This window comes from Tribolium castaneum, chromosome 7 (genome assembly GCF_031307605.1).
Source record: "Tribolium castaneum strain GA2 chromosome 7, icTriCast1.1, whole genome shotgun sequence".
NCBI lineage: Eukaryota > Metazoa > Arthropoda > Insecta > Coleoptera > Tenebrionidae > Tribolium > Tribolium castaneum.
The window spans coordinates 16,104,193-16,248,371 of NC_087400.1; the positions used below are offsets into that span (position 1 = coordinate 16,104,193).

Consider the following 144,179-nt stretch of genomic DNA (forward strand, 5'->3'; position numbering starts at 1 on the left):
GGTAAAAAAATGATTGAACAAGGAAATAAAATGATTGAAGAAGGAGATAACATGAAGGGTATTTATATAATTGACGAAGGAATTGATACCATGACGCGTCTTGCAATGATTAGCAAAGGAGATAAAATAATTAAGAAAGGTAATCAAATCATTAAAAAAGGTAACAAAATGATAGAAGAGGGAGGTAAAGAACATAAATGTGGATGGGAAAAATGTCTAAATTGTTATAAAGAAGTTGAAATATTAAAACATAAATGTTATATGCAATGGAAACGACAAAAAGGTGGATTCTACCAAACAAAAATAAAAGAAAATGACGAGGAATACACAGTAAAAGGTTGTAAAAATTGTAACGAAAAAGGGTGTACTATAATATACTCTAAGGAAAAAGTTGAAAACAAAAACTATTGGGTTTATCAATGCGGTAATTGCAAAATCGTAATAAAAAAACCACTGAATGATACGAAACCGTTTAAATGTGTTAAATGTCGTTCTAAATACCATACAACTAAATGTTCTTATACAGAAAAATATTTATTCTTTGATTATGAAGCGATGCAAGAAACAGGCAAACACATCGCTAATTTAGTTATATCTCACGATTTTAGCGGAAATGTTAATTCTTTTAAGACTAACGAAGATTTCTGTAAATGGCTATTTTCTAGAGTTCATAAAGGATATACAGCTATTGCTCATTATTCTAAAGGTTATGATTCTTACTTTATTCTGAAATATTGCGTTGAAAATGGTATCAAACCTTTCTGTATATATAACGGATCAAAAATAATGCTAATGGAAATAAAATCAATTAATTTAAGAATTATTGATAGTAGTAATTTTGTTCAAGGACCTTTAAAAAATTTCCCTAAAACATTTGGTCTAAAAGAACTTAAAAAAGGATATTTTCCACATTTCTTCAATACTACAGAAAATCAGAACTATATTGGAAAAATACCTGATACAAAATACTATGGGGTTAATTCTATGAAACCAAAAGAAAGGAAAGAGTTTTTAGAATGGCATAAACAAAAGAGAAAAGCCGACTATGTGTTTGATTTTAAAAAAGAACTTTATGATTATTGTAATTCTGATGTTGATATATTAAGAAGAGGATGTCTTGAATTAAGAAAGCAGTTTCTAGAAATTGCTAATATAGACCCTTTTAGATATATTACTATTGCTGGTGTTTGTATGGCTATATATAGATCAAAATATATTAAGAAAGATACAATAGCTGTTGTTGATAATCTAAAAAAAGATCAATATTCTCAACAATCAATTTCATGGTTAAATAGTTTTCATAATCCGAATATAAAACACGCATTGAACAAAGGCGAAGTGAAAATATGTGGATCAAAAGTTGACGGGTTTGATGAAAAATCCAATACTGTTTACCAATATCACGGTTGTTTTTGGCACGGTTGTACAAAATGTTATAGTTCAGATTTTATTAATAATAAGAATAAAACAACTATGGAAGATCTTTATGAGAAAACAATAGAAAGAAGCGAGCAATTAAAAAAAGCTGGTTATAACTTAATAGAAATGTGGGAATGTGAGTGGACGAGGTCAAAAGAATATAAGAAAGAAATGAAACAAATCGAAGAAGAAATTAAGGAATTGGAAGAACTTAATCCTAGAAACGCATTCTTTGGAGGAAGAACGAATGCAACAAAATTGCGCGTTAAGGGGAAGAAAATGAAATATATAGATATTTGCAGTTTATATCCAACAGTACAATGTTACGATGATTATCCAGTTGGACATCCTACTAAAATATTCAAACCTCGTACGTATAATACAGATTGGTATGGTTTAATAAAATGCGCAATTTTACCGCCAAGAGGATTGTATCACCCCGTTTTACCTGTTAAGAATAAAACCAAAACTGGTGATGAAAAACTAACATTTCCATTATGTCAATTGTGTGCAAAATTAAATAATCAAAAAGATAAATGTTCTCATACGGAATCTCAAAGAATTATCAGAGGAACCTGGTGTACCAACGAAGTAGAAAAAGCAATTGAAAAAGGCTATAAAATAATAAGTATTGATGAGGTTTGGCATTTTGAAAAAAAATCATCAAATTTATTTAAAGGATATGTGAAAGCGTTTATGAAAATTAAATTAGAAACAAGCCCTTGGCAGGATGATTTTGAATCAGAAGAAGAATATAGAAAAGCTGTAAAAGAAAATTTAGGTATTGAATTGGGTAAAATAGAAAATAATCCTGGAAAGAGAGCTGTTGCGAAAATATGCTTAAATTCCTTATGGGGTAAATTTGGGCAAAGACAAAATATGGGTGCAACAGAATATGTTACAGATGTTAAAAGATTTTATGAAATTTTATTAGATGACAGACTTGATAATATACATATCAATGAAATAAATGAAAATATGTTACAAATTGATTACAAGTATAAAGATTGCTATGTAGAAAATAATTTCAATACCAATATATTCATAGCTGCTTTTACAACTGCAAATGCTAGACTAAGATTGTACGAAATGTTAGATAAATTAGGAAACAGCGTAGCATATTATGATACAGATAGTATTGTATATATAGATGATGGAAAAAACACTGTTAAAACAGGCTGTCTATTGGGAGATTGGACAGACGAATTAGGTAAGGATGTATGCATAATAGACTGGATATCAACAGGTCCTAAAAGTTATTGTTATAAAACAAACACAGGTAAAGTTGTTTGTAAAATAAAAGGATTTACGTTAAATTATGAAACGTCCAAAAAGATTAATTCCGAAAGTATAAATAATATTTTAGAAAAGAAAGCCTGGCGAAGCCAGTCCAGAGGTCACCAAAGGTTCCCGAGGGAATCGAAAGATTCCGGAGGCGAAGCCGAAGACAGTAAAATCAGTACGCAATATAATCGAATTACCAGAGATACTAAAACTAAGGAACTCTTAAATAAAATAGAAACAAAAGAATTTGGTTTTGTTTATGACAAGAGAGTTATTCTAGAAACCTTTGATACAATACCATTTGGATATTAATCTATTAATTGACTGGTTTTGCCAGGCTTCTTTTTATTTAAATAAATGGAAAGCGTTGTGGACAATTTATGGCGTATTGATGAAATGCCTGTAATCGATGAATCAACAAAAAGTTATACTTACAATGAAATAAGAGAAAGTAATATCAATGTGAAAGAACTTGAACAGTATACGCTCGAAACTAATATAAGTGGATGGAAACATTTATCAGGTGCTTATATTTTTGTCAAATCTAAAATTAAAAACAATCCAAATAATTATGCAACTATATCAAACAATGGGATAAATGATTTTGACTATGTGAGGCTATTCTATGAAGAGGTATTAATAGAAGAAACAAATTATGTTGGCGTTGCTACGTTAATTTCAAATCTGATTGAATTTTCTGGAGACGTTTCTGATACTTCAGCATCACAATTGTGTTGGTATCCAGACACAGCAGATTCAGCAGATACGTCTCAATACAAATATGAGGCGCAAGATAAATCGGTAAAATTTAAAGATTTAGACGTTGATATAAAAACTATTATTTCAAAAATCACAAATAATTCTGCATTCAATAAAGGATATTTAGAGAGATGGTTGTTAACAAAAGATGAAAAAACTATTACAAAATTTATTCCTTTATCTAAAATTTTCCGGTTTGTACGAGACTGTAACAAAGTTTTGAATGGAAAAATTCGCATTGAATTACGTAAAAATAGGGTGAAAAATATATTACACGCTAAAGTTGATGGAAATTATGATTATGAAATATCTGATATTAGTTTGTGGATCCCAATAGTTAAGCCCTCATTAGAAACTGAAAAAATGTTATCTTCATTATTAGTTAGCAAATCTAACTTTCTTTGTGGATGGAATGCGCTTAACTGTTACCGTAGTAATTTGTGGTCTTCTGGAAGTGGAAACTGGCGCGTTGTAAATAATCAAAATAAAATATCTAGAGTTTTTATAGTGTTTTCTAGAGCCGAACGAAACGATAATTTTACCAAGTCACTGATGATTTTTGATAATATGAATTTAGAAAGAATAAATATTAAAATCAATGGTACCCAACATCCTACTTATGAATATCAGGTGAATAATAGGGATTTACAACGCTTGTATGCAGCATTCCTTTCATGTAATTATAAAAAAGATTTGGATGAAGGCACGTGTGTTAGCTATAAAGATTTTTGTAACCTTTATTTAGTTGTTGCTTTTGATGTAACAAGAGAAAATGATGAAAATTTATTTAGTAAAACAAAATCATCTGAACTAGAAGTTAATTGGACATTAAAAGATTATCAAAATGTTAATTACTACATATATGCTGTAGTTGAATCTCAAAGAATTGCAAATATGAATATTATAGATGAAAAGATTTACTTGGAAATGAAGTAGAGGGTTTTTAATTTAAATAAATGACTGGCAAGGCCAGTGGGTCGAAGACGACGATGACTGAACCGAAAACAATGAATGATTATAGAGTATATTTATCACCCAATCAAATAAAGAAACTCCAAAGTTGTAAAGAAAAAAGAATAGATTGTAATATAAGATTCGATTTAACAGAAAGACCTAATAATACTATTAAATTAAGAGAAAATCAGATTGATGAAATTAAAAAGTGTAAAAAAGAGAAGAAAAAATATTGTAATATAAAATTTTCTCCAACACAGATAGGTGGATTTTTACCTGCTTTAATTCCTGCAGCGTTAGCTGTAGCCAAAGCATTGGGGTTAGGTGCTGCTGGTTATGCTGGTACTAAATTAGCACAAAAAGCTTTTGGAGATGGTATAAAAAAAAAGACGACGAAGGCATATGGACAAGGAATAAAATTGATAGGAAAAAGGGGTTAAGTAATATAGAAATATCTAATATTATGAAAAATGAGAAGGCTACGCGAAATTTTCGAGGTGTTTTTGCAATTGACATGTTACCAAAAAAAATTAGAAAAGATGAATCAGGCATAATTAATTTTCAACCTTCTAATTGTTATGGCTCACACTGGGTATGTTACATAAACAAACCATATTTAAGACATATTTTATATTTTGACAGTTTTGGTATTTCTCCACCAGAAAAAATTAAAAAGTATTTATTAAGAAGTGGAAAAAATATTGCGTGGAATAGCACGCAGCTACAAATGAATTCTTCTGTTTTATGTGGTCATTACTGTATATATGTGATAATTAATGTCAACAGAGGCAAAGATTTTTATGATATATTATATTCTTTTAAACAGATACCGTGTCGTTTAAATGAGAAAACTACTATTTCAATATTCTGAATCAAAGATTCATCATGAACGTAATTAAAAAAATATATTATCTATATGTTATAAATGGAAACATATCTACAAAAACGCTTGTATGTATACAGAAAAAGTTACTTATATTTTTATAAAATTGGAATCGGATTATCTATTAGTAAATTATTATTTAGTGTATCGGGATTATCATCGTTAGCACTACCTCCACTAGTTTGTTTATCTCTTGGCGCAGGGGTAATAGAAATCTTAGATAAGAGGTTAAAAATATCAGAAAGAATTGAAGAATATAAGTTGGTTTATAAATTTTATCGACAGTTATTGCATTTATATAAGGCTGATAAAATAAATGAAAAAGAAATAAATTTACGTGAAGAGGAATTTGTCAGTAACTTTAACTATTTTCCTAGAGAGAAATACCTAGAAAAAGCCCACTTAAACGGTAATTGATGATTTTTGTTTAAATTCGGACGAAGCCTGGCAACGCCAGTCGAGGCCCAATGGGCGAGACCTTCATGAGCGCTAGCGATATTAGACACGGTGTTTTATAACCAAAGCAAAATGATTAAGAAAACTAAGTATTCTATCTACCTTGAAATCGAGACATTTTCACAATTTTTCTGCTTTTCTATTTGCCTTGAAAATCAGGGTGTTTTACCTTAAAAATATTGATTTTAAAATATACCTTGAAAAATCGGGGTGTTTTTACGACTTTTTGTGCTTTTCTGTTTACCCTTGAAAATCGGGGTGTTTTGCTTGAAATTCGGACGAAGTCCTTCATGAGCGCTAGCGATTTTGTACTTTTCGAACTACCTTGAAAATCAGGGTGTTTTACCTTAAAAGTGACTTTGTCCTGAAAGGATATCATTAAAAATCTGTTGAATGCTGATGAAATCGGCCCAGAGCGTCCACAAAGTGGACTACTGCTCCGCAGGCCAAAGGCGAATACTGATGAAATTGATTAAAAACTTGTGATGTCCTTATATCGTCTTAAATTCAGTGACGGATGCCCATCCGTCACTGAAATTCCATGCTATTTGCTTAATATTTTTACTTTTTTTAACTACCATGAAAATCAGGGTGTTTTACTTAAAAAATGCCTGTGTGCACTATGGCCCACGATTTTTTTTTGCTTTTCTGATTACCCCTGAAAATCAGGGTGTTTTACTTAAAAAATGCCTGTGTCCTCAAGGTTCACTACTTTTTTTAGATTACCTTGAAAATTGGGTTATTTTGCTTGATATTCGGCTATGCCTTCATGATGAATCTTTGATTCAGAATATTTTTTATTTTTTTTAACTACCTGGAAAATCGGGGTGTTTTCACGATTTTTTTTTGCTTTTCTGCTTACCCTTGAAAATCGGGATATTATAACGATTTTCTTTGCTTTTCTGTTCACCCGTGAAAATCGGGGTGTTTTTATGATTATTTGATGTTTTTTTAACTACCTGGAAAATCGGTGGTGTTTTAACGTTTTTTTTTTTGCTTTTTTGTTTACCCTTGAAAATCAGGGTGTTTTTACATTTTTTTGGTGTGTCTTGAACAGGCACTTCTAACTACTATCGGTCAATAACGTTTTTGGTAATTGTAATATTCCTATGTTGTTCTTATTATCCAATAGATTGACTTAAAGTCTACAAACTAAAAATATTTTTATTATGCACAGGGTGTTGTATATAGGGTGGTAAACTAACGTTATATTTTTTAAAGTAAAATATATATTTTTGCATAATTGGAATCTACGCAAAAAAAGAATGTAACTATTATGGGTCTATCTTTTTCATTTTGGAATTGTTTAACATTTCGTTACAAAAAAGACCAATTTTTGAAAAAATCAATGCAAAGTTACCTATGAAGATTTTCCGGCAAATTTGCAACAAAAAATTGAGTATACCTTGTACTTTTAACAAATAGACGAGTTTTAGTTAAAGCACGCAGATAATACAGGGTGCTCAAAAACTGGCGCACCAACTCAGTGGTACGTTATTCAGAAGCAAGTGCAGACTACGGGAAAAATGTTGAAAAAATTCGTAATGTCATATTTTAAAAAATCTGGAGCTACAAACTTATTGTGTTAACTTTTTTAGTTTTAATTATTTTTTTTATGTTTTTATGTTTCATACCAGGTAATCGTTCCGTAAGAAAACGATGAATAATTATTTTTAAATTTACTAAATCATATTTTAGCAATTTTTTTAATTTAAAAAAATAAAATTTATTCAAAAAATCACAATGTGTAGATGTGCCAACACTGGGAATTATTTCCTAGGAAACCGTTTTAAAAATAATTTATTTTTATTGTTGCTCAATTTCTATTGCGATTATGACTGTTAGACAACGTTGCCACATATCATTTATCTAAAATCCGTTATTTATCAATAACTTAAAGATTTTTTTTACTATTTTTACCTTTATATGTAACCAGTTCTCTACCACACACCATTGAGTTGGTGCGCCAGTTTTTGAGCACGCTGTATACGAGGTGAGTCAAGTTTTACACTCAGGCACTTTACACCTCTTTATAATGTACCTAAAATTCAAAAAAAATCGTATGTGATTTTATTGTATATAGAAGAATGTTTTGACCAATTTTTAAAATGTTTACTTGTATGGTGTGTTTTTTCACTTTCGCTTAGTTAACTATAGTCTAATGTCAACGATTATTTGTCTATAGGTGTATTTTGAGGCAGTGCATCAAAGTGCAAAATTTTCGAAAAAAAAGTCGTTGATTTTTAATTTGAGTTTTGATATTGGGGCAGTGTACCTAAACGCAAAAAGTTGGATAACTATTTTTTTTCAAATGGATTACCTTGTATTTGTTTCATATATCGATAGCATTTTTGATAAGTTTTCTAGCGGTATAAGGTTTGCATATCAAATTTTAAATATTTGTCGAGATTTTTCAAAAAATTGATTCTATTACAAAAAAATTTGTTATCCTAGAATCTGATAAGTTAAATGGTAGATAATTTCTTTTGATATGTACTAATTTGACTAATTAAAAAAATGAGTTATTCAACTTTTTTTGTTTTGGCACACCCTGTGTATTATCGGCATGTTTTAGGTAACAGTTGACTATTGCTAAAGGGTATTCTCAGTTTTTCTGTTGCAAATTTTTCGGCAATTATTCATACGCGACTTTGCAGTGATTTTTCAAATACTGGTCTTCTTTATAACGAAAAGTTAAATAATTCCGAAACGAAAAAAGATAATTAGAGATAAGAGAGTTTGTCCGTAATTTCTGAATCCTCCTGTGTAGAAGTGTCAGAAATGGTGGTAGAAATGGCATGAGATATTAGCTGTTTCAAAACCATAAAAACGCCAAAGTCACATTTTCTCTCAAAATCAGCTGTTATATATTATTCACGAACTTCAAGGAAATAACAGCCGATGTAATTTATAACTTCAATGAGAGATCATTATTAACTATTTTACAATTTTATCAATCTTAATTAAGAAAATAATTTGATAAAATTTGACGTTGGCGTCTTTATAGTTTTGAAATAGCTAATATATTCTCTTAAATGTCATTTAAACAGTTTTGAATTGTTTTTTGAAACGATTGTATTAGCATTTTTGAAGTGCATGAATCATTATAACAACTTAGTTTTAGAGAAAATGCCACATTGGCAGTTCTATTGTGTTGAAACAGCTAATATTAGCTGTTACAAATTATTATTCTTGCACTTCAAAAAACTAATAGCTAATGCAATTTGTTTTTTCAAAGACTTATCGAAATATTAATAAATATTTCTTGCACTTTTATCAATCTTATTTAAAAAATAATTTGGTAAAATGTGACGTTCGCGTTTTTATAGTTGTGAAACAGGTAATACGTAGGTATTATGTTTGCGTCTTTTTAACATCTTTCTGCTAAAAACTTACTTATTTTACATAAATTTGCTAGTACAGATTAAAATATAAAAAAGCACGTTTGACAATGACATGACTAGATTGTTTTATGTTAAATTTATTTTGTTTTTGAGCAAGAAACTGACCTATTTATGTAGATTTTATATTAAATCATAAATGAACAAATTAAATTGAACGATATGATGCTTTTGGTCCTTTTATTTTGCTAATTTTTCTCTAATGAAGCGAAAATTGCTTAATTTTTAATTAGGGGGGAATTAAGAATAAGGTAAAAATTATTTGTTAAACGCGTTATGCATTTGATATACTTTAAATGTTTCCATATTACATTCTTTAGTCACAATGTATTTACCATTTTTCAATAAATAATTTTTGAATTAAATACCGCGCCTAAATTTACTGTTGAACACGCATGCGCATAATTTGCGTCAATTGTGCTTCGTTTGTGTCCGTAACACCCGAACATTCCCGAACGTCACCAAACGACAGTAGTAAAATGGCGGCCAGTTTATGATAGTTTATTGTGACCAATTTTCGTCCAAATTAGCAAAAACCTCGTTATTATGGTAGTTAGTTTTGCTTAATTGCAACAAACACTCCTAAACAATGGACGCAGTCAAGGCATTTAACGCGGAGGTATGTAAAATCGTGTCCCTTGCTAGCCCCCTTAACGGCTCCATTTCCCTTGTAGCTTTCGTCCCTGTACGAAGTCAAGCCTCCGATTTCCAAAGCCAAGATGACTGCGATAACGCGGGGGGCCATCAAAGCTATCAAATTCTACAAACATGTAGTGCAAAGTGTGGAAAAATTCATACTAAAGTGCAAGCCCGAATACAAAGTGCCCGGTTTGTACGTGATCGACTCGATCGTGCGTCAGTCTCGGCACCAGTTCGGTGCTGATAAGGACGTTTTTGCCCCTCGATTCGCCAAGAATATGCGCCAGACGTTCATCAATTTGTTTCTGTGCCCCGCGGAGGATAAGGTGAGTTTTGTGCGCTTTTTTGGGGCCCAATTTAACGTCTTGATGTAGAGCAAAATCATCCGGGTGCTCAATCTGTGGCAGAAGAATCAGGTGTTCGCCCCTGAGGTCATCCAGCCACTATTTGACCTCGCTGACCCCAACAACCCCATTCATAAGGAATTGGGGACCCCCATGCAGTCCAACGGCAACAAAGGTTGGTATTTGTTTTGGTTTCTTGACGTTTTGATTACATTTCATGTAATAAAATGTACAACGTGCCGGAATGTTTTTGTTTTCGTCTGTTTTGGCACGTTGTATGGCGATGGTATTTGTCTAAATGACCTGTTCGTATTAGGTTCCCCCGCTCTTCAAAAGACGCCCACCAAAGGTTCACAACAAGGTGTTGATGCGGCTCACCTCGGAGGAGCTAACTTGGTACTTAAACGGTTCACTTTAGATTTGCGACTGTTGTTATGAGTAGCAGTAAATCAGTACGGCTGTGCTGTCAACAGTTGTCAAAAATTGATTTTGTTTTGTTTTTGACAAACTGGTGACAGATAAATTTATCTTAATTTTATTTATATTAGAAGATTGTAACAAGGAGCTATGATGGACATAAACTGAACAAAAATAAGGAATTTGAATCAGGTTTCAGACACATTTGTCTAAGTTTGAAGGTTAAAAACGGAGTGATTTAGATAAATTTTAATATTAGGAAGTTTTTCTTTATTTAATGACAATGTAATGCTTGTTTTTCATCATGTTTGCAAACAGGAGTTTTTGTAAATCATATTATTCATTTTTTTTATTTTAAGCAACTCTTATACGGGGTGATTTTTTAAAAACGATCCACTCTGAATATTTCTGAAAATAAGCAAAAAAATTAAAAAATGTGACAGGTTTATTTTTATTGAAAGGTGGACACTTTTTAGTGTACTTTTAAAGGTTGTAGCACCAACCTCCTTTGTAATACAAATAATCTCTTCAAAATTCACCCCCTTTGTGACACCTCAAATGAAAGGTATTTTAACCAGGAATTTGGTTGTTTTTTTTTTTGAGTTTTGAGATTTAGCAGAGTATCAGAACAAATTATTGTAAAAATTACCTATGACTATATGACTAAGTATCCTATGAATTTTAAACGTGATGTGCAGCTAAATCGAAATTTTGAATTCAGTCAGAAGTGATGGATCCGTCAAAAAAAGCAAAAACGCTTCAAACAGAAAAACGACAGCTCAGACTACTTAAGTAAGCACGAGAATGTAAAACACAAATCAAGACAAACCCCACAATTACACAATTGAAACAACATTGCTGAAAAATGCATAAAATGAGGAAACAACTAATCAAAAATTTGACAGCGATGACATTTCTCAGAAACTACAGTAGTCATTTGAACGAAGCGGCACATTGAATTTAAATTTCATAGTCGACTTTTTAATAAAGAACCATTTTTGAACAGTGGATGTAATAGCGTGGATGGTAATAGCGTACCATGTAACTTTATTAAAAATTATTAAAACTCAAAAAAAATTCTGGTAAAAATACCATTCAAATATGGTATCATAAAGGGAGTCACGTCATTTATAATTTCAACGGGGTTGTTTGTATTACAAAAGGGGTTGTTATTGCAACTTTCAAAATACACTAAAAGGCGTCCACCTGAAAATAAAAATTGACCTGGCAGGATTTTCAATTTTTTTGTTTATTTTCTGCTCATTTTTTTAAATCACCCTGTATAATTGTTACTCATGGCGTATTTGTAGAAGTATTAATAGTTCCAGACACCATCAAATTTGTAAAAAAATGTAATTTTCACACAAATCTATTTGAGTACTCAGAAATAACTGAATATCTTTGAAAAAAATGTTATTTAAAATGAAACTAAATGCAACAGTTTAACAAAACTATAAACAATTTTATCATTCAATTTATTAAAGAATATAACTTTCCAAAATTAATTATTTTGTTGTGGCTAGTTACGTGAACATAATTTAGTGTTGGGTTCCAAACACAGTGAGGGGCAAAATTGTGGACTAATCTTATCAAAATTGATAAAATTAAGCGTTGACAATGCTCTAAACGTGTCAATATTTTTTGAAAAATGCAATTAGATTTCACACCCAACTTCATGTAAAATTTTACACGTTTTGAGATTTTGAGTAGTTGATGCTTTCGCTACTTTTATGCAAACCCCAAATTTTTAGTCATTTCGATTGATCTTGCAATTGTCCAAATGGCAATTTTAAAATAATAATGTTGCATAAACTTTAATACTAATAAATAACAAATAAGTCTAATATTTAGCAAAAAGAAGATTTAATTCTTCATTTAAATAAAATTTTAGAAGTGCCATCTTCTTGAAAAAGAACATCACTGCGGTCGAATTTTTTTCGTACTATCGGGCAGGTCTTCGTAATGTACGAGTACTTTACGAAGAGCTTCCGGACGTAAATTTTCAATTTTTTCATTTGTGGTTTATTTAGAGAAAAGACGAACGACTAATTGGTCGTTTATATTTTTCCAGTTTATATATTTCCAGTTTTAAGATGAAACATTTGTCTTAAAATTTAAATTTGCAATTTATATTTCATTTGCGCAAAACGCCTTGAGTTTTTTACTACTTCTGTGTCGGAATTCTGACTTAAAAATGGGAAGAATTTTATTATGAGAAAACAATTGCAATAATTTAAAAACAAAAGAATTTGGTGTAGTTATTTGCATTTCACGCCCATACCATGAAAATTTGGGATAACATTAAACCATCAAATTAAAGCGTGTTAGAAACTCTATCGTTTGAACTATTATTTTTTTTTTTGGGCAACCAGATGTATATATTTATTTTTTCAGTGGAACTAAAACTTGAAACACTATGTACTGTTGTAGGTTTTCACATTTTTGGAACACTTAGGGAGAGCTAGCGATTTCAGTTTTTATTTTCCTGAAGCAGTATGCAATGTGTTCAAGAATTATTATTTATCAAGTCACCTAAGAAATTAGAACGTAGTGTGTGCTGCTTAATTCAAATTGAGGCTTCGGATCTAAAAACGAAAGAATATAAAACAACATAAATCACGGAAATATAAAACACAAAGTAAGACAAACCCTCCACTTGAAACAACTTTGCCTAAAAATGCAAAAAAAATTATAAAAAGGTAATTCAATGATTTGACAGACATGACAGTACTTACTACAAGAGTCATTTAGATGAAGGGGCACATGGAATTTGAATTCCATTGTCGACTCGGTGAACAACCATTTTTGAACACATGGTGTTAAATTATTTCTGTTCACTTAAATTATGTATTGGAAAAAATAAAATGGCTTATCAAAAATTAAATGTCCCTGCATGTAATATTAAACTAGTTGTGTGTCTTCTAAACAGAATGCTTAAGGGGGAGATTAGTATTATTTATTTTTATTTTATATATTATTTTATAATTTTGTTTTTTAATTAATTTAAAAAAATGTACTACGAATGAAATTTACCTAAAAAACAAACGCTTAGTTTAGAATATAACGTGTTGTAGTCATCCGCAGGTCGGGGAGATTTATTAATTGACATTGAACGTTTACAAAGAGATCGTTATTATGTTTGTAAAACTCGTCATTTTACTTGAATCACGTAGTACAGAAATGTTGAATCTAATCTATTTTTTTAATTTGGTTTTAAGTTACAAACTATAAAAAATTTGAATTTAAAAAATGACTGATGTATGTACTGTCTTGCCAAACCTTTTTTTTTTTTCAATTTGTTTGCTTTATTTTTTAGTGCTTTGTGTTGTGTGTTTTGGCGTTTATTGATTTGAAGATTTTTTGTGTCAAGTTAACGAAAACTGCCATTCATAAGCGAAATTAATATTTACACATTACATTTAAATTTAATTGCTGACATTTAAAATTTTTTCTGTATTAAAAAATATAGAAGCCGTCAAAAGAGGTTTAATATGGAATATTAGAATAATATTAATTCCAATTCAACTAAAATATCAACACAGCATTTTTTTCTCGAAGTTAGTTATTATAAATTATTGGTGCATTAAAAAAATACATGTTTTTTGTGTATTATTATGATTTGCGCATCGTAATAACCAAGAGAGAGCTATAATAATTACACTAAAAACTTGGGCAATTTAGTAGAACAAAAATGTTTACAAAATTTCAGAATTTTTTTATTACGCTATACAACCATCAAATTTTTTTAATTGAAGAAATGGTCTGGTCTCATTTTATATCTAAATAGAAGAAGAAAATGTGTTAAAAACATACATCAGATGATAGATCCTAATATTAACTATTTTTGATTGTTTTTTTTTAATTGCTTTTGGGTATCAAATTTCCAAAAAATGGCAGTAGTAACTAATTCTTAGAGAAGAACTTGAATTTTTATCAAAATTTGTTTTAGATTAATATTTATATTAATAGAAAAAGTGTTTTACTATACCCAAAATATTTTATTTAAGTTTAAAGCGAAAATTGTATTTTGTTGAAATTGGTGTTTCCTTAGTTTTTGTAATGTTTTTTTTTTAATTTAACATAGGGGTTAATGATGTGATCTATAATTCTCAATGTATACATTTTTGCAATTTTTGAATGACTAAGTACTAAGTCATCTAGAATGACTGTTACAATTGGCAGTCCTGAATATACACTGTGGTTTTTATTTTGCTGAACATAGCACAACACAAAACACTATTACTTTTGTGTTCAATTTAGAAAAAAATCATATCAATGCATCTAGTAATAGGGTTCTTAGATCTTCTGTATTATATAGTAAAGAGTTTATTTCGCTGATCGTTACATAGCACATATAACACTATTAATTGTAGAGTTTAGTCCAAATCTGATGGCGAACTGACATAGTCAAAAATGACTAAACTTTGACATTAAACATGTGTTTACAGTCTTAAAAAATTATAAGAAAGTTTGTAAGACGAAGAATAATGGACACATTATTAATAATAACAGTAATATTTCTGTGTTTCTCGCCCTCGAAAATTTATTAATGTTAAAATCACAACTAAGAAGATTTCAAAGAAAAAAATGCATGCCCATATACAAGGTCTATCAGAGATACGTGTGTTAATTAACGTAATAAAACTGATGCAATACAACATTTCTGTATAACATTTGGCAAAATTCTTAATTATTATTTTTACTGTTTTCTTCTTTTCTTTTTTCCAAACGAGCCGCTCAATGTGTAATAATTAGCTTGTATTCATTGCAACAATTTTCCCTGTTGTTATAGAGTGTTAAAATTGTCAGTTTCTATCACAACGAAAATAGTTGAGCTTTTTATTTTTGTACTCATAGGCGGGTAAACATTCCAGTTTGCAATCTTTTCTAAATTTTAAGTAAATTTCAAAAGTTTTATTGAAAAATTACAAATAGAAAAAATGTTTTATTTGTTGAGCTTTGTTACATGTTAAAATTATCACACGTATTTCTGATACACCCTGTATTTCATTATCTTAACCAAGTCGGTGCATGTCACTGTCAGTTCGCCACCAGATATGGAACAACCTTTATGTTCTTATGTTCAATTTTAGAAAATCCCTGTCAGTGCACTGCGAACAGTTCCATAGAAACGCCAATGTTCAAACTTTACTGCTCTTTTAAATACACCAATAGGATCATTTAAAAGTATATTCAGAATTGCCACTTCCATTTAACAATAATAATAATCCAACAATTTTCTTAGTTTCTACAACCAATTTTTATCAAGCAAAACTACTGATGATGCAATATTTATTTATTTGTTTATTCGATGTAAACAACTCATTTCTCTATGTATTCGCACTTTATTGTTTCAACCTCGGAATTTGTAGATCAAGTAATTTTTGTTTTGTTTTTTAATTTATAATTTTTTTTTAACTGAAGTGTGAACATTTTGTCGACAAATATAATTTCCGACTCATGAATGTTTGTACTGTTTGCCGCAAAAATTAGGTTTCAATTAAAAAGTTCGCAGAACTTGAAAACAAAAAGGCATTTACAAGACTTTTCTTACGATGCGATCACATTTTTTATTACAAATTTAAAGTCGTAAGTAATAATATTTTGAAGGAATTGAAACTGATCACATGGAATAAAGAATACTTTGTATAATTTATTACAGTTGGATTTAGATAATTTAGGTGTGAATATATTTAATTTAAAGAATATTTAATTTAAATAAATATTTAATTTAAAGAATTTAGTCAACTTGGATTCAGTAGTTAATAGAGTTATTTGGGATATTTATTTGTTACAATGTTTTTAATAGTTATTAATTGATTTCTTTTTGTAAACAAGTTTTGGAAGTATATTATTAAGATTATCAAATTTGTGTCTTTAAAAGCAAAAAATTGCGTGCAAATATTTAATTTGAGTTATTGAGTTGTTTTTATAACTATAAGCACACATATTGTAAGATTAATTGACACTTAATTAGGAGTCGGTTTATAGAAAGCTCTGTTAAAATTTAATTCGTTGTTAAAAGTTAACAACGTGAATCAATCAATCAAATTGCTTCAATTTAATTGCAGATCAAATTAATGACGCTTCTGTAAACCGGTCCTAAGACTATAAAAATGTCTTCTTTCGGATTTATAAAAGGGTGTTAAAGTTTCTTCGTTTAAAATATTTAAAACATTGATGTATATGAAGAGCGTTTGGGGAACTTAGTATAAATAGTTAATTTAAATTAAAAAATGTATGTTTCGTATTTATGATTTAATTTGGTTTGTTTCAGAATTTAACCGATCCGAATATCCTCATTCAGCTCCAACAACTTCAACGCCTACTGACACGCAGCGGCGATTCGTCTTCAAAAACGGATAGTCAAGTACATTTTGACAAGAAGTTGTTAGATTTCGATTATGGTGACGACGATGATGAAGCACACTCTTCGCCGAAAGCTGGACCGGCACCGCCTCCACCCAACGATTCCGTTTCGAATTTATTGACAAATCCGGAAGTTTTGCGCCAACTTCAAACTATCCAACAAACGATGACTGCTGGACAGGGAGAATTGGATATCGACAAGTTGAGAAAATTACAAGAGATGAAACAACAAGAAGAGGAGTTTGATAAACATCTGGCGCAAACTGTTCCGGTAGGTTGGCTAAACTGATTTTTCAGGGAGGTAGAAACAATGGATGCCGAGTTTAGTATGTATGGTGGATATTTTTAACATCTACTTTACATACCAGATTGACACTCATAAAAAATTGTTGGAATTGTAAAGCAAATGTAAAAGCACCGTTTTTTGTTTTGTAACTTTGCAATATGTGATAGTTGTTTTTGCATTAAGTGCTTAAAACGACTTGAAACTAATAGGCATTCGAGTGTTAGAAAAACCGTTATAATGCAGGGTGCTTCACATTATTTTACGAGACCTGCACCTGCAAAAAACAATCAACAATATACCTACCCAGGGGTATGTAACCGGTCTATTATTTTTTGGGAATAGAAATATTGCAATGCTCTTTTTATTATCCAATAGATCGACTTGAATGAACTCCACAAACTAAAAATAGTATTATTACGCACAGGATGTTGTATACATGGTGGTGAACTAAAGTTATGTTTTTTAAATGAAACTTGATCTTTTTGCATAATTAAATTCTACGCAAAAAATAATGTAACTATATAAACTATTATGGGTCTCTCTTTTCGTTTCGGAATTATTTAACTTTTCGTTATAAAAAAGACCAATTTTTTAAAAATCACTGCGACGTCGTTTATAAATATTTTCCGAAAAATTTGCAACAGAAAAAAACAGAATACTTTGTAGTTTTAGAAAATAGATGACTTTTACTTGAAACACGGAAATAATGTACAGGATGAGCCAAATCGCAAAAAGTTGAATAACTCATTTTTTTCAAATGAAACACTGTATTGTTTTTGATGTATCGATAGCATTTTCGATAAGCTTTCTAACGGTATGGGGTTGGTATAGCAGATTTTAAATATTTTTCGAGATTTTTCTCGAAAAATTTTCAAAAAAATGATTTTGTTACAAGAAAATTTATTATCCTGGAATCTGATAAGTAAACAGAGGAATTAAAAGTACCGTGCCATTGACGGCGTGAAGAGTGCGAGATAGGCAAACCAACGCTGCACACTTGAGGGACTACGAAATGAATTTGCGATTTTTATTCGGTTTAAGACGTCCACGGTGTCACGCTTTAAACATGCGTAAGAGCACTAATTGTAAAAATATTTTTGGGATGACTTTTTGATTTATTTTAAATTCATATTATTATTATTATTTGCACGGCGCATCTGATGGATGACGAACAAACTACGATAATACGTCATAGTAATAGACCAGCTTAATATTGACGGCGTACTCCGTACGGAAATCGGCACGCTTGGACTGGTCGATTAACTATTGGTGCTATTTATTCCTCTTATTACTGATAAGTCAAATGGTAATTTATTTTTGATATTTACTAATGTGACTAATTACATTAGTAATCTAATAATTACTTGATACATAAATGAATTTTGTTTATCAACAATTAATAATAAAATAAAAAATAAAAATTTTTGAAACACTTTAAGAAATATTTTAAATTTGCTATACAAACCGCATATCTAAGAAAACTTTTGAAAAATACTATCGATACGTGTAAAGAAATACATGGTGTTCCATTTGAAAAAAATTGTTATTCAACTTTTTGCGTTTGGGCACACCCTGTTCATTATTTGCGTGTTTTAAGTAAAAGTTGCCAATAGCTAAAACTTCAGGATATTCTGACTTTTTCTGTTGCAAATTTTTCGGAAAATAGCCATAGGCGACTTCGCTGTGATTTTTTAAAAATTGGTCTTTTTTATAACGAAAAGTTAAATAATTCCGAAACGAAAAGCGATAGAATCCAATTATGCAAAAATATATAGGCTGTTCTATTTAAAAAAATGTTACTTTGGTTCACCACCCTGTATACAACACCCTGTGTACAAAAGAAATATTTTTAGTTTGTGGACTTCAAGTTAATATATCGGATAGTGAAAACGTCATAGCAATATTTCAAATAATAAAAAAGTTATAGACCGATTACGCACCCCTGGGTCACTATGTATATTCCAATACGAACTCGATTACAAATTTTGAAAAGTTGGGTAGGCTTCTTGAGTTTGTTTACCTCATCAAAAAATTACAACGTTTTTAGTTAGTTAGTGATTAAGATATATACACTTATCGACAAAATTATCGCATCACATGAGAAGATTAATTTTTTGTGCTTAAATTTAAAGAAATAAGTTAATCAAAAATTAATGAAATAACTACTTAACGTTAAATTAAACTAAACCTACAACTGCAACGTCAACAATTAACTTATTGATTATCAAAAAAGCCAAAAAGTCAATGTCATTCGAATCAGATTTTTGGCTTGAATGAGATCTACTAAGGCATTCAGAGGCAATCATTATTACCTGGTATTACATCCTCGAGCCCGGATAAGTGCTTCCCTTCTACGTGGTCTGCTATGATTTACACCAATTTAAACAAAACAACTGATATCCATCGAAATTACTTTAGAATGCTGCTACCCTATATTATCAATTTCAGTACAATTTTAGTTTAGAATCATATTAATTCCGTCTCTTGATAGAACACCTGATAATTAAAATGATTAAAAGCTTTTTATAACTTAATGAAACAGAGATTAGTTTGACATTACTGTCATAGGTTTCTAGAAATTAAATAATTAATAAATTATTAAATAATAACATTTTTTATATCTGATGGTTTGTGATTTTCGTATATTTGGATGCATATATTAGGCGCAGGCCGTGTAACATTGTCTGAAACAACTAGTACAGGTGCTCAAAAACTCGCACACTAACTCAGTGGCATGTTGATAAAAAGCATGTCTTGATACGATAAAAATCTTGAAAAAATTTCTAGTCATATTTAATCTGGAGCTACAAACTTATTTTGTTAACTTCTTCAGTTTTTATTATATTCTAATGTTTTTATGTTTCACAATTAAGTAGTTTTTTCCTAATACAATGATGAATAATTATTTTTGTACTTATAGCTTTTTGCTCCAGCATGTGGGAAACAGACTTTCCCGCACTGCGGTGTTTTTTACTTTGCAACAATGGCTAGGGACATTTATAATAGGTTGGTATCGCTACCGTTGAGATGGATGATAAATGACAGTTGATGTCAATTTGATGATTGTTTTGACCTGTTACCAACTCGCCAGAAAAAGAACTAGATTATCAAAAAAAAGATTTTTTTGAGATATTCGTTACAAAAATTTTTGTACCTAACTTGTTTGTAAAGCAATTTCCTACATTCGCACTTCACGCAGCACTCACTGAGCTCGTTCAGCAAACAAAGTGCTCATGTGGGAAATTGCACTTTCCAAACTCGTTAGGTAAATATCTATTTTCAATTTATTATCACTCTTTAGCTGTTTGTTTTTTGAATTAAAAAAAATTAAAATTCATCAAATTCTATTGCGATTACGATTATTAGACAACCGTTGCCAGATATTATTTATTTAAAATCCATTATTTATCAACAATTTAATATATTGTTTTTTATATTTTTACTTTAATGCGTAAACATTTCTTTACTTCATACCATTGAGTTGGTGCACCGGTTTTTGGGCTTCCTGTATGTTATAAACGTTTTCTCTACAAAATATTTGAATGTTTAAAATATTTCAATGTTATTTTTTTGTCATTGCAAGAAATGCATGAGTGCATCTGAAGTAGAATTTCACATTTTGTTGCTCATGAAAATATGATTAAATTCTAATCATAAATGGATTGAGCGGTCTTAATATTCTAAGAAACTTAAAATTTTGACAAAGGTTTATGACTTTTCAATTTCTTATAACTCATTAATAGTTTTTTCAAAACTATAGAAATGCTAATGTCGCATTTTATCGAATTATTTTTTTAAAAAAGGTTGATCAACAATATAAAATAGTTATTAATGGTTAGATCTCTTTTTGAAACTATTAATTACATTAGCTATTAATTTTTTAAAGTACATGAATAATTTATAGCAACTAACTTATAGAAAAAATGCGACGTTGGCATTTCTGCAGTCTTGAAGTCTGAGCATTTAGGGAATACCAAGTAATAAATTTTAAAAGTAAAAAATTTAGGAAATTAAAAATTTTGTTTGTTAATACAGTGGTAAAATATACCATGAGATCGAAAATGTATTCAATTGGAGCAAGCCTTAAAAGTGAAGTGTAACTTTAGCCACATCTTAGGCTGTGAAAAACTGCAGGCACAACTTGCACTAATTTAGAAGACTTGATCTCATGGTACTAGTTAGTGTTTTGTTAATGTTAAAGACGTTTTCTCGAGCCGAACGAATTACAGTGGTTTTGTTTGCTTTTCTAAAAGTGGACAAATTATTCAAGAAAAGTTTACTTATAAGAGCAGGTATATAGTTTATTATAATGGAACTCCATTATCATTTAACATGATTGTTGATTTTCTGTGATTTTCTCAATGTTTTAAATTTTTTTTCTGGACAGCAGCGTTTTTTGAGGTGAATTACTTAGGTTATAATAATAATAATCTATATTAATATTAAAACTGAATCTGATCGACATATTTGGAGCAAAATGCTCTCTAATCTTATATAGAAAATACATATGAGAAGTGTTAGAAGTGGCGGTAGAAATGGCACAAGATATATTCTCTTAAATGTCGTTTAAACAATTTTGAATTGTTTTTGAAAGAAGTATTGTATGAATTTTTAAAATTTTGGTGACTGTGGAGAAGTTTGGGAGTCAAAAATTATTATAAATATGAGTGAATTGACCAAAATGATTTAGGTGATTTTAAAAGTTTAAAGAAAGTGGATTTCGTTTATAAATTTTAATAACGTTTGCTGATCTTTAAATGATTCTAACAGAACTTATTATTTTTTATAATTAGACATTATTCTAGTAGGACGATAAAAATTTCGATAGTCTGAGATTATTGTCAAGATATAACCTTACTGAGAAGGGTCTATGAAATTTTGTGCTATATAAGTTATAAAGATTTTGTTTATTTCTCATAAATTAAGATTAAATGAATCCGAAAGTCTAGAGATTTTTAAAAATTGTGTATTGTGTATTTTTAGAAAAATTCTTTGAGAATGAGATTTTTAAAACTTACCGCTTTCAAAATTCATTTGACAGTTGGAGGCGCCACAATGGTTTCCGGTTGAAAATTGTTATCGATTTTGAGATATGTATATAAAAATAAAAAAAAGTGTAAAAACACATTTTTTGATGTAATAGTTCGGTTTTGACAGTTCTCGAGGGCCGCCTTAATTTCAATATTTCAATAATTCATTAAAATAACTAAAGCGGACACCTATTTCACATTTTACCACCAGGTCCTCAGAATATTGGTATAATATGTATCATGTCCATTAGTTGCATAGGTCAGCTGATTTCATAGATTATAATTAATCTATGAAGTTAAGCAGCTCTCACCCCGGTCATTCCTTGGATGGGTGACCGGATAATGTAATGCCAAAACATCGCAACTAACTCGTCTTTCGGAGGAGACGTTAAGCCGTCGGTCCCGGTCACTACTAGTGGTCGTTAGGTCAGGTCAGAGGCTGTAGATGCGACCTGAAAACTCTGGCACTTGGGTGATGGCATTACCACCATACGCATATTTATATTTATTTTTTTTATGTCCATTTTTATTTTCTATGGAATTTAAATATTTCCAAGTCAACTGAATTAAAAAGATAAATCTAACTCTGACAAGCTTTATCTCTCTTGTGAGAGAAATTTGATTTTTCTCATCGAAAACAGTGGTATAAGGTTCCTAAAAAACTGCACCTGTAATATAAATATAGTAATACCTGGTCATTTTCATTATGTTTCGTTAAACAAAATGTTACCACGTTGTCATTTTTTTAATTCATTTATCTTAGACGATAGACACAGAACAGAGTTTAGGAAGTGCTGTCAAATGTAAAACCAAATTTGTACAAATCAGCGAAGTGATGGTGTTTTAATAATGCAGCAAAACGAAATCTTCGAGAATAAGACGTTTAAAATAAATGAAGACTAAAAAGCAAAATATATTTTTTTTTTCAAAAAAAGTAAGATGCCTTAAAAAAGTAAAACATATTTTTTTATTTCAGAGGAGAATATTTTTGCTTACAAATTAGGATTCTAAAATTTGTAAAAGCTTTGGGAACGGTCATAAATCATAAAAATAACGTCATTACAGAATTACTTTCTTGAATTGAGCCTTCTATAAATTTTAGAATCCTAACTTCTAAGCAAAAATATTCTTCTCTGATAGAAAAGAGCATGTTAAAGTATACGTGGATACTGAGCTCTTTAAAACACGTGCGATTTTTTCGAGCACGACGCGTATCTGTAATTAGTTTTAAAGACTAGTTATCTATGAATACTTTACGTTATTTTTTTATTGGTACACTTTGAAATCATAAAAACTGATATTAATATTACAAAAATTGGAAATAAGGTAATGTGAGATCAGTATACCTTTCGTTGTCATGGAATTGATTGGAATTGTTGTTGCTTTAAATAAGCAAAATACAGACTGATCCAGAAATACTGAGTCTGTTGGCAACACTGGACTTAAATTTTTAAGGATACTAATGGAATACGCTTCCAGTTAACAACAATTTAACATTCTTGTGGGGTTCTACGTCAAATAATTGTCAAAAAAAAATCGAATTTGGTTGCAGTGTTGCTATTTACGAGCACAAATACTTTCAAATGTGTTGCCAACAGACTCAGTATTTCTGGATCAGTCTGTAGATTACCAATAAAAAACATTTTCTTTGATTTTTTTTATTTTATAAAAATGTGATTTTTTGATAAATTGAAAGCACCGCTACCAACAAAAAAACGATTTGTAGTACACTTGTCTTTGTCGCATATTTTGTTTAACTCTGTAGTTTTCTTAAACCTTAAATTAAATGAAAATCACGTGTAGTAGGGTGTTGTTCAAATTGATAAGATGATGTTTTTACAAATTTGATAATTGTCTAGTAAATTTTGATATTTTGATTGCATTTGCAATTTCAGAAAAAAATTGTTAAGAATATACAATATAATATTGTAGTTTAAAATAAAAAATTTTTGAGAAGATTTGAAAGTTTCATTTTACAAATGAATTTAATAGAAATTTTGGCCAAGTTGTACCAGTTCGTGATATTTGAAAATTTATACTGTAGGTGTGTGTACTAAAGCACTCCAACATTTATATCGTATTAGCCAATATGTAATTAGGAACTCTTGTTTTGTTTTGGTACATTTTTAACATTTTTGGTTATTTGGTACTTTCCCAAAACTTCATGCATGTTTGCTAGATTTGTGTGATTTTTTAGTTTAATAAAAACGTAAATTTGATTTATTTTAGAATCTTCCTTTCGCTGCCGAATGTGAGTTCAAACCTGGCACAAATTCGTCCCTTTTGGGTAGTTCCTACTACCTTCCACCGACAACCGATCTATCTCAACCACCACCAGGTTATAAACCTCAACAATCGTACGAAATGGGCCAACAGCAAAATAACGATAACGACGTGCAATTTGTAAGCGGAGAAGGCGATAACGGCGCCGATGTCGAGGTGTGTACGAATTACATACAACATTTTTTTACAATTCTTTATGTCAACATTGTTCAGGTGATAACTTTGGATCACGGCGATTCTCGTAGTCCTTCGCCGGCGGATGATCGTTACAGTCGTCGAAGACGTAGCAGATCTCGAGAAAGATCTCGTGAACGACGCGACCGAGATCGACGATCACGTCGATCACGTTCGCGATCGAAATCAAGAAGACATCGTTCGAGATCACGTGAACGAAATCGTGTCAAAGAAAAGGAAACGGAAAAGGATAAAGAGAGGAAAAAACGTGGATTACCAGCCATCAAAAAGGATAATTTGAGCGGTAACAAATCACTTAATATTATAGAATTGTTTTAAATATTTTTTGATATAGTGTGTAGTACGACGTTGTGGGTGGGGCATTTATCGAAATTGGTGCATCAGGAAGATCTGTCGAATACATTTGGTGAATTTGGTGATATCGTTAGCATCGATTTGATACCACCAAGAGGTTGTGCGTTTATTGTGATGCACAGAAGACAGGATGCTGCCAGGTGTTTGACTAAATTGAAGAATCATCTATTGCATGGAAAGGCCATAACGGTGAGTTGATTTCTTGATTTCGATTGCGACAATTCGGAAGAGTTCGATTTCTTAACTTTGAAAACAGAAGTGCAAGAAAATAGAAAAGTCCGGTCTTCGTTATGTTCGAAATTTATTATTCTTTTAATTAATGGCATCGACCATTAACCGACGAGTTAGTGTTATTTAATGAAAGCGCTTTTATTCTTCGAACGTTTTAAACTAATATACACCAATTCGGTATTTGTTTAGAGAAAATCACAGGCATGTTCAACTTCAATTTTTAATAATTTGAGAAAATATTGAAAAGATAATAAAAAAAAAGTGTAATAAACCCGTTTTCACAAAATTTTGAAACATGAAGCGCTGCCCGAATAGATATTTTATTTATCGATAATTTTTTTTAATTAATTACGATTAAGTATTAATAATACTCTTATCTGTCCGCAGTTCTTCTGTTTGCATTTTTTATTTCGTTCTTAAAATTTAGACGTGCTAAATACAACTGCGATATCTTCTAATATTATCGGAAGTGTCGAAAACGGACAGGTGTGATTTGTGCGTCGTGTCGTATTAGTTTTAGTTAAGTTTCATTCTGTAAATAGTGTTCAGTGGCTTTTTAACGTTTATTTTGAGCATAGCGTTTAATGGTGAATGAGTTCGTTTATTATTAGTTATGAAATTTGAGTCACATAGAGGCTTAAACGTGTTTACTTTAATATAAAAAAAACCTGAATATGCACTTATTTTTTCAGCAATATTTGCTATCGTATTTATTAAAATACGATATATACCTACATTATGGTTCACCAATTTCATAGATTAAGCTGTTACATGCTACATAAAGGTATAATCCAATTTGAGATATAAAATTCGATATATGAATATCTTTTTTTCATGATTGAAGAAAAAGTTTACTTTTGCTTGGATGTAAACATTTTAAAAATAATTGATTATAAAATATTTCTTATTGTTTTGTACTCGAAAACTACAGTCGTTTATGGAATCGCAGGTAGGTTTATAGTGCGGAATACTACTTATTTTTATTTGGAGTTTTAAAAGAATGTGTCTTGATTAAATAATCTGTTCTAAATCGAATTATATACACTGTTGTCTTAATGACAAGTGCTTAAGGGGATATGCTGTTGAAAAAGGACCAAAAGGTCTTGTGAATCCGTGCACGTCATATTTAACTATGTAATCATAATACAATTAGTAATAGCCTTATAAGATCAAGAAAATTTATCTTTTTAAACATTGTGAAATCGTATGGAAACAAACTAAATTCTATACTATTGGATAAATTTTCTGATCATCATGCATCAATAATGGGGGCGGTGTGAGTGTGATACAAGTGGATATTTTGTGAGTTGTAATTTACGCCAAAAGTGGAGCAGTAAACTAAAAAAAAAATAACTTTTTACCTGACATTTTTGTAAATTTGCTTTTAAATCTTATTATTTTTAATTTTCGTGTATAGTTTAACATTGCTTTGCGAAAGAAAATGCTCATTTTTGGTTTTCTTGTTTCCCAATTTGTAAATTGTACAGTATCCTAAATTTATTGCTCCACCTTATACCGTGTGTGGAAAAAAAAATTAGTTTGTTTTTAAAAATTTAAAATGATCGAATACAAAAAAGCATTAGCAACACTTATTTTGTTTTTTTTAGAGTTTAATCAGATATTGCTCGTTTCATATTATTTCCACACACGTTGTGTACAGGGTTATTCATGTGTAAAATAATGGATCAACTTTTTCACCATTCGAATACTTTTCAGCGTTAATGGATGTCATGTACAACTGAAAAATTTATTAGTAAATATAAATTCTTGGATTCGTTTAAGAAAAGGGATCTGTTGTCATACATTTGAGAAATTGGTTATTTATTATTATTATTTGTGGATAATCCTGTATGTTAGAATGAATGAGGCAAGTCTTTTGCACTTGATATTAACTTAATTTTTTCATTTATTTATTTTACAGGTCTTCTTCTGCATATTAGCGCAATTTGAAACTGGTCTAATAAACCTATTTATTATTTAAGAAAATATATTTAAGAAAACTAAAGCATACGGACAATGAAATCATGTACTATTTTTAATTACTGTTTATATTTTAATATCACTACCAGTTTCAGATTTTGCAATAAATTTCCCTCCAATTTGCCCATGTACGACCCTATCTCTATAAATAAAATCGGCTTTTTATTTCCAGCTGGCATGGGCTCCCGGCAAGGGCGTGAAAGGTAAAGACTTGAAGGACTACTGGGAAGGTGACCTTGGTGTCTCTTACATCCCTTGGAGCAAACTTAAGCCTGACATCGACATCGAAATGCTTGAAGACGGCGGTATGATCGACGAAGATACTATGCCACCATGGATGAAAGCAAAGGTGGCATCCGTCACTCCAAAACCAGCCCTACCACCATCGACCGATTCGGTCGATACGAGTCAACCGCCTCCGGTGCCCGGCACCGGTCTATTGCAACCGCCTCCAATGGCTCTGCCCCTCGTTTCACCTTTTCAATTTGGCAATCGTCTTCTGGGAATCCCGCCTGGGATGCTTCCAAATGTTCCGATTGGTGTGCCACCTCCTAATATAATGCCCAATCAGTTAGTCGGTTTAGGGTCACCGTTCCAAAGCCAACTGATGATGGGAGCTGAACAGAGCCAAGGACAGGCATCGACGACCGACGATGGTTTGTTAAATATGACGCAACCGTTTGGGATGATTCCGCAGCCGCCGATTGGTTTGCCTGCACCACACGACGACAATATGGATATTGAAATGGAGGATGCGGAAAAGCCAGAAAGACCGATGTTGTTGAGTGAGCAGTTGCAAGCTTCGTTGGCGCAATTCAGCAGACAAGATATGGGAGATATCGACGATAGGAGAGATAGGGAGAGGAGAAGGAGTCGTGAGAGGGATAGAGATAGGAATAGGTGAGTTGAGAGACAGGTGATGTATAAAGGGTGGGGAAGTTATAATATGACGTGCACGAATACCTATTTAATTGGTTTAAGCGGATTTTATGCGGTTTGACCAAATTGTATTACTGTGCCACTCGCTTAGCGCCTTATTTTATTATCTGAATTTGACAAATAGTAATTTATTATACAAGTAAAGTTGTTCATTATCTGTGAGTGATGGGTTTCTGAAACGAGTGAGAAGCACGAGTTTCAGAATGGAATCACGAGCAGATAATGCCAATTTTTCTTTACGTGTATAATACATAGTTTTCTTTTATAGGTACATCGAGAATTTTTTTTAAATTTTTTCACCGATAGAATAAAGAAATCATCAAATAGAATTAAAAAAATCGCCAAATGGCTAGTTTATTCTATCTTGATTTTTTTGTATGGCTTTAATTAAGGAAATTTATATAATTAGGTGTATTGCTCACCCCAAATCTGGGTACGTATTGTAAATCTAATTTCTCCCTTTTCCCTTCTAAGGCGATATGAACTACTTTTTTAGTCAACTTTGACACTGACAATTGTTTATAAAAAAACAGACCATAACTAAATGAAATAATAATAATAATAATCACTTGTAGAATAAAGGTATACTACGTCTACTCGTATTTATGGAATAAACAACAACATTATTAATTCCTATAAGAGAAAAACTTTTATTTATAATGAAAATGCTCATTTCCAGGTGTTGGTAATGATTTTCATACTTCTGTTGTTTGCGGACGTCATTTTCAAATTGTTCACTCTATTCCTCAATATAAATGCAAATCTTAAAATATTTTTTTTATGAATTAATTTGTTTGTTTTCTGGGACACATTTTTCACAGCAGTTCAAGTAAAACTTATCTAGTTTTTATCCAATAAAATCAAAAGTGGACAATGTTGTCGATATAAAAAAACTTTCTTCATATTTTTGTTTTGATATTTTTAACATTATTGAGTATTCAATTTTTTTAATAAAATTTACAGTTTGAAAAATATGCAATATTTTTCTTAGTGAACGTATCGAAACTGTTGGAAGTGTAAAGGTGAAATTCTACTTACTATATAATTGTATTAAAAATGTTTCTTTCTACACAAGATAGTTCAATTAATATGGCTACGTTTTTAGATTAATTTTGTATTGAGTTTTAAATAATGTAGTTCAGCGACCTTTGGTAATGCAGAAGAAATTTCTAAATAATTTACTGATAAATAATTAAATAAAATCAAAATAAATAAATAATTTAGTCATTATTGTTGTTGATATTGTGGAATTATGTGAACAGGAACAGTACATTGCTTTGCAGAGGCTGTGGCAGGACTAAATACTAACTTAGTCTCTGAAAAGCGATAATTTGAAAACAAAACGCTCGTAGAAAATACATAAACATTATTGTAGAGAAAGTTTTTATTAGTTCAACAATTAAGATAAAATAATTGTAATTGATAGATATAAGTTATTTTAAAAGTTTTTTTTTAGTTTCGGAGATCCTCTTTTCGGACATCCAAAATGCATCACCCTGTACATAGCCTTTTATCCACTACTGACTTGAATTTTACAGAAAAAAACAATGTGTTAGCATATTTTTTTATTAAACGTTATAAAAATAGTTCACATTTGTAAGAAAGTAATTTTCAAAAAAATGTTACATAGCCCCTTCATTCCACTAAGCCCTTAAATTATAAATTTAATTAATCAATTTAAATTATATTTCCGTAATTTGCCGCCATTTTAATGCTTTAATGGGCATCTTAAAGCATTCAACATCATCGAGTGTGATGTCATAATAGTCATTATTTGACGGAACATTAAAAAAAATTAGGTTGGCAAGAAGCAAATTCGGGACCGTACTTTTGCTAATTTCATAAATTTCAGAGGGCGTTCATGCAAAATTACCTTCATTATCATATTCTCTTGTTTTTTTGACAATCTTTGGATGAAATAAAAATTTGAAATCAATGTTTCACTTTCAAAATTGTGACATTAACAATCGTCACAAAAATTCCTAAATTGACGAAAATAACAAATTTTGGGACAAATTATAAAAAACAGTATAAAAAACTTGTTTTGTAAGACCTTGTAGCACTGATTCTAATGCCTCTCGTTTTTTGAAATTGAATTCGTGTGTCAATTTTTATATCTCAATTTTTTTCTTAACTTGTCAGTAACTTATCTTAACTTGTCAGTAACTTATGATTTCTTCTTTGCTGCAGGGATAGAGGAGACCGTGGCCGAGGTATGACCCGCGATGGCGCTTACTCCGACCGCGATGACAGCCGAGGTCGCAAAGATGACCGCCGAGACCGTCCGAACCGTTGGGGCGACCGTGATTTGGACGTAATGGATCGTCGCGAACGTGAAAAAACACTAAATGACCGTCTTCAACAGATGGCGATGCCAAGCGAGATACCTTACTCGAATCATGACAGACCACCTCGTGACCTACCCCCTGAACCCCCGGAAATAATGGATCGTCGCCTGTACAAAGGGGGTCCACCGATGAATCCCGACATGGTGGAGATGGACATGTACGATATGCGAGGCCCACCTCCTCCCGACGACTACGATCATGGTATGAACGGTCCGCCACCTCCCATGATAGATGACTATCCACCACCAATGATGGACCATCCTGACGATTGGATGGACGGTCCGCCAATGCATCCGAGAATGCATCGGGACGATTACGAACATGAACGATTTGGACGTGGACGGCGGGATTTCAGGGATAAGTTTGAACCGAGGGTGAGGGGGCTGCCGCCAGGAGGGGATTATTACCCACCCCCGCCGCCGAGAGATGGGTTTGGGGGACCAAGGCCACCCATGATGCGAGGACCGGATTTTCCACCGCCACCGAGACAAGGGATGAGAGGAGGAGGGCATAAGTTTCATCCAAGGGGGGGACCTCCGCCGATGAGAGGATTAAGGCCGAGTAAGTTGATTTTGATTTATCAAACTTTTAAAAAGAAAGTTGTATTGCTTCCGGTAAGACAGCAAAGTCAATAATACTTAATAGTTAATTATATTATACGTGCACTAGGTATAATCCTACAGCGCGAAGTTTTAATATTAAATCCCGAAACGAAATTTAGGGCTTTAATACAACTGAACAATTAAAATGCCTAACGCACAAGTAATGAACAATCTTCATTAACTCAAATTTTTCCACGAGATGGCGCTGATTAGAATTTAACTGAAAAAAGGTGTTTTTTTAATGCCAAATGGACAAATAAGAGAGGTATTTTCTCAACTTCATTTATCCATAAAATATCTTTTTTTGTGATTTATGAGAGCTTAAGATTTTCGTGTTGATTTAAAAACTCCACAAATGCCTTGTAAAAATCCGGATACCGTTGCTGTCAAAAATGTGTAAAAATGTAGTTACTACAAATAGTAGTTTTCTAAATTAAATATTACTTTGAAGAAACTTGTGTAATTTCACTTCAAAGTTCAAGTGCAACTTGTGTATGTTTGCTTACATAGGAAATAGGAGTGTCCTGTTTGGCTTATGTAGCACAGATTGTTGTGAGAGGCTGATCGCTGTTTATGCATTTGATTTCTCCTGCATCAGAGCTTTGTTTGAATCGTATTGAATTTTCGCAACTTTTACGTTGCCTTTGTTTTACTACATACAAACTGTTCCGACTAAACCCCACATTAGAAGTATTGAGAGTTCTAATAATGATAATAATCTGAAACTTTGTGTACAACCATAATCTTTCAAGTTCTGCTCAATGAAAATATTTTCAAGATGGCAATACTTCCGGTTATACTGGAAGTCGCTATCAACCTCCTTATTTTAAATGGAAAGCTATATTTTTTAATGCGTTTTTGAATTACTAGAGTTATTTTATAGTAGCTTTCATAAGCTTTCCCTGTACTTAAATTTATCCGTTTACGAAATATTTAGGGTTTTTAATTTTTTTTTTTGGATTTGCACCTTGTAGTGCAAAAATCGATAAATGCCATTTTTAAAAATTCGGAAATATTTTTCAGCTCATTTGAAAGAGGAAGCGTAGATCGTTTTCTTGTTGCTTTCAAATTTCTAAAAAAGTTAACAAACCCCAATTCTTTAAAGTTAAATTTGCAGAACTTTAAGCACCCATAACTCATTTCTTTGAAATGAAATGACAAATGTTTCATTTCACTAATTGGTAGAGAATTTAATTCTGCATCGATCTGTATTAACATTCCCTATACTTATGTTTAGTGGTTTTCAAGTTACAAGAAGTTTTTGTTGGAATTGAAACATTCATTAGCCTTAGGCACCGCCATAGGTCTTTCTCATATGTTGCCATGGAAACGAAAGAAATGTGTGAGAAATTAGTTTTTTAAACCAACATTCAATGAATTTGTTTTGTTTTTAGGGGATGGATAACACAATTTGGAACAGAGTTTATCGTTTAAGTTTAATCAGAAATATTTTTATGACAAACTGCAAAAATAGCTGTGGTTAGTAAGAAATTTCCTACAATGACAAAAAAACTAACATAACTTGAAAATTATCACAGATAGGTATAGGGAATACTAATACAGCTCTATGCAGAACAAAATTCTCTTCCATCTAAATGAAAATTGGGGCATCCCATTTGAAAAAATTAAATTATGGGTTCTTGAAATTAGATATAGGCCTTCTTTTTTAATTCTCCAAATATGATTTCGAAATCTCTAAAACTAAGCGAGTAACCGATTTTTTAAGTGACAGGTGTTTCCAAAATTTTTCAAAAAATCCTAAATATCTCAAAAACTGTTAAACTTCGATATAGGAAATGCTGATAATAAAAAGGAAAAGCTTTTAAAATAACAACTAATTCAAAAATGCAGTGAACAACTTAGCTTTCCATTTAAAATAAGAAAGTTAATAGCGACCAATATAACCGGAAGTGTTGCTATCTTGAAAATATTTTCATTGAGCAGAATTCAACGGATTGTGACTGAGTACCAACTTTCAGATAAATATTTTTATTAAAACTTTCAATACTTCTAATGTGGGGTTTAGATGGAACACCCTCTGTATTTTGAAGGCGATTTCGGATTTTTTTATATTAAATACGCAAAGTAAAAGTTTTTTTGAGCTTGAGAATATTAAGTTTTTGTTGTGACCTTTCGGTCGAGACTAACAGTACATACAGGGTGATTTTGAACTGGTGTCCGTAACTTAAACCCTAATTTATAGAGTATAGGGAGATACATCTTAGGGTCATTTTGAGAAGTCATTCCATAAAATTTGAGCACCGTATTGATTTATTGACTGTCGCTGGAATAATGAGCGGTAAAAAGTTATTGTAATCAATTGTAAAAAGTCCTAACAGCTGAGTGCCGCACGTAGTTATCTAATAATAAAGCAAAAAAAAAATATTTGTATGAAGGACTATTCCATCATTCTTTGAGGGGTATGTTTACGTTATAAGTATGACGTTCCCTTTATTTTTGAACAAAAAAATCAGTGGGCTATCTCCCCCGAGAGTATGTGAGGGATGACCTAATTTTATATGGAATATATGGCCCACCATTTGCCCTTTAACACTCTTTTTTTAACAACCGGAGAAGGAAGCTCTTTTGTCGGGGGAGGTTTTGTCGGTGCGCCGTTATTGGTCTATTACTGTAAAAATTACAGCTGTTATTTAACTAAGTGTTTGTTTACTGTTATCGAGAATAAGAAAGATCATAGAATCGAACGGACTCTTTAATACTATTACCATATTCGCCTTAGTGTGTGCATTACGAGAATCTGCATGTGTTTTATTCTCCAATTTGTTTACAGACCGGCCCAATTTCGGCCCTCGTTTCGAGCACCCAGACTTTCATCGCGGGCCGCCCGGAATGTACGATGAGCCGCCACACATGAGACACCGCGGCGGTGGCGGCGGCCGTTTTGAGGACCGCCGGCGCTCACGTCAAGATTTCCACGAGAATGTGCCCGAAAATGACCGATTCCAGAAACGAAGTCGATGGAGCGAATCCCACGACGAGGAGCAGATTGCCGAAACTGAACAAAACGGCGGCGGAGGCGGAGGAGGAGGAAGTGCAGAAAACAAGGGCGGAAACACGCCGTTGCACGACGAACCGCCAGTGAAAAACGAGGCGAGTCAAGAGGAGGCGATTGAAGCGCCACCACCACAAGTGACGGAAAACGCCGTCGATGAGCAAGTGGCCGAGTAGTTAGGGTTTTAAATAGGATAATATGTTTTGAACAATCGGACAATGCTTAGCTGTGATAGTGTAGTGAACACAGGTGATGACCCTTTGTCTTGTCATGTTTTTATATCAAAGGAATAAATTATTTTTATTAATTTATTTGAATTCAATTAATTGTCCAGGTTTTGTTCAACTAAGGTGATTTACAACGAACGAAAGGTAGGACCATCTGTGTTCACAACAGCTGAGAGGAGGAGCCCAGTGCCAACTTTCAAACGGAAAGTTTGGTGCAAGGTACGGTCCCAGTTCTATTTTTTATTCTTATTACAGTAATATATATATTCATATGATGATGTGTAAAAAGAATGTGTTGTGAAATGATTTTGGTTTGTAACATTGTACATATTTTGTGTTAATTATTTATATCGGATTTTCTAACAGTTAGATAGACTGCTGTTGCATTAACCGATTTGTAGGCTTTAGATGGAGGAGGGCCGATGTGTAGACAAATTGCATTTTTATTAAAAAACGTCGGTTTATTCCTCTGTTTGCAATTAATGTACAACAATTTTCGAAAACTGTCACACCACAGTTAAAAATATATATTATAATTTGAGATTTTTGGGTGTACATAGGATTAAATGTTAAGTCTTATCAATAATAAATAATTCATTATAACTATGATTTATCATTATCACGTCCAAATACAGTTTTTAAGATCAGTTTTGTATGTTTTATCCCGCCCTGAATGATGAATTATAATTCATTGGTTTCAGCCGCCAAATTGCCTCATCCACTTCACACAAATTACGATAATTATATTTTTTCAAAAGTAAAATTCATCGCAATCTATTAACTGATAAAATAACCTTTCCTAAAATCTAATTTAACTTGCGTTGTAGTCTCATTTATATTTTACAAGAAACTGGTTCCTATTATGTGAATAAGCTGAAATTTTGCATGTAATTTCCATGACATAACAATTAAAATTGAAATAGAAGAAAAATTTTAACCATAGGGCGTATCATCTGCAAATGTAAATAAAAATCAAAACATTTAAAAAAACTTTTGTTTAAAAAAGTAAAAGGATAGTGTTTTTATATATGAGAGAACATATTTGCTTACATGTTAAGTTTTTAAAATTCATAAAACTTGTCAACTGAGCAAACTAATTGTGCATTTTGCTCTTAAAGCTTTTAGGAATTTTAAAATCTTAACAATAATAATTTATTAGATAATATTAATATCTTATTAATCTCTAAGAAAATTTTTTTCTGATAAAAAATAATATTTTACATTATTTTTTTTAATAAAAGCTCTTACAATAAACTTTTCATTGTCTCAGTTGTGGGATGCAGATGTAAATTTATTAAACATTAGACGGTTGTCAAAATGACTTGGTTAGAAAACAACTCAACTAAAGTGATTTCTTTTTCTTTTCTTAAAAAAGTAATGAGTTTAAAATGCGAATTACATTAGTGGTCAACACTGAGTTTAATTAACACCTTGTATAACGAATTAATGCTATGGTTTCTTAAAAAGAATGTGTTTAGCACATACAAAAGTTTTTTTGTAATTTTACAATGTTGATTAATTGCTTATAATTAAAAAAAACTGCTTAATGTTTGGAAAATACGTAGTGCTGTATGCACTACAATGCTACTACTACTTATTATTACAATAAGTTTATAAAATATATTTCATTTATTTTGATAATACAAGTATTTTTATGTTATATAAATGTTAAATTGTTTGTGCAGAGCATTTATAGTAAATGCGAATTATTGCCTAAAGTATTGATTAATGTGATTATCTCTCAGTAATATGAAAATTTCAAATTAGTTGAGTAGTACTAAAAAAATCCATACGTGTATTATAGCAAAGTTTCCTTTGTACACCATTAAATTTTATGATTACCCCAAACCGCAAGGACCCTTCAAGCTAAACACTCAGGCAATTTTATTGTGATTTATTGCAGACAGGCTGTAGTCTCTAAGACGAACCGATCGGTATCGTAAATGTTTTTGGGTGAGCCTTGTCAAAACATCCTATTGTAAGGGTTGCTTATCTTAAACACCATTATCTGTTGTAAAACAATATGGTGTACAAAGAAAACGTTACAATACTAGAAATGAACATTCCTAATTTATTGGCGAAATGTTGATATGTAGTTCATTTTCTTATAGTGAAGAAACGATCTAAATTGGACGTGAAAAAAAATTAAAATTTTTCAAATGTTTAAGCATCCGATTTTTTATTTAAGCACTTGGGGCCATTAACTCTTGAATTTTACAATTTTTTTGAATCTAATCTGTATCGCTTAGAGTTATTAAAATGATCTTTGGTATTACGGCATTATTTGTGAATTAATGTAATTCTTTTTGGAATTACGCCATATTACTTGGAGTGGAAATTGCGTTGAGTTTCTTAAAACTATTGGAATTAATGTGGCTTTACTAGATTCTTGGAATTAATGGTAGATTTTCCTTTGAATTCGAATTTACACAATTTTTTAAACAAAACATCGGAATAACAAAATTTATTAAACGCATGTTTGAATGTCTTTATGACATTTTTTTATAATCAACTGTCTTAAGAGCCGTCAGGTTGGCATTATCATAATAGTTATTTATTCGACGAGTTTGAGTGTAAATCGGACGTTTTATTTCACGAGTGGTTTTTTAAACCTCGAGTGATAACGAGAGGTTCACCATCCACGAGGTGAAATAAATGAACCGATTTACACGAAAACAAGTTGAATACAACATTTTATTCTTCGAGTTAGACTCAATAAGGCTTAAAATTGCTTAAAATCTGTTAAAAATAATCTGACGTTTCGTATTGAGAAATGCCAAACAGTTGTCAAAACTGTCTTACACAGGAGAAAAATCCGAAATTTTGACAGTGTCGAAGAATAAATAGTAATTATTTTGAATTAAGGTTTGTGTAATTTTTTACCTAGCAAATTCAATTTTCTCCAATTTAAAACACGTACAATAACACATTAAGTTATTTTAGACCACCTTTAGACTAACGAATTAACAATTAACACTGTCGTCCTGTTTTCAAAAGTGTCAAATCTGGTGTTCAAAATGTCAAATACAGAATACAGCCGGTTTCAAAAGTGGTTGGACATGAACTTTTAGAGTGATATAGTCTGGTTTTTATCAGAATTTTGACAGTTGATTATATAAAAAAATGAACTATATCTAAACTATCGCCCTCTTTATAGAAAGACACAGTGGCGTACCTGGGGGGGGGCGTCAAGGGTCGTCAGTAGTCCAACATCTTAATAGCAATTTTGGGGAAGTGACTCGTGAAGGTGGGTCAATCAAAGGACGTACCCGCAAACTCACACGCGAGTGGTTTTTCCGAATTCTACCAAACAAAGAAAAAATGTTGAGGTCGTGGTGTACTCACCTTTCAAGAAAGCTCTTTACTGTTTTTGTTGCCGACTTTTTTCACTCCCTGGAAAAAGTTTTTCAAATTTTGATTGTGAAAATGGGTTCAACAAGTGGTGGAAACTGAATCCTAAAATTGTTGATCTAAATCTAGTGCAGTTCATGTGAAATCTTTCACACAGTGGAAAGAGTTAGAAATTAGACTCCAACGTGGAGCCACAATTGACCAAAAAGAACAAGAGCAAGTTGAAAACGAAGTGAAGAAGTGGAGGGAGATACTTTCCAGATTGTTAGATTTCTCGCTAAACAAAATTTGGCGTTAAGAGGTCACCGAGAAGAAATTAATTGCGAGACTGAGGAACCCAACTCCATTAAAAATGGAGGAATTTTTTTGGAATTGGTGCATTTGCTCTCAAAGTACGATCCAGTGCTACGAGAACATATGCTAAGAGTCAAACTGGGAAAAAAGATTGCTGTATCTTATTTATCGCCGAAGATACAAAACGAATTTATTAAAATTTTGGGAGAAAAAGTAAGAGGGAAAATTATTGAGCAAGTAAAAAATGCAAAATATTTTTCCATGATGTTTGATAGCACTCCCGATATTTCTCATAAAGACCAAACAAGCCAAGTTTTGCGATACATTGTGATCGATGGATATGAAGTGAGAGTTGTATAGTCATTTATTGATTTTATTGAAACAAAGAGGAAAACGGCCGAGGATATTTCAAATATGATCCTACAAAAATTAAAGAAGGATGGAATTGATATTCAAAATTGCAGAGGACAAGCATATGACAATGCTGCAGTTATGGCAGGTCAACATACCGGTGTTCAGAAACGCATCAAGGAAATTAATCCAAAAGTGGAATTTGTCGCATGCACAAATCACTCACTAAATTTGGCGGGTGTACATGCTGCCTCTGTTGCTGTAAATTCTGTAACTTTTTTTGGAACTATGGAACGTTTATTCTTGTTTTTTTCTTCCTCAACGCATCGTTGGGATGTTCTTACTTCGGCTACTGGTCAAGATGTCAAGCGTTTAATAGAAACTCGGTGGAGTGCACGGGGAGATGCCGTGAGTGTTGTAAGAAAAGCATACTCAAAGATTTTAACTGTTCTGGAAGATTTAACTGGAGAAAAAGAAAATGGAACTACTAGATCGGATGCTGGTGTGCTGCTTGCTGCCTTACAATCGTTTTCCTTCTTGTGCTTTCTCGGCTTCTGGGACTCTGTACTTAAAGAAATTAACGACTCACAAGCTTACCTTCAAACCAAAAAATTAAACTTGCAACAATGCGACCTAAAACTCCAAGCTTTAAGAGCATTTTTAATGGAAAACAGGGATCAGTTAATAGACAATTCAGTAACTTATGCCAAAGGTATTTGCGACGATTTGGGAATAGCCATGGATCGCCGATGTAGAAAAAAGAAAACAATGGCTGGTGAAACAGCCGGGGATGCTGGATTGTCGTATGAAACTGAATTAAGAAGGGATATGTATCATTCACTAGACAGAGTCATTCAAGAAATCACTACTAGATTTGAACAGCTACATAATCTTGCTGAAAAATATGTCTTTCTGAATCCATCTAACCTTGTAAATCTTGAATTTGATCATTATCTAAGTGATGTTCATGATGATGAGATAATTGCTGAGGAGTTTAACATTGAAAGGAAAAGACTGCAACATTTTATATCGGTAGTTACTTCACAGGGTGACACGGAAACATGGAAAGACGGCCCCCTCGAACTTTTACAGTTTATTTTTACATACCACTTAGAAAATTCGGTTCCGAATATTGTTATCCTTTTAAGAATTTTCCTTACAATTGCTGTAAGTGTTGCTGGTTGCGAGGAGTTTCTCAAAACTAAAGCTAATCAAAAACTATTTGCGATCTACAATGAGTACTTTACGTTTACGAAATCTTGCCATTTTGTCTATTGAGCAGAAACCCAGTAGCGAATTAGATTTTAAGGATGCTATTGATGAGTTTGCTAATACGAAGGCTCGGAAAGTTAAATTGTAAATAAGTTTATTAAAGGTCTTATATTTTTCACATTTTTGTGTTCTAATTTTGTTTTTAAACCCAATTACATACATACTTCTCATTGTTGGTATTGACAAAATTATTTGCGATTGTGCGAGTACTGTTATTTAGAGGGGCGGCAAAATCTGTGATCGCCCCGGGCGACAAAAGTTCTAGGTACGCCACTGGAAAGACAGTTTTTTCCGCCTGGCCATTTGTCAAGTCCAAGTGTATTTTTTGTTTTTGTATGTTTGTGAGCTTTGTTAAGAAATTAGGCTAAACATTACAGCATCGTTAGACGTGAATTCAATTTGCAGCCGGCAGAGTTTCACATCCAAAGCGCCCTCATCCGACCCTCTCTCATTCTATGCTCATCCGATATAATAGGAGGCCTGTGGCCTCCCAGTTTTAGTATTTTAAAAATTTTAGTAGTTCTAGTTTTTTTTGCAAAATTACCTTCTCAGTCATTTCATTTTAACGGACGGGGCACTGCACAAATTTTTGGCTTTATTTTCAGTTTTTAAAATCACTATTAATAGGAGTGAATTTTTCTTTACAGTAGCTTAGTACCAGTTAAACTACTTGCAACCTACAATTGGAGCCACATTTATTAAATTTGGAATACGAGCAGAAATAAGAAATTTAAATGGCTGGTGGACGGGACACAAAGAAGACTTTATATTCTTATCGTTGAACCATCTGTATAAAATTTTGTTAAAAGGCACTAATTCAAACAATTATTTTTGAACTAAAAGGTGGCACTTTTTGAAACCACGAAACCGAAGAACAAGGCATTGTGTAGACTTCTGATTAATTCACTTTTTGTTTATACTGACGGACGGGTCAAAAAAATCTTGTGTATAAAAATAACAAAAAAATATTCAGACTGGTTTTAATTATTATTAAAGATTTTAACAATATCAAAATTAGACTGTGGAAATTAAAAATTCTTGGTCTTGTTTAAAGACGTAAGAAACAAGAGTAACATTTAGTATGTCTTTGCAATAAGAGACGAGACAACAGAATTTACGAAGATAAAAAACTAATATTACTAATCAATTTCCAGTTTCTAAACGGGCATAAACTAGAAAAATTATTCAAAAATTATTCAACAGTTGTAGTGCAATGTGTTTTTAAATGATTCTCGTAAGTTAACTTTGAAATTGGTTTACACGTAGAAAAAATTGTGCTGCTCCATTCATTTGAATCCTCTGTCTATAAATGTCAAATCGATCTGTTGTGAAATTCAATTAATTTCGTTAAAATGCATTTTTCTAAAAGCGGCATTTTCTGTTTTTACATGAACTAGATGAGAATCATTTAAAAACACATTGTACATCTGCTTAGCTGTCAACAGTAGTTTCTGTTATCGCCTACAAGGCACTATGTAAATCTTAAAACCCAATGAATTCAGTTTCAATGATTATCCACAACAAAAAATCGTAAAATATATTAAATGTAAACCGAATTGTGTATTTTAAAAGCTTTACATACTAAAATTATTTTGAAAATTTCGGGTTGCATTACTCCTGGAATGGCAATTTTAGGGCAAGAGTGTATCATTAAAAGCATAAGTTTATCCACAGCCAGACTATTAATAAGCCATAATATTGCTACTAGGAAGCAATTGCTCTTATGATATCAATAAAAACTATGGGTCTTATGAAAACACCTTAAGACCTGTAACAAAATTAAACTGCATTTTGTACTTTAACTTTTATATTAAAAGAGAAAATATAGTCGGTTTTTCCTATATTCGATGTGGATGCCAGATTTACTGTAAACGAAGCCGAAACTAAAGTAGTTGAAAATATTGATTTAGTCTATATTATCTGGCTGTGGATAAAACGTTGTATTGCATACGTGTGTTACATGTGTTTCATCCGCTTAATTAAACCTTTGCGCGAATAAAACATATTGTAAGACCCGTGTACAATGCGTTTTTAAATGGTTCTCATCTAGTCGTCTGTGAATTTCTCATGTAAAGTCAGAAAATGCCTCTTCATGTAACTAATGATAGGCATTTAGATATCGAATCATTCTCGATTTATTAAGTCTCCAATTCGGAATGAAGCTTCGATAATAAAAATGTTTTCTTGCACGGTGTAACAATTTGCAGTTTTAATTTCTCAACTGACAAATTTGACATTTATTGACAGAGGATTCAATTGAGCAGAGCGGCAGAAATTTTTTTTACATGTAAACCAATTTCAAAGTTAACTAGATGAGAATCATTGTACAATAAATAACTATTATCGTATAGTTGTGACTGTTATGAGGCATTATTTAGAGCTTGTAGGCTAAAAATATAACATCTTTTGTGTCATTTTTTAAATATTTCCGCTAGATTGTTTTAATTTTGAAAAAATAGAATTTATTGAATAATTTATTTATATATTGAATAATTAGGAGTAGATTCCACAGGTTAGTTCTTATCTTAAAAAAACTAAATAAAAATAAAAAACAAATCTGGAATAACTACTAAATAACAATTTATTCAATTTACAAGCACATATTTCGTATGTGTTCCTTGAAGTAACAGCTCCCCTGTTGCTTTATCCTTAATTTTAACTTCTAGAAACGCCAAATTATCCACAACTTTATTGACATGACCGTCAATTACAATTTCATTGCCGGTTTTAGGGCCGTTAAAATTTCTGAAATTATAAATAAAATAATCGCTCTGAATTGAGTTTCGAAAAATGAGTTACTGACCTTAAACTTATATCGGTGGTAACATGCATATTGGGAAGTTGCGACATCAACGCAAATCCGGAAATGCAATCAACAAGTGTGCTCGATAAACCAATATGTAACTTTCCTGTTTGATCAACATGATCGTCGTCTACTTTCATTTCGACGGAACATTTGCCGTTTCCGAGTGAAATTACATTTAACTGTAACATTTTGGTTATTTATGAAAAAAATATATATATTTGTGAGCCTACCTTTTGCAGCACTCGATCAAATGATGCTGCTCGAAATTGTAAAAATTTTACTAATGCAGCAACGTCTTTTAAGAAGGGAGCTTGTGTCATGATATTAAACAACAATTTCGACTGATTATATGCAAATGTAATTCTCTTTATCACTTTTATACATTAACTCAAATGGATCTTAGGTTATGTAATCCATATCTTTGCTGAGTCATGATCACAAATAGTCGTAATTCGAACCAGGTTTTTCATTAATTTTTAAATTTCCTTTAAACCAAAAACATCCGCGTAATAAAAAATTAGACTCAAATTTCTTTGTTCTTTTATTTAACTTCTTTTGTTCACCTAACCATCAGTAAATTTAAAACAATGTTAAAAATGTCTCATATTGTGCTAAAAAATTTCTCGGTAAATATCTAAAGGCTGTATCAGAAATATGTGTCTTAATTTTACCAAATAACAGAGCTTAACAAATATAACATCTTTTCCATTTGTAATTTTTCAATTTTTTCATAAAAAAATAAATTCATAATTTCATAAATTAAAAAAAATGCAAATTTACTTAAAATTTGGGAAAGATAACATACTGAAACGTGTACAAAAATAAAAGAACAGAACTATTTTAGTTGTGATAGAAAGGGACAATTTAAACAATTTAAAACAACAACGAAAATTGCTATGAATACAAACTAATTATTAAACATTGACCGACTCATTTACACAAAAAAAAGGAGAAAAACAGTGAAAATTATATACAAGAATTTTTCAAAATGTTATACAGGGTGTTAGGCAATGGCTTAGCAATATTTCCTATGTGAATTTGTCATGATCAGACGAGTTAAAAACCCTAGTGCCTACTTTCTTTAGAAATTTGTATTAATTCACTAGTTGAGGGCCACTTTGTGGCTTATGGTACTTTATTAGCAGTTAAATTTTTCATTAACCAAAACAAAATGAAGATAGTAGCGCATGGGCGTTTTGAGAATTTTTCAAAATTGCGACCAACATGTTCATTTGTGTGGGAAAAATTGTGTCAAAAAAATTTTTTTCCTAGAATTTTATAAACCCTAAACCCCTAAAAACCTGTTTAAATATATCCCTACTTCAAAATGGCCGGCTTGCCTCTTTCGACTTGTTTTAACAAGATTTTGCGAAATAATTGAATTTCTTGCTGAAAAACAATTGAAAATGAAATTATCACGTATTATTGTTTTAAAATGATGATCTTTCAGTGTATTTTATCAAAATCTCAAATAAATTTAGTTTAAAAACATCATTTTCGACAAATTTTTTTTCTTTGACGATAATTTCACATCAATTAATTTTTTAATAAATTTAACATCATTTTTTAACTTAGTTTGATACATTTTCTGCCAGATTTTAATTAAATCTTGCAAAGGTACTATGATTCTAACTCATAAACGTGTTTAAACACTAAAAAAACAGACAATGTAATTGTTTCTAAAGGACTTTTGTGGTTTTACTATTGTTTAACCAATTTATTGTATTTAATAATAAGTTTTTACATTTCCAGAGAAAAAACGCTCGAAAACGGCAAAATCAGTGCCATTTTTGATTTGACTTTATGTTTTTATTTCTTACTAAGCTGTTGTAGTTAAAATTTGTTTTACTTACGGTCAACATAAGTATAGCCATAACACTCTTGGAAGTTTGAATCCTTAGTTCCCTTTAAACTTTCTTCAGTCAACCCATTTCTGCTTGTGCATTGTTTCAGATTTTGCCGGAACTAAAACCATATGTGTTTTCATCGATTTTTTTGCAATACGTCCGATATTTTACTTTTTTAAGTTATTTTTATAAAGCGACATTTTTTTATAAAAACACTCAATACTGTCAAACACGCTAAAAATTTAATTTTTTGTAGAAATTTATTTTAGTAAAAAATTATTTATCTGTCTCACGACATTTTCATCAAAAATGAACTACAAAAATAGTACCGTGCGATTTTCTAAAATTTTGATCTAGTTTTATCCATGACAGTTACGTTAACTTGATGTCCATTAAGGTTTTAACATACGTTTTTTTATGTTCTTCGGTGAACATTTTGGACATATTGACAGATAAAAAAAAACAATGCTGAAGTTATCTACGCAAAACTTTTCACTGCTGAGGTAACTGCCATGGATAACTACAGAGTGTTTATGGATTGCGCTCACAAATTTTAATCACTAAAAGAATGCGTTATGAAAAGTCAATTTGAAGACGAAACAAATTCCGTGCCAATTTTTTTTCCCATTTTGAAACTAAATCATTATGGCCAATTATTTAAACGCCGAATTGAGTGCTCTGGTCCTAGTGTACGGGATAGTGGAAATAATCGCGTTAGACTCTTACCATCTTCAAGGGTTCAGGCTGTCCAGATTTAAATCCGTGTGATTTTATTATGGATTCACGTGAAACAACTAGTATTCCAAGTAATACCGCCAAGGAGCTGACCGTTTGCGTTATGCAAGCATCAACTGCGTCATTTAGAAATCATGAGATGTGTGCAAGACCGCAAGCTTTCCTACCCTGAAGGGTTCAAGTGTGCATTGCGACCGAAGGGCAAAGGGCAACATTTTGAGCAATTTTTATAATGGTACTACTGACCCACTAACATTGACACTGATAAGTTTTTTTTGTCTTTACACTGTTTATGTTCCATAGTTTTTGTTTGTTTGAATGAATGGAAATACCATATTTAGACATAGGCGGAGACGGGTTTTCAGCCTCAACTTATTTTTAATTTTAACTCAGAAATAACATGTTTTCGGCAAAAACTGGAGAGTTTTTTTAAAAGTTTGTTTTTTATGAGGTCTATTACTGGTTAAATTTTGTGAGCTCTTGTTTTTATCTAAATTTTGCGAATTAATTATTTTTCTGGCTATAAAGCGTTTGTAAGAACTGAAAAAATTATGTTCTGTCATAAATAATTCAGCGATTTTTCCGTCTGCTTTCGATCGAGTCTTTATTTTACACAATTTTTCTCTCAAATTGATATATTTTCGGCCCGTTTTTAAAACCAAATTTTCGTTACTCTCGAAATTCAGAAAAGTTTTAAACGACACTGCACCAAAATATTGCAAAAATCTAAAAGCCCGTCGTATAGATTACCATCATTTTCTTTTGAACTTATTCTTTACATATAAGGTGTCCCAGTGATGTGAAAAAGTCGATTATTGACCTTTAAATGATAGAAAATTAATCTTTTTTACGAATGTCGTACATACTAACCCCCTGACTCACTTAAAATTATTTTCAAGTATGCGGGGTGTTTCTAAAATTAGCTACAACACAAACTTATGCATTTTCAAATGGAACAACTTATATTTTTCTGAATTTTTTTATGTACTTTTTAACACTGATGTTTTTAAGTTAAATTGTTATTGGTCGTTTTTGAAATAACTTGATTTTTTTGACAAAAACGCTTTTTTTAAAAAAACTAAAAATCTCAAAAAAATTAGATCTTTTACCCCTTTAAAGAACAAAGTTTAAACTCCAAGGATGTATTCTTTTTATTAGTTTACTGCAATCAAGAAGATAACAAATAAAGAGGTTTGTTGCAAGTTGAATAACTTCAAAATTTTAAATAAAACACCCAATTTTTTATTTTTGCATCTAAAAGACCTTTAAATTGTTTTTCTAAAAACATTAACAGTTAAGTGTCTTTTCCTGATTACTCAAAAGATATTTAACATTAAACATAAAAAAAATATTCTAACTATTGTTTTAGTAAACAAAAAGTGAAATTTTCTGCTAATAATAACAACTTTAGTGTTACTTTATATTTTTTTACTTTTTTATATTTGTTGTTGAAATTAATTTTTAAAGTGAAATATTTTTTTAGTTATTAACTGTAGGTATTTGAAACTTTATGTTTTTAGATAGACAATTTAATAATTTTTGAGTAGTATGAATAAAAAAAGGGTATTCCATTTATTAGCCTCAAAAGTTACCTCAAAATATTCAAATTATGACCCCCATTCACATTATAATGTTATTGTCTCTAGTAAGTGAAAAGGTGCAGTCAATACCAGCACTGATACTGCAGTAAAAAACATTTTTAGAAAAAATATGGATTGATTTACTTTTAATGCTTAATCTAAGCTTTCTTGCAAAACACTGTATTTTTTTCATTCAAAAAATTTAAAACTCTGTATTTTAAATCTGCAAACCTACGAGATCTAGGTTTTTGAATTATTTTAGAAAAACAAAAATTTCATAGCTTCTTGTTGATACTCGGTATATTTTTTATCAAATTGTAATAGGGACAACTAAATAAATAATAATACAAAACTCATGTAATTTATTATTGCATTTATAAAGTGCATAACAGACATGGTTACATTGTATAAAAATATAGTTACAAGTTTTTGTAAGTTAATCAGACGTCAAAAAACGGCGAACATTCTTTACAAGATGGATGAATCATCGCAAATAAAAAATTTTTCTAAAACCAAAATCATCGTCGATCTTTTGACCCGAAGCCAATTCAACTCACAGCTATTTCACCAACAAGAATCCCTGAACATTTGCGATGAACTTATCGAAATTATCTCGAAACTTCAACTTAGGTTGTCTTCCGCCAATCATGGCAACATTCAACGTCAAATTATGAAAAGCTGCTGCCAACCTATCGGCAATCAACGGATCCGCTTGCGATTTAATTAAACCATCGACTAAAATCGTATACTCCTCCTCGTAGCAACAAATCAGAGCGTAGATACAAGTACTGGCCGAACTCATCAAATCCGAATTTATTTGATGCGACAAAGTGAGATCCAGCAACATTTTGAGGAACGGTTTCATTGCTTGACAAAACGGATTCTGCTGAAGCGAATTCCTGAAAAAGTACCAAGTCATTCCTTGAATGAAGTCAAGGCATGCTTGGGCTATATCCGAGCTAAACTGTGTCAAACCCAACTCGATCGAGCTCAACAGTTGTTGAAACAAAGTCGGCGGGAGATTACAAATCTTCTCCGGATAAATATCATTGATCAAAACCAACAATCTGTAATATTGCGAGCAAAGACTTGGATATTTGAGCAAATCTAAAGTCATCAAAGGCATAATAAAATTCAAACCGAACAAAGAAACATCAGACGCCGTCACTGTAACCACTTCCTCGTCATTTGGACACAAATCAATGCAATCCTTCGATAAAATAAATGTCAACAAGTCCAAAATCAATGCCAAATCTTGGAAACTATTTTCTTCAGCTAAAGTCTCCCCACTAAACTTATTCCCGTTACATTTCGCATACGCTTGCACCGTTGCCAACGTACTCTCGTACAACTTCTTACTATCAAGTTGACACAAATAACACAACATGTTCTTAGCACACTGTCCAAACAACTCCAAAATCAGTTGCACAATCACTTGATAGTTGTTGTAAAACGTTAGGATTTTCGGCAGTTCTGCCAACCGCGGAGCCAGAAATTGGAAGAGGATTTGGACGGTGGACATGTGCGAGCCTTTGGCAATTCCGATGAAGCTTTCCAAAATATCGATGATTTCCTTTTGGACTTCCTCTTTGTGGTAGTTGGCGCGGAAGTTGTCTTCTTGGTTGATGAAGCGGTCGAATCGAGTGTGAAGCGGGCGCAGGATTTGGTCAAAGTAGCCGTTGAGTTCTTGCATGTCGCGTAGAGCCATGCCAGCTAGGATGAAACTTTTAAATAGTTCGCGATGGATGGTGGAGGGGAGGCGACCTGGAGTGAGCTTCTCTTGGAGGGTTATGAGGTTCCAGAGGCTTTTGCTCTTTACGATGCATAAGGACCTACAGTGAAAGGAAAGAAAAATCACATCAACTAGCAATATATTTTCTACAAATAGTTATTTATGATATAATTGGGTGAAGTTGAAGTTATTCACGGAAAAAAGATAGCGCACGAGACGCAGGTCGAGCTAACCACCACGTTTACCATACTCGTATAACATTTTATCAAACATCCTCATACTTCATGAAAAATATTTAAGGTAGTACCTCCTCCGCAACAGTCTAATTAAAACGTTTTGACTAAAACTGAAAGTGTACCTCTTATACTATTATACAGACCGACAAAATTCAATCACAGCTTTCCAAAGATAAGTAGGGAGGAAAAGGCCTATGGCTAATGAATTTCTCAATCCCAACAAGAAGTTATTGAAAACTGCTAATACAGATTTCTATGATTCAATAAAATAAAACTTGTGGTATTTCATTTGAAAAAATTGAGTTACGGGTGCTTAAAGTTCTACAAATTTAAATTGAAAAATTGAAGTTCGTTATAATTTTTTAGAAATGTAAAAACACCAAAAAAAAGATTTAGACTTTAGACTCTTTCAAATGAGCTAGAAGATATTTCTAAATTTTTAAAAATGGCAGAGTTATCGATTTTTGAACTGGAAGGTGCAAATCCAAAAAAAAAATTAATTAATATCCTAAATGTTTCGTAAATGGCAAAATTTAGGATTAGGGATAGCTTATGAAAACTACCACAAAAATAAATTTTCGGATGACAATCATTGTTAGAACTAGGAATACTTCTAATGTGGGGTTTAGACGGAACATGTTTGAATTTTGTAGGGATGGAGACTCTTTAATCCGTACCACTTTTGGAGGTCATGAGTTTAAATTAGTTGTAGTGGAAAAAATGTGCTCGTTTTCTTTATGAATATTGATAACACACAGCGATTATTGTTGCATTCAGCAAGTACATTGTCATCAAATGATTATCATGCTTTCCACTAACTGTGCTAATACGAGTAATACTTACGAACACATTAATGGTATAAGCTTTACTTTAATTTTAAAATTTTTGTTTAGAAAACAGTTATAAGGAATTTTTTTACTATTTTCCCAGCATGGAGTACTTATTTGACACTAACCATGGGTTGGATTGTGTCGGTTTATTTAAGAATTTAAGTCAGTTACAGACGTATTGGTATTCCATAAACATACAGGGTGTTTCTCATAATTCTGCGCCTAATGTAGGCACCAAAATATACAAAAGTTATAAAACACTAGATACAAAAAATAAACATTTCAATATTTAATTTTTGGAAACCCATGACAATAGATGTCAAACTAATCATTGTTTCATTAATAGTCATCAATTGCTATTTTTCAAAAACAATTTTCATGTGTTCATTCACGGGGCGGAACGAATTTGATTCTAATCTATCTACTTTAATCACTAACTAACTCAAAACGCTGCATTTTTTAAGGGGTGAACAAACTAGAAAGAAACAAACTACAGTACACGTATTGGAATATGTATTGTTGGTTGCAGACCTGTACGCGAAACACCCTGTATATTTAATTCAGTTAAAAACTTTGTCTTTCCCTCGCAACATGGTTTCTTTTATAAAATATCTACAGCAACAAAAATATGTTGCTTTACAGAATACACTTCTAACCCTGGTCAAGTTGATGTAATACGTATACAGGCTGATTCTTTTAGGATCTACATTAGAAACTTTCTAATATAGGTGGGGCTTTAACATTTTGTATACAACCTAAATCAACCATTTTAAATTCAACTAAATTATTTTCAAAATGGCTGAATTTTTGGAACTACGAGAAATTGGTGACAATTCTGAAAGTTGAAATAGTAATCATCTATTTTTAATAACTGAGCTACAGAATACGGGAGCTGGGCTGGACCACTCTGTACCTCAATAACATTTGGATAAAGCAAGTTGGGTTGTTTTGACTTCTTTTGAGTTCTACTGTCACCCCTTAATACATTCGCTGCCAAGGCAAATATTGCAACATTGCTTCTCACGCCAATACTTATTTTACTTGTGTATAACTATTTTTCGAAGGTGGATATAGGTTTTAGACCATTTTGTGTTTTTTAGAGCCAAAAAACTCGAGCAGTTACCGGTGTCCTCCGTGACGTGGTAGTATTTTTTTAATATACCACACCATGGCACTCACTCACAGCGGTCACTTTTTCATTGCCAAAGACGCCAAAACAGTCACATTAGGGGACACATGCGTTTTTTGTGTCCGAGCGCAAGGTGAAAAATTCTCAGCCTAACAATGAAAGACTTCGTTTTTTAATTCAAATATGCATTAATTTTTTTGTATAATTTCCATTTAGTTCCACGCACTTAGTGCAATGTGTTTCTAGTTTTTAAATTTCATCCTTGAAGTGACTTTCTGGTAGGTCTGCAAAATACTTGTTTACAGCCTCAATCACCTCCTCATTCGTGTGATGGATTTGTGGTTGATGGAAGTCTGGGGAAGTCAAATTAGGCGAATATGAAGAATGTTCTAATAATTCATGCTTTAAATCCCTTAATTATCCCATTGCCAGAGCGCCTTTGTGGGCAGGCGCATTGGACCCATGCGACCCTTTTGCACACAATTTTTTCGTATCTAATTCTTGGGGCAAAATAAAATACCCCCTTTTTCAGATATCCCTATGGCCTTAGCTATCTCATACACTTTCATTCGATCAATCACTACCAAAGTGTGTATTTTTTTAGGTTTCCATCAGTGGTTACTGTTTTTGGTCGTTCTTTACAAAACTCATCATTGAGAGATTTTTACAGAAGAATATGAAGAGGTTGACTCTTTACAAACTCTCACCAACTTTTGATAAATTTCTGTTGGCAATAAGCCCTCCAAACAAAGAATTTAATGACGGCGAAATCTCCATTTTATCCATTGTTCATAACAGACATGCACCTTTACATTAAAAAATACTCAGAAAAAAAAACTATTTGTCAGATTAAAACGAAACTTGAGGGATGCTATTATGTTTATGACATATGATGACTTGCTCCCGCATTAAATTTTTATTAACAATGTCAATTCTGTGGTAGGCCGAGAATTTCTCACCTTGCGTATGTAATATTCTCTCTCGTATGTAATATTGTGTCCGCTATGGCGAAGTACACTATATATGTAATGCCTTGTCAAGTTGTCACGCCAAAGCGGACACTCCTAGCGGTCACATTATTTTACAAGTAATAATGTAAAGCTGCAGCGTCAAGCTATAGCTAAGATGTGATCCACAGTATGCCACAGAGGACACTAGTGTGTGATATTAGGAAAGAATATGTGTCTGCTTGGTATAAACAGACAAAGTATCAGGCGGACACTGGTGTCCAATCAAAGTACTGATCGGACACCGGTGACCTTTTTGGCAGCGAATGTGTTAAAATATATGCAAAACTATCAAATTGTCCCTGTATAACCAACAATTGTTTGTGTCACACAATGGCGTTTCTAAGAATTGTAGTCACTAATCTGGTGTACCTGAAGAGTCTAACTTGGGATCACTTTTCTCCTACTGTTTATTAATGACCTACTGGAATGTCTTAACTGCGTCATACTGATGTATGTTGATGTTAGATTGTTTTCTGAAGTTAAGAGACCTGAAATCTAATATCTCAAACTTAGTTAACAGGTGTAAGTTAAATAAACTTGATACCTCAAAACGCAAAGTTGTTACATATTCCAAGAAAAAATATCCACTGTAAACCAGAATAGATAAATAAGTTTTGGAAATGTTAATTATTTTTGAAGAATGTGGAAGAAATGATCGAGAGGTAGAAGGGTTTATACCCAACGCATTCCTGACACAAATCATCCCAAGCACAAAGTGATCCTCAGTGCTGCCGTGCGAGCAAGGGAAACATGCCAAATTGTGCCAGATCGAAAGAAAACCGGTGGTTCTACCACTGTAGCACAGTAGAAAACCAGGGGGGTATTTTAGATGCATTTGGAGATGGTACCTCTAGTATTAGAAGAGTTGCTCATGAACTGAATATTTCGAGAACTTCAGTGATTACACGCCTGTACAGCATCTGCAGCCAGAAAGATTATCCTGTCAGGAATTCTGTACAAGGCTCTTAAATGAAAAAGAAAATAATCCTAGTTTTATTAATCGATCTATATTTTCCAATGAATCGACTTTGGGAAGACAAGGATGTTTCAATATCTATTAATGGCATATATGGACCGAAGAAAATGCACAAGCTTTATTTCCAAGAACAAAATATGCTTAAATGCGATTTGGAAACTTTTCCGCATATGTTCTAGCCTCAGCAGTGGCACTATCGTACAAAACCGAAGAAAATTAATAATACTTGTTACTAGACAGAGCGATTTAAAGAATTTTAACATCACTGTGTTGCATAAATAATTGGAAAGACAAGCATAAAGTTTATTATTTACATTTTTATCAATAACTTGATAATGAAAGACAATTGGTTACTCTTAACTAACGATTTGTATTAACCCCCTGTATTAAATTCTCAAAGCACATGCGTAAAGGGTTTTTATGTTTGTGGGCTTTTTTGTGAGCTTTTCTCCTGTGAGTATTTTTTGTGTGGGCTTTTTTCTGGTCACCGTTTTTCGGTACAAATTAAATGCACAGTAAAAATAATAAATGCACAGTAAATAATAGCATCTCAAAACTAGAGAGTGTAGAGTCGACATTTCGAGTTTAATCGTTGGAGGGGTATGTTTCCTTTTAGGTTGCTTTTAGGTCGCCTGCAAGCTACCAATTGTACGTCGCTGTAGCTCCATAAAAACCATTATTCTACGTTTCGAGTTTTACATTTTCAAGTTTAATTGTGTGAGGGGTATGTCTCATTTTAGGTCGCTGCAAGCTAGCTACTGAGCGTTTATTATTTAAACTGTGCAAACTGGAGCTAGATACTGTGTATATACGATTTTTTTACTGGACAAATTTTAATAAAATAGTGTGCGTGGTTTACTAGTCATTTAAATTTTTTACTGTGCAAAAATGAATTAAATACTGATCATTTATTATTTTTTACTGATCAAAATCGAATTTATTACTGATCACGTTAATATTACTACCCACTGTTTTTTGGTTGAGTCACTAGTTGCCGCGGTAAGTAATGCGCAGGTCGTGTTAAAAACACCGGTCTCTTGTAAGCGGCCACTCAAAAAACAGATCCAATTATTCCAGCCCATACATTTATTGAAAACCTTTGTTAGAAATTATATTTCAATACCCCGTGCGGATTGATATCGGCCCAGACATGTGTGTTGTGTAAATTATGAATTCCACTTCTAATTGCAAAATTCACGTCTCAGGCGAAAATCGTTTCCATTTAAATTTTTTTGACGAGTTATATCGAGACCCCGCTGTATACAGGTATATTGTATACAGGTGTCTATCTATCCACGATTATAGAGATTGTTTTTTTTTCAGGGAGTTAATTTTTTCGTGAGCTTTTTCCTTATGGGCTTTATTCATGTGAGTTTTTTTCTGGGTGGGATTTTTTCATTGTGGGCTTTTTTCTTGTGCGCATTTTTTGTATGGGCCACAATTATACCAGTGGTATAATTGTAATATAAAACATATTTTTAATATTCCTCTTGCTGTTTTAAAAGCACACAAACACTTTCGCGTTTACCCTTGTCACAGACTGCAATTTCTTAAAATTATCAGCTCATTAAAAAGACTTAAAACCCCGTACTGCACGATAGTGTGCGTACATGCAGAATTTTGATTTTCAAATTATTTATCGGAAAGGTTCTGATATTACCCACGTTGACTATTTAAATAAAAATCCGATTGAAATTACAAATCAAATTGATTCAGCATCCATAAATTTCCAAAACTGGCTTACTTTAGAACAAAGCCGCGACAGTGAGTGTAAACAAATTATCAAAGCATTAGAAACCGACGATGCTACAAAACACAAATTCGAAATTGATAAATTTACCTTATTTCATATTGTCACTGATAAAAACAGTAATAAAACAACCCAATTGATTTTTGTACCCCTAAATAATCGGCATAATCTGTAAAAATATTTCATGATGATCAGAGTCATTTTGGATGAGAAAAAACTTTTTCATCCCTAGGACTCTATTTTTGATTTCCTCGTATGACCCGTTATGCGAAATAGTTATTTACCTAACGAATTTGAAAAGTGCAATTTTCCACATGAGCACTTTTTTGCGGCACGAGCTCAGCAAGGGTGCGAAAGTGGGAAATTGCTTTCCAAACAATTTAGATTACTACGATATTTTTTATAACGAATCTCGCAAAAACTATATTTTTTTATAATTTAGTTTTTTTTGATAATGGGTTAGTTACTGGTCAAACAATCAAAAAAGTGACATGAACTGTCATGTATCGTAAAAAAAAATCCTTCTTTCCTTCTCAACGGTAACGATACCAACCTATTAAATGTCCCTAATAGCCATTGTTGCAAGATAAAAAACACCGCAGTGTCGGAAAGTCCATTTCCCATACGCTGAAGCTTGTGGAAAATAGATATCTAAAGGCTATGAGTACAAAAATATGTATTGAACATTGTTTGATATGCGCTGTCCGCTAAAATAAAGCTGGTCCAAAGCGGAGAGTTCCATACCAAAACCTAACGAACCATTTCATACAATTTACTTGCGACTGTTTAAGCCCTTTACCTAAAAGTTCCGATAACTATAAATACGTCTTTGTCATAATAGATGCATTTTCTAATTGTTGTCTCCTTTATCCTTAATCTGCTCTTACAACTGAAGAAATATAGCAAAGTTTTTCCAATTTTCTAAGCGTCTTTGAAACCCCGTGTAAAAGAATACACGACGCTGAAACCAATTTCACAGCCAAGGTCTTCAAGAGCTTTACGGAATATTTTGGAATCGAACTGTACGTGACCACCCCCGGTGCTCATCGCTCGAATGGCCAAGTTACATGCGAACCTTCACCAACATGTTGAGGGTTGAATCAAATCGCACTACAGAATGGACGAGCAAGTTATGAAAGATACAATTAGTCATTAAAACTACTGTTCAAAAAAGTACTGGCTGCTCTCCGTTTAAATTGGTCTTTGGTCAGGAAGGACAAACTTCTCAGATTCGAAGCATTCTCGGAGATCTATCCCTTTCCGAAGTAAATCAGTAGTCATTCGATAAAACAGAAATTTTGAGTCGTTTGAAAAAGAATGCCGAACAACTAGTTGTTTTAAATAAAAAACGCCGTGATACCAAAACTTTTAAAGTTGGTGATGCTGTTCTATTAAACAGAGAACAACGTCCAGAGAAATTCAGTTGTGAGTTTGTTAGGCCCTATCTTGTTAAATCACTTCTTTCCCATAACCGTTTTCTGCTGCGTACAGTTGATACTTATACCACTGTAAAATGTTCAAGAGACTAACTACGTCTCAGGCCAACCAATTGGACACCTGAAGGTTTTGCACATTTGATTGAATGCATGTCACATTTCCATCGTGTCTTTCATGTTCTTGTTTTTGCTTCATGTTTATAAGATTGAGCAACAATTTTTTCTTTTGCAGCACCAATTGAGGTGAGTTCTGCTGATGATAATGAAGGGCTGGAGGCCGTTTAGCTAGTTCCTGAGTCCAAAGCAATGCGGACCGAATCAATTTGTTTTTAAGTTGAATTATTATTGTTTTACACTTGGTTTAATACATGACCTTACTATTGTCTTTGACCTCTAAAGCTTTTATTCCTGAACATTCCGAGAGCAAAATAATGTTAATCTGGCCGTGTTAGAGCTTATTTGAAATTTTTAAATTTGGCGGTGAACGCGTTAGGAGCGCCACTATACCCGGTTGACTTGATCACGAGAGTTCAAGATTCATCCGGTTGTCACGAGCAACACATGTCGCGGTTCTTTTTGAACAAAACAAAAAAAAACAAATCTAACAGTAATGTGGTTTATGCACGATGGTACTCCAGTTCATTTTACTATGCCAGTTAGAAATGATCTGACAGAAACTTATGAAAACGTTGGATATGACGTGGTGGACCAAGAGCTTGGCCACCTCGATCAACAGATCTTAATAGCTGCGATTACTATGGTTGCCATACGTCCCGTATATACGGGACTGTCACCGTATTTGAAGATTCCCTCCCGTATTTTGTTAGGTCCCGTTTTTGTCCCGTATTTCAGTGTGCTAGCAAGGAAAAGCATTTTTAAAAGAAACACAAACACAATTTTATGTGCAGGTAATAGACTAACAGAGGAAAAATGTAAAAATTAATCAATTTGAATGGTCCTTAAATTCCGATAAGAAGTGTGCCTAGTCCTTTGTTAAAAATAATCTCACGTTTCTTAATGAGAAATGCCAAACAGTTTCTTACACAGTAGAAAAACAGTAAATTTTGAGTGTTGAAGAAAAAAAAAATTAGTTCCTTTTCTTTTCTGTGGAATTAAAATATTTACTTGCATTAGCAATAAAACCAATTTTGTACACCTCCCCCTGTGTTTCTTAAAATGTCCCGTATCACTACACACGAATTATGGCAACCCTAGCGATTAGGTACTGTCTTTGGGGATACATGAAATCTCTGGTATACAAAATTGGTGTAGACAAAGTTGAACAGCTTGAAAATCGTGTTATGGCGGCCGCAGAGTTTATAATGAGCAAAGAAAATGAATTATCCCGAGTAAGCTGTTCGCTAAACAGGCGAACAGAAGCCTGTCTTAGAGCAAACGGTGGTCATTTCGAACATTTTTTTAAATTTACATTTGGTGTTCAGTGTTTGTGTTGATGTTAAAATTTATTTTGTTGCTATATTGTTTCTAAATTGTTGTTATGATCATATGTTGAAATGTTAAAATTAATTAATTAAATTTTTGATATTTTACAATAAAAATGTTATTCTAAAACATGCCATTTTCCGTTGCAAACTAATCGAGGAAAATAAAGTCTAATGATGTCATGTTTTGAAATCAGTGAAAAAGAAGCTGGTCGTCTCTGGACTTATCCAACAGCGCCGAGTAGTCCGTTGAAAAAGGCGTTGTCATAGAACCATAATATGATTTCATTACTATAAATCTGACATTAGGTCTCACAACAATTAAATTTAAAAAATTCATTTTTGAGAACACTAGGCATTTTAGAGAAAAATAGAATAAGAATTTTCTGTTCAGCTGACCTTAGATAAATATTAATAATGTTGTAGTTGTAAAGAACTATATAAATTACTGTTCTAAGGTACTAGAGCACTCCCCCACATTGCTTATTTCTGTCATTCTCTTGAGAAAGAATGAAATGAAAAAAGGAATGCTTCGTCCCCTAAATGTTATCTCTTTGAAACACACCAATAAAGTGAGATGCAACTATTTTGAGGGAGCACGAACGAACAAGTGCTTTTCGCGCTTTCTGTATGTTGACCAGAAACTCTCAAACAGTTCCTAAGTGAAACAAGGGTTCATAACATATTACTCGTTTGGAGCTATTCGTATTCAACATGTAGATGAAACTGAAAGACTTGCCAAGAAATGAAACTTTTGCTGAAAACGAGAAGCGGTACAAATTAAATGCACAGTATTTTATTTAAACAAGTATTTTTGATCAGTAAAAATATAATAATAATGCCCAGTAAAATAATAAATGCACAGTAAAAATAATAAATGTATAGTAAAAATAATAATTGCATAGTAAAATAATAAATGCACAGTAGAAATAATAAATGCACGATAATAGTATTTTACAGTATTAGCAAGGTAAAACGGTTTTTACTGGCGAAAGAAGGAAATGACTGGCGAGCCGAAGGCGAGCCTATCACCTCCTGGAGCCAGTAAAAACGGTTACCTTGCGTATCCTGTACAATACTTTATTTGTTTCTCACTTGTAAACAAAACGAAAGTTATTAATAAAATTTGAATAAAAAATGTGGCTATTTTCGAAAATTTATCAAAATGCTGTAGAAAATTACTGTGGAAACGACATGACAACAACGTTATTTATTAAACAATTTCTTTGCAATTTTGCAATTATTACACCTCAGGCATCCCGAACTGATATAGCCAAATCGAACCCTCACTGAAATAGGTTTTACTGATGATGCGAATAGATGGCCTTAGTGTTTTACGGAAAAAAGAAATCCTATTGGCGGATTTAAAATTTCAGATTATTGAAGAAAAACGTGGTACCGATGCGCGGCTGACAAGTAAAAATTTCACAAACGTCAGCAAAATTTGAGTTTATTTTCTATAATAATCAAGTTAATTTTTCAATGTTTTATTAAGATAGAGGTTCAAGGTGTCGTGTTTGGGTTAGACTGTTGCCTACTATCGTTAGGAACAACATGATCTCCAAAAATATAACGTAGTAATGAGCTCCAGAAGGTTTTCGTAGATAGGTGCGTTTTTCCCAAAAGTGAATTTTTTGAGACCGAACCGCAAGTGAGTCACACTGCGAGAAGACTCCCATAGACAGAAGTTGCAAACATAAGGTGCTAGTTTGGCTGATGGCAAGTATGTCTTTATCATCGATTCGGTGACGACTATTACTTTTGTAAACTTAATGGATTTAATAAATATCTTTAATATTAAATGTGATCGTGTCATGTTGGGTAAAATTCTTCCATCTGTGCTGTCTGTGCATCCACCTTTTCAAATACAATTAGAAAATCTTCATAATAATTGTATTTTTAGTACGTGATGATGCGGCTAGATGGCTCCAGCTAGGAATTCATTGCCAACCATTATGTTCCGCTTCTATAAAAGTGTTATTCTAGGTTACACCTTTAACAGATTAATAAAATGTCTCACGTACCAGAAGCAATTAGAAACGAAGCGAGAAGTGTAGTTTCGGGTTTATTACCCAAAAAATCTTCAGCAAGGTACGAGCATCAGTATTTAGACTTTAAAAATTGGCAGAAGAAGCAGAACGTAGGGAGTGTAAACGAGGAAGTGATATTGGCATACTTAAATCAACTGTCGCTGAAATATAGCCCCAATTCTTTATGGTCCAAGTGGTCAATGTTAAAAAGCCAAGATCCTAACTAAAGAGCAAGTCGAGACTTTTCTGCTGGAAGCTCCTGACGACCAGTGGTTACTCTTTAAAGTTGTGAAAATTTTTGGAATTTTCGGAGCTTGTCGGTTTGATGAGCTTTTGTCTCTCACACCAAACGATGTAGAAGACACAGGGACATAATTGTCACTTTACGAAATACAAAAAAAATTACAACAAGGAGGTTTACAATAACGGATGAGGAGTGCAGATTTCAACCTTGCGTTTTGTACAGAAAATATGCGTCTCTTCGACCAACTCAGGCCGAAAGTCTACGCCTTTTCTTAACTTATCGTGGCGGTAAATGCATCTCCCTGAATGCTGGTCAACACACTATTGGTGGCATACCGAAGAAAATTGCGTCGTACTTGAAATTAAGTGAACCGGAATTGTATACCGGTCATTCTTTTCGCCGCTCAGCGGCAACTATGGTTGTGGATTCTGAATTGTTCAAGAATGAACAAGTTGTTCTTGTATTTTAATAATTTGTAGTTTAATTCAGTAATTCAGTTTCTGTTTGCAATAAAAGCTTGAGAATTAAGAGTGTTTTTGCCTCAAATTTTGCTAAATATTGATGGTTGTAAAGAAAACAATTTCTAATCAATATAAATCAACGTTGCGAACGTGTTAATTTTATAACTGGCGCTCCTGTCAGTTTTACTAGTAGCTAACTTGTAAAAGTGAAGTTTCGAAGTGATTAGACAGATCGGATAATTGACGTTTACAAGTGAGGAACAAATAAAAATAATAATTGCACAGTAAATAATAGCATCTCAAAACTAGAGAGTGTAGAATTTCACATTTTGAGTTTTACGTTTTCGAGTTTAATCGTTCGAGGGGTATGTTTTCTATTAGGTCGCTGGGGCGAAGCCCTAGCCTACAATCTAGCTACTGAGCGTTTATTATTTAAACTGTGAAAACTGAAATTAGATACTGTGCATATACGATTTTTTTACTGGACAAATTTTAATAAAATACTGTGCGTGGTTTACTTGTCATTTCAATTTTTACTGTGCAAAAATGAATTAAATACTGATCATTTATTATTTTTACGAAGCAAAAATTAATTAAATACTGATCATTTATTATTTTTTACTGATCAAAATCAAATTTATTAGTGATTGCTTTATTACTACCCTACGAGAAGTACCTGTTTGAAGTGAAAAATATTTCCCAAACAATCTCCAAAATGAGTCAAAAAATTAAAAAAAAAATATTAAGGTGAAAAACCTGTTCAGACATGATAAAACACGATTTCAGACTAAAAATAAGAGTTTGTTAAAATCAACAAGAATAATTTCGGGAGAAAAAAATGTAAAAAAAGTATAGCTGATTTAAGACCCCAAAGATTTTCAAAAAGACTCGAAGATTCTGCTAAGAATTGTAATACGTGGAATAGCATGTGGCGGTCTCTCCCATCGTATTCCACTCCAGCAAAAACCTACACCGCGTCTTAAGCGTGGAGACGAAGCTGCGCCTGAAAAAGCGAGTATTCTGATTCTGGCTCAGTGACTACTGACTAGTAACGAGTAACACTAGTAAAACTACAACACTACAAGTGTTGAGAAATAGGGACACAACAGCTGTTGCTGCTCGTAATTCCTTAGAAGAAGTAAGAAGTGTAGCAATCAGCGAAAGAACAGTAAGAAGGACAATACACGAGGAAGGATTACTTGCAAGGAGACCAGCAAATGGCCCCAAGTTGACCAGAGAGCATCGAGTAGAGCGATTACGTTTTGCTCATGAACATGAGAATTGGGGTGTTGGTGACTGGAGCCGGGTTGTTTTCTCTGATGAGTCGAGGTTTTGTCTTTATTCTCCAGATGGACGACAAAGAGTCTGGCGACGCTAAGGGAAAGATTTGCTCAGTGTAATATTGTCCCAAGGGTGAATTTTGGAGGAGGTTCCACCATGGTATGGGGTGGCATTAGTTTGGAAGCCCGCACCGAATTAGGGGAACAATGACTGCTGCTAGATACATAAGAGACACTTTGGAACCCCATGTGGTGCCTTACGTACCATTTATTGGTGAAAACTTTATTTTCATGCACGATAATGCACGTGCCCACACTGCACACATCGTGAATACGTATCTTGATGAGGTTGAGATTTCGCGTATGAGATAGCCGGCGCGCAGTCCAGACCTAAATCCCATTGAGCACCTTTGGGACATGATGGGAAGAAAAATTCGTAGCAGAGTTTGTGCTCCAGTAACTCTAAGAGAGTTAAATGTCGTAGTAACTCAAATTTGGGAAGAAATTGACTAAAGAGCGATTGTAAACCTCATTGAGGGAATGCCAAGAAGAATGGCAGCAGTAATTCAATCAAGAGGAGGTTTACCACTTTGTTAGTTTTAACTAAGGCTTTAATTTTTTTTAATTTAGCATTATTTTTTTTAAATTGTAAAATAAAATAAAAACTTTGTGTAATTTATGCTGGTTTTTGTTTGTACTTATTTTAAATTGTGTATTTTAAAGTTACCAAAAAATTGTTGCCGTTTAAAACAAGATTTTATTAAAAAAAAATTAAATGCAAATGATGGATCGAATTTTGTGCGGGTGAATGTATTATTTATCGAATATCTGTATAGTACCGAGTGTAAATAAATCTTTCATAAATCGCGATCTGTATTTAAGTGCCCGAAATCCCATAACTGGTGGCCCCGACGGTAGTTCGGGAACAAAAACTGCGCAACATGGTGACCATCGAAGAACAAGTCACGACCATCAATTGCTGCAACAGCAACTAGCGGACGCCCAAAGACTCTTAACAGAGCATAGAGCAAACCAAAATCCACCTGACACCGCACAGGGTAATTCCCCAGCAGGGACACCCAGGACTGAAGAAGAGGAAACTAACAGTACCCCAAAATTACCGCCTTTTTGGCACAAAAACCCAAGCCTCTGGTTTGTCCAAGTAGAGGCTCATTTTCACGCCAGATGAGTCAAGGCAGACGAACTTAGCTCTGGACACCTACACTCTGCAAACCATCGAGGATTTCCTTCGGATCCCGCCGCAAGCTGACAAATACTGAAAGCTAAACTCATAACAACGTTCACAGAATACCAAGAGCAACAGCTCCGCAAACTGCTGAAAGAAATTGAGCTGACAGCAAAACGTAATAAAAAAAGCGTTTAGAATAGCGGATAATCAAGCTGAAATAAAACTTGAAGTTTTTTTGCATTTGAAAGCAAAGCGTCTGTGCCCAGGGCAAGAAGAAGTTCTGAATTCATTCGCCAGTACCAGACTAACATTTATTCGTAAATGGGGTCTAGATGATAGTTCATTCCAAAGTACAGGCAATTAACTCGTGGAAACACAAACGATTCTTCAATATTTATTATTTCACTTGTTCCTGTGCAATTATAAGACGCGACACGTCTACGCATTATTGCGTAATCCAAATGTAAATTGGGCGTTTTCGTTACTTTAGTATTGGTTGAAGACGATTCTGCTAGCTGTGCAAGAGAATGATTCCGATATCCAAAACATTAATACAATTTTAAAATTTGGAGATCGTAAAAATAACAAAGAGATATTTTTATCAATTACGCGTTGAAATCTGACACGATTTCAATTGCTGGGACACTTTGCGTTCAAACTTTCGATCGCTTTCTAGTCTATATTAGTTCAAAGGAAAGCGGAGATTTGTTCGCAAGTATGTTGATAATTGTCTTAATGGTGCGTATTTAAAAAATCCTGGTGGTAAACGTCAAGGTTATCTTTATCCTATTCGTAATTTTCCTAAAGCTTTTCACACTATCCATATCAATTACCTCGGTTCATTACTTAAATCTAAGTCTGAAAACTCATATCTATTTGCCGTAATTGATGCCTTTACCAAATTCATTCTCTTATATCCCATCAAAAGTACAAGTCCAAAATTAGCCATTAAATCTTAAAAAATGTCATCAAGGTTTTCGGTGTGCCTCAAAGGATAATAAGTGATAGGAGTACATCATTTACCAGCAATGCGTTTCACAAATTTTGCAAGGAAATCGGCAGTAAACACCATTTAGGTATAACGGTCAGGTAGAAGGGTATAAATTCATTGGCAACCAGGGAGTAGATTACAAAGATAAAGAGTGAGACATAAATATTAGTAATATTCAATTAATGAAGTACACTGAAACAATCACTGTAAAATTACACATCATCTTTAGTATTTTTACAGGAAGTGTTATATTGAAAAAATTAGTACACAGTAAATAGTACCTTATATTTAAAAAATATCTTTTATTATGTATAACTACATTTTGATAACTAATTTATTACAAACAGAATGTGAAATTATATTTTTCATGTAACAATACATAAAAAAAAGAAATATTACAAAGTTTATAGTGTAATGGAGATTTCGCGCAAGCGCAAGTGAGTGAAACGTTTCAGCAAGTTCGCTGAAGTATTTGCATGTAGTTTTAGTATTCACTGATTATTCCATGCTAAAGGTAAGTAAAACGTAGGTAAGTATGTTTATATGTAGATTGTGTAAATCAGAATATGCGACCTAAATGTCATTTTCACAGAAACGGATATAAGTACAACACTGTCTGGGAATACATATTTTATGTTGTTTTTTTTAGGATTTGACAAATATTCCAGATCAAACTCCAGCCCCAAGCATCGTAAAGTTAAAAAATGGTAATTTATTTAGCATCTACTCTGTTACCATATTACATATCATAAACAATTATTATATGAGCCAAAATTTTATGTTCAAGAGGAAAAACACATAATGGACGAAGAACACAGAACGTTTGCGGAGGCATTTCCGATTGCATTTGCGCTATATTTTAATTTTAATTTAAAATATTTTTGTTTTGAAGATATTCCTAAACATCGTAAAAAAATCAAGAAATGTTACCTGAGTAGTATGAGATATAATACATATTTAATAAAACATAAGAAAAATTATAAAAAATCTGTTCTGTAAGGTTTTAGTACACTGGTAAGTAGGTCTACTGTGAGAATAATTCTTGATAAATAGAGGGTGCGGCAACAAAACTTTCTTTTTTGAACGGAATGTCATGAAGGGAAGCGTAGTTGGCCAAGAGTGCGTGAGGAATAGTCTTAATTGAAACAATGATTCTGGAAATTTTGTTACTCCCAGGACCGGCGACAAAAATGCATTGGCAACGGACGTTTGTCCAAGAAGTCTACTTTCCCAAAACGGTCAGTCGATCTTCGCGCACAGTCAAATATCAAATATCCTCACAGAAAGTCCAGAAAGTGGAAAAACAGTTGTTTGTCCGAAATGCACACTGCGTGCGGCGAAAATGGAGATTTTAAAAAGTAGAGTTTTCGACAAACGCGTATTGCTCTTTCTGTCAATACATTTTTGCTACCGAATGTGGAGGTAACAAAATTTCCAGCTTCACTGCTTCGAATGAGACTATACCCACCCTCGGCCAGTTAAACCTTCCTTCATGGTGCTCCGTTTTTGTTTTGTTTTGGTGTCGCACCCTGTACATATTAATGGTGAAACAGTACTATTTTACAATAAGTTTTTTAAAATTTTCCGATACCTTTAGTGTGAATTGTGCAGTAGATGTTATTAAATTTAACATAATTTAACCTGTACATATGATTTAAATAGTTTATGTAATTTTACATGAAACTGGAATGTTACGTTATGCTTTGTAATTTTACAATATTTAACGTAGGTACCAAATAACCGACCTAAAGTTCTGTGTTGTTACGTAAATATTTTTTACTGTGTAATTGGCGTCACTTCTAGTGAAGCATTAATTAATAGGCTTTAAAGTCGTTCCGCAGGGTGTGTTTGATTGTGAAAAGCGAGAGGTTGTTGATGTTACTGAGATTAGAGAACTAATTAAATTAGAGAATTTAAAAGTCCGAAGAGTATCAGGCGATTGTTTGACTACAGATTAGTAAGAAGTAATAGTTATTTATTCGACGAGTTTTAGTGTAAATCGGATGCTTTATTTCACGAGTGGATTTTTAAACGTCAGGTTAAAACGAGAGGTTTATCATCCACGAGGTGAAATATCTGAACCGATTTACACGAAAACGAGTTAAATACAATATCTTATTCTTAAAATTAGACTCAACAAGGCTTGAAATTGCTTTAAATTTGTTAAAAATAATCTGACCTTTCGTATTACAACGCCAAAATCTTTAACATCTTGTAGTCTTTCTAAAGAAACATTGCTTATAGTGTAAACACGCAAAATTATCACACATTCATTAAAATATGTTACAACATGTTGATAAGTTGTCGTGCACCGGTTATTGATTTAATTCGATCTGTTAAAAAAATTAGACAGTTGTTTAAAGACGATATTTTCCAAAACATTTTGAGGTCGTCTGCATATAATACTGTACTAGCCTTAAAATCAACTGTTATATCATTGATCTAGGCAATAAATAGCAAAGGACCCAAAATAGAACATTGAAGGGCACCTGATGTCCCTTCTATTTGTTTTTGAAACAAAACCACGGTAAAAAAAAACTTGGTCATGATATTTTACCTAAAAATTAAGAAAGTTAACTAAGGATATTGAAAATACGATGTTGTATAATTTTTGCAAAAGTTTACCGTGACCTCAGCTATCAAAAGTTTTAGAAAAGTTAATGTAAATAACATCTGCTAGGAAGTCTTCATTCAAATTATATTATCTGCAACAATCTGCGACATGCAGGACAGATGAGTTACATCAGATCTGCTTTTTACAAAACCATGTTGGGGTGTGAGATATTATACTGTTAAAATGAAAAGATGGGCACTGTGAAGCAAGACAGAAGACAGGGATCAGACCACGATTACGAGGGACGAGTCGAATTGGTACCCAAATTCTGTAATCCTCTCTAATTATAGTCGAATTGGTTCCCGGGGATGGTCGAATTGGTTCCCCTCGGTCAGGTAGGTCAGATAAACAGATTAAAGTATTATGATAACAGAAATGGCGTTTGTAAGTGTTTGAACAAATTTACAACTTCCAAAACGTTAAAAAACAAATCATATTTTAACAATTTAAAGGCTGTGGATAAATATTTCTTCGAGTAATCAAGTACTTCCAAAACGATGGAGAAGGCGCATAGAACTTAATGGGTACTATGTCGCAAAATGTTAAAATTATATTTGTAATTTGTGTCCATTTTGATGCTTTTATAGTATTAATAGACATATTAACGAACGCAACGTCATCATGTGAGATGTCTTAATAGTCATTATTTGACGAAACATTTTACGAAATTTACAGGAGAGCATTGGGCTTAAAAAATTACATTCTCCTTTTTTTGAAATAACCAGTTAGCCATGAATAAATGAAATTTGTTGTTGGATTTTGTGCCAAGAAAATAATTATTTGAACATTTCTACCAGCTTTAAAACTCAACTATTAACATATATTTGGCTTAATCCTTTTTACTTACCTGCTCATGCGGGAGCCAAATCGACCATCACCCGGGAACCAATTCGACCATCACCTTTTACAGAATTATACTTATAGAGATTCTTGGGAACCAATTCGACCACGACCTTGTTGCTTACACTATGTGACACAAAAGTTGTTGTTACTTCTAGCGTTCATGTTACAGTCACAATTGATCAAACAAAAAAAAACTTTGAATTCGTTAAAAGTCTCTCAGTGCGTGATGAACGTCGAAGTCTTAATCGGGCGAGACTTTACCGAGCAGGCCGACGTGAATTGCATCAAGGCTGGTAGTTCGTTGCGCTTTTTCCCTTGAAAACAAATACACACAATATCGCACTCGGTGGTCAACGTAGGCGTTACCGAAAATGAAACAGTGCAACAACTGTTACACTATGAAATACATATTCTGCTTGCATTGCAAGGAATATGTCGGAGGTCAGAAATATTTCAATTTCGCAAATGAAAATATTATTAACCATAGAAAAACCCATTTTTCAACGACCTCGCCGATTTGCGGATGCAGAAAGGGCAGAGGTTCGTAAAATCGTTGATAAACTAATGAAACAAGGTATAATAAGGGAATCTAATTCACCGTATGCAAGCCCTGTTGTTCTTGTTACAAAAAAAGGAGGTGAAAAACGCCTGTGTGTTGATTACCGAGCCCTCAATAAAATAACCGTAAAGGACCGCTACCCACTGCCACTCATTAAGGATTGTTTGCACCGCCTTTCCGGATTTACAACTTTCCGGATTTACAAGTTTAGATCTCATCGCAGGCTATTATCAGATTCAAATGTCTCCAGAATCAATTCAGTACACATCTTTCATCACTCAGGATGGGCAATATCAGTTCATACGAATGCCATTCGGGCTGTGCAATGCACCGGCAGTTTTTCAGCGCGTGATTAACATTGTCCTCGGACAATTACGTTTTACGAAAGTTTTAGTCTATCTGGATGATATATTAATTCCAGAAAAAAGTCTCGAAGATCTTTTTGTGTGTTAAAAGAAGTCTTCAATTTATTAAAACATAACGGACTCACATTAAAACTATCGAAATGCAGTTTCTTATAAACAGAGATAGATTATTTGGGATACAATGCGCCAGCGGCATTGAGCCAAGCTGTCATAAAATCCAAGCAGTTGAAAAATTTCCGGAACCTTCGAATGTCTACTCAATCCGACAATTTCTTGGACTGACAGGGTATTTTAGGAAATCTATTAAAAATTATGCAATAAAATCAAAACCGTTAACCGCTTTACTAACCAAAAATGCCGAATGGGAATGGGGTAGAAAACAACTTGATTCATTTACTGGATTAAAACAATGTTTAACTTCTCGCCCTATTCTAGTAATTTTCCATCCTAGTCTTGAAATTTGACTTTATACAGACGCGTGCCGAATCGGGGTGGCTGGTATTTTAATTCAAGTGAGAGAAAACAAAGAGCAAGTTGTCGCATATTTTAGCAGGTGCACAACCCCTGCCGAACAAAATTATCACTCTTTCGAATTGGAGGCATTAGCTGTTGCCGGATTGTAATCAAGACTTTACCGTAATAGACAATGTTGTTGTGACAAAAATAAAACCCGGTAAGTGCTCTGTATTGTATCTGTTGCTGCTCGTTTGTTGACGATGAAATTATATCACTACTATTCATCACACATTGGCTGGAATAAATGTATCCAGAAAATAAGAGAAGATTTATTCTGGTCAAAGATGGACAGTGTCTGAAGAAGTACATCAGAAACGTCAAATCATCTGTCCTTGGTAAATCTCATACGGGTCCTCGTTCAGGGTTATGACAACATGGTGAACAACCCAGTGAGGTCTAGAGACCTGACATATTGATCACGCTGGACCTATGATTAGGGTTGTACACAAATTCTGTTAATAATTGATGCATTTTTAAAATATTGCCGACTGCAACCAATACCCAGAAATAAGGCTTCAGGCCATAAAAGCTTCTTTACGCCCTTAATATATAAATAACTATTATGCCCTCACATGCATTTTTCATTAAAAAATGGTGTACAACTATAAAAAACACAAATCGTCGTAGATTCTTATTGAAGAAGCGTATTCTCAACAATAAACTGGTCAAAATATCCTGCTAAATATAAATCAGTAGTAGGTAACTATGAGTAAAACTCAAACAAAAACATTTTCTAACAAAAGTCTTTTCGTTTTCGAAATAAATATCATTGAAAATTAGATCAAATTTTGCTGTGCGCAAAATTATTAATGGGGATTAAAAAGGTAAGTAAGGTTGCTTAGATACTGTCATTCCCACAGCACTAACAATTAATTCCTGACTATGACTGTGATCAATAGCGACGAATGTGTGTGGATAGGGGTTAATTTATATCCATTATTTTTGACCTAACAAAAAATGGTTTTCCGGACTATTATTCTTATAATTTCCGGACTAGATTATTCTAATAGCCCAGAATTTTTTTGGCAAGTTATATCGGAACCACGCTGCAGAGATAAACCTGCAACTCCCATTGTCGAATCATTTTCTGATTTAAATGGTCCACAATAAAGGCTCATTTAACAAAATTCGCGTTGCCTATTTATTTTTTTATTTATTGAGAAATCAATAAATAATAATAACAATAATAATAATAAATAATTATAATAAAATTAAAAAATAATTCCCGGTAAATTTTGGCGCCCAACGTGAGGCTAACCATTAATGGACTCTTTTACACTTTACAATGGCAAGAGCAGAAAAAATAGAACAGCTTCGACGAGTTCTTGTCTCCATAACCAGATCAAAATTAATTATCAGTGAACATCGAAGTTATATGCGAATTACAAGGTTTGGATACACCGGAAAAGCTGCCGGAGTTCTTAGGGCGAGACCATATGGACCCGGTGAAATGTGAAACAATTATTAGAGATGACGCGAAACGGTTTCAAAAGATTCGGCTTCGTCGGTTGGTGGAGGCGGCTGGCTTATAAACCAAATTAATATGGCTTATAACAAGAAACAAGAGTCCATACAACCGCAGAAGAATTTATTTGCCGAAAACATGTTTTGGCTCGCCATGTGCATCCAGAGCTTCCAGCAAAGGACTGATAACACTGTATTAAACACTACTAATACATCCTAAAATCAGTGAAATCTCCAGATGTTTTTTTGGAAGAATAACTAGTGTTACGGATTTATTATATTTAGTGTTCAGGATTTATTTATATTTAAGATGATTACTTACGGCAATTATTAATTTCTAGAACATATGACAGAACATATGACGAAATAACACATAATGTTATTTCATCGTATGATTCATTAGTTTTTGTTAATTCGTTACCTAACTGATATGCTTCCCTTTGTCTTTACGACAAACCGTATGTCAGACATCCAGAATGTCAACTTTCAAGCCAAATATTGCTGTCAATATCTCGCCAAATAGTATAGTAATCGCTGTCGTCCAAGTCAGCTTGGAAAACGAAAACAGCATGGCTAAGCATTAATCGCTTAACTCCTTTTAATACACTGCTCAAAACAAATAAAGAGCCATATTGTTCTTGTGGTAATCTTTTTTTGTAACTCAAGATATAATTACCAAACTTAATGGTCACTTACTACAGAGTCCAGGGTAAAAGTTGACAGCAAAAAATTGAATCGTTTTCAGCAGTTTTTGCCTTGGAGGGATGTAAACTGCAAAGGGGCAAACTTTTTACTACGAAATAAATGCTTTTATGCACTTTCGGCTTCATTTTCTTTTCGATTGTAAAAGAAGTAACATGAATGTTGAGGTAATTGATTGGCCCGCCCGCAGTCCCGACCTCAATTCAATTGAGCATGTCTGGGACACACTTGGGCAACGCTTAAAGGAACACCAGCCAATCCAGGACCTTCAACACGTTGAAGCCATCCTTATGGAATTATGGAAGCAACTCGACCCACAATACATTCGACGTTTAGTCGAAAGTATGCCTCGGCGTTGTGCTGAAGTGTTAAGGGTCAGAGGAAGGCATACCCATTATTAATTGTAATGTTGTATCAAAATTTCAATATACGCGTAGAGCGGTTATGCGCACATTTATGCAATTTTTCATTTTTCCTATAAAGAGTACGAGCAAATTTCAACAAACTGTACCGTAGTATCAGAGAAAAGTCTAAACCAAATAAATAAACAAAAATTATAATAGCAATCCGTTCCAGTTAAAAAATATTTTTCGTTGTACAAATGGCTCCTTATTCGTTTTGAGTAGTATATGAATGAAATAAATTTCAAGTTTGAGATTTATGATAGAAAAGTGCAAAATATGTTAAAATGATTCTCAGATAGTTAACTTTGAAATTAATTTAGATGAAAAAAAATGTGTGTCACTCTACTCAAATGAATCCGCTGGCAATAAATGTCAATACTGTGAGTTTTCAAACAGACAAATTGTCATTTTCCATAAATTACAATCATAAATTATGACAGTTACGTTTATGTTTTATGAAAAAACGCCTAAGGTTTACACTGTGAAAGAAAACAATTTTAGCTAATACACTACCGCTCAAAAAAATCTGGACCCTTTAATTTTTTAAAATTTGAAGCATCTAATTTATTTTTATTTTAACTACTGTCTTAACGGGGTTTACAAGAAATTTTAATGATTACATTTTACTTTTTGGGGCAACACCAGCGTTAAATCGTTTTCCTGTATTTTGGGGTAAGATACATAATTTTAATCATCATGTTGAGTTTTGTTATTCAAAACTGCTTATCAGATAACAATTTGACTCATTTGTGTAGGATGCTACCAGAAATTTCTGTAAAAATCATTGCTTTAAGCAATGAGGGTCGAAGTGCATAACACCATAAAACCGCGAAGAAATGTGCAGGACGCAGACTAACGGTTTTATAAATCAAAGAGGTTCACAAAAAAGGCCAGATCTGAGCGTGGGAGCTCAACAACTACTCGAGATGACCGTTTTCTGAATTTTTCTGTTTCGTGAGATTGTGGATTGTCATCAACTATCCTTGCTGGACAATTAGTAAACGTTCGTAAAATAAAAATTTCACCTCCAATAGTCTAGAGGAGACTCAAAGAAGCAGGTCCGTTTGCTAAAAGACCAGCTGGAGATCCTAAATTAACTGTACCACATCAAAGATCCTGGTTTAAATTTAAACTCATTATGTGAGTTGAGGCAACAACAAATGTAAGAACGTACTCTTTACAGATGAGTCTAGATTTAGTTCAACATTATCAGACCGTCGGGAAAAAGTGTGACAAAGACCAAACAAGCGATTCAGTCAATGTTGCATATCACCCAGAGCTGAATTTAATAAAGAAGTAATGTGGCAGTTTAATGATCTGGGCTGGTATATCTTTAGAAGCCCATGCCGATTTAGTGTTTGTTGAAAACTGGACAATGACAACACGTAGGTACTTCCTCGAATGTGTAGAATAATATATGGTTTCCTACGCGCCATTTTTTGACGAAAATATTCTTTTTGTGGATGATAATACTCGCCATCACATTGTTGTCTGATATTGGAACAACAGAAATTTTGGAGGTGTACGGAATTTTTTGAGCGGCAGTGTAAATGGTGAATGATGATAATCGTCTGAATACAAAATCCAGTTCTGCTTGAAGTTTCCAAATAAAGTTCTTAAGTCACTGTCTTTTAACATCTATCTAATTCGCGAAATTGTGGAAAGGCTCCGGACAACCGAAATTCTTTTGATCGGGAAATCTACAAGATCGCCGGAAATTGTCCAAAAAGTTGTTGAACAACTGGAAGAGCTTATTGAAGAAAATCCTCATTCGTCATTGCGTCGTTTATCAGCTCTAACAGGTTTGTCTGTTATCTATGTTAGAAATATCCTGAAGAGACGTCTACACATGCATATACATATAATATAAAGCAACGATGGTCTACCAACTCTTCCCAAAAGATTCCAATACAATACTCGTATGGCTAATTACGTGTACTTCAACGCCGAATTGACCGATATGATCCAATTGTACGGGGAAGCATTCGGAAGCGCGGCGTTTGTACCGGTGGCGGCTCGAGGGTTAAAAACTAGGTGAAGAGCTAAAACTTCTACATTTTTTGTGAAGTTATGATGGTTCTAAGGTATAATTTTTAACCCTAAAGAATAGGTAAAAATTTCATTTACCGAATCATATTATAAATTTTTTAGTGGAAGTAATTATAGTGTTTGCGCAAGTGTGATTTTACCTTATAAAAACAGGTCGTTATAGTTATTATTATAACGAGGGTTATAATTACACGGTACAAGCGAATTTTTACGCTATTTTATAAAATAGCGTGAACCAATCAAAAACAGCGACGTTATACTTGCAAATTACGCGGACTCTACGTGATTGTTGAAAGTGTCATTGACGCGTCAGAATTTCAAAACTGTCAAAAAGATTTACAAAAACAGTTAAAAGCGTTAAAAGAGTTTTTTTAACGTTTATGTGAAGATGTTATCGCCACAGAGGATGAGTTGTAGTCAAATATACATTTATTATTATGCAGAGACAGTGAGAGGTAAACCATATCAAAAAGTTAAACAAAAAAAAACTAAATTTATAAATTGCTTAGATTTAAGAGTTGCAGTCTACGTCTATTAAAGGATCACATACTCCAACAAGTGGCCAAATATAAGAAATACGACTCAGAAGAAGCAACTGAGAGTGGTAAAGAAAGATTAAGAACAGAATGGGAAAACACTATGCGTCTAATATTAACTGTGTGGTGCAATTACGAACATTGTGAGCCTACCTTCACAAAAGAAATTTCTTAATGGAGGTCGTAGTAAAAAACAAATAAACTCGTCTAGTCATAGCACCATAAATAATTCTGAAAAAGAAAATTGCGATGGAAAAAAGCATACTGCAAAAGCAGCCAAATCTAGACGGAAAACTTCTGAAGTGTTTTTATATTTGGCGGAAAAAGCTAGATTAGAAAGAAATGAAAAAAAAGAACTTGCTATTTAAAAGGATGCAACATGAAGATAGTATCAAATTACAAAAAGAAAAGCTGGCCTATAAAAAGGCAAAACTTGAGTTCGAAGAAAGACAATGGAAAGATCAGGAAGAAGAATGCAAAATCGAGCGTAAAAGAAATGCAATGCTGAATTCTCTGTTGGAGAAGATGTTCACGGCACAAATAAATAAAAACACTTAAATTTAGTTTGAATTTATGTTTAAGGAAATTTGTTTCATTTTGTTATCTATTTAAAGTAATTATTAATTAATAAAATATCTTTACTTCTGATTTTTTTTATTCAATAAAGTTTACATTATTGAAAATATTCTAAAATATCAGGTGATTCGACATTGAAATAATGTGAAGTTGCACTTCCATATAAACATGTGTGAGCATTTGTAAGCAAAGTCGCAACCAAATAAAATTTACCATCAGGCTGTAAAAAAGTTTTTGATTTTTTTTTAAATCAACAAAAGCACATTGCTGGATAATTTTTCCAAAACTCTATTTTACGCACTGACGGAGCTTTGACATTTGTTTATAGAAACCTTGCTGCTGTTCTGTTAATTGTACATTAGAAAACAGTCTTATTAGTTGTCTACTTAACGAGTACCCTTCATCACCGTATAGACAGAATCGGTGGCAATATAATCTTAATTGCTCCATCATCCTTGTATCTCTTAAGATAAATGCCTCTTTTTTTTTGTACATGGACGGCTTTCCGAATCACCACATCCTGTGACCGCACGCACTTTTACGGCAACACTTGCGGGACCACGGCACATTTTCGAGGACAACTGCACGCGTCTTGGAAGTGGGGTCTGAAATTTAGGAGATCGTTGAAGAAGAGCCCAGTGTGAGCATCCGCAGGGTGGCCCTACGTATAGGAGTGTCTCCCTACACAGTTCATCGAACCCTACATGAACCGGGATTGCACCCTTACCATCTCCAGCGGGTGGAGGCTCTCCAGCCCGAAGACCCGGCTCGCCGAGTGGCCTTTTCTCAATAGTTAAGCCACAAACTTGACGAGGAGCCCAACTTTTTGCACAAGGAGTTATTTACGGACGAGGCTACTTTTACACATGCAACCGTCACAACACCCACGTGTGGACAGATGAAAATCTTCATTAAGTGTACGAACACCATTTCCAAGACCGCTTTTACTTGAATGTTTGGACAGGGATAATTGACGACCACTGCAAGTATTACCAGAACGGTTAACCGATGCCGCTCAGAGCCGGCGCTACCGACGGTGCAACACGTACATATGACGGAGCGGCAAAATTGTTTCGTAAATTTTCAAGAAAACAACTAGTATTAAGCAAAACCCTTATTCAATTTTAAACTTGCTTTTGTATCGGTCGTCTGGGCGTTTAGTTATTTGGTAACCGTTGCATCTAGCAATACGAAAAACAAAAAGTGTGTTGTTTGTGAAATTGTAAATATTATATACTCGTAAAAATGTCGGAAAAGCGGCAGCGTCTTTCTGGTGCTCAATATCGTAAAAAAAACTGCTCGTGAATTGGAAACAAAAAAAACAAAGCGGTCCTATGGTAAAATTTTTAAAAACTAGTGATATTCACGAAGAGATCGGAGAATCATCAAAAAGCACGCAAAAACCAAGTGAACAGTGTGAGCCTGATGTTGCAGGTAGTAATAGGGATGAACAATGTTTCCTTCGCGTGATGAAAAAACAATAAAACTTTATACGCCGAACAGTGCTAGCAGTGTTCTTCCTTTACTTGGCAAAAACCAGAGGAAATTTCTTCTGATCCTGGAATATGGCAGAATTCAGTAAGTGACAACTTGAGAACCCCAATAGTCAAAAAAGGACCACCCGTTATAAAAGACAGTTATGTAATGGCGAAACATTTGACAGAAAATGGCTTGTTTAGTCTACATATAATGATGGCGAATTTACTAATGCGCAATTGCCAGTTACTATCTGTTAATTGACACTTACTAACTGGCAATTGCCACTTAGTATCTAGCAATTGACGGTTACTAACTGGCAACTTAATCGCATTTTTTTTGTGTGTGACCCTTCAGCGCTTTTGTAATAATTTGCATCAAAAAAGCAGAAGTAGTTTTAGAACGATTTTCAAACGTTTATCAGTTATCACGACCACACAGTTACAGTTTGTACCCACCGGTCGTGTTAGCAGCACGTCAAAATTAATTGTTGTGTGTACGGACGCCCTGCAGTGACAAAAAAATCTTGAACTATCATTCCATTAATTAAATTGTGTATACGGCAGGGACAGAAATAAAATTATAAAGGAAAAGCTACTTATGTTGTATGAAGTACATAAGGTGTTGGATTGTAGAGACGTTAGATACGTTACAACTTTGACACGAGCGAATGGTTCACACGCGACACGTGCAGCCAGTCCTGTAGAAAATGAACATAAATGTCGAGTTAGATCAAAAGTTTTGCGACGGATGTGCTTCTGGCAAGATCCATAGTCATTCGTTGGGTACTCCTACTGAAAGGACAAAAGCACGTCGTGAAGTAATTTATTCAGACGTTTGTGGCCCAATGCATGTTAAATCATTAGGGAAAAGATAATATTACGTAAATTCAAAAACTATTACAGTGGATATCGGCATGTTTATTTTATCCGTAATAAGTTCGAAGTTAAGAACAAGTTTGCGATGTGTTGTAATGAAAATCGTAACACATTTGAAGAAAACATAAAAAATAGTTACGGATGGTCAATGCTATATTAGAAAAGTAATTTACCAACTTCATTATGGGCCCGAAATCCAAGATCGCCGCATACAATTCACTGATATACAGATTGTTTAGGATTCCCCTCAGCCCTGAGTCCTTTGATAGAGAGTGGAACATAATCAAACAGATAGCGGTAAACAACAGGTTTCGACTCTCTCTGATAAACAGAATCTTCATGAAATTTTTCAACAGGTTGCACCTGAGTCCATCTGTTACGCGAGAACCGATTTCCACCCCGTCAATCCACTCCCTCCCCCTTACCCCCTCAGACTGTCCTCCACAACCCGGGATTCGTAGATTCGTCATCAAATATGTGGGCAAAGTCTCGCTGAGCATAGCCAAGATCCTAAAGAGCGAGGGGCTAGACGTTTCCTTCAAGTGCAGTGGGGGGCTCTCGTCCTGCATGTCTCTTACCAAAGACAGATTACCCCCAATGTCATCCTCGGGTGTATACAAGATAAGGTGTGGTTCATGCAACGCCGCCTACGTCGGACAGACGGTAGTAAGTGTCCATTTTATTAGTAGTTTTTGCAAATTTTAAAAATTTCAGTAGCTTTTGTAAGTTTAAATTCATCCTAATTAAAATTTTAGTATTCGTAAGTTTAAATTCAGTCAGACCCACAGTTATTTTTGGTACGCGCGGGTACACCGTCCTTTTTTTGGGTCTGGCTCTTAATTGTAAGCCTAGCTGGAGGTTCGTCTTGACTGACAGGACAACCTCCAGCCGGTGCTCCAAAAATAATTAAATAAAATTGTTTGTGTTTGGTTTTGTTTTCTTGTTTTATTTGGTCCACTGTGAATCTGGTCCACTGTGAGTTTCGTCACTTTGGTCTGGTCCGCTGTGAGTTTTGTTTGGTCCACTGTAAATTCTGTCACCTGTCCGCCATTTGCTTCAATTTCGCCGCCATGACAGCACGCTTGTAACGTCATTAACAAATCCATGTAATCCATGGACAAATAAAGTTCTTCTATTTGTTTATGGAAAATATCTGTGTTATGTAAGTCATGGTCTTGTCCCTTCCCCGATAATTTTCGGTTTGTATCTTGTAGTTGGCTGATGATGGGGTAGTTACCCCGAAACAATTGTCCCTATTTTATAAATAAATTTCTTGGGAGGCGACTTCGAGTTTGGTTCTCTCCTTCATAAATCATTGAACCACCCCTCTTTGAGAATGGATCACAGATCTCTCTTCAAGTTAAAAAGATTTTGTTTGTAACTATTTTATCAAAAAAAAAGAATAAATTAGATTATACTCTGATATATCCAACATTTTTCCTCTAAAATGTTACTGAGTTTTACTTCTAGTCGCAAGATGTAATGTATAAGACATACAATACAATCATTTTTGTAAATAATGTGTATCTATTTAATTTTTGCAAATCCATTTGAAAATTCTGACAATTCACGTGATCCTTCATATTGTGCAAGTGATGCAGAAGAAACATCCACTTCAAGTTCCGAAAATCTCAGCGGTGCTGGATACAGGGAATATACGCCACCTGCAGAAGATATACCTCATGATGAAGGTCCTTCAGAGTCAGGAGAATTTCGAAATAAGCCAAATGAATGCTTCCGCTCGTGCTTCCGTTGCTGTGGAAAACCGGGTTTCTTCTCAGCACAAAGTATTTGAATTTACTGGCCCAAGTAATGTTAACGAAGCTGTTAGATTGTTGTTGGAGAATGGCAAACCATTCGATCTCTTTAAATTACTAATAAACAACGATATACTAGACAGTATAGTTGAGCAGACTAATTTATTTGCTACTCAGCGTCTAACGAAACCAGATCAAGATACAAAAAGTTTTTCCAGACTTCATAAATGGATTCCGACAACTAGAAACGAAATTAAAAAACTTTTTGGCATTTTTGGGTACATGGGCTTGGTTAAAATGCCAACTCTTCAAAAATACTGAAGCACTGATAAAAAGTATAAAAATTCTGTGAGTGCGAACGCAATGTCACGTAATCGTTTTGAATTGTTACTTTCTATGCTTCATTTCTCTGATAATGAAGCAAATCCAGAATACAGCAGAATTCACAAAGTGAAACCACTACTAGATAAATTTATTAGTAATTGTCAGTTAGCATATACTCCGGAAAAAGTATTCTGTATTGACGAAAGCCTTATTCCTTACAGAGGTAAACTAATTATAAAACAGTATATACCTCAGAAGTCGCACAAGTATGGCGTAAAACTTTTCAAGTTACGTGCTTACAAAGGATACACATGGAACGTTAAAATTTATGAAGGGAAAGAAGCTGATGCCGGCCAATCAGTACCAACTAAGGTGGTACTCCATTTAAGTAAAAATCTTTTAGATGCTGGACAAACTGTGATCACGGACAATTATTATACAAGTATTGAACTAGCAAAAAAATTACTGCAAAGAAAAACGCATCTACTACTTGGAACGTTGCGGAAGAATAGAAAAGGCAATCTACCAGAAGTTGTAAATAAAAAATTGAAGAAAGGGGAAATTTGCGTAAAGGAAGTTGGAGATGGAATTAATATTCTGAAATGGAAAGATAAAAGAGAAGTGCTAATGCTATCAACATTTGTGTCTGGTAAAACTGCAACGTTCACGAAAAGAAGAAAAGAGATTGTAAAACCAAAAATGATAGTAAAATATAATGATGGCAAAACATCAATAGACCTATCTGATCAATTATATTTCGCGCCTCGTCCTCTAGATCACTATGTAGTATACCCATTTCCGTTAGATGGTAGCAAATAAATTTGCGCGCCCTGTCACCTGATACTCTCTCTCGCGGCGCATTGTCATTACTCATTTGTGTGTCGGATGGTGCACATCGTTTTCCGAAAATGGGTAGTAAAAAACGGAAACGCAGTTCGTCTTCGAGCTCATCGGACTCGTCGGAGGGCCCTGACTTGGTCGTCATTCGCAAACAACTCAAGAAGGCCCTAAAAGACGTCAAACGCCTTACCGGTAAGAAAAGGTTGAAAGAAAATCGCCGCCATTATAGTACACGTAACCAACAACGTGGAAGCGATACCAGCTCAAATCGCTCCTCAAGCAGCGAGGGGGAACGTTCCACATCTCTGGACTCGGAGAAATAAGTGCAGGGTGAGTCTCAGAAATTATTTCGAAGGTTACAGTGCCTTGTTGCACGACTTCTCATTACGTAACTCAACAAGTTTTGAGTAACCTACAGAATGGAATCACATCACACTCAACGAGTTTTTGAGTGTTCAATGCGACTGCAAGTTGGACTCAACGAGTCTTGAGTACCCAATGCAATGCACATAACTCAACGAGTTTTGAGTCTCCAATGCTATGCAATTGTCTCAACGAGATTTGAGTAACTTGCATTGACGCAGACGGGCGGGAGCCTCACTCAACGAGTTTTGAGGAGGGCGCGAATATTACCCAGTCTTGGACCCTTCCGTCCTTTTTCAAATCCAGTCAACGAGTTTTGATTGGTAACTTGTGCCCAACGAGTGTTTCCTTGGTTTTTCCCGTTATTTTTGTCCTTGGGATAACGAGAGCTAACCTTAAACCTTGTTGTCCTCTTCCAGGGAATGAGGAGGATAAAACCCTCAAGAAATTGCCGCCAGAGATCCGGAAAATGCTGGGATCTCAAAGCCCCCCATCGGAAATGATGGGAAAACCCATTCACGAAGAAGTAGCGCAAGTTTGGGAGCAAACCTTGCAGAAAGGCCTGAACACGGAAGAAATCAAAGATTTGTTACAAAAATATCCTCCAATCGCAAATTGTATGTTGGTCCAAGCCCCAAAATTGAATGTGGAAGTGAAAAGGGCCATAACGCAGCAGCATTCCGAACGGGACGAGAGACTTGCCCACGTGCAAGCTCAATTGGGCTCCGCAACGGGGGCAGTTGGTACTGCCCTTACTTTCTGACTCAAGAAGAAGGAGGGACCACCTCACAGCTAATCGAGTTACTGGGTGACGCGGGGAAACTCCTGGCCTCCGTCCACTTTGCTGAGTCCCAATCCCGTAGAATCCTGGCTTCAGCAAGCATTAATAAAACCTTTAAATCAACACTGACGGAAACACCGGTCGACGGGTGGCTTTTCGGTGATAACCTTAGCGAGCGTATGAAAATGACTCGCGCCCTCGAAAAGACATCCGAGGAATTGAAGATACCTAAAGTGTAGAAGATTCTTTTCCTGGTTCCGAGACCCAGAGGCAGAAGTGGTGGATGCCTTTACGGTCCCCTGGACAGACATAAAATTTTATGCTTTTCCCCCCTTCTCCTTGGTAGCTCATTGTCTACAAAAAATTGTTTCTGACCGAGCACAAGGCATTCTAGTGGTGCCATACTGGCCAACACAGCCTTGGTTTCCAATTTTTACATCACTTCTCAGAAAAGAGCCAATTTTCTTTGAACTCGATACTAACTTACTCCTTACTTCACACAGAGTACCTCACCCTCTGCATCAGAAGCTTTCCCTGGTGGCAGGACTCTTATCGAAAAAGGTTTAAGGAAACAAGGCGTCCCTCGCGAAGCTACGAAGGTAACCCTGTCTTCCCTCGCCAAAGGCTCTCTGAAACAATACACCTCCGAGCTAATGTTATGGTGGGAGTTCTGCCAAAGGAATGGTCACAACTGCTTGGACTTCACTGTTGAAAACATTTTAACGTTCCTATCCTGTCGTTTTAATCAAGGAGCTTCGTACAATACGCTAAACACGTGCCGCTCTGCACTGGCCTTGCTGTTATCACCCGAAGTGGGGAAGGATCATCGTATAAAGCGTTTTCTGAAAGGGGTCTACAGAATAAAACCCTCGAAACCCAAATATGACGTAACGTGGGACCCCGCAGTGGTCTTAGATTATTTCGAACGCTTGGGGATCAACCAAGAGTTGAGTTTGGAGCTCATACCACGGAAATTGGCTACTCTTATGGCACTTGTCACTGCCCACCGAGTACAAACATTGGCTGCTATCAGAATTAATAATATCTTTTTCTCTGCGGAAAGAGCAGAAATTAGAATTTCTGATGTTATTAAAACAGGGATAAGCCTAGATTTAATTAGGAAAACAGCCGGATGGTCAGCAACCTCGAGAGTTTTTGCGACATTTTATAATAAGCCTCTCATTCATAAAGAGATTTTCGCCAATGCAGTTCTCACGTGAACCCTATGAATATACTTTTACGTTCTATACTTAAGGATTGTTCTTTTTGTTGTAATGCTACCTTTACCAATCTTGTAATTTCCTTGTAACAATATAGAAAATTATTGAGAAAACGAGGTGTGCTTGTTGCAACAGCTTTAAACATCTACATAGTGATCTAGAGGACGAAGCGCGAAATATAATTATAAAATTAAACGAACTTCCGAATAGATCACTCCCTCCCGATCCATACAGACCCATCTTTTTCCCGTGATCTATTCAGTGTTGCAACATCACCGACAGCTTTGAAATAATGCCAATGCGCCGCGAGAGGGAGTATCAGGTGACAGGGCGCGCAAATTTATTTGCTCTGAAGTGTGTGCTACCATCTAACGGAAATGGGTATACTACATAGTGATCTATTCGGACGAGGCGCTTCATATAATTAAAATTGAACTTCACTTGGATAAGTTCGTTTAATTTTATAATTTTCCAGCTATGGTACTTGCCTACGCAAAACTGTGAAGTGGTATCGGAAAGTAGCAGTGGACCTTATTTTAGAAACAGCCATTGTAAATGCCCGATTTATTTACAACAAGATTAAAAACGATAATATGACAATATTAGCATTTCGCGAATCTATTGTTGATGAACTGCTAAGTACAGCGATAGAAGATGATGAAAATGAACCAAGTACTTCAAGGGCATCAAGAATGCGTCACCACGTTTTTATGAAAATTCCAGGAAGTTCGAGAGTTGGCCGAAAATACTACAAAGGCTGTTATGAAAAAAAAACTAACAACGAAATGACCAAAAACAAGGTTAGAAAAGTTACTAAATACTGCATGGATTGTGATGGGCAACCGAGATATTGTTTGGAATGTTTCAACAAAAAACATTATTTATAATTAATTAGGAAAATATATAAAAAGAAGTAAGAGCAAAATGACAAACCGAGTACATTTGTGTTCTTTTCAGTAAATTTCAGGTTGCATACCTTTTAATTTTGTTTAACGTTTGCTTGTGTTTTTTGTAACAATTTTTATTCTCAAATTTTTGTTCAATATAATTAACACAAGTATGTCACAATTTTTGTTGTCACTTTTTATTTATACAGGGTCGCTAAAAAGTATGGATACAGTTAAATATTTTAAAAACTATTCATCAAAACTTATTGAAATTTGGTATAAGCTTAAAAGTATATAATTTCTATCGTTTTAGATGTTTATCAAATTCCTATCTTCTTTTGTTCAGAGGATACAAGGCTAACTTGATTTTTTTTAAATGGCAAGAGGGGTGAAATTCAATATTTTTAAAAAGAGCATTTTTTCTGAATTCAATGGTGTAACACATGCACACTTTATTTTAATCGCCTTGGAAATATGATTATGAAAATACGCATTTTAGTCTGGAGTATAGTCTTGAGTCCTGGTGCTGCTTGCTAGTCGTTAATTTCGAGTCATTCGTAATATTGTAAAAGTTATAATTTTGATTTATTAATAATAAGTGAAATAATTGTAAAAGTGAAGTTGTAATAATAAATATAAAGTGTAAATAAAAAATAGTGGAAATAAATAATTTTTTAAAAAAGTAATTTGTTAACGCTCCCACGTTAACTAGTACAAGCAAATCCCGAAAAAATATAGTCAATTAAACGCACGGTCCTTATACTTTACCGGTTACCTCATGCACGGAGTGTTTGGTGAGGGACGAGTGGCGTGTGTTGAACAGTATGTGACGTCAGCGTTAGTCCTCGACTTACTCATTGTACACAGAATCGTAGACAAAACCACATTCTGCAATCATTAATACGGCTGTATTGACATTGTTTTCGCGTTATTTTTGACCACAAACAATTAAGTAAATTAGTGATTAAATTTATATTAGATAATGTTATATTTCTTCGTTATTAGATTACGAAATTAGAAAGATGCCCGGCACTCACTGTGCAGTTTCAACGTGTAAAAACACGTACAATATAAATAAAAAGCTTCATTTTCATCAATTTCCGAAAAATGATGAAGTACGAGCGATATGAATACAAAAATGTCGTCGTAAAGACAAATTTAATCCAAAAACATCGCATATCTGTTCCGAGCATTTTATACCGGATGACTACAAAAGGGATTTAAAAGCTGAGTTACTTAAATTTCCCAGCCAAGCCTATACTAAAATCAACGGCTGTACAATCTTTTAATATATCATCAAGACCCGAAGGAATGACATCGCCATCCGCTCGTGAAAAACGTATAAAGAAGAGACAAAGTAAAAAATTGGTGACCGAAACTTTAGCTGAACCACCTAAAGAAATACTTCCCGAAGTTGAATCGTTACCGTTACCAGAACAAAAGACTGAAAAGGACATTTTGCTGGAACGTCACACTACTCTGCAAAAACAGTACGAAGACAAAAAAAATGTTAGAAGAGCAAAATAAACTATCCAAGAACACAAAGCCCAAATTGTGAAATTAGAAAAATCTTTAGAAAAACTTTTGCAAGACTTTTCAATTGAAACAAAGTATAGGGAGAAATTGGAAAACTCCTTGAAACATTTTTTCTCGAGAGCGCAGATACAGTTAATTCTAAATGAGAAAAAAAAAGTTGTCTGGAGTTCCGAGGATATTTCGAATGCATTTGCGATTAGGTATTTTAGTTAAAGATTTAGTTACGTTTATTTACGCGAAAAAAAGAATTACCTTCAATTTCCTCGCTGCAGAGATGGGCATCAAGACTCAATTTGCGGGAAGGCGTTCTCAAAGGGGTTTTAAGAATTATGGAAGTGGCGCAACATGATTATACCGACATGCAACGGTTAGTAGTCTTAGAATTTGATGAAGTGAAGGTTGAATATGTATACGAATATGATAAAGTCTGTGATGAAGTTGTGGGTCGACATTCGCAAACGCAGGTGGGATTAGTTAGAGGACTATTTGCTAAATTTAAACAACCCGTGTATTTGGCATTTGATACGAAAATGACGCCTGCAATTTTGTTAGATATTATTGAGAAACTACATTCAATCAATTATACCGTTGTAGATTGCATATCAGATTGCGGAGGAGGTAATTTGGGCTTATGGAGAGATCTCAACATCTCCATTGATAAGACATATTTTTTGCACCCCGTTACAAATGAACAGAATCACATTTTTGCGGATGCTCCTCATTTATTAAAATTTATTCGAAATTGTCTACTTGATTCAAGATTTATTTTGCCAGACGGAACGAAATTAAATTCTGATCCTCTTAAGCATCTGTTGGCAATGACAAACACGGAAGTTAATGCCTGTTATAAATTAACTAATCTACATCTAGACTGCACAGGTAGTCAAAGACAAAATGTGCGTTTAGCGGCCGAATTGTTTTCACATACGACCACTACAGCATTACATCACTACAAACCTGGCCCATGCAAAACGTCTGCTGAACGCTTAGGTGATTTCGTCGAAAAAATAAACAGATGGTTTGGTATAATGAACTCTTTTACAACTTCAGCCTCTGTAAAATCAAAACTACCTTACGGACTTGAGCTGGAAAGTCAAAATTAAATACTAGATGACGTTTATCAAACGATAAAAAACATGAAATGCATCAATAAAAATACATTACAGATCTTCCAGAAGGGCATTTTAATATCCATTTTGTCGCTTAAATGCCTTTTTGAAAATCTAAGAAAGAAGTTTTCAATTTCTTATATATTGACCCATCGGCTAAATCATGGAATTTTTTTTCCCAAATACGCGGAAGAGGAGGATTCAACGATCACCCTTCTCCTATGGATGCCATTTACCGGATACGAATGATTATTTTGGGTAAAAATCCAGGTGTTGTTCAAAAAAATCTGAACACTTCGGATTTTGATGCAGATGAATACATAGTTGCAAAAGTTTTAAATCAAACAATTTCACTACCAACAAGGAATACCGATGAGCAGACACAGACGGATTCATCTGACACAATGAGTGTTTCTTCGTCCTGTTCCACAACAACAGGAGCGGTAATCACTCCAGAAATTATTCGTCCAGCAACTTCTCAATGGTCAGAATCCGATGGTTTAGAATATTTAGCCGGTTGGGTAGCAAAAAAATTTAAAAATAAATATCCTACATTAGGGACTTACACTTATAAAATGCAAAGTCAACATGTTTCTAAGATGCCCAGTTGGATTGTTAATTTATCGCATGGTGGTTTAATACAGCCTTCAGATGAATGGATTAATGCTACAAAAATATTGGAGAAAATTTTTGTTACATATAATAAGCAAAACCCTCCATTTAGACGTTGCAAAGGGATTGTGTCTAAAATGACAAAAATTGCCATAAAAAACAACCAACTATTTCACAAGAGGTCTTAAAAACATATTTCTTACAGCGTGTGTATATTCGCATGAAATATCTTAATACAAAAAAAATTAACAATTAATTTAAAGCGGAAAGCGACTGGTGCGTCTACACAAAGTTCAAAAAAATTGAAAAAAATCTTGTCTTAATTTGTATTTAGATGATAAAATTCTAAGTGTTGTTTTGTTCTTGTGTTCTATTATATAAAATAAATGTAACCTTTAAAAAAATGTGTTTAATTTAGTTTGTTTTTTGATGATTGGAAGGCAAATTCATTAGACGTTATGAGTGCGAAAGAGATGGTATAATTAGTTGTCCAGGCGTGACAGCGATAGGTATATAGTGTGAGGACTAACGCTGACGTCATGTACTGCTCGTGCTGCTATTGGCCAGGAAAAAGATGAGGCAACCGGTAAAGTATAAGGACCGAGAATTAAACGTATATGAGGATTTATTTTCGGATGAAACCAGAACCGTGCCCATTGAGAGAAACAGAAAAATGGGTACTGATCTCAAAATCGCTAATCAGTAAAAGATTTAAATACACAAAGGGAAAAACCACGACTGAGGGAATACAAATTCAACCTGAGAGTGTAAAGGACGACAGAAATATCACCAAATTTTTCGACGAAATTAAAATTCAATATCATACCTTCAAACTTAAGCAAGAAAAAGTGTTAAAAATTGTAACCAAGGGAATAGCCCCTAAAATTTAATAGAGGAAATCGTCGAAAGTCTTGAAGAAAAAGGTTACGAAATCTTAAAAGCGTATTGCATAAAAAACAAAAAAGGTCAAATAACACAATCCGTGTTAACCTAAAAGACAGCAAACAAACCTCAATAATTAAAACACCACCTTCAAAAATCCAAGACACAAATAAAACTAATAAACATAATAAACAAGAACATACTCAAAAAAGAAAGGAAACGACCTATCTAATTGGGGAAATTGTAACACAATTTGCACAAACAAATGCGACAAAAGACCAAATGTCGAAATTCATAGAAACTATTCCATCAAAAATTCTGAATGAATAAAAAATATATGAATATGCGTATGGTGATTATGCCATCACCCAAGTGTCAGTGTTTTCAACATATCTCCTACTGAAATGCAGATGGAAACAAGAACCGAAAGAATTTTTATTTTTATATGGAAGAAAATTTTAGTACAACTGGCAGTGTCAACAAAAGAAACACCAGAAGTGGCAATCAAATTATTAACATCATTATCGACCGTATGAGACCGGCTCAAAAGTATCGGCCCACTGAAAGAAAAATCGAAGATGTGAAATTTGCCTTTATATGAATGCCTTTGAAAGTCAAGAAGTTTATGCAAAGAATTTTAGCTAAGTGGAGTAGCATTAATTTAAACATTTAACTGTCAAATGTTAGAAATGATTTTATATTAAAATGTTCAGAAGATACGCATTTAGTTTACGGTAAAACCATATAAATCTTCAAAATATGCTCTTACAAAGAACTATAGGTTTCTAAGTGCCTGTCCAGGAATTAAGTGTGAAAGAAAAATCTCCTTCCTTTATGCAGATGATTTTCTGATAACACTGGCTCAGTGTTAAAAATAAATACCCTGTTCTGACAGAAAAACTATTACAGTTTTATTACCACTTTGTACAGGCTACCTGTGTGTGAAAGGGTTATACGTAACCTCAATGAAAAATTCAAAAATAGATTAAATGAAGAACCTGACTTAAGACTGAAACTATTCGACATTAAACCAAATTTTGAATTTCTTTGCTCCAACAGACAGGCACAAATATCTAATTAAGCATTTTCAATAATTTATTAATCATAATATTTATAATTTTTGTTTGTATTATTGTTGATACGTAGAAATTTTATGATTATGGTTTAAGTTCATGTTACAAATTATTGTTCAATATGGAAAATAAATATCCAACTAAATTTTGATTTCATAACTGGTACCATTGAATAAGTTTTTTATATGGTTGTGTGAAATATAGTTAATCAATGTTGATTAACATAAGGAATTCGCCAAATTTATCTGGATTTTGGAAGGGGTTCGTAACAAGAAAAAGATTGGAAACCACTCCTATAGACGATAAAATTCCGTTTTACCATGAAGCAAACAGTGGATAAAATACGATTTTATCTTTAATAACGGATTAATCTACTATCAAGTTTCGAAACTTAGGTATATAATCTCTGAAGAGTAGAAGATGAGACAAATGTTAATAAAGAATAACCATTTCTTTAAGAATGTTTAGACGATTCTGTAGTTGTATAACAAGAAAATGTTAAAATAGAACATCTACGAGAGAGAAATAACTTATTACTAATAATTATTATATTGATCGATCTTGGAAACTAATTTCAATGAAAACACCATGAAATGCACAGATTCGAAGTAATGATCTCATACAATGCAACGAGAAATATAGATGCACTAAAAGTAAACAATACATAGACTTTGGTGAAGTTACTGAAAAGTGCACGGAAGTAAAAATGGCTTCAATTCGTATTTTGAATTATTATTTTGGTTAGTCGTCTAATAAGTTTTTTCCACTTCGGTTTCGTACTGAGGTCATTACAATACGCTATTTGCGTATCGTAATATCCAACGGAGTGCTATAATAATTACACCAAAAAACAGGGTAATTTAGTTTAACTGTCAGTGTGAATCAGTACCTCTTTCAAGTGCATAATTTAATCAAATTAATCAAATACGAACCTTTAGAGGGTCTTGTACCCCTTACGTGTAGCCCCTTTGAACACCTTTCGAGTAATGTACAAACATAAATTCAAAAGCCAGTGCATGTAAGTAATTTGAGATCTCACTATCCTTAAGGCAATTTTCAAATTCCACGTATTTGCTACAAAAGCCCGTATTTGTTAAGGGATACATTACAAAATGTCTTGAGCACTTTCAGAATACATTTGTACAAATAAACTGATGACGGTCCAAATTATTAATTTCATTTCACGACCTGTGCGCAAATGCTGTCAACTGTCACAAAATTCCATAAATTTCGAAATTAATTTTTTTGGTATAAAAAGAGTAAAGTAGAAAAAATACTGTACAATATCTCGTTTATAAGGCATTTTATCGCACTTACTCTATTATGGCACTCCTCGCTGCGCTCATCGTGCCCTAAATCCATGCGTGCGACAAAATGTGTTTTATAAAACTCGTATCATAATATACTACTTTTAAACAATTATTATACCAATTTCCATTTGTCATTGAAATGATAGTTTAGAGTCAGAATGTGAAGAAATTGTGTTGATGATCGCCGACACAACTGATTCGGATTAATTATCTAATACAGGCTGTCCCAGAACTCACGCCCCAGAGAAAAGAAGAGTAATCGTCATAAAAAAAAACGAATAAACAATACTAATGACAAAATTTTCTATCCTAAACGGTATTCAAGAAAAGAACGTTTTAATTCGACCAATCAGAGCCTTTTAAACTTAGCTTAGGAAAAATGTGGACGGAGTGCTACTATTGTTAGAGAGGCAGCAACGACAACGCTTTCTGTTCAAAAATCATCCCTATCAAAACGTGATTCTCAATAAAGCTAGCTCACGAACAAAAGAAACAGGTCAAGTTGTACCAAATAGAAAAGAGATCGGTGTTGTGCTCGCAGGACAGTTCTTACTGTTCAAAATTAAAAGACTTTTTTTTAAATCGTATCTTGCTGTCACATATGTCATTTGTAACGACGTTTTTAAACGAAAAAACTGTTTTGGCGCTCATAACAGTCGCAATTCAAGCCCTAATGCTTAGGAGAACCTTCAATTTGTGGCTATGGTACTAAAATGTCTCAAAGACTGTCAAATATTAAAAATAGACGGAGGTCATGTCGTGTCCTTGGTTCATATCACCCCTACCAGATGATATTTTAAAAGCGTTTGTAAAAGCTTAGCAACTACTTTTATTCACATTAACATCTAGAGTTCCCTTTCTGGAATTGGTGGTTCATAGACTCTTTAAACGTCGTTATAACAGCCATTAATTTTTATTCGTTTGCACTTTTGGGATCTCCATTGTCGTCGGCACTTGTCAGTTTTCGCTGGGGCGTGAGTTCTGGGACAGCCTGTATAACTCTAATTATAGATTTTTGCATTACTGCTCTTACAATTTTATTGTCAATAAAGTTTCGCTTAAAAAATATAGCCACTGTAAATATAAGTTTTGTCGTATTCCTTGCCCACACACCTATTTGATATGTTTAGTAAAAATCTATGACATCATGCATTAATTAATCTGGTGAATTGTAGGTGTCAAGTCTCATCTTTCAAACCTAGATTGCCAAAGTTGCAACGAAAAAACTCGAGTGGTTTTAACTTCAAAAAATTCTGAAAATAACTTGTCTAATCTAAAGAAATTGCGAAAATTGAAAAAAAAACGAATTTCGCGTTGTAATAAAACATTTTATTTGAAAAATTGGACAGCCACTTAAATTGAAACAACAGTTTACTTCTGGATAAACGAATTTGAAAGAAATCAAACATCCGCCCAATCCGCGCAATGGGCGCCCTATCCAAAAATTGTTGAAAAAATCTACAAAATTCTTATTGTTACAGAAAACGGGTTAGTGAGTTCTTGAACTTGCTAAAGACTGTAAGCATCTTTTTCTACTTTGGTTTCGTACTGAGGTCATTATGATACGCGATTTGCGTATCGTAATATCCAAGAGAGTGTTATAATAATTACACTAAAAAACTAAGGTAATTTAGTTGGATAATGTTGAGAACCTAGTTTTTTGCAATTATTAAGAGAACTGTCATTGTCAAGCGGCACCTGTTTCAAGTGCATAATATAATCAAATGAATCAGATACGAACCTTTAGAGGCTCTTGATATTGTAAACAGCCTGTAGTAATTCAAATCAAAGTCACTTAATATGCCTGTTAGACCTTGTTTAACACTTACGTAATAATAATGTCTTCAAAAACAGCACTGTTTCTATTTTTTATTAATTTTTAAAACTAAAGGTGAAAAAACGATTTTTTTTATTTTTGAACAGTAATCCCTGATCCGATTTGAAAAAACTTTATGGACATGTAAGAAGCTAAAAAGATTTCATAATAAGCACAAAAGAATAATAGCATGCCATTAAAAAATTCATTATTATGACGTCATACCATTTTTCGGACATTCTGTATAATCAAAAATAATTTCCTGAAATGTGCCCTAGAATATAAATAACACCTATAAAATATCAAAACCCCAACTTTAAAGCAATGTAGAAAAATCATGTAGACTGCGAAATATATTTTTGTGAAAACCTATTTTTCTATATTTTTTAATTTGTTTGTTCTGAGTTTTGTGACTACAAAATCTGATGTCTGAAAATGTAGTTTGTTCGAAAAAATTTCTTCCAAAATTTATCGAGTTTCATAAAAAACACTCGGCATCATAGAGAATAAAAGTAAGGAGCATGCCAACAATTGTTGATATAGTGGCGGTCAGCTCGGTTTGCGTGTGCGTCATCAATTTCATTTTTTCATTACCAACACAAAGCTGTAAAAAAATTATCAAAAACAATGCAAATTTAAACAACTAAGGGGTATCTAAGGGTGGTATCCTTGAACATTAATTTACATGTGCACTTCGACAACACCATCAAGTGTCACGAATTTGTCAACCTGACATTGACAGTAAATTATAGTCGTTGTCGCATGGTTGTCGAAAGTGTTATCGGAGTTAATCGCAAGTATTTTCCGTTCGTTTATTGTGTTTTGTGATTTGCGTTTTGTTAGGTTTTTGATTCTGCGTTTATTAGTTCTTGTTTTATGAATCTGTATTTTTTGTATTAACTCACAATTTAAACACTTCGTAACCTCAAAAAATATTTGATAGTTTGTCACCGCTATGCCCCTACTATGTAAACGTAGTGACAGAAATGTCAGATGACGCACACGCAAATGGAGCTGAGCGCTACCATATTGATCACTTTCTCTTAATTCCTTCCTTACACTGTTTATTGAGCTATAATCTATAATGCCACCAAAGACCCTAGTTGTTGAAGGGTAGAGTGGAGTAAATTAGGTAAGCACACACCTAATTTGTGCCTAATGGAGTATTATACTCGAAAGTAAAAGTTTTTGGAAATTATAGATTCTGAAAGTAGACACAAAATGATGTCCAGTAATGTCGGTCTGAAGTTTTTTAAATCGGTACTTTTTTAGTAATAAGAGACAATTTGCGCTGTGACGTAAGCAATGTCTCGACTAATGATTCGTCAGTCTTTCGCTGCATACAATTAACGCTACGACCTACGTTTTGTCTGGTAAACGTCAAATACAAACGTCAAAGCTGTGCGTTGTCGATTGTGACTGTGTTGTGTGCTAATATTTTGCAGGATTTTGTGTTTTGGTAAAATGACTGGTCCTGTAGCACATCTGAAGTCGTATGTAATGCAACAGAGGCAGAAATAAAGAAAAAACATACGTCTTTCAAGCTATCTTTGTTGGCAAGTTTTCTAGCTCTAGTTCTGTGACTGGCTGATTCAAAAAGAAACATTGCTGACGTCAGGGCAGGAATTTCACCTTTTCAATTATTTTTCTCAAAAACGGTGAAGTTTTGGTTAAAATAAAAAAATATGGATCGCATTTTCATTTTTAAGTGTAACACTCCATTGCGTACAAATGTAAGAGGGGACGCGAGGGGACGCAGAGCAGTGGCGTAACAAAATGTGTTAGTGGATTGTTTAAGAGACAATTGCTTGTAAATAATAAATTTCATAGAAGTTTATTAAGTAATAAATTCCATTCTCAAATTTGCAGTTCACTTACAACTGCTTCCAATAAGTTTGTAACTGATGTCTTTTTCCACTTGTTCTTTGTGAAATCTTGCGATAATAAAGCACATCTACACGCCACTGTTTTTCATAATGGACTCGTCCGGGACGCGTTTTGGTCATCTACGTAGACGCCCAGGGACCCGTTTCATAAAAATTACAAGTTGATTTTTACAAGTGACAAGTTTATTACTTACATTACATTACTATAGAAAAAGTATGCAAGTGACCAAGTGACAAGTAAACCACTTGTAAAAAGTTTTATGAAATAGGCCCCAGGTGTGGCGTTTTATCATTTGACAGGCTCTACATTGCAAAATACCTTGGACACTTTTAGCTTGCAATGGATTATTAAAAACATTTTTTCAAGAATGCAGATTGGATCAATTTTGGGTAAAGTTGTTTTTCGACTTTCCAAACTTAGCAGAAAAAGCTTTAAAACAGCTGGTTCCTTTTTGTTCAACATACTTTGTGAACAAACATTCTCAATACTTTGCTACTTGAAAAATAAATATAGAAACTGGCTCAATGTTGAGCCTGATTTAAGAATAAAAGTCTCAAACATAGAGCCAGACATAGAACACATTGTTGAGAACAAATGCAGATATGACTTTTCGTATCATACTTAGTATATTAATAAACAGGAAGACTTAGTACTCAATATATCTATCTGTTAAATAAATTTAATTAAATTAAGTTTACTCTTCTGTACGCATAATGTTTACTCTCTCTAAATATAATGCTTCCAAAATACACCACAATAATTATGGACTTTAAAAACATATATTATGGACCTAAACATGAAGCATTTTCTGAAAAGAGGGTCCGTGATTTGGGTTCTAGAAAGCCAGGGGGTCCGCGATTCGGAGCTAACTGGGAACCGCTGATCTAAACTATATGCTCCTTTCCGGTGGAAAGCAAGTTGTGGACCAGGCTGTATGTAAAGTAAACGCAATTCAAAGTGCACCTTAAGTGCACTTTCAAACCAATGTATCTTTGGGGAAGTTGAGGGAGTTGACCATCTCAAAGTTAGGTTAAATTTTTCAAATTGAATAAATGAATAACTTAAAGTCAAAGCCTAACCAAAGTGGAAATAAAGAGAAGGAATTGGACTAGTTTCGGTATTTATTTATACCATCATCAGCAGTCTATACATGAAAAAAGAGGGTTGTTGTATAACTAATATTGTGGTTGATAAGAGTACTCACCAAAACATTTTAAAAAACACAGGATAAAACTACGTAAGAATTTACATTTACGTGTTTTTTAGGAACAAAACAATAAAAAAGTTACAAATTATTAAAATTTTTTTCAAAAAGAAGGAACGTTACATCTTGTCGAGTTGAAAAGTGAAATGTAAAAGGGAACTACAAAATGAATGACTTAAAAAATTGTACAATGAAACTCCGCCCTCTAACGGAGAAAGTAGAAGGTTAAAAGAGGGATCTGTAAAATATCAAAATTTAGAAAAACAATTTTGCAAAACTAGAATAATTATAACGAGATTTGGAACATGTTGAAAAGTAGATTGTCGAGTTATGATATATTGAAGAAATTATTTAATAAGGGTTTGTTAAAATTGGTTTGTTCATTCACGCAAGTGGAGTTGTGAAGAGAAAGATGTTTGTAAATTTCCAATATTTCTAGATTGTTGAGTTTGCGGCTTTTGTTGCATATGTGTAAAACTTCAAAGTTGTTAAAATTGCAAAAATGTTGGTTATTTAATAGATGGTCCGAAAATTCAGATTTTGTTTTAAAGGGTGGGTTCGTTTTTTCTCGAATTTCTTTCACCATGTATCCTTTATGTTCTAGGACCCTGGTAATGATCTTTCTACCTGTCTGGCCTATATAGAAAGCGTTACAGTCTTCACAAGTTAATTTATAGACTCCTGAGTGGTTACCTATGTTTATTTTGTCTTTGTTTTTTACCAGAGAGGAAGAAAGGTCGTTGCCACGGCTAAAAATCACTTTTATGTCATGTTTTCTAAATAAAGATGTTAGTTTACTTGAGAATGGACCTATGTATGGTAAAGAATGATAAAAACGGACCTCTTCTCGATTGGAGTTTATTAAATGAAAAGTGCGAGAGAATTTAATTTCAAATTTATTAAAGATTTTTTGGATTAAATATGGAGGAAAACCGTTATTGACGCCAATTTGAAAGATGGTGTCTTTCTCCTTTTTGAAGGCTCTTGGGGTCTGTCAGGCCAGACAGGTAGAAAGATCATTACCAGGGTCCTAGAACATAAAGGATACATGGTGAAAGAAATTCGAGAAAAAACGAACCCACCCTTTAAAACAAAATCTGAATTTTCGGACCATCTATTAAATAACCAACATTTTTGCAATTTTAACAACTTTGAAGTTTTACACATATGCAACAAAAGCCGCAAACTCAACAATCTAGAAATATTGGAAATTTACAAACATCTTTCTCTTCACAACTCCACTTGCGTGAATGAACAAACCAATTTTAACAAACCCTTATTAAATAATTTCTTCAATATATCATAACTCGACAATCTACTTTTCAACATGTTCCAAATCTCGTTATAATTATTCTAGTTTTGCAAAATTGTTTTTCTAAATTTTGATATTTTACAGATCCCTCTTTTAACCTTCTACTTTCTCCGTTAGAGGGCAGAGTTTCATTGTACAATTTTTTAAGTCATTCATTTTGTAGTTCCCTTTTACATTTCACTTTTCAACTCGACAAGATGTAACGTTCCTTCTTTTTGAAAAATTTTAATAATTTGTAACTTTTTTATTGTTTTGTTCCTAAAAAACACGTAAATGTAAATTCTTACGTAGTTTTATCCTGTGTTTTTTAAAATGTTTTGGTGAGTACTCTTATCAACCACAATATTAGTTATACAACAACCCTCTTTTTTCATGTATAGACTGCTGATGATGGTATAAATAAATACCGAAACTAGTCCAATTCCTTCTCTTTATTTCCAGTTTGGTTAGGCTTTGACTTTAAGTTATTCATTTATTCAATTTGAAAAATTTAACCTAACTTTGAGATGGTCAACTCCCTCAACTTCCCCAAGGAATTCGAAAATGCCAGTCAGGCTGATTTGACCAAACTGTACATGAAATACATGTTGAAGAGGAAAACGTTACTTTTGAAGATTTGGTTCATTCAAAGATGTCTCAAAACGAAAGTGGTACCTGTCTTCGTCGCCATCAGAATCTCGGTTTCAACGACTTCCTCCACCAAGGCCCTAAAGGCAGCCCAGAACATCTGGATGAAAGAAGAGGTCAAACAACACTACAAAACCCTCAATGACACCAACAGCAGATTGAAACATCTATTTTTCCTTCTAACTGCCAGTTTCCATCATGTGGAGTTTAGGATCTTGGACCAGACCATTAGGGACCGCGTTTTGAGTACAGGAACAACCTTATTTTGTAAGTTGAAAAGTAAATTGTCAAACTTGATCACTAAAAAACAGTCACTTCAAAGGGTTAATAAAACAAAGAATTTTTCCAAACACATTTTCCATCCGCGCGTCAAAAATTTTACTACCACGGTTTTTTCAAATGAAGAATCTACACTATTAAACAAAGGTCTTAAATTCTCTCCTCAAATTAACTTAAACATAAACCGATTAGAAAAAGTCGCAGTGGATTGTGAATCCATTATTGAATCTTACAACATAGACACAAAATCCAATCTAATATCAAGCTTGAATAATTCGTTTAATGTAGAAAAGAAACAAATCTCTCTCTCTGATAAACCTCCTCCTAAAGACTTCAAAATCCTCAAAAGCTTAAAAGACAAAATAACTTCCAATAACCTAGTTTTTTCTAAAGCAGACAAAGGCAACACAGTCGTAATCTTAGATAAAGAAGCTTATACTACCAAAGTCTTGGAGTTTTTGGAGGGCGGAAGTTTTAAACTACTTAAAGGGGACCCAACAACTAAATTTACATCAATACTCAAGTCAGTTCTCTCTTCTACCTCCCACACTTTAGAATTTTTCAACTACAATAAATACAGCTTAATACCTATGAATCCTGCCACCCCCAGATTGTATGGCCTCCCGAAAATTCATAAACCAGACTGCCCCATCAGACCAGTTGTGTCTTTCACCAATTCACCTTGCCATAAACTAGCACCTTTCTTGAACAATGTCATAAGAAAATCAATCAATTTTAACAACACTTTTTCCATCAAAAATTCAAAAGACCTATGTGACAAGATAAAAGATTTAGTAATACCGTCCAACAGTTTTTTAGTATCCTTTGATGTTTCTAACCTCTTCCCGTCAATTCCTCCTTCAGAATGCGTTTCAATTTTAAGAAATTTTCTTTTGGATTCAAAATTAAATATTACTTACTCTTCAGACCTTTTAACTTTAACCGAATTAGTAACAAGACAAAACTTTTTTCAATTTAACAACCAATTTTTTGAACAAACATCCGGTCTAGCCATGGGTTCTTCTTTATCACCCCTTCTAGCTGAACTGTTTATGAACAACTTGGAACAAAAGATCTTATCCCACAAGTTAGCAGACCAAATATTCTTTTGGCATAGATATGTCGATGACGTCTTGGTTCTTTTTGAAGGTTCCGAAACCGATTTATCTAATCTTCTTAATTTCATTAACACAATCCATCCCTCAATTAAATTCACCTTAGAAATCGAACAAAATAATAAATTACCCTTTTTAGATTTGCTGATTATTAGACACAACAATCATTTAGAGTTTGAAATTTTTAGAAAACCCACCACCACAGATACTTTGATTCCGTTCGATTCTCACTCACCATATCAATATAAGTTCGCAGCATTCAATTCATTTTTTCATAGACTATTTAATTTACCCCTGACCCCAAGAGCCTTCAAAAAGGAGAAAGACACCATCTTTCAAATTGGCGTCAATAACGGTTTTCCTCCATATTTAATCCAAAAAATCTTTAATAAATTTGAAATTAAATTCTCTCGCACTTTTCATTTAATAAACTCCAATCGAGAAGAGGTCCGTTTTTATCATTCTTTACCATACATAGGTCCATTCTCAAGTAAACTAACATCTTTATTTAGAAAACATGACATAAAAGTGATTTTTAGCCGTGGCAACGACCTTTCTTCCTCTCTGGTAAAAAAACAAAGACAAAATAAACATAGGTAACCACTCAGGAGTCTATAAATTAACTTGTGAAGACTGTAACGCTTTCTATATAGGCCAGACAGGTAGAAAGATCATTACCAGGGTCCTAGAACATAAAGGATACATGGTGAAAGAAATTCGAGAAAAAACGAACCCACCCTTTAAAACAAAATCTGAATTTTCGGACCATCTATTAAATAACCAACATTTTTGCAATTTTAACAACTTTGAAGTTTTACACATATGCAACAAAAGCCGCAAACTCAACAATCTAGAAATATTGGAAATTTACAAACATCTTTCTCTTCACAACTCCACTTGCGTGAATGAACAAACCAATTTTAACAAACCCTTATTAAATAATTTCTTCAATATATCATAACTCGACAATCTACTTTTCAACATGTTCCAAATCTCGTTATAATTATTCTAGTTTTGCAAAATTGTTTTTCTAAATTTTGATATTTTACAGATCCCTCTTTTAACCTTCTACTTTCTCCGTTAGAGGGCGGAGTTTCATTGTACAATTTTTTAAGTCATTCATTTTGTAGTTCCCTTTTACATTTCACTTTTCAACTCGACAAGATGTAACGTTCCTTCTTTTTGAAAAATTTTAATAATTTGTAACTTTTTTATTGTTTTGTTCCTAAAAAACACGTAAATGTAAATTCTTACGTAGTTTTATCCTGTGTTTTTTAAAATGTTTTGGTGAGTACTCTTATCAACCACAATATTAGTTATACAACAACCCTCTTTTTTCATGTATAGACTGCTGATGATGGTATAAATAAATACCGAAACTAGTCCAATTCCTTCTCTTTATTTCCACTTTGGTTAGGCTTTGACTTTAAGTTATTCATTTATTCAATTTCAATGTATCTTTGTAAGGAATCCCCGAATGTTTATTTAGTTTCTATATTTGGACTACAGTAATTCTCTACAACAACGCTCTAAACTCAAAATTCGCCACACTTAAGAAACACTGCAGTTTCCAAGAATGTTTTCTTTAACTAGGATTCTTACCATATTTATTTAACAACCCACGTACTATCAGTGCAACAACTTTCTATTCACTCAATATCACTGACTTAATTTGATTTTATTTTATTTCGCTTATTTAGTTTAGTTAGTTTGTATGTTCTCAGTTACAAACTCGGATTCCTTGAAATACTTCTCATTATTTTCGAAACACTACAGAACGCAATTATTAAGAAAAGTATTTGAATAAGAGTGAAATCAACATCACAACCTAAAAATCCTTTACGAAAAAGCATTCGGGTGCGGAGGTACTACTAAAATTTTTTTACAAATTCCAGCAGCTTCAAAGCATAAAAAACAAATAAACTTTTTTATCAATTGACAACGCGCATCTTGTCACCGTGACATGATAAATAAATGACATACAGGTACTTACTGTTTTTGTTTGATGCAAACAAGCGCCGTCAGAAGATCCACTGTATCCCTCAATAAAATAGGCTCCGAATTGAAATGACAAATATTCGAATAAATCTTGTCCAGAATAAAATTCACCACAAAAATCGCCCCTTCTGTATCCTTCCCGACAGCACCGATCAAAACAGGACTGATCTGAAGCAACCACACTTAAACCCTCTCACCCCCAAATCTCTACAAACCCCTCACCTCTTGATAATAATTCTCCACCGGTAAAAGATACGACAAACACCATCGTTTCAGAAACCACATAATCGTCGAACTCACTTCGGGACTCATAAAATGTCCCAATTTGGCTTCAGCCGCCGAATTTTCCACAACACATAGTTTCAAAACATCAGAAACGATACGTATGATGTGATCACAGCGATCAACGTCTGTCGGAACATTGGTTATTTGATGGGCTGAAGCCAAAACGGTAAGACTTGATTCGAGTGTGCTGTTATTTTGACGGAGTTGTTCGATGGAGTATTGCATCATTTCGGAGGGAATCATTGGGGTTTCACCGTCGCTGTCCATACACAGGATGTGGCCGGCAATGAGAATCACCCAATGGATGTCCTCGAAGAGGTTGTCCAAGTTGGACGATTCGTTCATGTTCATTGCACGAGACTCCATCAGTTGTAGACTGATTTTTAGTTTTTCGGTGTTGACTTCCAATAGTCTGAAATTAATTTTCATTGGTGAGAAAAGTACAAGAAACTGTGCTACTACACGTAAAAATCACCACGTTCTTTTTTAAATCATCAACAAAACAAGTGTAAAAATAATAGACATCAGTCACAATAAGGCAATTTGAAACTCTTTCATTGACAAAAGTCGAAAGACGCTCGAATATGTTGACTTCAACGATTCCTTGTGTAAAAATTTGCCAAATTGTGTTAATTTGGCATTTGTTTCGTTTCAACTGTTTCCTTTAAATAAGTAAATCTTCTATGATCACTCGCAAAAAAACGATCAAATACGGAACACACATCATGTTACCATTGGAAAAATATCTTTTAGCTGATTTTTTAATTTCTAGAGTGTTTCAAAATATCAAATCAAATAACTTATGATAAATGTTGTAAAAATTGGGTGATATTCATTAAAGTTAGTGTCTACTTATAAGTATTAGCATTTACTTAAAAGTATCAGTTTTGCCTAAAAGTAAATAATTGAATCCACATTCGTAAGTATTAGCATTTGCTTATTACTACAAAAGTGTATACAGCGTGTTTCACATAACTTTATGAGGCCTGCGCCTAATGTACGCACCCAAATGTACAAAACTCAATAAATACTAAATACAAAAACACACCCTTGATTAATAAATTTTTTGGAAAGCCATGTTCTCTCAAGAAACGACACGACTATGATTCTATTATCTATTTACCTTAATCACTAACTATGGTAGCGCTCAGCTCCATTTGCGTGTGCGTCATCTGACATTTCTATCACTACGTTTACATAGCAGAGTCATAGCGGTGACAAACTATCAAATATCTTTTGAGGTCACGAAGTGTTTAAATTATAAGTTGTTACAAAAAATACAGATTCACAAAACAAGAACTAATAAACACAGAATCAAAAACCTAACGAAACGCAAATCACAAAACACAATAAACGAACGGAAAATACTTGCGATTAACACCGACAACACTTTCGACAACCATGCGACGACGACTATAATTTACTGTCAATGTCAGGTTGACAAATTCGTGACACTTGACGATGTTGTCGAAGTGCACATGTAAATTAATGTTCAAGGATACCACCCTTTGATACCCCTTAGTTGTTTAAATTTGCATTGTTTTTGATAATTTTTTTACAGCTTTGTGTTGGTAAAAAATTAAATTGATGACGCACACGCAAATCGAGATCACCGCCACTATAAAAACATTGTTATTTTTTCAAGGGGTGAGCAAACTAGAGAAGACTGTCCAATTTTCTCAAATTTGTAATCGTGTTCGTGTGGGATTATGTAGTGTTGAGGACATTTTACAGGCACAGGCCTCGTAAAATTATGTGAAACACCCTGTACTTACAATTTTATAAATATCGATGTAAGTATATACTTAAAAAATTGTAAGTATAAGTTCTACTTTTTTTTAATTATCACCCACTATTTAGAGTGTACAGAACTTTTTGCTAAATGTGTCCCATTGTAGAGGGTGCTGCATTTTAGATGTCCGAATAGGGGTCTCCGAAACTAAGAGGTTTAGAGAAAAAGTGTGACACATTCTCGGGTCTGTTTTTTGAGAATATAGTTTTGGTAAAAACTACATCCCGCTCTCATCTTTTGTTTTAACTTATAATCAAAAGTTGATATTTTAACAAAATCTTAAAAAATTAATATCTTCCTTATTATAAAACATACATGTTTAAAACAAAGACATACAGGCACTTTTTTACAGAGAATTTAATAATGTTATCAGCGTTTTTAAAATCATTCGTTTAACACATAAAGTCATATTTTTTCAAATAAAAATCAAAGTTGGCTATGATATTTTTGAAAAACATTTTTCTGAACTGATAACAATCTAAATACAGTTTGATATTTTTATATACTTTGATAAAAAATATATTTAAAATATTTGAAAGTTGATGGCCCTAGAAAACTTATTAATCTAGAAATTTTGTGAAGGGTTATTAAAGTAAAAAATGTGAAATTATCAAAATTAGCTATGTTAAAATTATTTTCAATTGAACAAATATACGATGGTCGCAGTTTTCAATTACATAAAAAATATGCAGAAAGTTGAAAACGATGTGTCACTACCATTTGATGACACTATTTTATGATTTAGCGAAGTGGAATGAAGGTGACGTTAATAAAGTTATTATGTATTTTTTACAGCAGATGGAATTTGAATTTGGTGTTTGGCTCGACATTTTTTTCAAAATAAAATTTTATTGACAGGCAATCATACAATTAATAAGATTTTTCTTTTTTTTTGACATTTCATGTTTAATTAGAAAATAGATGACAATGAAAGCTTGCCATTTTAAAACTAAAAACAAATAATTATTAATTGCAAAAATATGATGTAATAATAATTTGCTGTTTTTGAATTAATTAGTGTTTAAAAATCAATAAATTATAAATACTTCTTAAGTAATACATTTTTCATAGTTTTAATTGAAAGTCCAAAATTTTTTCATGACCTACTACAAAGAAAAAGCGAAATTTTATATATTTTTTAATATCTAAAAAGAATGTATTACACAAATAGACATATACAATTAAAAAAAATAAGCTTTTCAAAAATATCACTGTCGCCTATGAAAACTACCCAAACTATTATGGCTTCAGTTTTTTGACATTTTCAGTGACATAATCATAAATTCCATGTGTTTTTACACAAAAATGATCTCTTGTGTTGTTTCGATACAACTTACTGTTTTTGAGTAAAATTAATTTAAACATTGTCTAACAGACCATCAACAGAATGAAAATCAAAGATCAACAGACTTTCGCGGTCAGAACCTGTCCTGAAGATGCCCCTTACAAGAACTGGCAAAAGGTCGACATTGTCTTGCACATTGATGCGATTTAACCCCAAAAGATCCAAATTTTATTTTAGTTCTGATCATCCTTCCTGATTTTCATGCGATTTATAGTCTGTAACATAAATTTTAAATCGACTTTACTCAAAAACGGTGAGTTGTATCGAAAGAACACAAGAGATCATTTTTGTGTAAAAAACTATGTAATTTACGATTTTGTTGCCAAAAGTGTCAAAAAACTAAAGCCAAAATTGTTAGGCAAATTTTGCAATTTTATCTGTAATGGTTTCTGAAATATTGAAAAAAACTCACTAAAAGAAGCAGCCCTTTCAGGGGGGTAGCAGCTACCTTACAAAATGTTTTTCGATACATGTTTATAAGAAACTTTTGTCTTAAAATTGAATTTGTAACAATAAAAACAGAATAGCCTGTATGTATAAGGAATAATATGTATGACTAGTTTTAGAAAAATCTTTGTCTTTTAAAGACTCCTTCTCAGAATTTGGAGTAAATCACAAGTCTTAATCAATTACTCTAAACAAAAAGCCAGTAAAACCTATAAACAGGCTCTAACCCGAAGAGTTAGAAGACAAATTCTAAATACAAAACAAAACTTTTGTATATAAAAATTAAGAGAAATAAATTAACTTCAAATGTTTATTAAAAAAAAACCTAAATAATTCTTCATTTTCAGAATAGAGCTTTGCTTTACAATTACTGCCGAAATACACTCAAAACTATGAATAATATATATAGGGTGAACGAGAAGTGCGTGCATGCTTTATGGAGCATGCGCGCACCCGTGTGCATGCTTTATGGAGCATGCGCGCACCCCTGAGTCAGCCTGTATAAAAGTATAAAATATTAAAATTGGTAACAAAAAATTTAAATCTTAAAATATGAATTTTTTTTAAATAATGAGCTATGCATTATCTTGTGACGGCCATGACATAAACATCGTTGTGAGTTTTTGTTTCAATAGTTTTGCAAGTATTAATCTATTTTCAATTTAATATAAAATGCTTCCTTTTATTATCAGAAACTGACTGTCATCTTTTCACAATAAAACATCTCCACATTGTCACCTATTAGCTGTTCCAACACTATGTAAACGCCAACGTCGCATTTTACCAAATTATATTTTTAAATAAGATTGATAAAAATCTATAATAATTATTAATGATTAGATCTTTCACTGAAACTACAAATTACATTGGCTATTAGTTTTTTGAAGTGCAACAACAATTTATAACAAATTTTGAGTGAAAATGCGACGTTGGCGTTTACATAGTTTTGAAACAGCTAACAGAAGTAAATATTTATAATCTTACTTGTATATAATGGGCAACGCATGTCCAGGTACAATCCTCCCAAACATCCCAATCGTCTGTAACTGGTCCTTGAACGAGATCCTATCAATATCTTCGTTGTCTTCAATTTCGTGGACATCATGATTTTGTCGTGCGCCATCTGGTGGTCCCAAATGATATTGAATATAAGTATTAAAAATTTGTACTGCACATTCTTGAATACTTCCGTTAGAGTTCACACCATACTCTTGCAAAATGTTTGTCCATGCTTCCATCATATTGTCGAACGAATCGTTGTAATATTTTTCTTCGTCGGAAGACTAAAAAAATTAAACAAAACGAAGTCAATTGAGCAATTCTAGAAAATCCTCACTTACCATATCTTCTAAAGCTGCACCTTTGCAAAATGAACACGTCAATCGTGTAAGTTCATCTAAATACGAATCTTGAAGTTGTGATGTTAATTTTTGAATGTCGCCAATGAAAAAAAGTATTAGTTTCTTGACGATGTTGGATATGCCTAGCGATTCTTTGTTTTTTATTGTGACACTAAAAATTTAAGAAATAATCAGATACAAAGAAGTTCTTTTTATTCTTCAAATTTTTATACGTCTCAAAATGAGTTTAAAATAATTCCACACAAGTGGAATATTAAACCACGAGTGAGAACAAGTGGTTTATCATCCACGAGGTGAAATAAATGAACCGATTTACACAAAAACGAGTTGAATACATTCTATTCTTCGAATTAACACTCAACAAGACAAAATTGTTTTAAATCTGTTAAAATCTGACGTTTCGTATTCAGAAATGCCAAACAGTTATCAAAATTTCCTTACACAAAAGAAAAACCGTAAATTTTGACAGAGTCGAAGAATAAATTAGTTTAATTCGTTAAACTAAACATTATCTAATTTTGACAGGCTACTAGAAAAGTGCTAGATATTAAGATCACAATATTTTAAGAAAACCATAAAATTTATTATAGTACTAAAAAGGCCCTTTTAATAAGCAATAAGCTTTGTTTTTAACACAAATCTAGAAAATTTTACTAATGATTTACCCACAAAATTTGTCAATGCCAAGATATTTTACTCGTTTTATAAGATTTAATTGTGGCATTGGACATTCGTGCCACAATAGAACGTCTTATAAAACTCGTATAATAATAATATACTATAAGAAAACAAGAAATTTATAAAAGCCTTAAGAAATAATTGTCAGTTCAATATTTCTTTAACAATTAAAGGCCCTTATGAGTCATGACAAACATTATTTTCTATAAAAATCGAAAATAAGTTTACGAATGATTCGGCTAAACGGATTTGTCTAAAAATGAGCCCAAAACAACAAGAGACAACAAAAAAAATCACTAGATCCTTAACTACTGATAACACGAAATAACACGTAAAATGATTATAATATTGGTATCGTAAACAAACAAAAAAACAGAAAACTCATTACGGTTCTACTCGTATAAGAAGTAATTGGCGGTTTTTATAGTCGAAAGTACTTTTCATAAGACATGTTTTCTGCAAAAGTCAGAATGACTTGCCTAGAAACGGATATATAAATGGAACAAGAAATATATGTATTTATACATAGTGAGTTTAAAGTAACGCATACAATTCATATCTTTGTTATAATTATGACTCGAACACATCGATTTTATTTATTTTTAGAAAAGCGGATAATTTTCTGGTTTAATTTTTCCAACTCGTACTCACTCTCGTAATCCAACATGTTTTCAGATACAAATCGACATTATCTGGTATTGAACTATTAGGCAGGAGACTCTGTGAAGCGACAACATCAGCTTCATTAAGATCCATTTCTGGATTTGTGATGACACCTTTTTAATATTTCCAACTTTTTGAAATTGTGTCTATTCTGTAACCTAGTTACGAAAACAGGCAACTTTGAACAAAGAAATCTGCAAAATACGTTACAGATAGGAAAACAAACGTCATTATATACGAATTTTGAAGAAATATCAATCAAACGCGAAAAAAAAACGTAGTAACACGGAATATAAAAACAACAACTTCCTCGGACAACGACAAATATCGGCTTTGCCACCACTCGTTGATCTTAGATGTCATTATGTCTTTACATTCATTGACAATTAAAGGTATTGGCAAGTTATACGGACTGTTTATAGAAGAGTAGGATTCTCAGATGGATCTGAAATTTAAATTTGCCGCATTTAATTATTTTATTTCAATGCAATTTCTGATAAGTATCAATTTTTATCTACTCAGGCAAATAATAAAACAAAATTTTTCAGATAGTAACATTGCACGTTTTTTGTGGTCGTTAGGTCAGGTCAGAGGCTGTTGATGCGACCTGAAAATTCTGGCACTTGAGTGATGGCGTTACCACCATACGCATATTTATACGCATATTTATATTTTATTTTTTTGTGGAAAGAAGCAGCAAACTTAATACCTACTACGATCCTATATACATTCATTTATAGACAGATTGTATTACCTGTTTTATGTTTTAACGGAAATTGAAAATATCGTTTGTTTATACCAACAACCCATTTTGAGAGAAAATGCGACATTGGCGTTTTCCGTTTTGAAACAGCTTATATGTACTATCTATCGTATTCATGAAAAACTAGGACAGTCAAATTTTTCATAGTGTAAATTGGATGAAATAACTATGACATATTGCTGTCCCAAAAAATCACTTCGCCGGCCGTATGTTTATCACCACAGATGAAACCCCTGCTTTACACTATAAAATTGTTGTAGACATCGACATAACTAGGACATTTTGCGATCCTAGTTTTTCATGAACACGATAGTATTATCAAACACAGTAAACAAAAAAGTCAGTTATCATAAGGAAAAATTAAAATGACACGTCATAAAGGAGATGACACGTCGCTTATGGAAAACTGGCGATGCTCGGATCAAACTCAAATTCTCACAACAGATAGCCCTTGAAAAAATAAACAATTCATATAATTGCGCCAATGTAGTGGGACTTATAGTTGAGCCGCAATTAATTGTTAAAAATTTCCAATTTTAACCAGATTCCTATGAGAAATCCTGTTTTCGACTGCCAAAATAATTTACAACCTACTCTTGCAGTAATCACCCGTCGAGAGGGCTCATTGCATGCAAATTGAGTGTTCCAACAACAATTACAATTAAAGTAAATTCAAAATAGAAAACTCCAACTTAAGTACACTGCAGTCATATTATGGAAGATGTAAACCTTCTTGCACCGACCTCTCTACGGGTAGTAATCCTCAGGAAACGTTAAACGGTCGAAAACATTAATTTTAATGAGAACCTGGTTAAAATTGGCGATTTCCAATCATTAATTGCCGCTAAACCACATCTCCCATCACACTGGCGCAATGATATGAACTGCTTGTTTTTTCTTTCGAAAACTATCTACTGTGAAAATTTCAATCAATTTTCCATAACCCACGTGCATCTCCTGTGATGTAGCACTTATAAAAATAAAGTCGACCTGTTCGACAATTTTTTTGAAAAATGACCCGTAACAAAGATATCAATTTCAAGCGATACTTAACTCACCCTGTACTCCGTATAATGAAAAAACCAATCGTCCGGAGTAAATTTTATTTATTTAGATCATTATTTTTGACCAAGAAAATTAGCATGGTAGGTAGCCATTAAAAAAAATCCAAAAATTTTATTCTTGAGAAATTACTACCTTTCTTTAGTGCTTTTTTCCACCTTCTCAGTAAGTGATATTTTACATGACCATTTTGGTGTTTATGAAGACCAAGTAAACGATAAAGTTACAGGAACAAACCTACATATTTAACGGGCTTATAAAAACAGACCTGCAATATTTTACGGGCTTGTATAAAAAACCTGTAAAATTTTAGAAGCTCGTAAAATTAAAAAAAAATGAAAACCGTGAAAATAAAAGTTTATATGGTCGTAGAAAAAGTATAGCACACACAACTCGAATTGTAAGTCACTTACTCACTCGTGGAATAACTGCACTCGTCTAGCGGTTCGTGCTCAACTTCTTCCTCTCGTACGTAATATGTTACAATTCTCGTCATGTAATATACTAATTAATGTTTTAATTAATTACTAAATATAATAATAATGTAATTCACAAAGCCAAAGAAATAAAAAAACAACTAAAGAAACAAAAAAAAACAGTTCAATGGGTTACAAAAAAACGTAATACTGACAAAATTGTAGAGTAATAATAAGAGAAAATAGTTTAACTTCACGATAAACTGATCCCACACTGTTTTTAATTCATTACTTTTCGAATTTCCATGTTCATAATTTCATAGATTTACTTATTTTTTCTGTTTTCTATTCTACTTTATTTATCTAGTTATTTATTTATTCTCATTAGTAACTAACTGTGTTTACTTTCATTATTTAAAATAAAAACTAACCACCAAAATTTAAAACGAATTCAAACAAAATTTTTAAGTATAAATATCTACAGTGTTTCTCAGCTAAAACTTTCAAGGCTCATATCTCATATATTTGTCAACGGATTTTTATGAAATTTAAAATGCAGATATTTTAGAAGATAAATACCCGGTTGCACAAAAGATAATTGACAATTAACAAAGCGTTAATCGTCCATCAAAAATTTTGTGCAACGCAAAACACCGTTGACGGCTGATTAATCTCTCATCAAATATTTGATGAACGTCAAAGATAATTGTCAATTATTCGTTGATTAACTCCGTTTTCCGTTGCACAAACGCAAATCAAGGCAAATGTCATAGTTAATCAGTGATTATTGATTAACGAATCATCAATTTGCTGGCTGAAGGACAGGCGATTAATCTCTGATTAACAGTCTTTAACACTTGTTGTTTGAGAATTTAAAGTGTTTTTGATAAAATTTCATTAACTAAACTGAACCATTACATAAGGGGTAAGACAATAACAAGAATTAAAGAAGAAAACCTTGAATTTACTTTATTGGATGAGAATGGTTATGTGCAAATGACTGAAGTGTCTGAGAAGCCTGTGCAGAAAATCAGAGATCTTGAGGATCTCTTTGAGATTGGCTAACCATGAGTGTAAAAAGCGCTTTAGTTTAAATAAAAACCAGAGTAAAAACTGCACCAAAACGCAACTAATCAAATCTCTCAGTACACAAACAAAATTTTAATTTTTTTGCGTTTATGGTTTTTTGTTTTTTGTAGAACATTTGTAGGGTTATCACAGAAAGTCACAACACAACTCGCTCACACATGAATTTGTATCGTTTGTTCAATGAAACAATTCGAGGAATAACTCATTTTTTAACCAATAACATAATATCCACTTTATTGCTTCCCAATGTGTCAATGCGCATGATTCACTTTTAAACAGCATTGTCCAACAGTTCGAATAACTTAACAAAAAAAGAAATGTAAAAACTTTATTAGTTTTAGTTGAAATAAAACCCCAATGTTCAAATCAAGGTTTATTGATTTTGGTAATAAACACGTGTAGATTCCATTACGCCCTAACTTCATGTACCCTTAAGGATATTTCCTTGTTTTGCCTTCAAGAATCGTTTCTTGGTACCCCCTTGGCACTTAGTGGCAAGGCAAAACCCCCCGAAAAAAGAAAAGTGGAGAGTTCGCGAACACGTCAAAATTTCACCCTTCTTGCACAAAATTTAATTTTTTTCTTGGATCAGCCGAGCGATTTGGTTAATTTTTTGTGTGGCCATTTATTTTTTTAATGATCCAACGGTAAATTGGCTTAATTTTAAATAAAAGAAATGTGTTTTTAAATTCCATTTTTTTAACTTGAGGTCATTTTTTTGCCCCTAATAGAAAGACCACCTCCTAAAATATGTGCATTCTAAATTTCATAGCAATCCGTTGACAAATAACTGAGACATTAAACTCGAAAGCCTTAGCTGAGACACCTTCTATAAATAGACCACTATTTGTAACAAAAATATTATTCGACATTTTTTTGTATTTTTGGTTCCATCTCTTGATCAATGCACCATATTCAAAAAGCTACCAGTAGTAAATATCAGTACTTTAAACTTAAATAAGGGATTCCTCAAGAGGCTTTTGGTCTATTTAAATATTTTATTTGAACGAATGTGTCATTAAAATCTAATAAATATGAATAATTATAATTAAATAAAAAACTCCCGTACAGTAATACAATTTTGAGTAAAAAGTTATAGTGGTAACAACAAAAAAAACTTACCTAGAGACAAGATTTGTAAAATTAACCATGTAAGACTTCAAATACTCCAATCTGACAGCATCTGACGACAAAACTCCACCATTCAACGAAGCCAACTGCACAAGACACGTCAACGCATGATGAGACAATCCGTCGTATTCTCTCACTTTCCAAAAAATTTGAAACATGAGAGGTAACAATTGAGGCGACAAAATAATTTCGCTCCAATTGTCCGACAATTTCAACGATGGGGCATGATCAGCCTCATAAACCGACTCGTAGATGCCAATTAATCGTTTAGGAAGTAATTCTAGTTAAGGAAAATTAACACACAAATATAAAAATATTTAAAAAATCTCATAAATGAAAGGATATAGAGTGGTGACATATACCCCCATGTAAGCACACTTTCCGTAACTTTTAAGATATGCCTCGTCAATTCCAGCACATTATCAGGGTACGGGGGGTCGTTTTTCACAACTTCAGATAACAATTGGACACAAAATTGAAAGATTCGTTTCAAGTCAGTTGATTCAAATTGTTTTTTGGCCTTGAAATGCACCTCCCAGGGCAGCCCTACATCAGTTGATTTCACCGTGCTCGCATATTCTTGCATCAAATTTGCGATTATGTTGAAACCCAAAATTTTCTACAACAGTGTAATTTCTCAAACCATACAAAAAATAATAAACTTGTTCACAATGTTTCTGGGCAGCGTGTGTATGAAAATTTTATTTCATTTTGAAAAAGTCATCTTAATTTAAGAAGCAAACTTACGAAAAATGAAATTGCATAATGTAAGTAAAGAAATATCGTTTAAATAGACAAAAACAATTATTTTTCTGGATGAAAAACGAACTGAAACTGGTGGAAAAAACAAAAATAATTTGTTAAAATGCCATAAAGACCAAATATTATTTGGTGTTTTCTCTAACCGCATTTACCTAATCTTGTCTAATTTATTGTTTTAATTTTAATCTAATTTATTGTTTGTTTTAATTTATTGTTACAAATTTAAACAGGTGATAGAACATTCAATTTTAAGACAAAAGATTCTTATAAACATGTATGGAAAATTACTTCGTAAAGGAGCTACACCCCCTAAAAGAGGTGCTTCATTTAGTGAGTTTTTCTTAATATTTAAGAAACCATTAAAAATAAAATTACAAAATTTGGTACGGTTACTAATCTTTATACACCTAATCGAACTCGAGGATTAAAAGTAGAAATTTTTAATCAGGGGCGTCCCAAATTGATGGTAAGTAGGGTAAAACTTATCCTAACAATTTTGACTTCAGTTTTTTGACACTTTCGGCAACAAAATCGTAAATTCCATAGTTTTTTACACAAAAATGATGGGTTGTGTTGTTTCGATACAACTCACCGTTTTTGAGTAAAATCGATTTAAAATTTATGTTACAGACCATAAACCGCTTGAAAATCAGGAAAGATGACCAGAAACAAATTGAAATCTGAGTCTCTTGGGGTTAGACCGCATCAATTTGTGAGAAAATGTCGACGTTTTGTCAGTTCCTGTAAGGGGCATCTTCAGGACAGGTTCTGACCGCGAAAGTCTATCTTCAACTCTGATTTTCAGGCTGTTTATACCCTCCCAGTTTGGGACGCCCCTGATTAAAATTTTCTACATTTAATCCTCGAATTCGATTAGGCGTATAAAGATTATTTCCTGTATTAAATTTTGTAGTTTTATCTAGAATAGTTAGTGAAATATTGAGCAAAACCCCCCAAAAAAAGCACCCCTTTCGGGGAGTGTAGCTCCCTTACAAAGTATTTTTCGATACATGTTTATAGAAAAATTCTGTCTTAAAATTAAATGTTCTATCACCCGTTTAAATTTGTAACAACAAAAACGGAACAACCCTGTACAAAATCTAATTTGATGGTTACTCCAGTTTTTGACAAAAAAACGTACTTAAAGCAAAATTAATTTACCTTTAGACTTAATTTAGTAAATTTTGGAATCGCTTTACCAAAATTTCACAAAGAAAACTTAATTTCTGGTTAAAAGCTTAGTAAACACTAAGAAAATAGAAAAGGAACATTTTCTCTTTTTTCCTACTTATTCTCGGCAATAATTCGCCAAATCTTCACGTTTCCACGATGTAGAAAACATGTTAAAATTGTAAAAAACAAAGGTAAAGTAACACTATTTTTATCCAATTTCATAAGTGTTCTGCTTATTTGCGACGATATTTTACGAAATAGTTGCGTCTCTAGCTATCCGTTCTAATTTAGTTAATGACCGGACTGTTTAAGTGAAATATTTATTAGTTATTAGGTTATTACAAAAAATTGCTTGAACACTGAAAAAATGTTCGACCTAATTTTGAAATGTTACAGCTTATTTTTTAGGATATTTAGCGAAATAATTGTATTTTAGACTGAAAAAATACCCAAAAAAGATATCATAATGGTAAATGTTCGAACCATTTACCAACCTCCCTACGAAACAATTCTTTATTTATAAAAAACTTGCAAAAACGCTCAAAAAAAAAGAAAAATACTTTGTATTCAACATAATTTAATAATTTCTCGGTATATTTCAGCAATAACTTCCTTAAACTTAAAACAATACTAAATAAATAAATCTTTATCCAGGTGTGGTAAATGTAACAACTTTTTAATTCACAAACACAGCGAAAAATAATTAATTTGTGGCTTACTCTTCACGAGATTTTGCAAAATAATTGCGTTTCTAGCTGAAAAATGTGGTAATTAAAACTGTAAAAAAGCACAAATAATTTTGTAATCCTTCGGCTTATTTTTAACAAAACATTGCAAAATTATAGCCTTTTTGAATGGAAAACTTACTAAAACACCAAAAGAAATGTACCGCCCGCTCTAATTTAGTAAATTGTAAATTTATTTTAGAGACATTCAGTACAAAAAACATATTAAAAAATGGAAAAATTATGTTATTTTCTACCAATTTCACAAAAAAAACTATGATTTGTAATGATTTCAAACTGCTTAAAAACTAAAAGAAATAAACATTAATTTGTTGACAAAACGCATGAAAAAAAGCAGAAATAAACTGATTTTATATTTTATATTTAGGTTTTGTATTTTTAATTTAAAACGAATATAACAAAGAGAAAATAATTTAATTTTCGACTTGACTGTGTAATTTCAAACTTCAATTCTGCAAAAATTTTAACACAAAAACGTACCGAAAGCCTCAAAAAAAGCAGAAATTATTTTACTATACATTTAATTTAGCAATATCACGACCATTTTTTTTTAAATCACACGAAAAACAAACATATAGGGTGACCCAGGGGTGTGTAATCGGTCTATAACTTTTTTGGTAATTGAAATATTGCTATGCTCTTTTTATTATCCGATAGATCGACTTGAAATCCACAAACTAAAAACATTTTTATTATGCACACACAGGGTGTTGTACACAAGGTGGTGAACCAAAGTTATATTTTTTTAAATAGAATATCCAATATATTTTTACATAATTGGAATCTACGCAAACAAATAATGTAACTTTATATAAATTATTATGGGTCCATCTTTTTTCATTTTGGAATTATTCAACTTTTCGTTATAAAAAAGACCAATTTTTGAAAAATCACTGCAAAATCGCCTATGAATATTTTCCGGCAAATTTGCAACAGGAAAATTCAGAATACTTTGCAGTTTTATCAAATAGGCGACTTTCCGCACCCCTGGGTCACCCTGTATGTATTTTTTGAGTGATTAAAAAAAACTCCAAATACAACAAAAATATAACTTGTGATTAATTAAATTTGATCATTTGGCGGTTGATTTTTGACAAAATTTTACAAAATTAATTGGTTTTACACTAAAAAAAATGCCCAAACGCCTTAAAAAACTATTTTCAGTAAAAGTTATATTCCAAGCGCACGCCAAATACGAGTAATTAATAATCGTTAGTTTAAACCTAATTCTGTGACACTAAGGCTTATTTTTTGTTACTTTTGCAAAATAGTGTTCCTTGAAATGAAGAAACTATGGCCAAATTTTTTTTCAAACAATTTTCCAAAATAATTGTACTTGTATGTGAAAAACTGTACTAAAATGATTAAAAAATGGAAATATTGTAATTTCCGAGCAACTGTAGATTTTGCGCCCGATCTTAAAAGCTCACAAAAAATTAATTTTCAGCTCAAAGACGTCTATAAATTCCTGAAAAAGAGCAAAAATTATTTCATTAATTGTGAGTACTGTAATTTTACAGACAGATTCATCAACGTTTTCAAAAAATTCCTAGGTATTGTTCAAAGACTTGCTCAAAAATAGCAAAAACAGAATAATTTTCGATTTAATGCGCATGCGTATTTGGTGCTCAAACACTCAAAAAAAGTAAACAAAAGTAGTTTTGACCTAATTTGACTGTTTTTTTAACACAATTTTGCAAAATTATCGTATGTTTGACTTACAAAAACTCACTGAAACGATTGAAAAAAATTTATTATATGATAATTTCAGTTTCGACACAGTACCGTTATTTGTTGGTCCGTTTTAATAAACCTTCCGAAAAAATTGAATTTTCAAGCTCAAAAATGTATTCAGAAAAAACTTTTTGACCAAACTATTTTTTTTTTATAATGTATTACAATTGTAACTAAAAAATTCGCTAAAACGCTACAAAAGACGAAAATTATGCCATTTACATTCTAAATTACCTTATAATTTTTTGGATCGTCTCAACTGACAAAAAAGACAAAAGTATCACCACCCACCTATCTTTTTACTTTTAATTTAATTTTGCAGAACAATTAGTATATTTACTTAAACTTCTGAAACTTTTTTTTATTTAAAAATAGTTATTTGTTATACAAGACGATAATGAGATTTATCTACAAGTGAAAAGGTTACGTTCAAGAGTAACGAAGTCACGAATGGACTTATTTCACGAATAGATCTTTATCCTCGTGTATAATACAACATTTTTTTCTATAATAAAAATTTAAAGTTTAAGAGTAAAAAGTTATTGTCAACCATTCAAATTAATATGTTGGTATTTGTAAATTTAATTGAATAAAATAAATTTGAAACATTTTATCTGCCTTTGCGGTTAAAGTCCAATTTTATTTACTCAAAAAAGTTGATAAAGAAATGGTTTCCTGTAAAAACCTGCTATAAAAACAAAATATAAATAAAATCCAATCACAGGCTCCTTTACCCAAAAACATTGTGAAAAAATTATAAACAATACAAACTTTTTCCGGCTCCGCGTTGAGTATGATACTTTCAACTTCTTGCAAAATGGTACCCCTTTCACGCCCCCCATCGTCTACACTCGCCCTTTTGACCATAATTGCAATAACTTGTATGATCCTGTCTCGCACGAAAGAGGGCACTTGCTTCGTCGAAATATAATGCATCAAATACTGCCTCAACGAGTATTTATCCGAATCGGACAAGAACGACCACTCTCTAATAAGGGCACTTTTGATGGTTTCAGCTGCTTCAAACAGCACATAATGAACTTGGCACTTGTCCAAAATTTCACGACACATCACAAAAGGAGTTTTACATTTGCGAAAATTTAGAAAAATTGCTTCGGCGTTGTGTCGCTGTTCGTTGCTCACGAGGTTCGGGGGAGCCTAAAAAAACACTAAATCACGAAAATTGGGGAGACACCGAAAATCTCACCATGATGATAGCGGCGGCTGATTCCAGCTCAGAGATGAAATTATCATTCATTTTGAATGAATATAGGATCACATTTAAGAAATTACGCACAGAAAGACCGTTGTTTAGTTTGCAAAAAGTGAGGTTAGGTTCGAAACTTCACCCCCCACCTTTTGTGACACAGTGAACGAAAATAATTAATTAATTACACAATTTGACAATTTTGGACACGGTGCATCGGCTTCAACACATTTTTTGGTCCAACAAGATTTTTTTGTACTAAAATTCTTTGTAAAAATTTTTAACTGTCATAATTGTCACTTGTCATTTATACCTAACCTCAATCTTGCTATTTTTCAATAAAAACTGTATCAGTGCGTGAAAACAACCAAAAAGTGAGTTAGTGGCACTCCATCAGTTATAACATAATTAATTATTATAGTTATAGATCCGGGGCCGAAAAATATAACCTAACCTAAAAATGATCAACAGTGAAAATAAACTCGGAAATAAGTACGTTTGTTACACAAAATCGGTGCTAAGTTTGATTTGGTGTGATTTTAGGAGGAAGGCTGTGGTGCCCCCTCAAGGTGTCCGATGTCAGAAATGTCTCGAGTATGGACATTGGTCTTATGAATGCAAGGGCCAAAGGAAGTACTTGCACAGGTCCTCAAGAACACAACAATTGAAAAAACGTATGAAACTCGTGGAGGAAAAAGCCGCAGCGGCTAAAAATAATTTGCAAAGTGGGACAAAAAAAGGGTCTAAGGATTCCGATAGTAGTTCAAGTTCAGATAGCAGTTCAGATAGTAGTTCAGATTCGGAAAGTTCGTCGTCAAGTTCAAGTAGCAGCGACGAATGAGTACGTATGTGGGATGTTTAATATAAGTTACTGTATTTTTTTTCAATAAATCTTTTCTATGCAATTTGAATTTTATTTCTAATCACTCGAGTTATCATAATATGATTATATGTTTTAGCTCAGGTATGTTGTACGATATTTTATCTATAATTGCAAAAAACTCATAGAACCCGTCGTCTGCGTTAATTAATTATTTAGTCCAGTCAAATAAACTAGTAAATCGAAATGTGGTAAAGCTTGCATTTTTTATATAAGTTACTGTTGAGTATTTAAATATATTTACTATAAAAAAAATTTCGAATTCTTTTTACAATACCATCATTTAATTAAATATACAGTGCTTTCATTTCAAAAGGAGCCAGTCTCAATAACTTTTGACATTGAGCAAATCTATTTTCAAGCAAAAACAGGGCGATTAGGATCGCGAGGGGGAAGTTCAAAACCAACATTAGTTACATTTTAGGTTTCATCCCTTAATCGCTAGCCACCCCTACATTAAAATTTTAAATAGCACCCCCTACTTTTTGAAACATTTTCGGAAAGGAAAAAAATGAACGAATCTAACTGTCAAAGAAAAAAATTATATAATTTTTAGTTAGGGGTTATTTTAATTTTAAAGGGTTGTTATCGACTAAGGGATGAAAATTAAAATGTTACGAATGTTGGTTTTAAAGTCTTTCATTGCATCCCTAATAAACAATTTTTTTAATAAAATTAATTGGCTTCATCATGGCCCACTGTGATTAAAAATTTCAAAAATATAACCATCCTTAACTAAAAAACAAATCGACAAATTTTTTTTTCTTTGACAGTTAGATACACAAATTTTTTCCCTTTCTGAAAATGTTTGAAAAAATAGGGGGTGCAATTTAAAATTTTAAAGTAGAAATGGCTAGCGATTAAGGCATGAAACCTAGAATGTAACTAATGTTGGTTTTAAACTTCCCCCTTGTGATCCTAATCGACCTGTTTTTGTTTGAAAATAGATTTGCTCAATGTCAATAGTTACTGAGGCCGGTTTCTTTTGTAATGAAAGTCCTGTATATATTAATATTAGTGTTAATAAAATTAAAAACATGAAAACATTAATTAACCAAACTATCATTCTAAAACGATGCTTATTAAATGATATTTTGTTCAAAAATTTTTGAAAGAAATTTACATACGAGTACATACACTGAGAAGAAAACTGAACATTTAAAAGCAAACGCTAAATTCTGGTGATTATTACGAGTAGTTTTTATTTGTTTTGCCGACTTGTTCGACCACTTTCAGCTTTTTCTTAGAATGGGAAGCAGTTATATTGAGCTTCACTTACAGTTTCAACATATTCCGAGAAAATCTTAGGTATTTCAAAGAATTTAATTCCAGTAAAATTCGAATTAGGTTATTTGACATTATTTGCTTCTTGCTGAGCTTTCTCAATCTATCATTAAAAATCTTCATGACATTATGACAAAATAATTTTTTTACCGAAAATAAATTAAAATTTAACCTATATTGTTTTCGAAATTGAAAAACAGATTTTGTCATATACCAAACTTTTTATCATTTCTCCGTTTTTGAGCAAGGAACACATAAAAGTTTCTGGTGGGTTTTCTTAGTTCAAAATGTGTCGCTGGGATTTAATTTAACACAGAATTCTTTTCTTTTACAATAACTCTCAATTTGTGCTTTATTTTTCACTCCGAAAAATTCAAATGCGCTGTTGCAATTCTACTATGAACTGAAATGAGATATAAGATTTCCTGTCAATTTAAAGTTTACCAAAATCAATACCAGCATAACCCTCAGTTAGCTATTCTTTTAACTTTTATGATTATTGTGATAATGATCTCGGCTACACCACAGTCGAAACCAATTATTGTGTAACCTATGTAAAATTTAGAAGAAGTACTTTTTATGAAGTGAAATCAACATGTAATTTTTTTGAAACAGCCCCCTTGGCAGTTGTTATAGTTTGCAAAATGTGTTGTCCTTGGAACAGCGACGAGCCGATTGAATTTAATATTGATAACATGATAACAATGTGATTATTCAAGAAATGGTACCTATCGCAAATAAACACCGTCAACTAGGAAGTGCTGCCATCTTGAAAATATTTTCATTGAGCGAAACTTAACGGATTATGACTGAATACCAACTTTCAGATAAATATCTTTATTAGAACTTTCAATAATTTTAATGTGGGATTTAGACGGGAGACCTTTCTTTCTTTTTCATAGTTGCCATAGAAACAAGAAAAAAATGTGAGAAATTAAAGTTTTTTAAACCAACAATCAATGAATTTATTTTGTTTTCACAGGACGGAAAACATAATTTTGAAGAGAGTTTGTCGTTTGTTTAATCAGAAATGTTTTTATGGCAAACTAGGCACAAAATATCTGTGGTTAGTTAGAAATTTTCTACTATGTCAAAAAAAACAACATAATTGAAAATTATCACGGATAGGTATAGGTAATGCTAATGCAGAAAAAAATTTAAATTCTCCTCCACCTAATCAAATAAAAATTTGGACATGCCATTTGAAAAAGCTAAGATATGGGTACTTGAAATTGTTCAGGTTTAATCTTATAATTGTTGGGTTTATTAACTTCTTTTTCAATTTTGAATACACTGGAGAACAGATATAGGCTATCTCTTTTAATTCTCCAAATATGATTTTGAAATCTCTAAACTAAGAGAGTTACTGATTTTGTAAGTGACAGCACCAGATCTGCACCAGATCCAAAAATTTTCGAAAAATCTTAATTATCTCGAAAACGGTTAAACTTAGGTATAGGGAAAGCTGATAAAAACAGCCTTAAAATAACAACCAATTCAAAATCGCAGTGAAAAATATAGCTTTCCATACAAAATAGGAAAGTTGATAGCGACCTCCATCTTGAAAATATTTTCATTGAGCAGAACTTCCAATACTTCTAGTGTGGAGTTTAGACGGACCAGGCCTTAGATCGTGAATAATAATTATGTGAAAAATAACGTAGACAGACTTTTAAACCTATCATTAACTTATTGTGTCATAGATTAATGATTCATTGAGTTTTATTTAATCTCAAATAATTTATCCACAAAACGTTTCTTAATTACTTTTCGATATTTATGTATTTTATATTGTATATTGTATAGTATGTATATTGAAAAGTTGCAGTTTGGTGAAAAATTTTCAACCTCCAACATGATGCCTGAATTCAGTGGTAATCACTACATTAAATTAACAACTACTTAAATTAAATGTAATTTTCTGACCCATTTATCCTGCTGAGAAAGATGATTTTTATAAAAAAATCACAAAATAACAAAATTTTGTGACTTTCTGTTTATTGCAATTTACACATTCGCGCACTGTTTACAGGTATACTACTTGTGCAAAAATTTCAGCCTTGGCCTTTTAATTCAGTATAGCCCAGCGTTAATATGTTACACATTTGTGAGTGAAATCACTGTACAGTGCGTTCAAAAAGTCTTTAGACCAACTCTTGCTGTGAAATTTTGAACGTATGTTGATTTCTTACGATCACTACATAACAAACTAGTGGCGTTGGAGAAAATCGGAAGTAGCGCAACTGACACTTCAACAGAAAAATCTGTTAATCTAAATCCCACAGCGAGAGTTGATCTAAAGACTTTTTGAGCGCAACGTATAATATTTACGTGATTATTTGTTTCTTTAGGTGATTGTTGCTGCTGTTCTTATTTTCTATTCGGAAAAAAATATTCTCGAAGCAGTTATATTTTATGACAGAATTTGTTGGTCTCTTAGTATGATACGAAAAGATGCCCAGACGAAGCTCAGGAGAAAATGTTTGATTATAAATATTTGTATAGTATACGTTCTGCTCCTAATCCTAAGTACATTAATTATCAACCTTCCGTATTTTGGGAGTCAACGAGAGCTTTTCATTTGTATTCAAATTTTTGAAGAATATTTTGGCAAATGGTCGTTCGCTCCCTACCATTTTTATTTCGCTGTATTTCCATTAATTTATTATAATTCCATAAAAATGTAGATCAGTGTTGTTTATACGATTTTAGAAGCACAGTTGCAGTTTATTCTAGTTGAAGAGTATTTATTTGAAACCAATCAAACCAATAATCAGAAAGGATGGAAATATCTACAAGATACTCGTTACCAGCAAGAAATAGGAAAGTCGTTACGACTTTGCATCACGCAACACATTGCTTTAAAAAAGTCTAAAATTCCCCATTTTTATGATAATATTTTTAATTAATAATTAATTATTTAAAGATTGGTGAAAATGATTGTGAATATAACAATGATGGGAATGCCGCCATTTCTGGTACTTGGGGTTTTACTTCTCATCAGTTCGTTTGCATTCATTCTAAATGTAAGTTTACTGAAAATAATTAGAAACATGGAAAAAAAGTAGTAGTTTGCGGACGCAATGACCAACATTTTGAAAAAACGAATACTCAAGTTTCTCGCGTGTATAGTGTTTAATCTTCGTAAAAGTAGTATCGCTTAAAACAACTAGAATAAAGCACGTAAAATTTCTCTTGTAGTTTCATTTACTTTTTTTATTCGAACATAAAAATAGATCTACCAAAATCGATTTGTAATGTTTAAAACAATTAAAGCTTAGATCTTAGATTTTTTACTTTATACAGCCTGTTCCGTCTAAAACACACATTAGAAGTAAGTATTAAAGGTTCTAATAAACAACGTTAAGCAAAAGTATGAAACCGAGCATTTTGTGCCTAAAAAAACTTATTAGTACATCATCAAGTATTTTAAAAATGTGATCATTTAGCAGAACAACTTTTTTCAAAATTCCTTTAGGTTTTCGAGTTATTGAAGAAATTTTATTTTAAAATGGCACTCTTCCACGGCGTTTTTTTGGTAAAAGATTATGGTCTAAAAATAACTTCTACTTTAATAAAATTAATTTTAAACCAGTGTTTTTTTAATAAATCATTAAAATTGTGGCCCGAACTCATTACGAAGATTTTTCTAATTTGGCCGAAGTGGTTATATCCATGGATGTTTTGAAAGTATTAAATTAATAATTTGAATCGTCAAATTTTTCGCAAATACTAACATAGTAGTTAATGTCCTACTTTTGACCGATTTTTACGACTTTTTAATTAGCGCCTTTCTAATTACCGTCAATTAGCGCTTTTTAATTGCCCCAATTAACAGATGTGTATCTAATTATCACACATGAAAAATTGGAAAAATGGAATTTGCTGTAAGGTAAATAATGTAATTAAATATTGGAATTTTATTTTTAAATATTTGGGAAAGTGAAATGTGATTTTGAAGGGCATAGTATCATATATAAATGAGGACTGATGTACTGAATGCATTGTGTGGAAAAACAAGTATTTTCGAAGAAGTTCCCCAAGTATCTTACTCTAGTTGTGTCAAAGTTCATTTCAAATAAAGGTAAGTTTGAATCAATTTCATTTATTTAAAATAATTAATTTTTGATTTGTTTGATCGTAGATGACAACAAAACGTTGTGATATTTCCATCGTAAAGATGTGCGATTTAAAGTAAGTAAATTTGTGACAATAGGTGTTTCACCTTTGAACAAATATGTTCCGACCATCAAAATTCATAACAAAGAACTAACAGCAGCTGCTTGGTTCAACATAAGACAGTTTAGGGAATTTTTGTTTGAAATAAAAAAAGTGCTACCCATGCAAGATGTTCAAGAGGAAACACTTCTAGGTCGCACACAAAATTATGTGTTAACAGAAGTCACGAACAAAACATTGAAATTTTGTACCATGCGGAAGAATGATCCGTACAAACCGCTATATATCTCGGAAAAGACTCTAGAAAATTTAATTAAAGCAGAATTTCTACAAACTTGAATGATTAAAAGTAATTTATATTTTTGATTTTTTTGATTATCCACGTTTTGTAGAAGCTATTGCTTTACAGAGAATAGAAAATCGTACCCAGGATTACGAAGATATAGTTTTTGAAATCATCAAAAAGTACGAAGACAATCCAATTTTATGTTTTTTTTAAATTACCTGTAACTCTAAAAACTTCATTTGAAAAACATTTTAAATACTTTTTAGAGCACAATAATTATAATTATTATGACGATGTTTCTAATTCTGATAACAATTATTCTCAGTGTTAATTATAAATTATGTAATAGATATTTTAAATAAAAAATATAGTACATATTACATGATTTGTCATTTTATATATAAAGCTTACCTTTATATACAATAATACATATTCATCTACTTTACTTATTAAGTGTACTTTAAAATGTAAACATTATTAAATATGGATTTACGATTTAAGACACCATTTACAGCAATAGTGGCTGGTCCCACGGCATGTGGAAAATCATATTTCATAACAAGATTTTTGAAACATTTAAATGAAATGTGTGATGTAAAATTGAAACGTATTGTTTTGTTTTACGACGAATGGCAACCATTATATGAAGATAATAATAATAATAAATTAAGAATCGAATATCAGCAAGGAATTCCCGAAATGAATGACTTTGATTCTTTACATCCGACATTAATTATTATCGACGACTTAATGAGAGAGGCCGATGGACGTATTGCTAACATTTTTACTAAAGGAAGTCATCATAGATATATTAGTGTTTTTTATATTACCCAAAATTTATTTCATCATGGAAAAGGTCAACGAGATATATCATTAAATGCGAATTATATTATATACTTCAAAAATCCTCGCGATAAAGCACAAATAAATTTTCTGGCAAGACAAATTTATCCAGAAAATACAAAATTTATTCAAGAAGCCTATAAAGATGCAACAATAAGACCTCATGGATATTTACTTTTTTATTTAAAGCAGGATACGCCAGACGAATTTCGTGTACGTACTAATATTTTATTAGATGAATCACCTTCTTTTGCATACATTCCAAAAAAGTATAAATTAAAAAACAAGTAATGTAATAGTTAGTATTGAGTGAGATGTACCGTGCGTTAGAAAGAAATGCAGAGCTTTTAAAATTTCTACAGAAAGCTAAACCAGAGTGTCGCAAATCAATTTTAAATTCTGCTGATAAGTATCTAATTCATTGTATATGTGATGCTCATAATACTTTATTGGGAAAAGTTCCTTTAAACATTTCACAGAAAAACAAATTGAAAATGCATAAAAAATTTTTACGTGACCTGGTAAATCATCAAATATCTATTCATAAAAAGAAAAAACTATTTGTGCAAAAAGGAGGAGCTTTTCTACAATTGTTATTAGCTCCTATAATTTCAGGAGTTTTAGGACATTTGTTCAGTAAATAAAAATTTGAGTAATGGAGCACACTAAAAAAATGATATTAGTTGAACCATCGGTTCTTGAACGTCTGCATAATAATAATCAAAGTCAACCTGATGTTATAGGTCAGTTAGATTCTGAAATGACAAAAATATTACAATTGAAAAATATTAATGATCATGAGAAATGGACAAAATACAATCAGGTGCTTCAAAAATACATAAATATTATAAATAGTGCTCGTAAACCAATAACAGTTTCTTTATTTGAACCTATAGATGACAATGATGATAATCATCTAAATCAGTTTACTAAAAATGTTTTGGAATCTCTTCCTAAAACAATACAGCCTAAATCTCACTCTTTGATTGGCATTTTATTACGTAATGGAGTAACATGGAATAAAATGGGTAACGTGATTTATGATAATGACTTGCTAGCTGGTTCGAATATAATTGATTTAATTACTGATCTAATGAAGAATGAAAGGTCATCGATGGAACCATTTGGATGGGAAAAGTTTGCTGAAATTTTGTGTAAAATAAATATTCCTCATAGTCTTATAGTTAATGGTAAACGGTTAAAATATTTAGCCAAAAGTAGTTGTTCAAAATTAGAGAAAAAAGAAATAAATGAAGAGAATATAACACCATTAACTTCAGTATCAGTCACGAAAGAAAGCTGGGGAGTTGAAAGATTAAGAAAACGTAGAGGAAAAAAAATTAATTAGTCTCCATACACAGTTGATGATAGTAGTGAATAGGAAAATGGAAAATTTAAAAAGAACATATTCTACACTTAGTGATCCTCTTAGTTTCTCTGGTGTACATAAGTTAGCTAAATTTTAATTTTTAATTAAAAAATGACTGGAATGTGAAATCGTTATCATGTAACAAATATTGATGATCTATTTCAAGCTGATTTAATTGATATGAGAAATTTAGCTAAACATAATGGAGGTGTAAATTATCCGTAATTGATGTTTTTTCAAAATTTGCATGGGTTAAACCTTTGCGTACAAAATCAGGAAAAGAAGTTGCCGAAGCTTTTAAAGAAATTTTGAAAGAACGTGTACCTATTAATGTTCAAACAGATAAAGGAAAAGAATTTCTAGCTAAAAATGTTCAAAATTTATTTAAACAGTATGATATAAATTATTATGTAACAAATAATCCTGATGTAAAAGCAGCTGTTGTGGAAAGATTTAATCAAACATTAAAATCTAAAATGTATAAATACTTTTCTCATTACAACACCTTAGAATATATAACCGTTTTACCGGATCTTTTGAATTCCTACAACAACTCCTATCATAGTACAATTAAAATGTCACCCGTTGATGTTAATCCTGATAATATTTTAATTGTTTACAATAACCTAATGAATGGACGCTTAAGAAGAAATGGAAAGAAGAATAAACCAAAGAACTTATTCAAAATCGGTGACTACGTTAGAATATCTAGATATAAACATAAATTTGAAAAAGAATTCATAAGCAATTTTAGTGAAGAAATTTTTAAAATAACTGATGTAATTAAGCGAGATCCTGTAGTGTACAAAATAAGTGATCTAATGAATGAATTTATAGAAGGTGTATTTTATGAACCAGAATTACAACGTGTTACTTATGATATGACGCATCGAAAAATTTTCAATTTGATAAAGTTATAAAGAAGCGATATAAAAACGGAAAATGTGAAGTTTTTGTTCAGTGGGAAAACTATCCTTCTAAGTTTAACCCGTGGGTGCCGTGCAATTATTTAACTGCAATATGAATGAACACAATGATTTTTATTTAACATTAATGTCAAACAGTTCAATGAATTATTTTCCTGAAAATACGACAACTCATTTTTATAATCAATTACCAAAAACTATTCATTTGGATGGAGAATGGTGTGTAGGACTATCAGAAATACAATATCCGTGTACTTTTTTGACAGTTAACAATGGTGAAAATGTAATTTACTGTGTTTATGAGTTTGATTTATCACGTATTATCCAACAAGGAATATTTACAATTGACGCATTTGTAAATGACAAACGTGCATCCGTATGGTTAGAAGACCAATTACGTCAAAGAAAATATACAAATCCAAAAGATTTTATGAACGACATCATAACGAAGCAAATTAATATCGAAGATAAAGTGACTGCAAAGTACATGACTAAAATTGAAACTGGAAATTATGATTCAATTGAATCTATAGTACTTGCTCTTAACACAATACAAATTTTATTAAATGATGTAAAATTTCAAATAAACGAAGGATCAAAAAAAATTAGAGTAACTAGCACAAGTCATGAGCTAGTTTCTTTATTATTTTCTCCAACACTAAGTCTACAATTAGGTTTTGAGTCAGGTGTAAATGTATTAAACAAAGTTTCATCATATCCTGCAAATATTATGTTGGGTGTACCCTCACAACTTTTTATATACAATAGTATAATTGAACCTCAAGTTATCGGCGACATTCTATCAAAAGTAATTCGTGTAGTTGTTATCGATAATAAGCGTTACGTTTATGGTACACATCATACTGTATCATTTGATCACCCACACTACATACCTGTGTTAAAAAGGCAATTTGAAAATATTGAAATTGATATAAGAAATGCAAATGGAGAAAAAAAGCCATTTTTGTTTGGAACGTTGTGTGTTAAATTACATTTTAAAAGAGTTTTATAATGCATTAATGTCATTATCACGATTATTATGTTAATCAAGCTGGTTTAGGTATTGGTACAATGTATAAAGGAGTTAGCTATCAAAAAGGTCATGGTTTTGGTAGTTTTTTAAAAGGGCGTTTTCGATCAGTCGTTCCTCTATTGAAAAGTGGTATCAAAACTATTGGAAAAGAAACATTACGCAGTGGAACAAATTTTATGGGTGATGTTGTTAACGAAATACCAATAAAAGAAGCTTTTAAATCACGTGTCAATAAATCTGTTCAAAATTTAAAGCGAAAAGCGGAAGATAAAATAGAAAATTTAGTTGGATTTGGTGCTATAAAAAGAAAACGTATACAAAATAAAAATCATAATCGAATTAAACGTCGATCTGAAATGAAGTTTACTCATAGTGACATTTTTAGTTAAGAAATGTTTTTTTTACATCCTCATAGTTGTGAATGTGCTAAAAGTGAACTTGATCTTTTTGCTTTACCACCAACACAAACTAGCATTGAAAGTGGACAATGGGTTAATTACAAAACGTTTTCATCTATATCAGAAAATAGTCCGCTCGAATTTGTTGTACCTTCAGGAGAAGATTACATAGATCTTTCTCAAACCTTGTTAGCACTTACAGTAGAACTATGTAAAGAAGACGGAAATAATTGTACAGTAGATGATAAACTAGCACCTGTTAATAATATTTTGCATTCAATGTTTAGTCAAATTGACTCTAAATAACACTTATGCTTATAAGTGTTATTTAGAGACACTTCTAAATTATGACGCTGGTGCAAAAAATTCACATCTAACTTGTGGAATGTGGTATCCGGATACAGCTAGTAAGATGGATGTTATTGGAGATGAAAAATTAGGGTATGCTACACGATACAAACTTACATCAGCAAGCAAAGAAATTGATCTTATTGGTCATTTGAATTGTGATATATTTAATCAAGAAAAATTTTTAATTAATGGTGTAGAAATGAGATTGAAACTTGTACGCTCTCGTGATAGTTTTGCTCTTATGGCTGATGGTGTTAATGGTAAAATACAAATTACTGATGCAACTTTAATGATAAGAAGAAATAAAATAAGTCCAACTATTTTATTAGCTCATTCAAAAGCTCTTGATATTTTAACAGCAAAGTATATATTTAGGTCAATTACCAAAAAGATGTGCTATATGTTTTGTAACAAATAAAGCATTTAATGGTGATTATACTCGAAATCCATTTAATTTCCAACATTTTGGAATAAACTATTTATCATAGTATGTGGACGGTCATCAAATTCCAAGTAAAGCTTTACAACCCGTCTTAGTTGGATCGAGTAAAAAATTTGTTTCAATGTGTCATACTTTGTTTTCCGGAAGTGGAATACACTTTTTGAACACCGGAAATGCTATTTCAAGACAAGACTATTCTGGTGGATACACAATTGCTGTCTTTGACTTAACACCAGATTTATCTGCTAGTAATAATACATTTTCGTGGAATTTGATTAAAAATGGAAGTTTACGTATAGAAGTAGGATTTAATACAACATTTAATGAAATTGTTAATTGTTAAGTATATGGTGAATTTGATAGTGTAATAGAGATTGATAAAAAACGTAATGTAATGGTTGATTATAGTAGTTGAAATTTATTTGTAAGTTATTTTTAAATACTTATATAAATATATAAAAGTTTAAAAAATATTTATTTTTATTTTAAACTTTGCTCAGTATGGTTGTGTTTATCGATTACCAAGCATTCTGTTTTGGTCGTGAAAGTACTTTTGTGAAAGAATTAGCTATTTATAATAGTTGTAAAAAATTAATTAAATATTTTATATTTAAACCTCCAAAAGATCTTTCACTTTTTCCAGATCAATATAAAAAACAATCAAATTGGTTGACTTATAATTTTCATGGAATTAAGTGGTCTGCAGGTTCTTCATCATATGAAGAATTATTAGAAATATTAAAAAAATCTACAAAGAATTTAAATTACATTTACGTAAAGGGTGAAGAAAAGAAACGATGGTTTTCAAGGTTTTTTACACAACTGTTCAGTAATAAATATTGAAGAAATAGGTTGTCCATCTTTTGGCGAATTGCGCGAACGTTTTGAAACAGATTTGTGTGACAATCATTTGATACAAAAAGCATCGTGTGCTTTACAAAACGTTCAGAATTTAGTTTCCTGGTACAATGACCACAATACAAATGGAGAGTTGTTTAGAGATGATTTCAAATGTAAAGAAACATCATGTTCTTGTTTCTGCATATTATAGATTACCAATGTTTATAAGTAAACCCTTACTACTAATAATTAACAAAGATCCGGATTATAAGTCTGGAAGTCATTGGTTTACTGTATATGTTAACAAATACGGATACGGATATTTCTTCGATAGTTTTGGAAATCAACCACCAAGTAATATTTTGAAGTTTATTAGAAGAAATACTTTGATTTGGTCGTACGGCCGGGTGATTTGAAAATGTCATGCCAATAAACCCCAGCACTTGGGATCGGTAGGTACTCCAACCGCAACCATCGTTGGCAATAAACTATATTTAGTCGTAAACTTGAGGACACGAAATAATTTTAGTTTTCAACTTGAATACAATTACTTAAAATAAGATTTCATTTGATGTTTTTAGTAAATTTCAAAGTCATTATGTTGACGAAATCCGTAATCAATGCAACTAATAATAAAATTGATTCCAATTACAATTGTCATTTAATTCGTATTGAGAATAAAATTAATCAAAAATGGAAATTTTATTATTTGTTCATTCCAACAGTTGACTCGAATACAATTGCTTAACAGATCTGATGTTTCTAGTAAATTTAACCGTCGAAACCTTTGTCCGATGAAACCAATTTCAATAAAGGTGTTGTTTAATTCGGCGTTGCTAAATAAATTTGTTCTCCGTATAATATTCAGCGAAAACTAATTGCATCCCTTTTTGTAACAAAAATCCAGACACGATTACCAAAGTGACAAACTGTAAACAAATTTCTGATAAAAATTTGCAAATAAAAAACATAGTTTTGTTTTTAACTGGAGCCATCTTTTCATTTAATATATTCTATTTCTTGTTAAAGAAATAGTAATAATCATTGAACCAGTATCAAAATAGGTAAAATTCTTAAAACGCATAATTCACAAATAGGCCTTTAGAGGCAATCAATTTGTTTTAATTCATTAATTAATTGTTTTTATTTCGAAATCAATTTTATTTCACATTGAGAATTAAACGACCTTCATTAGAATCGGAAAAGGGAATAGAATTATTGAATTAACGGGTTTATAAACATAATGATTTTTAAAATTATCAAGAACATTATAAAACTAATTTAAGCAGTTGGATTCAAATTAAAAAGTAAAATTATTTCGTGTACGCAAGTTTAGTTTATTGCCACAGATGTTTGCGGTCCGAGTACCTACCGATCCCAAACCGGGGTTTATTGGCATGACATTTTCAAATCACCCTACTGTACAATACTCGTCAAATACAAGATTTTACATCAACATGTTGTGGTCAATGTTGTGTATTATTTCTTTTAAATTGTGTTATGGGAAAGTCAATAGAAGTTTTCTTAAAATTATTTAATCATAATTTGAAAAATAATGATCAAATTTGTAACAAATTGTTTCAACAATTTTTCAAAATAAAATTAAAATGATACAACAATAAATGTGTTTTTTTAAATTGTAAATCTTAAAATAGATGAGTAATAGACATTATTATTTCTTATATATCAAAGATCAATAAATAAAAGAAATCGTTTTATAAAAAAAATTATTGAAAAAAAAAACACTGAAAGTTTATGCAATATTATTATTATTATTATTATTTTACAAATGTTTAACAATTATTCTACATAACCATATGGTAAAGTATCGTAACTATCGTTTAAACGTCTACATTTCGTATAATTAATGCCATATTTTTTTGTTGAAATACGCGACATTACATCATAACGAACGTTTCTAACAATAATTCTATCAGTTAAAACAATAACCCCTTCATCATTGTCATCGTTATCACTATCATCATCATTACCATTACAAATCATTGATTTCATTACATCAAATTTTACTTTTTCGGCGTTCTTGTAGTGGAGAGTTATACCCATGACTTTACAGACAGTGCTAAATTCTTGTTTGTTACTACTCCAAAATTTAAATGCGTAATTTTTTGGTCCTGCACTGACAAATTCACTAAAATAACTATCAGGGCCATAGTCAGTCATCTCATCAGTTAAGTCACCTAAAAAATCACCTGTGGGCGGTTCCCATTCACCATCCATCTGGGTGAAAAAGTCACTATCAGTGTCAAAATATAAAACACGTCTACCAAGTTGTTCAAGATATTTATATAATTCGAGTCGTGCTGAAGATGTTGTATAAGCTGCAATAGGTACACTTACAGTTCGTAATGGTGTAATAGCTTCTTCCACTTGTTCATATGTAACCAAAAGAACATCTGGATTTATTATTGTTATGGAATTGACTACAAGAGACGGATTAGACAAAATGTCATATAAATCTTTTGGTTGCGAAACTATAGATGTCTTTTGTAAATTTTCCCGTTGTCCAAATTTTCCCCAAAAGGAATTAAGCATAAATTTGGATAAAAAACGTAACCCCGGATTTTTACAAATTTTATTTCTTTCTAGTGTAATACCCTCTTTTTCTCGATATTCTTTAAAATATTTTTCTTTATCTTCTTCACTTACACACCAAACAGGCCATCCACAACATTCCTGCTTAATTTTTAAAAATGTATTAACATACTGTGAGAATAAACAACTGCTCTCAGATTTTCGATCATATTGACGTGTTCTGTATGACCATATTTCTTTTAATTCTAATATTCTGTATCCTAATTCTAACGATTTTCGTAATTCATCTGCAACAAATGTACCTATAAATGAACGTTCATCATTACTGTGACTGCAAACATTTTGATAAGATGTTTCAACACATAATTTGCAAAGCGGAAATGTTAATTTTCCATTGCACTTGTACGGAAGAACTGGATGATACAAATTTTGTGGCGGTAATATTCTACATTTTATAAATCCATCCACTCGATCTAAATCAACATTCATATATTCGGCATGACCGACATAAATATCAGATTGACCTATCGGATATTTAGAATACTTATTAACGTATGGGTATAACAAGCATACATCCAAATATCTTATCTTTTCACTAGACCTACACTTATAATATAATTAACAAGCATTGGTTCTACCACCACAAAAACTATCGCGAGGATTAAAAGGAATATCTTCATCAGAATTTCGAGCATCAACAAATTCTTTTAATTCTGCATTTGTAGAAATTTGACGTTTGAAATCACATTCCCAAATAGTGACTAAATTATAGCCTGCTTCGCAAATAAGCATTTATTTAAAAAATGTTCTTTAACGACGAGATGCCATCGTTTCGCTCTTATCATTATTATCGGCTTTATTTTCGAGAACTGCACTTTGGTTCGGAAAACATCTATTGCAACCATGCCAATAACAACCATGAAATTCATACACTGTGTTAGTATTTTCGCAAAAACCATCTACAATAATATTCTCTTTTAACTTAACTTCACGATCATTTCCAGCATGTTTTATTGTTATATTATTTTTGAGAGCAATCCATTCCATCCAATTAAGAGCCATTTTAAATTGCTTATCTCTTTTCCGATAACCACCTGCAGGCATAATACCTATAGTACCAGGTGCCAAAAAATTTCTACGGAAAACTAAGTTACAAGCTGATGCTATCGTTATAGATTCAAGAAGAGGATCGACTTTGTTTCAACAAAACATTCTCTAAATTTAGTACATCCACGTCGTAGAATATCAACATCTGATTTACAATATTTATGAATTTCAACTTGCATATTAAAAATATATTATTAATAATTTGTTCATTTTACCATTTTAAAAATTCTAAACGCGCTGCAGGTTTCATTGTATCACATCCGTAATAGTCTGAAGAAAGTATAGGTCCTATATAGTTTCGATTCGCAGAGGTATTAAAAAAAATGAGAAAAATAACCTTTTTCACCTTCAAATTTAAATGCTTTGGGTAATCTTGACAAAGGCATTTGTAAAAAATTTAGACTATCAATAAATTTAATTGATTTTCCACATGTAATGCTCATTATTTTAGATCCTGTACGAATGACTTCAGGATTCCATCGATTTATATCTTTAAAAAGACATTGTAAAATGAAACATCTATCGAATCCTTGCATATTATGGCTTATAGCAACAACATAAAAATCGTTTTTCGTACACGTAACAATGTATTCTAAAAGACTTCAATAGGTTTTTCTGTAAAAACATGTTCGCGGGCGCCACATTTGGAACACGATATGGAAACATCATCACGTGTCACACATAGTGAACAAGATTGTTGTGCAACACATAAATTAGATTCGTGTAGAAATAGATTTTCAGAGATTATTTTATCTTGCATTGTTTCAAAATCAAAAAAGATAAATAAAAAATTTGACCTCTTTTTCTTTGAATTTTTGTCGTTGTTATTAGCGTTACAAGGTTGCATATAACAATTGTGTTGTTTCGGTTGAACACTTTGACATATATAACAATATTTTGAACCACAAATGTATTGTTGTCTTTTTTTTGTGACTGACATTTTTTCTTACTTTTCCAAACGTTTTCGAAACAAATAGAACAACGAGATAATTCTTGACACAAATTACTATTAATATGATTTTCTAGACAATTTTGATCCATAAAAATACGATTGCATTTATTACATTTGATCTTATTTTGCTGTAAAGTACATGGCGGTGATTCGTGACAAGAAGGACATATGTAAGGACAATTTCTATGACGATTTTTGTTATTAAATCTTACTTTACACAACTCACAAAAATATTTCGTAGCAAATGCACCTGTTAAACTCAATATTACATTGAAATGATTAATCTCCATAATTAAGTTTAAACACTGTCTGTTTGCGTCGCGGGGACCCTCAAAATAAACGTTTCTACCATCGCGAGATGAATATACGACGATAGTGTATTCTTTTAAGTAATTTTGAAATAGTCTGATGTGATCGTATCCACCACCTTCCGATAAATCGACTGCGGCATGTTCACATAATTTATATGCCAACACTTGTAACCTTATTTTACATCTTTTCGTTTTGAATTTAGCTAAACATTTATATTTATATTATAATATAAACATATTATAGTTACTTTAAAATATGCTATAGCAATTAATAAAGCAATAGCTAAACAGTTGTTACTTTCATTTTCTACAGTAAAGATGCTATTTTTCGAAAGTGTAAAGTTAACACATTTTCCTATCATTAACGAATACCCATTACCTCTTGGATGTCTAATACAATCAGCTCTTAAAGTTAGTTTACCATTGGTAAAAAAAGTTTTGTTACTCTGTAGTACCTTTGCTATAACGTCCATAATAACTTCGGTGGTTAATTGCAGTTTCCGAAATGTTATTTTTATTTAAATTATTATTTAGCAAATATATTACCAAATAAGTAAAGCAAAAAATAAAACAGTTACTTACTTTTGTAATTAATGTTTTGAATAAGCATCTCAAATAGTTCAATTTCCCAACCCTCTTCTAAATTTTCCCCGTCAATCACTATATGATCTATGATAACATCTCTAGCTAGAATTAAATCTTCCAGTGATTCAATCATGCCAATTTCAAATAATAATAATATTTCAGAAGAAGACATAGTGTTAAACAGATTTTTATACCATGACATTTTTCTTTTTTTGATATAAATATTAACGATACCTAAAACTTAAAGGATTTATTACAAGACACATTATTTAATAATATATATATATATATATATATATATATATATATATATATATATATATATGTCGTGAAAGTGCACATAATTACTTATTAATTAATTAATTACATTATTTGTCTTACAGCAAATTCCAATTTTCAAAATTTTTTTGTGATAATTAGATACACATCTGTTAATTACGACAATTAAAAAGCGCTAATTGGTGGTAATTAGAATGGCGCTAATTAGGGTCATTAAAAAGTCGTAAAAATCGATCAAAAGTAGGACATTAACTACTGAACATTCATGAATACAACCACTTCGACGCCATGTTCGAAAAACCTTCGCAATGAGCTTGAAACGTAACTTTAATATTTCATTAAAAAAACATTGGTTTGAAATTAATTTTATTAAAGCAGATGTTATTTTTAGAGCATAATCTTAAACCAAAAAAATCACGGTAGTAGAATGCCATTTAGAAAAAAAAATTTCAATAACTTGAAAACTCTAAGGAATTTTGAAAAAAGTTATTCTTGAAAAATGATCACATTTTTGAAGTAGTTGATGTACTAATTAGTTTTTTCGTTAGGTACATGTTTAGTTTCATCTGAAAGTTGGTCCTTAGCCATAATCCGTCAAGTTCTGCCCAATGAAAATATTATCAAGATATCACTTCTAGTTATTTCGAAAGTCGCCATCATATCAGCTTTCTTATTTTAAACTAGCAGTTGCCCACGGCTTCGCACGCGTGTCCACAACCATTTTGAAACGTAGAAAAACAAAGCAAAACTTAATATAACAAAAAGTAGAAACATATAATTTTATTGTAAACTTTAAAATCGTAACCCAATGCGAACCCGAGTAAATCCTTGTTTTAATAATTACAAACACACTTATTCCCTGTTTAACTTTCTTGTTGATGCAATTTGCAAGTCCAAATGCCAATTCTCTTGATTATAACTTCAAAAATGAAGGAGTTTTGCGTTTAACCCTCTTGAGGGTGAAACTTCCAAAATCCAGGAACACGTCTTTTTCATTTTTACTAAAAGATCAAATACCATTTTTCATGAATATAGCTTTAAAAATGACGATTTTTTATATTTTACCGTTTTTGGGAATGGAATTTCTAAAAGTAATAAAATACTTGTTTTGTTTCTTTATTTTTCACCGAATACCCAAATAAATTTTTATAGATACCATTTAGAAAATGACTGATTTTGTATTTAACCCTTTTGGGGGTGGAATTTCAAAAAAATCACGAAACACGTTTTCTTAATTTTTTAAATAAATACTATAAGTTCAAAAATAACGGATTTTTTATATTTAACCTCCTTAGGGGTAGAAATTCTAAGACCCGATTGTACATTGCGTATTTTTAAGCTTTGGTTCACGGGAGTTACAGTTCAGTAAAGTGCTCACTTAAACCACGGTTCAATTTCACAAATGCTAGTCAATTTTCACTCACGTGAACTGGGAATTAAGCGGATATTCTCAAGTTGACATAAAACATTGCCTCTGTCTTGCGTTGACAATTACTGTAATTTTGATTGAAAAATCTGCAACAACTTGCAAAAACGAGCCTGTGGCGTAAAATCTCAATTTTACAAACAACATAAGTACTGCCGAAAACAAATATTTACCAAAAATTAAAATAATGAAAATCTTATAAAAAGTTTAAGGACCGGTTTACAGAAACGTCATTAATTTAATTCGCAATTAATTGCATGATTAACTAATCTTGTGACCAAATTGAGCAAATGTGATTGGTGCATTCGCGTTGTTAGCTTTTAACAACGAATTAAATTTTAACAAAGCTTTTAATAATAGAACGTATTTACCTTTAAACTGGATGTGCCATTTCTTCTGAAATGCGATCCAACACAAAATGTACTCCATTTATCGATAAACAGAATCTTTTAATAAATTCTTTATTACTCCATTTGGTGAAATGTTTTATACGAAGTCGAAATACTTTTCGGGCTCTTTTACTACGCATAATGTTTAATAGTTCTACTATGTCTTCATCGTCTATAAAAACACCAACTAATAATTGTTCCATTGTTATTTAAGTTGGAAGTTGCGAGTATATTGACAGGATTAATTTACTTCAGCTAAGCTTAAACGTCCAAATGTCACCCCTCAAATAATTTTGTATTTGAACTAGGCTTAGTTGATAAGCCTCATTTGTACAATCAGAAAAGAGTAAGTTTTTGAGTTTAGGGCAGGTTCAAGATGAGCGTAAGCTTAAGCGCGCAATGTACAATTGAGCCTAAATGTTCTTAAACACACGTTTTTTATCTTTAACCGAAAGCAACTGCATGGATACAAATTAAAAATGACGGAATTTTATACAAATTTCAACCCCTGTTTTTTTTGGGTTAGTATTTCCAACTATTTACTTTTCACTTAAAGCCCAAGTACCAACTTTAATTAACGTAACTTCAAAAGTTACAAGTTTTTATACTAATTTTATTACGCCATTTAACCCTCGTAGGGGTTGATTTTTTGAAAATCTTGAAATATGTCTTTCTTCTTTTTTAACCGACAGCCCAAATACTAATTTTCAAGAATATAACTTTAAAAATGACGAATTTTTATTCAAATTTTAACACCCTCTTAGGGAGTGATTTTTAGGTGCATGCGGTTTTTGTTTATCTGTTTTCAAAAATGCCCAGCCACCTATAACATTTTTTTTTCAAATGTAACGGTATGTCATGTGTCTTCAGTGAAGTATTGGAAGGGCATTTTTTAAGTGACAAATCATTACTTTTAGTTTGGCAAGTAATGACAGTACAAATTTTTGTGAATCAAGCAGAGACACGAGCTCTGTTTTCTCAAAGGTGACTAAGATAAAACATTTATTTGGTCTAAATCAAATTAAAAATTCATTTGCTCAAAACGTCGTGAATTTTTTACTATTTCAATTCCGGAATTCCAACTTAAAAAATAGGATGAATTTTATTATAAAAAAAAGATTGCAAAAATTTAAAAACAAAAATTTTTTAATGTAGTTTTTTGCATTTCACGCTCATACTATAAAAAAATCGAGATAACTCTAAAGCATCAAATTGAAGCAAGTTAGAAACTCTATCCTTTGCGATATAAATTTTTTCTTTTGGACAACTAGAAGTATTTACTTTTTCACTGTCTGCAATTCGGTTAACTCTAATTTCCGGCTCTTTGCTGGCACTAAAACTTGAAATACTCTGTATAAATGGGAAGCTATGTTTTTCACTGCATTTTTGGATTAGTTGAGTTATTTTAAGGGAATTTTTATCAGCTTTTCCGATACCTAAGTTTAACCATTTTGAAGATATTTAAGATTTTTTGAAAATTTTTTGATTTGCATCTGTCACTTAAAAAATCGTTACCTCTTTTGTCTTTAATGATTTCGAAATTATATTTGCAGAATTGAAAAAATAAGCCTATATCAGCTCTCCAGTCTATTCTAAATTAGAAAAGAAGTTAATAAACCCAAAAATTTTAAGGTTAAACTTAGAAAATTGGGACATCCCATTTTTATTTTATTAAATGGAAAAAAAAATTTCTGCGTCGATCTGTATTTATCTTGTTATGTTGTTATGTTGATTGTTTTGACATTCTAGAAAATCTCTTACTAATCACAGCTACTTTTGCATAGTTTGCCATAATAACATTTCTGATTTAACAAACGACAAATTGTGTTATCCGTCCTGAGAATTAGCCCAGTCAAATTAGACAAAAATAAGGCGATCGGTGGAAAAAAATTCTAGAGAGATGGAATTTTTTTTAAAAGCTTCCTTTACACTTGGGTAGACATATATCAAAAGTCCCCAAGGTTGGGGGGCGAGCTCAAGGAGGGGGAGAGGGCTAAAGCTGTCTTTTTTGTTTTTTTGCTTATATCTTGGGAACAGTCACCCTTACCAATTTTTATCTTCTTACAAAATTAAAGTTAATAAAATTTCCTACAAAATGGTTCTAGCCTTATTATTGTAGGACTAACCGTAAGCGAGTCACTAGCTTTTGAAGTTTGGTGTCTACATGACACTGTGTAACTAAACATTAATATATCATAAGTATTTATATGAAAATAGTGTATGTAAAGCTCTCAACTAAGCTAAGAGTGGGAAATAAGGGAGAAAAATACTTTCCTCCCTCGAGCTCTCCAGTTGAAGACCACAATTCAGCATCTGAAGATGGCCCAGAAGATATGATAGGATAAACTGTTGGACTCAATGCATACAGTTTATTAAAAGATTTATTCAAAACATCTATATTAAATCATCTATTGATTAATATTTTACTAAATAAGACTGTAATTCAGTTTTCAATGTTGGAGACGAAGACAAAAATGCAGCATCTAAAGACGACTCTGAAGACTTCTATGACCCCCATGTCTCTCCCGTTCTACTCTAATAAAGTGTTGGACCCAGTAAATTCAGTTTATTGTCAGTTTTTCAAATCACATTTTTTAAATGATTATTTCTTTTCAGCTCTATAACTCGCTTACAGTTAGTCCTACAAGAAAAATCCAAAATAACCATTTTGTAGGAAATTTTATCAGCTTTAATTTTGGTAAGAAGATAAAAATTGATAGAAGTAATATAAGTAAATAAACAAAAAAAGATTGCTTTAACCCCCTTCCCCTACTCGAGCTCGCCCCCCAATCTTAGGAACTTTTGATATATGTCTACCCAAGTGTAAAGGAAGCTTTTAAAAAAAAACTTCTACCATCTAGGAATATTTTTCATCGATTTGTCTAATTTGACTGGGCTAAATACAAAATAAATTCTTTGAATGTTTGCTTAGAAAACTTTAATGTTTCACCTTTTTTCTCTCGTTTCCATGGCAACCTATGAGAAAAAAACTATAGCTAATGAATTTCTTAATCCCAACAAAAAGTTATTGTAATTTGAAAACTATTAAAAATAAGAAGGTACAGGGAATGTTAATACAGATCGATGCAGAATTAAATTCTTTAAGATTTAATAAAATAAAACATATGGCATTAAAAAATTTAAGTTATGTGTGTTTACAGTTCTGAAAACTTTACTTTAAACATTTGGGATCTATCTAGGCTTCCTCTTTCAAATGAGCTAAAAATATTTCCAATTTTTTTAAAATGTTATCAATTTTTCAACTGAAGGGTACAAATCTAAAAAAAATTTAAAACCCTAAATATTTTGTAAACGGCTAAATTTAGGTATAGGGAAAACTTATAAAAACTATTTTAAAATAACTCTAGTAATCCAAAAACGTATTAAAAAATATAGCTTTAATTTTAGCATAAGGAAGTTGATAACGACTTCCGGTATAACCGAAAGTGTCACCATCTTGAAAAAACTTTCATCGAACAGGATGTAAGAGATTATGGTTGTATACAAAGTTTTGGATGAGTATTATCATTAGAACTCCCAATACGTCTAATGTGGGGTTTGCATAAAAATTAAATTTATTTGAATTTAAACTGGACGAAGAGGCGCATTTGTGTGAATCTAAATTAAAGTTTATGACCTAAGCTAAACAAGACAATGTTAATTTTTTTAAACCTATAATAGGAAACAACAAAAGAGCAACAACAACAAACAACAGACACAAAAACTGAAATTTGAGAAAATCTTTCTATTGACATAAAAATAAAAACCTTGAATAAATTCAATAGAAATATTTCTGGTTTGTATTGTCACCAACGGGAAGTTTAGCTTCCTCTTAGGTCGAACACCCTAGCGAAAGTGAAAAGTGACATATGGTCGGTGCCATGAAGGGCTTGATAATAACTACAATGTAAGTAAATCCTTACATCACATTAGTGTTAGTTTAGTAAGTAAATATATACCCTTACAAAAGGAAGCATCTGTTTTTGACTATTGCCCCCTGTCCACCAGTCACACACCTGACAGTATCTTCAGGTAGTTATTGCTTTTGACTTACCCTAAGTAAAAGTAGTATTGTTTAAAATAACCAAAATAAAGCACTGAAAGTTTGTGCTGTTTTAGGAATTTAAAATAATTATAGTTTAGATCTTATATTTTTGACTTTCTATATTTTTTTTAAAGTAAATCATTTTCGAGTCTATACAGCGTGTCTCACCTAAGAATTTCGAGCTTAATATTTCAGTTATTTGTCAACGGATTGTTATAAAATTTAGAATGCACATATTTTAAGGAGGTGGTTTTTCAGTTAGGAGGCATTTTGTACACTACTGGAAAAACTGTCAAAAGTGTGTGCGCTGTTAGAAAAGTAAAATTGGATTAATTTGGTGAAATTACTTTAAAATCAAACAACAGTGGCAGAAATTTCTATATTGTTGAAAAAGGAAACAATATTCGCCTATGGAAAGTGCCGTTGGACTTCTTGTGAAATGTTTTCAAATGAAACCTTCATAAAATTTAAAGTTCAAAGAATCGGCAATAATTTAAAGACACAAGAAGCGTACGTGAACTAAATGAAGTGGGGAGAAAACACGACACTTGAAACGAAGAAACAGTTGGGGCTGTAATTCAAGCTTTTGAAGAGAATCCAATCAGCAGTGTACGATAAACATTTCCAAACTCCTGAACGTTCAAGTGTCTAGAATTTTTCAGTTGTTGTTCAGTCTTTTAGTTCTTTTTGAAGAAATTAAAGCGTCCACTACCAAAAGTAAATCAAAAGTATTGTTTTTGAACTTTGTATGGGTGAGAAATAAATGTGAAATGTCACTTGCATGATCCGTTTGTGCGAGTAGGAGTGACCAAAATTCAGTGGTATTGCGCATCTGGTCCATAGGGATCTACGCCTTTGCATCTGTACCTAAGTTTAACAGTTTTTTTTATGCAAAACAAACATCTTTCTCACTGCATTTTCTGTTGACGATGAATTTTGTAATATGTTTTAAATGATTTAACATTTTAAAAAGGCATGTAAAAATTACGGTTTTAAGATTTGAGTTATTGCATTAATTAGATTTTAATCTTTACCTTCTAAAATATCAGCATTTTAAATTTCATAAAAATTTGTTGACAAATGTCTGAGATATCAGGCTCGAAAGTCTTAGGGTGAGACACACTGAATTTAGGATGCGCCTTTGTCTAAATTAAAGTTTATGAACTAAATTAGACAATACAAGATAACGTTTGTTTTTTTAAAACCCAAAACAGGAAACAACCAAAGAAGGAGTAAGGAGAGCAACAACAAAAACAGACAGAAAAACAGAAAATTGAGAAATCTTTCTGTGGACACGAAATTAAATACCTTAAATAAATTTAATAGTAATATTTCTGACAGTGTGTTTTGCATCTTCAGGTAGTTTTTTATAACAGTTACAAAGTACTAAAATCGTGCAATGTTTCACTTATTGTACTATACTCACTCATCCACTTTTAATGATTTTCTACATGTTCAAAAATTTATACATAAACCTTGTAATTAGATTTAGTCCAGGATTGCTACTGTTCATACTGGTGAGTGAAGTGAAAGTTAGTGTTCAGTGTGATGATTTGTATTTTTTTAGGTGATTGTTGGTGGTTCTGTCTTTATGGGAAAGGATATGCAGGAAATAGATAAAGTTTTTCGTAAAACTCGATGGTCTCTTAATATGATGACGGAAGATGCTCAGATAATGTTAAAAAGAAAGTGTTCTGTCATAAATATTTGAATATTATTTGTTCTGCTGGCTATCGTGCTATGTTATATGCTATGCTGCTATGTTAACTATCAATGCGCCATATTTTGGGAATCCGAGTGAGATTTTCATTTGTGTTCAAGTTTTTGAGAAATATTTTGACGAATGGTCGTTTATTCCTTACTACTTTTACTTCTTAGAAGTTCCACTTTTATATTATAATTTCTTCAGACTTTAGATGGCTTTTCTTTATGGCCTTTTAGAAAGACAGTTACAGTGTATCATCTTTGAAGAGTACTTGTGTGCAATATATGAAACTGATAATCTGAAAAGTTGGAAGTATTTACAAAACACTCATTATCAAGAAGAAATAAGAAAATCATGACCTCTTTCTATTGCACACTACAATAACTTAAAATAGTTTTAGACCGCCCTGCCACCGCCATAGTGAGCATTATGATGCGTTTGTCGTGGATTGGTCAACAACTTATAAATGTGGTTTGTAAAAAAGTTAATATTTTTTTATTTTTGGTTTCATTTCGTTTTAGACGAGTGATAATTTTTTACTTTAGGCGGAGCTCCTTGGTACTATTGGAATCTCAAAAGCGTTAAAATTCTGTTGATATTTCTAACCAATTGCGTCAAAAATGAAAGTATTGTTTTGTTTAGATTATCAAATGTGTATTGCGGTGCGTACATCTTGACTTGCGATTTTAACGTTTATTTTTACATTTTAACAGATGTTACGACTCGCTGTTTCATATGATTTAGTTTTTAAACGAAAAATAAAGCACTTAACTTAAACTTTTCTTGGAGTTTTATTTACCTTTTCTAACAACAACAATTTTTAAGAGTGAGTTGTCTGAATATTTGAGATATTTAGGCTCAAGGCTATCGAATCATTAATTGGAGGAACAGAGGATTTTTTAACATTAATACATTTACAGTTGAATTCATGTTTATTAGTTTTTTTCTGTATACATACATTCCATTTTGTGGTTAACAAAAAATAGAGATGGTTTTCCCTACTTTGTTTTGCAAAAAATCTTTTTCACTAAAATAATGCGTTGGTGCATTTATAAAATGTGTTTTTAAATGATTCTCATCTAGTTACTTTGAAATTGGTTTACATGAAAAAAAAATTGTAGCGCTCTGCTCATTTTAAATTCTCTGTCAATAAATGTCAAAATTGTCAGTTGTCAAATTTACAAATTGTCAGTTAATTTTAAAAATTTCGTTAAAGTTAAAATGCTACACTTTTATTGTCAAGGCTTATTCTGAACTGGAGACTTAATAAACAGAGAATGGTAATATTCGGTGTCTAAATGCCTGCCATTAATTCTATAAAGCGGCATTTCTGATTTTAAATGAGAAATTCACAGACGATTAGATGAGAATCATTTAAAAACACATTGAGTATGTAAATAGCAGTAAATAGTTATGAAGATAATAAAGATAGATTCAGTACTTCGCTTGCAATTCAATCGTTTATTGTGGTATTCAATTGAATCATTACTTCCTAGGTATTTCAATGGTTATAAAATGAATTGATTGCTGTGCAAACTAATGAATTAATATCATAATTATGTTGATTACGTACAGTCTATAAAACCTTTACCTGGATTTACCCAGACTCAAACATTAGCGAGATATTTAATTTTGATGTTTTTTTAATAAGTTCGATATTTATACTTTAGAATAGATTTAGAATACAGTGCATGCAGTGAAGGGTTTTCAATACACAGCAAGATCACCGAAATGAAAGGTAATAATTTGAACTCAACTCAAATCAGTTGAGAAAGGTGTTCTATACTAACGTCAGCAATTTCAAAATTAGAGTTTCCAGTGTTTTACTTATTATAATCAAACACTTGTTCAGTGTTGACAAATACAGGCTGATTCTTTTAGGGCCTACATTAGAAACTTCTTAACTTCTAATATACCTAAAGCTTTAAAATGTTTTATGCAGTGGCGAGCAAAAAATTTGACATCTCACCTTTTTAACAATGAAATCACAAAAGTGTCCGAAATGTTTTGCTCGCTATTGTACCATCCAAATCGACCATTCTG

At 32.4% G+C, this 144,179-nt stretch overlaps 3 protein-coding genes, 2 long non-coding RNA genes and 1 other non-coding gene across 9 annotated transcripts; 4 read left to right on the forward strand and 2 right to left on the reverse strand.

Moving 5' to 3' along the window:
- The first annotated feature begins 9,596 nt into the window (after positions 1–9,596).
- Positions 9,597–34,497, forward strand: Isha (Insulator su(Hw) mRNA adaptor). 2 transcript variants are annotated; one of them, XM_008199861.3, is made up of 12 exons: positions 9,597–9,775; positions 9,831–10,121; positions 10,170–10,314; positions 10,456–10,535; positions 16,834–17,196; positions 24,471–24,680; positions 24,738–25,002; positions 25,054–25,262; positions 27,457–28,184; positions 30,414–30,537; positions 30,589–31,132; positions 33,965–34,497. In XM_008199861.3, exons 1-12 carry the CDS (start codon positions 9,746–9,748, stop codon positions 34,360–34,362), a joined length of 3,387 nt encoding a protein of 1,128 aa, XP_008198083.1. In that variant the 5' UTR covers positions 9,597–9,745; the 3' UTR covers positions 34,363–34,497. The 2 variants fall into 2 exon arrangements, with proteins under 2 accessions (XP_008198083.1, XP_967119.1); XM_962026.4 differs by having other exon boundaries at positions 30,414–31,132.
- Positions 34,498–42,239: 7,742 nt separating this feature from the next.
- Positions 42,240–45,075, reverse strand: LOC103314247 (uncharacterized). Its single transcript, XR_010334920.1, has 5 exons — positions 45,061–45,075; positions 44,341–44,452; positions 42,718–42,972; positions 42,485–42,666; positions 42,240–42,426 (listed from the first exon to the last, which is right to left on the reverse strand). It is a non-coding gene; the product is annotated as an uncharacterized LOC103314247 (transcript).
- Positions 45,076–46,996: 1,921 nt separating this feature from the next.
- Positions 46,997–116,088, reverse strand: LOC655404 (exportin-4). Of its 2 annotated transcripts, XM_015984779.2 has the most exons (10): positions 115,954–116,088; positions 115,518–115,904; positions 110,677–110,950; positions 110,323–110,605; positions 104,509–104,680; positions 104,153–104,451; positions 99,522–99,996; positions 99,295–99,467; positions 47,207–48,481; positions 46,997–47,155 (listed from the first exon to the last, which is right to left on the reverse strand). In XM_015984779.2, the coding sequence occupies exons 1-9, from the start codon at positions 116,002–116,004 to the stop codon at positions 47,209–47,211; spliced, it is 3,387 nt and encodes a 1,128-aa protein (XP_015840265.1). In that variant the 5' UTR covers positions 116,005–116,088; the 3' UTR covers positions 46,997–47,155; positions 47,207–47,208. The 2 variants fall into 2 exon arrangements, with proteins under 2 accessions (XP_015840265.1, XP_008197770.1); XM_008199548.3 differs by having other exon boundaries at positions 46,997–48,481.
- Positions 76,587–77,744, forward strand: LOC107399103 (uncharacterized). The gene is made up of 2 exons (XR_010334755.1): positions 76,587–76,664; positions 76,724–77,744. It is a non-coding gene; the product is annotated as an uncharacterized LOC107399103 (long non-coding RNA).
- On the forward strand, positions 95,445–98,861 carry LOC135266648 (uncharacterized). Its single transcript, XR_010334756.1, has 3 exons — positions 95,445–95,600; positions 95,661–98,588; positions 98,649–98,861. It is a non-coding gene; the product is annotated as an uncharacterized LOC135266648 (long non-coding RNA).
- A 97-nt stretch (positions 116,089–116,185) lies between the features above and the next one.
- Positions 116,186–116,858, forward strand: LOC655318 (uncharacterized protein). Of its 2 annotated transcripts, none has more exons than XM_961846.4 (3): positions 116,186–116,327; positions 116,381–116,445; positions 116,497–116,858. In XM_961846.4, exons 2-3 carry the CDS (start codon positions 116,414–116,416, stop codon positions 116,792–116,794), a joined length of 330 nt encoding a protein of 109 aa, XP_966939.1. In that variant the 5' UTR covers positions 116,186–116,327; positions 116,381–116,413; the 3' UTR covers positions 116,795–116,858. The 2 variants fall into 2 exon arrangements, with proteins under 2 accessions (XP_966939.1, XP_015840271.1); XM_015984785.2 differs by having other exon boundaries at positions 116,187–116,327; positions 116,375–116,445.
- Positions 116,859–144,179: the final 27,321 nt, after the last annotated feature.

Bases quoted from the DNA above. Each gene is read 5' to 3' on its own strand.
- Isha (XM_962026.4), top strand. From the start codon at position 9,746: ATGGACGCAGTCAAGGCATTTAACGCGGAG. The intron at 10,315-10,455 runs GTTGGTATTTGT...TGTTCGTATTAG, and splicing joins GCAGTCCAACGGCAACAAAG to GTTCCCCCGCTCTTCAAAAG. The intron at 25,263-27,456 runs GTGAGTTGATTT...TTTTATTTCCAG, and splicing joins TGCATGGAAAGGCCATAACG to CTGGCATGGGCTCCCGGCAA.
- LOC655404 (XM_015984779.2), bottom strand. From the start codon at position 116,004: ATGAATGATAATTTCATCTCTGAGCTGGAATCAGCCGCCGCTATCATC. The intron at 104,681-110,322 runs GTAAGTTTTTTT...TTAAATTTTTAG, and splicing joins TTTACAAATCTTGTCTCTAG to TGTCACAATAAAAAACAAAG. The intron at 104,452-104,508 runs GTAAGTGAGGAT...TAATTTTTTTAG, and splicing joins GTGCAGCTTTAGAAGATATG to TCTTCCGACGAAGAAAAATA.
- LOC655318 (XM_961846.4), top strand. From the start codon at position 116,414: ATGATCAACAGTGAAAATAAACTCGGAAATAA. The intron at 116,446-116,496 runs GTACGTTTGTTA...GTGTGATTTTAG, and splicing joins GAAAATAAACTCGGAAATAA to GAGGAAGGCTGTGGTGCCCC.